Below are 133304 nucleotides of genomic sequence, written 5' to 3'. Positions count from 1 at the left end.
GAGGCCCTTTCACCTCTCATTTTTAAGTTTGCAAATTACATAGTGTTGAAAGAAATGTCCTTTTGGGTTCAGCTCCAAGTGGGGAAGAAGACACTGGAGACATGGAGGCTGCTTGGAAAGATGGTTTATTGTTGGACAGGGCCACATGGCTTGAGCCCTGACCAGAAAAGGTGATCACATGTTTCAATGTTGATGGAGAAGAAGAGAGAAGGGTGAGGAAGGGGCTTGCTAGGCTTTTTATACCCTGTTTAGTCCCACCTCTCTGTTTCCTGTTCCTGTGTAAGAAATGTATTCTGACTGGTTGCCAGACTCCCATGGTGCCATGCAGGGGGCTACTCTCTAGGCTGTGATGAGTCCAGGTATAGATGAGTTCTCAGATGCCATGTGGAGAGTTGAGTAATATCCCTTCCCCCTACAGCTGCAGTGAGGAGAAGTCTTTATTATGTAAAGTGGGCTAGCCTGGCCATCTTAATGGCCCATTAGCTGGGGATGGGCAGAAAGCTATAGGCAACTATTCTGTCTTTTAAAACATGTTTCTTTTCACATCCAGAGAAATATTCTGCCTTTTCAATATTTCCTAGGATATTTCATTTTTCTGGGAGAGGGCTGGATGATAACTTCCCACAATAGAGACAATAAAATATATCATTACTGTGATATATATCAATATATATCAATATATATAGCTGGCCTCCCGACAGAGGGCGGCTCTACTCTGTGGCAAAGGCAGCGAGGCCAGCCGCCTCCCCTGCTGCGCTCAGCTGCCCGGCTCGCCCCCCTCACCCTCACCTGCCTGGCCGCTGGTGGGCTCCACGTCAACGGGGCGGCTACTGGGAGCGGCCGCGGCTCTCACCCAACCGTCGGTGCCGGGAACGTGGGCGGGCTCCCCAACTGCCACGGCGCTGGAACGATCTTAACCAATACATTTTTATGTTTGTTTATTAGTCATATGCGTAGAATTTCTCCTTATTTTCGTTTCAGTGTTTTAGTGTTCACTGTTTTTAGAATAGTGTAATTTTAATTTTGCTAACAATTTGAATGTAGGCCCCTCTTGATCTTGAGGCCCTAGGCTGAAGCCTAGTTAGCCTATAGGAAAATCCAGCCCTGAGAAGAGGTGGAGGGATATGATAACCCTCTTCCACTACTAGAGAGGCTGTCACAGAGAAGAGGGGAATAATGTATTCTCCAAAGAACCTGGGCACTGGGCAAGATGCAATGGGTAGAAGTTTGTTAAAGAGAGATTCAACCTAGAAGTAAGGAGAAATTTTCTGACAGTAGAACAATTAATCAATATAATATTGAATTGTGGGCCCTCCATCACTGGAGTTTTCAGAAATAGACTACACAACCATTTCACTGGACTGGTATAAAGTCTTCTCCCTTGAGCAAAAGTTGGACTAAAAAACCTCTGAGGCCCTTTCTAGCCCTTTGTTTCTGTGTTCTATGTTCTTAATTTTAAAAGTGTGATTTGGTTTGCACAACCAAGGGATCACAAATTAGTTACCTGTAATCACATTTTATAGCCTAGCATCTTACGCAAATTCATCCTTTGGGCTTAACAAGTATGTTCTATAAATACAGTCAATTAAATTAAGTAAAGTGTGGTTAAGTTAACCATTGGCTAGCATGACATATGAACATAATAACTGATTTTATAAAAATTTTCAGTCATTTTTTATTCTACAAATTATCTACTTGGGTATTTTAACAGGTAATTATGCACAGGTGTATGGCATGCACAGATTCAGGTTCATGACCAGGAGCTACTTAAGTAAACATCATGGTAGAGTTCAGCTATTCTCAACTGAGTTCTTACAACATACTAAATAATAAACCTTTCGTTCGCAGCGCTGGCAGGTTGCGTCACGGAAACAGCAACCTGATCTGGCAAGGTTACAACACTCCTCCACAGCTAACACGAGGCAGGAGACGCAATTTGAATTTGTGGGCTGGCTGGGCGCGGCTACTGTGCATGCAGCAGCTGTCATCTTCCTCGCCTTCTGAGCTCTCGGGGTCTGCAGCCTCGCAATGTACGCGTTTACTGTTTCACACGTCTTGTGGTACACTTTGGCACTGCAGAGTCTCAGTAGATTTGGTGGCTGATTCAGACGACCTGGCCTCGTCCAAGACAATCTGCAGAGTGAGGTTAGATTTAGTGAGTAACCTCCTCTGCAGGGTAATGTCCCGCACGCTGCAAATTATACGGTCCAGAATCAGCTCGTCCAGGTCTCGGAATTAGCAGTACGCTGCGGCCTTGCAAAGCGCCGCCACATACTCATTAATCGACTCGCCCTCTTTCTGGTTTTGGTGTTAAACTCCTGCCGGAGAATGTGCTTGGACGGCTTGGGTGCATAGTGGGTCCTTAGCATCTGCTGCAGCACAGACCAGGCGACTGCTTGAAGCGGTGTCGGCTCAGAAAGGTTTTTCGCCATCTCAAACACTTCCCGGCCACAGTATCCGAGGAACATGTTCTTCTTGCGGCTTCAGGAATGCCCATGAGGTCGTTTGCCTCAAGGAAGCAGTCAAATCGTAGCATGTACGATTCCCAGTGCTCAGTGACTGGGTCATACGGAGTCGGGCATGCATAGCCATTTTGTGTACAGAGGGCGATTTGAGTTTGCCACTCAAAAATGGCTGCCCGACGCCACGCTGAGCTCCGGGCTGGATGTACTTGCTGGATTGCTATGCTCTTTTTGGTTTGCCTAGTTGCCTTCCAATCCCATCCTCGTCGCCAGTGTTAGATTGGGTAATGGATAGGCTCACACAGGTTTAACAGTAACAACAGCTCTTTATTGAATACAACAAGTGAGAACAATCCAGCAAAGGTTGAGTCTGACAGCAGCCCTTTTATAGGGAGCTGTCAGACCCTTCGACCAATAGGATTAAACCTTGGTGGAAACCACTGTAGTTAGAACTGATATCTAACAGTTACCAATCATAAAATGTACAAAAACTCACCCATTGGGATCTTCAGATCTGGTAATTTACAGCTATTATTTCAATATAGTATTACAGCATTAGCTGATGATTAGACAACTACACAGAATGTGAGGTGTGGAATGGGAAGAAAAGATGATGATATTCATGTGTTGCTCAGTAGCCTGGTAGATTGCTTATTATTATGGCTATGAATCAGACTCCAAAGAACTTCATAATTAGTATGTTTGAAAATTAGTAGCTTGGGTGGTAGTTAGGCTATTAGTTTGAGCTCCGAGCTTGGCAATTTGGTTGCAAACATTTTTTCACCATTTGAGGAGAGTGTGTTTTGAGTTGTCTGAATGCACTGACGATGCCTTTGAATGGTGACCAAATGTTTGCAACCAAATTGCCAAGCTCGGAGCTCAAAACAGCCTAACTTCATAATTAGTGACTGAATTAATATTGATCTCCACAGTTCTCTAACTGCTACACACCCAACTGGATAGCCATTATTATTTCTGTTCAAACCTTTATGATCTGTCTGGACAATATTTTAATAATGCCTCACCACATCACTTTTCTGTTAGAACTTTCCTACTTCAGCATTCTGGAGTGGAATGAGGAGATGGAGACAACCACATCCAAATTACCATGGGCTGTTTTTCTGAAAGTGGAAAAACTACCCCAAAATGTTCAGAGTAGCCCATAAGGAAGAAATGGAGCATTCTGGGAATGGAATTTAGAATTTGCATATTTGTTTCATAGATCTTTATTTTGGTTTTACTTACACAATATAGTTAACCCAGAATAATGTTATTTTTTTATCATGTTATCATTACATTTGGACTCAGTTTGTGTAGTCAATTGTGGTTTATTCAGTAAACTATAGTTAAGTAAATTATTGCTTAGCATGAGTGCATGCACCTAGAAATCTGGCAGTATTTCACATACTTCTTAGCATAGTCTAGCTGGACTTTGAAATTAATTGTTATTGATTAATGTATCTCTTTCACTTTTGCAATTATCAAATTTATATTAAAGTTAAACATTACTCCCGAAAGATCAGGTAAGATTCTGTATTGCATTTTTAAAATAATTTATTTCCAGAAACTTAAACATTGCAACACAATCCGTAAGAAGAGTCTTGTGAATCAGGGCAAAAGCATTTCAACTTGCTTCCAACAATATTACTTTTTTCAACTCCTGTGCATAATTATTTGGAACTAAGAATCACTTAATGTCATATATGTTATTTTTATGTGTAAACACTGCAGTAATACACTATACTTGTTCAGCCTCCTGACTTTTTAAAATGTTAATCCATTTTTTTTATTCTACTGCTGTTTCAGTAATAAGAATTTTTGTCATAATATTTCCACCATTGACTGAATTTGTATGTATATGTTTATGGAAATACTGGAAGAATCATAAAGGCAACTGGGATTTGGGGAGGTGTTGTTTGTTTCTGAAATGATTTATTATTGTATTCTCAGTCTACCATCACAATTGCTCCATGCATTTGGCCCAAATCCATATCATTGAAATATAGAGAAGCAAATCCCAGTATACAACCCATTATGTCTCAGTAGTGTTATATACCTGTTACGATCATAGCAAATGAGACATGACCCAAGGGAAATAAAAGTTGAGCAGGAAAATAAATTGAAGAACAAGTAAGTAAAATTTACTACAGGAAAAAGAAGAACTTCAGAGTTTTCATGCCACACTGAACCATAAACTAACCCCATTGCTGGATGCTAAGAGCAAAATATGATTCAAGTATCATTAAATGCGTAATTGTTAAATTGTATCATTTATAGAAAAATAAACCAGGCACCATATAAATACAACAGGTAGAACAGTCCAATGCACACCTTCAGGAGAGAGAGAAAAGTTCCATGAGGAAAGGCTCCAGCATGAGTCCAAAAGCTTGGAAGAATAAACCTCTGGTCCCAGTGACTGAGTCAGATTGGATCTTATAGAGAAATAACATGTGCATTTGCATATATGGTTTATCATGGCATATTAAACCAAGATTTTCTCAGTTTACTGGATACCAGGGACGTGCAGGCAGGGGAGGCAGGGGAGGCAGAGCCTCACGACTGTCATCATGAAAAGAAAAGAAAAAAAAATGTAAAAGGAAAAATGCAAGAGCTGACGTCAGGCTGAGCTAGTTGCTGCCAGAGTCACCATGGCTGACTCTGCTTAACTGTTTAAAAAAGCCTCTAAAAAAGTGCCCTCTACAGGAGGCGGCAGGAGAACGATGTGCCTCATCTAGTCTGGCGTTTTATGATCACTCGAACAGAGTTAAACAATGGTTAAAAGCTGAAAAAATCCTGACGTAGATGAGGCACGTCGTTCTCTTGCCTCCTCCTGTAGAGGGTGCTTTTTTAGAGGCTTTTTAAACAGTTAAGCACTAAGCAGAGTCATCCATGGTGACTCTGGCAGCAACTAGCTCAGCCTGACCTCAGCTCTAGCCTTTTTCCTTTTACATTTTTTTTTCTTTTCATGACGGCAGGCAAGAGCAGAGTTGAACCTAAAATTATATTATGATATTATGATGCAGTGGCGCTATCCGCAATTAGTGATTGGACCCATTTAACCAACGATAGAATACTGAATATCGAGGGACACGATCTGGTATATGGTTGGCATGCTTACTTGTTATTCAACAAAAAATTGGATAAGAATTTAAAAAGTCATATCTTAAGAAATGCTTTACTGCGGGTCTGGAAAAAATATCAATATAAATTAAATGATAAGTTACCTATGTGGGCAATTCCTAGACATGCAATTGAAAATATGAATATAGCACAAAAACAGGATAGAACCACCTACAGACAACTTCTCACTTTGGAAAGGGGGGTTCTACAACTAAAATCTTTAGAGGTATTGAAAGAGGAGAAGGTAGTTCAAACATGGTTCCAGTATGGCCAATTACAGGCCAGGTGGAAAATAGACCAAAAAACTGGTTTTATCCAAGTTGAGAATAATTTGTTTAAACAAATAAGAGATCAAAGTTTAATGCATATAAAGAGGATATATAACGTACTAATACAGATGAATTCGGAAACGGAATTGGTTAAAGATTGTATGATAAAGTGGGCTCAGAATATTGAAGAACCAATAATGTTGGACACGTGGGAAAGAATATGGGTAAGAAATGTGAAATTTACACAAGCACAAAACCTGAGAGAAAATTTTTATAAGATGTTTTATAGATGGCATTTAGATCCTAAAAAGCTGGCTTCTATGTATCCGAATGTACAGCCTAAATGTTGGAGATGTGGTTCTCTCGATGCTACATATTTTCATATATGGTGGACTTGTCAAAAGGTTAAGGCATTTTGGATAAAAATGTGGTGGATCATGCAAAATATCTTTAAAAGAAGGATAAAGTTTACTCCTCAGTTATTTTTACTAGGTATATGTACTGACTTTACAGTGGTAGAGACTAACTTGGTTCTGCACCTAATAACGGCAGCAAGACTGTTGGTGGCGCAATATTGGAAGGAAGACTTGCCTACAACTCAAGAATGGACATTGAAAGTTACAAACCTAGCCGAGATGGCTAAAATATCGGCATATCTTAAAGACCATTCAAATGAGAGATATAAACGAGACTGGAAAAAATGGATTGACTATACACAAAACAAATATGGGACTAAGAAATTCCAGATAGCCTATGCTTAAGATTAGGAATAATCTAAACTGCTCAAAGTTAGTGCAACAGGAAGAAGCTGAGTTCAACGCAGAGATGTTATTGACTTCTTTTTTATTTCCTTTGTCTTAATATATTTTAGACTGTGTTTGTTTAAAATCTATACCGTGTTCGGGCTCTGGGAAGTTGGGGGGGGGGAAGGGAGGTGGGGTCTTAGGGGGGAGGGGGGATATATAGTATGTGTCAGATTTCAAAGTAACATGATTGCACTTGTATACTGTTGCTCTTTAATTCCAGTGTAAAAATAGGACAAGCTGAATATATTAATAGATAGTAGAAATACACCGAAGGGAGGAGTAGAGGGATAGAACAAAGAGGGGTAGAGAGGGTGGGAGAGAGGATTGGAGGGAGGGTGAGAAGGAAGGGAGGGAGTGTATCAGGAGAGAGGAGTGGTAGAGGGGGAGGGGAAGTAGGGTAGAGGGGAATGATGGAGGGAAGATGGAAAGTTGGAGGGGGCGAAAGAAAAGGTATATGGAGGGTCGAAGAGGTACATTGGGTTTCTATTTTTGGGGGTATTATTGACAAGAGGAATGGCTGTGTTTATTGTTTAATGTTATATGGCCCCGGTTGTGCACAGTATATATGTGACTGTACGAAAATGAAAATGGAAAATAAAAACACATTTACATTAAAAAAAAAAAAAGAAACAGAAAAAAAAAGAGCAGAGTTGAAATCCTCTCTGAAACAGCTGGAAAAGGTACGTGTGGGTCAGAGGAAGGGGGAGGAATTCAAACTTCATCCTCCTGGTGCAACTTTGTGTGTGTGTTTGTGTGTGTGTGTTGGAGAGAGGGGGGAGGGAGCATATTGAGACAGTTCTTTAGTTTATGCACTATGTAACACTCTAATACTATGCCTTTGGGTCTTCTGAAATTTTAATTATCCAATCATAAGCAAAAACAATGTTTTCAGTAGAATGAATTTCCACTTCTACTTACACCTGCCAGCCAAAATGCTGCTAGTGGTATTGCTAACATGAGCTGAGGAGGAAAACCTAAATTTTCTGAATCCTGGTGCAACTTTGTATGTGTGTGTTTGTGTGTGTGTGTGTGTTTGAGAGAGGGGGGAGAGAGGGAAGAAGGAGGGGAAGCGAGAAGATAAAGAAAAATAAAGAAGGAAACTTATTTAGCAAAGGAGAAAAACAAATGCTGTCGCTTTAAATCGGAACTGAGCATTCCTGGCTGTGGAATTCTGGGAGTTGAAGTCCATAAGTCTAAAAAAATTGCTGCCTCACCAGCCATAAACCTCACTGCACGTCACTGCTGGATACTCATGGCAGACTAAACCATAAACTAATAATAAGCTCTATAAAATTCATTAGACTAAAACATAGTTGTACAGGTGGCCTTGTGTATCATGTAAAGACAGATATCTTGTCAATAATACTGGTAATTTAACATCAAACTGAATTCCATTACCTAGGGTGAAAAAGTTCAAATTCTACAGTAAAGCTACTTTCCTGAGGTCTACTCACAATCATAAAATAATATGCAACCATTTGGATTCTCAATACTATTTGACAGGATGCTTTTAAAAAGGAAGTCAGAGGGAAGAGAGAATGACATGTTGAAATCATACCTATTTAATGGCTAGATTGATGAAGCATATTAAAGTATAGTTTTTGGTTTAATTTAGTACAAAATATCAACCCAGAAAATTGTGGCGTATATAATGAAAGTTTATTAAATATTCATAACTCAACATGTTGTGTGAATCTAGCTAAGATGTTGGAGTAAAAAAGGTTTGTAGGTTTTCATATAGTAAAAAATACGTCAACATTCTTTTTTTAGTTGCATGACTTAATGGTTCATAGCAAACAACCAATTTATTTTGTTTATTTCATCATTGTGCTTGTAATAGCTTTCACATAAAATGAAACAAATATAATTGAAATTTCAATAGAAAATATAGATTGGGAAGCCTAACTTTAATATGAGCTAAAGCAGAAGTATGGCAATCATTAACATTTCTTAAAACTATCATTCAAAATTCAGGATACTTAAAAAATTCTTAAAATTGACACTCTTAAAAAGACTTAAAAAATAAACAATTAGATATTAGATAGGAAATGAATTACTTTGGGGTGAATTTTGTCAATTCATTGTCCTGAATCCAAATACAATATTTAATTTCCACTGTTGTTAATGATAAAGTTCAGTCATGAGATATAGAATGATGAGTTAAATCATAACTAGTATATGCAATAAAAAGTGCTTTTGAATCTACAGTCAATGATTGACTACTACTACTACTACTACTACTACTACTACTACTACTACTACTTCTTCTTCTTCTTCTTCTTCTTCTTCTTCTTCTTCATCATCATCATCATCATCATCATCATCATCATCATCATCATCATCATTTTAGCCATTGTCTGCCCACTGCAGAATGAAGGCCTCTTCTGCATGTCTCCAACCTATATGAAACCTAACAAAGCATGATTAAACTGTATTTGTGAACTTTGATTCAGATAATATTTGCATAACATATTGAGCCACATGTATGGCAACGATAGTGTTATTGTATTCAGTGTGTTATATAAATCCAATCACTGATTAGTTTATAGTTCAGTAAATCATGAAAACAGGAAATCAAATACTGTCAATTAATAATAGTTGAATTTACTTATTATATTTGTATCCATTTTTGCTGAACATATATAATGCTCTTTCCTCTTCCTGTTTACCCCATAACAACAGGTATGTGAGATGGTTTGGGCTGAGAGTGAGTGACTGGCCCAAGGTCACCCAGCTTTCATGCCTAAGGTAGGAATTTACGATAACTTAGCATATTATGCAATATGATTCTGAACCATTTTCTCATCACAGACTAACAGCCCCCAATAATTTGGGATTGTATATTTTATGGTGAAATTTAATTTCAACAATTTCCATTTTCATACAGATTTAAATTAGTATTTTATGTACCCAGTATTCTAATTCCAGCTGGTAATTTAGAAATAAAGCAGTTTTCTATAATTTTAAAACATCTTATGTGAAACTCCCATTTTATCACAGGTAAAACCTGGTAAATCTCATAAAGTACTTTGTACTGCACTTTAAAATGGTTTGCTTAATTTTGACTTAGGGCCTTTATCCACATAAATTTAATAAAATAACTGTCTTTCTTATGCCACGTTCTTGAGATGCTACCTTCATTGTGTCCTTATCTAATGCATGAGACAAATTTAAGTCATTATTTGTTATACTGGTGTTAAAAGTAGTGTTTTCATCTTAGACTAAGAGTACCCAGTAGCTGTTCCCAAGTGTGTCTAATCTGACAAACTTCATTCCTCAGACAGTTGGTAGTACTCTCAGATAAATTATATGGGATTGGATTAACCCAGGGTTTATTAGCCACTGCAGACTGATATAGATATTTTTTCCCCTCTGGGGCCCAGACACTTTTCTACACAACTCTCTTATAGAAAGAGCTGGGGAGCTGCTGGGTTTTCAAAGACTGGCACACTCTGAAAATAGGAGAAACAGTGGTTTGAAACATCTAATTCAAACATGACTGCTGAAGAACTGTTCCACAACTCCCAAACCTTGATTTAATTTGAAGCTGCACAAGCCTACTAAACAGCAGTTCAGGAAACGTGTGAATTTGGCAAGAAGATCTTAGTTCTTTTGTTTTTCTATGGAGAGGCAGGAGTGGGTGAAATCACCTGTCCAAACGCATACCCTCCTAAGTGGTAGCAGTTTTGTGTTTATTGGTAATACTTAGAAATAAGAGAGGATGATAAATTCAGAGGATCAAACTAATTGCTTTGCATAACATACATATATACAAAACAAGAATGTCATAGTTCAGAAACATGCCCAAACAAAGGCAATGAATATCAGATAGGGATTAGTAGTAGGAATATTATATTTTATGGTAGCATAATTTTCTACTAACTCAAGAGCAGAAGATTGCAATTTAATTCAGCAGTAGGACAAAACCTTTCCTGTGCTACCCATTTTTGTTTGTAAACCATGTTACATAGCTTATTTATGTTTGCTGACTGTATATACTGGGTGCAGTGCTAGGTTACGGCCGGTACGCCCCAGTACAGGCATATCAGCGCCTGCTGGGAGCAGCAGGCCCTGGTCCGATACAGTGCTGTGGAGGGCCCACCTACCCACCCGCCCTCCTTACCTGTATTTGACCCAACCGGGCCATTTGCGCATGCGCATGTGCACACAGTGTACGGCGCTTGCATGATGCTCGGCTGAGCAGCTGAAGCACCACAAGGTGGTGGTGCGCATGCGTGCACAGCGCGTGTGCACGTGGTGGACGCCCGGCCCTGTCACAGCATACTGGTTGCGACGGGATTCGGAACCCACCACTGACTGTGTGGACGTACATAATGGTATGCACTCTTCTGTTTATACTAAAACGTAAGGCAATTTATAACAACAAATAAAATACAAAAATCCATATCAGTACAATTAAAAATAAAAAAATACTTAAGGCAGAAACTAAAATACTGGTTAAAAAAGATACAATTTTGTCATTTTTTTAAGGACTAGGAGAGTAGAGACCCAATGTACTGGGGAGAATCTTCCATAGCCCTTTTCTGCATATTCAACTGCTGAATTTATGGCTGTGCCCTTATAAAAATGTGTCCTGCTGATTTGATTACTTGAGATCTAGTTAGGTTTCATTTTGATTCTTAGCAATAAAGAAATTTTGTTAGCTATAAAGAAATAACTGGAAAGTCTGGAAATAAACTGGTATGTCATTCTCCTGGTTAATTTATTTCTCAGTCCAATTACATTTTATATTTTCCCAACTTGGAATTCTAGTCTTTATCACAAGCAACATAAACTTGCATATTCTGTCAATTTCAGATTGAACTTGATCATAATGCTCTTCAATCCCTCTCCTCTTTTGCATCAGTATTTGAAGCTTAAGCTTCAATAACTGTCATATCAAAGGGTTTCTGAGAAGTCTAATTGATAATAGTCACTGACTGTATGGTACCTAAATATTGTCTTTGCTATATATTTTTTTCAACCATGAAAGCAGTATTCCTTTGTTGCTTTTATTTCCAAGTAGTATGTAGAATGCTTTTCTGTTTGAAAGTGTGTAATTCCAATTTATTTCAAGTCACCGGAATGTCACCCTGTCATTTATTTAATCCTTCAGTGCTGAGGTTTCCCATGCCTATTGTTATAATCCATGTTCTCACCAAATAGATCAGGGGTATCAAACTCACGTTGTTACAGTGGCTTCACATGATGTATCGGGACTTTCCTCCCCTTTGCTAAACCAGGCATAGGCGTGGCCAGTGCATGATGCATCTGGCCCATGGACCGTGAGTTTGACAGCCCTAACATACAGCATAAAATAGACATTTTTTAGACACCAGAAGTAAGATTGCTTGTTCATGTGAATCTGGCTACCATGGTTGCTTAAGCAATTTAACAATCTTGCATACAATTTTAAATATTCAAGGTTAAATATAGCTGCCAATTTGTATGTGTTGTGTGTTCCCTGCAAAACTAGCACTCTGCAATCTAGAGGTTGGTTATTTCAATAAAATATGATTCAACTGAGATAAATTAGTACAATCTACTATTTTTCAAGATGAAGATAGCCCTATCACCTGAACTGACCAAACAATTTGCCTTGGGTCTTTAACACAATTAATTCTGAGATGCTTAACTACAAACCAGGGTAAGAATGCCGATGTGCAATGTCTATGGAGATCCTCAGTTACCCAGGTCATGGTTGTCCCAAAGGTGCTTTCTTTCAAAAGGCAACAGGATTTTCCTGTTTTGCTAGAACACATTTTGCTTCTCATCCAAGAAGCTTGTTCAGTTGTGACTGAATTTTGGAGAATGGAAGGATTCAGGTGACTCTGAGGGCAGAGATAAACTTCCAGTTGACCTCAACTGTTATCATTGTGGGAAGTTATCATCCAGCCCTCTCCCAGAAAAATGAAATATCCTAAGAAATATTGAAAAGGCAGAATGTTTCTCTGGATGTGAAAAGAAGCATGTTTTAAAAGACAGAATAGTTGCCTGTAGCTTCCTGCCCACCCCCCCCTCCTTTGTCAATAGGCCCATTAACACTAGCCAGGCTAGCCCACTTTACATAATAAAGCCTTCAGCAGCAGCTACAGAAAGGCATGGTAATATTGGCCTTTTACTCAACTCTCCACATGGCATCTGAGAACTCATACCTGGATTCAAAACAGCCTAGAGAGCAGCCCCCTGCATGGCAACATGGGAGTCTGACAACCAATCAGAATACATTTCTTACACAGGAACAGGAAACAGAGAGGTGGGACTAAACAGGGTATAAAAAGCCTAGCAAGCCTCACCCCTTCTCTCCTTCTCCACCAACATTGAAGCATGTGATCACCTTTTCTGTTCAGGGCTCAAGCCATGTGGCCCTATCCAACAATAAACCATCTTTCCAAGCAGCCTCCAGTGTCTTTTTCCCCACTTGGAGCTGAACCCAGAAGGACATTTCTTTCAACATCAGAAAGGAGGCTAAGGACCACATGATGGCAAGGAATATAAATCCTTCCATTCTCTACCATTCAGTCAGAACAGAACAAGCTTCCTGGATGAGAAGCGAAATGTCTTCTAGCAAAACAAGGTCCTGTTGCCTTTTGAAAGAAAGCACCTTTGGTCTGATGTGGAATACAAATGGTCTCTATTTAGAAAAGGGCCGATTCGTCATGACTTTGCATTTTTTATGTACATCGATTACCCAAGGTGTTAGTAATGCAGTGACATCTAATTACTTAGCAACACTGTTATTAGCAATAGTTGCAATATTTGATATGGGGGCCAAAAGAACCACTCGGAGGGGGGGGTTCCCCCATATAGGAAAAAGCACTAAAAGCCGGCCAGACTGCCCTGAATTCTATTAATTCATTTGTCCCTCCGAATTTTAATCTGATCCTCTACCAGACAAATCATCCAAGGCGAGCGCTATGGAAGAGCAAATTTGCAAAGTCATGCTGGCGCTGCAGCTCCTAAGGGAAGAGAGCGGGGAAAGGAGCCAACCGATAGGATTGCCGGCTTTGCGTCACTTCTATCGCGAGATTTCGGACGGTATAAAATCAGGTAACTCGCCTTTCTTCCTTTCTGTCTTGTACCGGTCGGCCTTCTGAGAGTCTGCTCTTGATTCGCTTTTAGGTAATTGCAGCTGGGTAAGAGCCGGGGTGGCGGGAGGTTCGTTTCACAGCCGGGGCTGGATTTGTGGAACAGCATTTCCCCAAGCAAGTGGTGGGGAAACAACCCTTAGTTTTCGGTGATACTTTATTGCATGTTGGAGGAGAAGGGAGACCTTTTTTAATAATGAAAGCAATGGGTTTAACTTCAGCTGTTGAATTAGTTGGAAGTTTTTACTGCCTTTCTCGCAGCAGGTGCCTCTTGGCTTAACCTGGGCGGAGGCGGAATAGAGAGAAAATCTGATCGAAACAACCGAAAGTCGGTTACAGGGGCGCGGATTGCGCTGCCTCTTCGATTATTACATTAAGTTGCACCTCTAAAGGTTTTGCATTTCTTGTAACGATGTTGCGGTTGAACCAGCTGGAGGTTACAATGGGCTATTTAAACAAGGAGAACCGTTAAGGCGAGTTTCCTTTGCAGAGACGCTCGGGTGCTCCGGATGGAAGCGGACGTCTCGGGTTTCTCGGATCTCCTTGGGGGTTGCTAGGCGTTTCGATCTGTTTGTGCTCTAATTGAAGATCCATAGTGCTTTGTTTTAGATCTAGCCTTTTCACTTGCTGGATACGTAACGTTTCAGCCCTTCGGAGGATTAGCGCGATGTGCAAATTCGTTGGTGCTTGCAGTTAAGGGTAAAAAACGTGGTAAATGCTGCAATCTTTCCAAACTGAATTGGAGAAAAATGTCATTTGAACTCCTTGGAATCTGAGAGATAAAATTTGCAACAGCCGTGGGATGGTGAAAGTTTATAAATTCGTAAATTAACTTCCTCTTCAAAGATTTCAATTTTCGGTAATTACATAATGGGAAACGAAATCTATTCCCCCCTCCCCCATCTGAACTTGGATTGTTTAAAGATTGCCTTTAAGAGTTTTCTTTAAACTTGCTGTCTTTAATATTCAGAATTGTTTCAGAATGTAATGTCTAACTTGCACAAATGTACACTGGACTTTTTAAAACTGGTTATACATTGAATTATGTCAAATTGTCATTTTGGATAAAGCTAATTTAGATTTAGTTGTGTTTTCTATACTTGGTACAGATTATGACTTGAATATATAAATTGAATTGGTATTGTTAGGAGAATCTGCAAATACTATTTGTCTACAATGCTTAGCATTTGCGGATATGACAGAATATGCCAAATATACCAGAAGCTTGATAAAGAGTAAGATTGCAAAATATATGGCTGCATAAGATTAGCAGAAGGACGTACTGTATAAAGAACAGTTTTGATTTTAGGAATTAAGCCAGCTAAAATATATGGTTTCTTAGGTCATACTCTCATCCCAGTTGATGGTTGAAAAAATGCTGTCCTATATTCAGGAAATTTGTATTAACAAAAGCATGTTAATCTGTAGTTTGGGTAATTGATAATAGGTGAATTCTGACAAATTATTTTTTTAAAGGCTTAAGACCATTTTTAGACCATTAAATTTCAGCTTCTAAAATTTCTGAGGTTCTGAATAGCTTGACTATCAATGCTCTTTCAGGTGATACCTTGCTAATTTGCTAATCATTTCTCTCTCTCTCTCCCTCTCTTAAGCTTCAGTCACAATGTCCTCAGGAAATGCTTTCATTGGGAAACCAGCCCCAGACTTCAAAGCCACAGCAGTAATGCCAGATGGGCAATTCAAAGATATTAAACTTTCTGACTACAAAGGTAAGTCCAATAATGCTTGTTGGATTGGTGGAGGTGGTGTTATAGAACATTATGTAGATAAATAGGATCCTAGTCCAAAAACAGGATCTTTGCTTCTGAAATATTCTGTTTAAGGTTGCAAAAATACAGTTTGAGCATCTCACAACTGGTTTATAGCAAAATGCATTATGCACGGGCATGGAGCATTTAAATTATGAGACCATATATTTAGGACATTAAAGTGGAAATGGGTGAGGTGTCCACTTGTCTCACCAGTAAAATCATGAGATAATTGTAGCAATCAGTTGTTTTGTATATATAATTTGATATATATAGATAGAGAAGGAAAGATGAAGATATGGTTTACTTCATCCTGTCTACTATACTTGGTCTCAAGGCTGGATTTCAGGATAGGATCTCTGAGAGCCAATATTCTACTGCCTTTGGCAGGAAAAGCACAATTCCCCTTTACTTGATATTAATCATAGTTGGAAGAGCTGCTCAGTGTCAAAATGCTATGCTGATTATGACTCTGCCAAATGTTATTTGGCAGTGGAGAAACAAGAACCTGATGCTTCCAGGAATCTAATTGAAAGTGGAAGCCTACTGAATAAATCCAGATTAAGTTATCTGGTAACATTGTGGCCCTCACCACACATGGCTTTAGATTGTTTTGGAATGTTGAAATAACAGAGAATTGAAGTCTGTGGGGAGGTACTATATTGATAGCACCTGCTTTAACTTATCTTGAGCTTAAGTAGTTACTACAGCGGATAGCCAACAGCTGAATTATGCTGGCAATTGATAAGTATGTAGTATAATTGGTTAGTGAAGGAATAATACACTATCTTATCTGGAGTTTAATATTTTTGTGTTGAAACTTGCATGCTTTTAATATAGGCCCCTATTGTGTTATAGAGTTGTGTATGAAGCATCCACAAATATGGCTGCTTAGCAGTAAGGAGAACTTTTGATAATTATATAGCATTTTCAGTTGTACTAGATATCTTTTGTGCTATTTAGCAATCTGCAGAGATGCCATAAAATTGCTCTAATATTTGAATTTTGAAATACAGGATTTGGTACTAGGAATGTGCAAAAGCATCCCACGCTTGCTTTTGGATGATCTGTGGCTGATTTAAAATGCATGTTTTTGGAAGTTTTGGTCCAAATTCTTAATGGAATGAGGCTGTTTTGTTCTGATTAATATATTAATATAGGGCAGAAATTGCCCAAGGGTAGTGAAAGTATAAGGACATAACAAAGGAATGACCACTGAGTTTTGTTTCAGCCACCTCATGGAAAATCCAAAATGGTTCAGGCAAAACTTGTACAATACATTGATTTCTTTTGGTTTCAAAACATTTTCCATTTTATGCACTGCCTTAGTAATTATATCTTTCTGTAACTGTACCAATTTGACTATGAAAAAAATGTTTCCATGCTACTGACTACCTTTTTCAACTTTTTCCTAGGAAAATACGTTGTATTATTTTTCTATCCACTTGATTTCACCTTTGTCTGCCCAACTGAAATTATTTCATTCAGTGACCGGTCTGATGAATTCAAGAAGATAAATTGTGAGGTGATTGGTGCTTCTGTTGATTCTCACTTTTGCCATCTAGCCTGGTAAGAATCTTTGGGTTTGGGGTTTTCATCCTGTCAAAGAGCTTTTTCTGATAATGGTAGAAAATTATGTTTCTGTTGAAATTAAAACCTTTGAGCCTTTTTGCAGTTGTTAAAATTGCTAAAATACTTTATATTTGCACATTTGTGCTTTAGCCTGAGTTGACACTTAATGAAAAGGTACAGGTTGGAAGACATTGTTGCAAGTGAAATGAACAGCTGCTCTGAAGTGATTTCATCAGCAAGCCTTAACTTATTTCTGATGTCATTTCATGTACCAAACAATTAATATGTAAAAGAGATGAAACCTAATTCCTGCTTAATAACTTGCAAAACTGGTAGGTTTTTGAATCTCCGATAACTGTCACAAACTTACTTATGCAGAGCTTTAAAGATTTTTAGAGTCTGTTAAAACTTACACTAAATGGAGCCATTTTTTTCTGCCATCTCATAGTAGCTGTATTAATGCCAAGGAACTGTTTAGTTTTTGTTGCAATTTATATTGCACAAGGACAGCTGGATTGCACCACCAAAAAAGTTTCCACTGTATTCCTATAATGAGAACTGACATTTGGTAATCTGCAAAAGAGTTGAACTAAGGAGGATACTTTTGGATCTCTGCCTCTTTGCAATTGTTAAAATTGCTAAAATACTTTATATTTGCACATTTGTGCTTCAGTTGTGATTGATCATTTTAAAAGTATTTGAAGAACTACCAATTTTTGAATTCTGTTTTCAACTCTTCTTAAAGGATCAACACTCCCAAAAAACAAGGTGGACTAGGCAGTATGCGCATTCCTCTGGTTTCTGATACAAATCGTCTAATTGCTAAAGATTATGGTGTACTAAAGGATGATGAAGGTATTTCTTACAGGTAAGGTAACAATCTCCATCTGATTTGTATTCTTCAAGCGGATAACCTATTTCTCCCTTCAAATAGTTTTTTAAATTAAATTCACTTGCATTGAATTGTAGGTATATTAATAAGGATATTGCTGGTCTTCAATAGTTCATAGTTTTAAGCTATCAATGCTTATGTTTAAATGCCATCATCATTTAGCCTGTTTTCAAGTCTACATTTACCTAGTAGCAATGGATCTGTACATTATCAATTTCAGATAGGCCTTACTTAAAAGAATTCTTGCTTCTCTTGGTAGGAAGAATTAGTTATGTAAAAAATGTATGTAATGTATGTAAATAAAGAATGTAAACTAATTCCTTATAATACGTGAAAACTTTGCTCAAAGTTCTGTTTGTTTCAGCAGGGAAAAAAAATCAAAACTGAAAGAATAAGTTGTAGTTCTTTCTTAGGCATGAAAGCCAGCTAGGTGATTTGAGGCCAGTCACTCTAGCAGTAGACTTTCAGGTGCCTATCCTTGAGGATGGGCATGGATGAGTCTCCCTAGTGAAAGAATGGTCTGACGGGGGTCTTAGAAACATGCTTTCTCTGTCATCGTGCCTGCCTTTATAGAATAGCCTCACCCCAGCCCGAGATACAGATGTTGCTGATTTTTTTGGCTTTTAGGAAAGCTGTGAAAACCTGGCTTTTTGGCCAGGTGCATAGGGGCCAGGATGTAAACAGTTCTGGCACAGGATGGTTGATGGATGAATGTAAGTTTTAGATGTTTCAATCTTTGTTATTTTAAAGCATGTTTGTATTATAATTTGTTCTCTGCCTTCTAGGGTTGGGCATCCATACAAGTTTGATGAATAATATTAGGCAATATTGTTTCTTATCTAGTACTATTCAAGCTAAAGAATTCTGCAAGAAGCTAATATTTCACATAGCACATGCAGGAATGAGTGCCTTATATTTGATATTTGCTTTATTTGCATTCTAAAAATAAATTCAGAGAAAGTTGAATTGGTGTTTGCACAACCTCTAACTTCTTTTATTACTTTTTTCCTATTTTAGGGGCCTCTTTATCATTGATGAAAAGGGGATCCTGCGCCAGATCACAATCAATGATTTGCCTGTTGGTCGTTCAGTTGATGAGACACTCAGGCTAGTTCAGGCTTTTCAGTTTACAGACAAAAATGGAGAAGGTGAGATTAGTTATACTTTTAAAAAATGTATTGGCCTCATAAGCTGCACTGGGCTCTAACTCTAGTAGCATACAAAACCTAGGGAAATTTTATGCAAAACTTTATATTTGCCAGCTTGTATTGGTAAAGCAGGAAATGGAATGAATTGGTTAGCCAGAACATGCACTGAGAGACAGTTTGGTGTAGTCATTAGGATCTGGTTAGAAATTGAGACACTGAGTTGATTTAACAGAAGAAAATAATGTAGTGCTAACACTTTGTTTGCATAGCAAAAAATATTTTTAGAATTATGTAAATTACATAGATATGAATACTTGAGAAATTTTAGCACTTTTTTAATACATTAAAAATAGATTGGAGCTGCCACCTAGATAGTATTTGTATGATTAAGATGTAGGCTGTTAAGGTTGGGTGCGTAGATGTAAGTGTTGTTTACAAAAGATTTATCCATTTGTTGTACAAATTTTAGGCTAACTTTGATGGAGTGACTTCCAATGAAAAAAAATCTTTAAAGGTTGGGGATAAGTTTATTCACCATTGTAAAAATATGTTGGAGTTTACATTCTCTAAAATCAGTGCAAACAAAGTTTAGTAGCACAGAATGCCACATATAATTTGCATAATAAATGAAATAAATTTATTATCAGAATATCAACTTACTGCTTGTTTTCCAAGTCACTTGGAGAAAACTCAAGATTTCTATTCCCATCTCCTCCATCTTGGAGGAGGTTCTGAGAGTTTTTAAGCATTAATACTTAGGGCCTATTGGAATTTGATCTTTCCCATCTCAAAATATCAGAAGCCCAGGTTGCTGATTTTCAGCAAATGTGATGAAAAAGGGTTCTTGGAGTCTCAAGAATGGATCTGGTATTGCACATGTTCCAGTTTATGAAAAGTGTAGTGTATGAACTCAGGTGGTTGTGATGTATTAAGTAATATAATTAAATCTAAATTCTATCATACTGAATAATAGTTAAACTATGATACTAATGGTATACAATCTAGTATTGCTAAAAATATGTTCTAATTGAGAATATGAAAGTTGCAGTTTATGATCAGAATAACTTGGCCCAAATTACCATAAGCAACAGGGTTTTTCCAATCAATGCAATTCTAATACTGTAAACGGCAACTCTCCTTTTCTGCAAGGTTGGGGGTATTGATCTAGTTATTAACCTGCAATTCAGGTTTTTTTAGATGACCCAATAACTTTAAAAATGTATTTTTTTAGTGTGCCCAGCTGGTTGGCAACCTGGAAGTGACACTATCAAGCCAGATGTCAAGCAGAGCAAAGAGTATTTCTCCAAACAGAAATAAACGTATGTTGTGTTTTGTACACATGTAAAAAAAGTATACTGTAACATATGACAGCAATCTTTGCCATTTCTTATTTAAAGAGTAGCCATGTTGTGAACAGATTGGTTTACTGCCTCATTTCATTAGTCTTTTATTTTGGAACGTGTGGATCTGAATAAGTGGATTATAGAATGACATATTTTGACTAGCCTATTAACCCTGGTCAAAGTAGAGATTTTCTCCTTGTACTCATGCACATAGCTGACAATTGTTAGCATATTAGTGACTGTCTCTGGTACATGTGGAACAAATGGCTTTTCTTGTATTTTGTACTGTTATTAAACTTTTATGAAAAACTGGGAAAATGTATCAATTATTTTGAAAATAGAAACATACGAACAAATCTGATACAACATTCCTTGCTTATTGACTGCTGATTCAGCAACTTTGAACTTGCATTGACATTGAAAACAGAGTTGCAAACAGTCCTTAAAATTGCTACTGTTGTACCCTCCCAAAGTCTCATGATTGTGATTCAAGAGCTTGCCAGTCAATGCACATTTGCAATGTTTGTAGCATCCTGCAGTTTCAACTGCCTTTTGCGCCCTTTGCAGCTTGTGTCTGACAAGCAAAGTCAATGGGAAAGTGGCAGGAAGTTGCAAATTGCTTGAGTTCCTCACTTGATAACCACAGCTGAAACTGATAAAGGTAGGGCATGACCATATGAGGTCACAGTTATTTTGCTGCTTAGCAACAAAATTGTCAGTCCCTAATTGCTACTGGTGAGGATTGCCCGTATAATTCTGATCTACCGTTTTAAGATGCAATGCTCTTTCTTGCCAGTGGAGGGGGGAACAAAACTTTATTAATATGTGAATATCAGCCTAGACCTATCCTTTCGTTTCTCATTCAGTCATCTATCAACTATTGTCACCAAGCTAATATTCCAAAGATTATTTTACATGTACCATTTGATTGATTAAATGTATTATGATTTTCTCAAGAGTCTTCTGTATACATGGCAATACACTGAATTGTTAATTGAAGGTTGGATTATTACTGTGCATTGCATACTGTAATAAATGTCTGGTTTGTGCATCTGGTGTGCTGCAAGTATGACATTGAGCCTTTAATCATGTTATATTAACTATTCTATCACTAGCAGTTTTCCCAACCATGTATTTTGCACAATAATAATCTAGTGAATAGGCAATGTATTTTGGAATTTTTTTTTCAATAATTCTTTAACAAAAATAATCATAATATCCTAGTACCATAATTTCAGTATCTTTTCAAGCCCAGGAATACAAAAAAGATGCCGGATTATCCTGTCTTCGAAAGAACTTCGAACAAGCATGTAGAATAAAGCAGAATTGTTTTTAAGAAGCTGCAAATAGTTTTTAAAATGATACTAAAGGCTATCTTGTACTTCATAATAAAGATAAGGGAAATCTTGTACTGTATAGCGAGATTTTGATGTAATAGAATTAGAGCAAAGGAAATTTAACAAGGCTGGATTTATTTTAGGTGTCAAAGACGTTACATCAGTTACTTTTTATTTGAGGTTATAACTGATCATGCGAAGTGCAGCAGATTGCAATTTCAGTCTAAAGCAAATCAGCATTACTCAGTTCTACAGCCAAAAGAAATTCAGCATTGCCATGTATTTGTATTTTTAGAGTGATATAATTTCAGACCCTAAAATCAAATTTCATTTCCATTATTGGAACTTATCTGAGAACAATTCATAGGGAAGAATGGAGGAAAATAAGCAATACATAAAGGGAGAATTCAACATTGTTTTCTGTCCCTTTTAAAGTTTCCCCTAGTAGTTTCATAAATAAAGTTGAGAATTCTATTTAACCAAGTCTCTCATATCCCATTAGTTCAACTCCAGAGCAGGAAAATAAACCTAGAAAAAGCTGTCAGATTCACCACTCTAGGCCATAATGTGGTTTGTATAGTTCTAACACTGGATAAACCCAGGTGTTTATGACTCAGCTACTGTAAACCATGCCTTTTGGCAATGTGGGAACCCAGCCACTTGAGCCTCATTAAAAACCATGATTAATATAGAGTGATTTAGTGTGATGTTTGAAGCCTGTTATTCATATCAGATGATTTTTTTTTAAAAGATGTACAGTTCATTGGATACATGATGCAAGGCTTGATGACTATCAAGGCAATAGAAGTGCCTGTACTAGATCAGCCTTCTATAGTCTGTTTCTTTCCAAATGCAGTGGACTAAAAAAATCTTAAGCAGAACAAAAGCAGCAGCTACCTCCCTTGAGCCATTCCTAATGAGTTCGTGTCTTATTAGGAACAAAATATTGTTGCTTACCTGGTCTGACTGGCTATCACTAAGGGTCCTTTCTCACAAAAGATGCTACTTGTTAATCTGAGTGGAGGGAAGGGAGTCAGCATTGAAACAATTTTATGCTTTGTCTCAGGCAGCAAAGTGCTTTGAAAAACTTACTTAGTCCAGCAGAATCCGAAGGACAGGTACAGAACTCCAACAGGTGCTCTTTGGTTATAACAGCCATTGTTATTGTCCACATTGGCCCAGGAAGTTTGTGGGCCTTGTTCACTTCACAGCGGCCCCCCTGTTGAGGATTGCTTGGGATCAAATCTCCCTGTGCCAGAAGGTCTTGCTCCATCTGGAGCCCCAGTGGCTCCAGTTGTCTGCCTGGCACTTGAAAGGTGGATCCTGGGGGCGGCCAACATTTCGGATAGAGTTATTTCAATCATTGAGGCTTCCAGGAGACCATTGACAACGTGTATCTACAATATGACTTGGTCGGCATTTGCCAGGTGTTGCTGGCATCAATCCCATATCAACATCCCTGCCCTAGGTCCTAGAGTTTTTGCAGGACAGACTTCAGAGAGGCCTGTCTCACAGCACGCTCCGCCGCCAAGAGGCAGCATTATCCACTGTCCTAGGGGGCAGTCACCTTCCCCCCCTCCCTTAGCCCAACAGCCACTCATCAGGCATTTCCTAAAGGGGGCTTCCAACCTGCAGCCTCCGGTGGTTCATAGATTTCCCTTCTGGCATCTCCCTACAGTTCTGCAGGCTCTAGTGGGCGAACTGTTTGAACCACTTAGATCCATCTAAGTGGGATGGATCAGCTAGGCTAGGCTATTCTCCACAGCCCCAAGGCAAGAGGAATCCTGAATGCTGAATGGTTAGAGATTAGGAAAATGGTTCCTCCAAGGTTGAAGCCAATCCTGTCTTCTATCTCAATTGTTAGAGATACCCAGCCCTCAGGCTAAGATATTCTGCTGATAAAAGTAGAAATTCCTCCAGGACGGACTTAACATCTCATATTTGTTCTTCAGAGTGGTGGCTGACTACTACTACTCTGGTGAATTTATTTCCTAAGTTGTGAATGTAAACACATCATGTTAGTACATGAACCATGGTTTACAGCCCCTGTCACTAAGACAAAATTGTACATATTTAATTTCCTGCTACAATACTCTGCATGCTGCTGAAGCAGGCAAGATTCTAAGGCCGCAAACACTTCTTGGCTGCTCATTGACCTTGGACCTGAAAACCATGTGAATTAAACACTTTGAACAGCTCCAAGTTGAATTAATAAAGATAGGGGATTAAACACTGTTCAGCGTTTTCTTCTATTGGAATAATTTATAAACCTTGTAAAGAAATAAAGGGCTTAAATATATTTTTTTGGCATTTGGTCTGCTTAATTGCAGATTCTGCTTATTCGTACTGTGCTTGTCTAGTTCCCATAGTGAATTATTAGTGCATACTAATGCAACAAGAGGGTTGTTCTTCAGCTGGGTTTTCAAAGAGCCTGATGCTATTTTTGGTGAGAGAGTGATTGACCCAAGGCCTAAGACAGATCCAGAACCTGTATCCTGATTCCTAGACTGGCATCTTAAATACTGCACCACACTTTCTCCTTACAATAGGCTAAGATCTAAGAGCTCAAAATTAAATGGTGATTCAAGCTGAACAGCAGGAAGAATTTCTTTGTGGTAAGATTTTTTAAAGAAATAGAACAGTTAACCTAGAACAGTACTAGATCTCTCCTAGCTGGAAAGATTCAAATGGGAACAGAACAGCCATTATTATTTGCTAACTATTATATAGGGATTTGAGAGCCATTTACTGGTAGTGGTCAAGGCATCAGGCTAGAAATTGGAGGCTGTGAGTTCTAGTCTCACCTTGGTAATGAACTGAACTGTTTTTAATACTGCTTCACAGATATAGCAGAATTTTCCAGCACGTAAAGCAAAATCCAGATTTTGTCATGTTTAAACAATTTGAGATCACTGGGATTGCACTTAATCATGTTTAAATGAAATAAGTAGATACAAACAGAGCTACTTTGCAATACCTATCTGGATCCATCTCATAGGAATCTGCTATATACCCAAGTCAGGTCCTTTAAGCTCAGCATTGTACACTAAGAAATTTTGTTTTGTTTTGTTTTTAGCAGGAAAAGAAAAAGTTGCCAGCTTTGTCTGTTGATGCAATGGATTAGAACTCAGACCTTCCACATGGAAATCACTGTATTACTAATTTGCTAGCCCCAAGAGACAGTATCCTTCTGGAGCTTTAACTATGAGCTGAAGCGTCAAGGTTTCCTACCTCTGGTTAGTGTGTCAGTTTCTAGAGTGAAGAGCCGATATTGGAGGAAGAAGCGCGTCGGTCTAACCTTCAAAGTCTGGTGACACAGGTGATGGGTGAGAGCAGGGCTAAATTAGCTATGCTATTAAAAATACTAGGGAAGATGGTGTCCACCATTGCGATTGTGCCCTGGGCTAGATTACACATCAGGGAGCTTCAATGGTTCCTTCTGCCATTCCAAAAGCGGAGGACAAGCACATCCTTATCAAGAGTGCCCCTAACAAGGGACGTCCGAACCTCCCTCTGCTGGTGGAGATCCACAACCATAGAGCAGGGGTGTCACTTCAGGATAGACCGTAGGATCACCATTACCACGGATGCTAGTCTCATGGGCTGGGGTGCACACCTTGATAAACATATGGCTCAGGGTCAGTGGGATCAGGAGGAGGCCACACTAAGCACCCGGATCCACAATGGCTCCAGCTGACTGCCTGGCGATTAAGCGGGGGGCTCTGACATGGGAGATGTTCTCCACCAGGATTGTGGATATCGTTCAGGCCTCCAGAAGGCCTTCCATTTACTATGCGACCTGCACATGTTGTTCCACCAAAGGCATCGCCCCTACCTGGGCTTCCATCCCTCAAGTCTTGGATTTCCTCCAGGACGGGTTAGATAAAGGTTTGGCCCCAAATACTATCAGACGTCAAGTGGCTGCGCTCACCACTGTCCTGACCTGGGGTGAGGGTCATCCCCTTTCCCATCATCCCATGGCAAAGCGGTTCTTGAAAGGGGCAACAAACCTCAGGCCTCCAACAGTCCACAGGTACCCTACATGGGATTTGTCAAAGGTCCTCTCGGCCCTTACCAAGCCCCCTTTTGAGCCCATTTACACCATCTTGGTGGCCATCACCTCCGCCAGGAGGATTTCGGAGTTGCAGGCCCTATCGGTTAGAGAGGACTTGTGTACTTTCCACAAGGACAGGGTGGCGCTTAGACTAGATCCGTCCTTTACACCCAAGGTAGGGACTTGGTTTCACAGGGCACATGAGGTGGTCTTGCCAAATTTTTGTCTGAACCCTGCTCGACAATTAGAAAAGCGATGGTACAGGCTTGATGTGAGACAGGCCCTGAAGTCCTACATAAGCAGGACGTCAGATTTCCAGCATTCAGAATCTCTATCTCATTTCAAGAGGCATCATTGGGGCATAGGGTCTCTATACCCACACTAGGTAGGTGGATCAGATCCTGCATTGCTAAGGTGTATCAGTCTTCCCAGGAGCTGGTTCCCCAGGGGGGTCACTGCTCACTCTACAAGGAGTGCAACGACGTCGGCAGCTTGGGCAACCAAGGCATCCATAGAGGAAATTTGCAGGGTGGCCACATGGTCCTCACCTTCACCCTACAACTACAAATTGGATAAATTTGCATCCTCCGATGCAGCTTTTGGCCATAAGGTTTTACAATCTGTACATTCAGACAGGTGATGCGGACCAGTCAGGGTCCCTCCCATATGGGCAATCCGGCTTGGGTATGTCCCATGCATGGATGCTATCCCCACCTTATTGAGAAAGAGCGTTGGTACCTACCTGATACGCCTCTTCTAATAAGGTGGGAATAGCATCCAGCCCCACCCTGATGAATGACTGGTCCTCCTTCGGGTCTTGTTAATGCTAACTCTTCATTTACAACTCCTGGGAATTTTTCAAGAGGTAGTTATTGAAATGTTGGTCATTATACTTCTCTCTTGTTTGGATAACATATTGAGTCTGTGAGTGTCTAGTTCTTCGCCGAAAACTGGGTGGCTTTACCCAAGGGGTGGGTTATAAAGGGTATCAATTAATTATTAATCAGACTCAGTCCAATCAGAGAATAGACAGTGTTAACCTGTGCATGGATGCTATCCCCACCTTATTAGAAGAGGCATATCAGGTAAGTACCAACGCTCTTTTTCTCCTCTGACTTTGCTGATGGTAAGATAGTCAACTGCAGTGGTAAAAAGACTCTCCCACTCTCCAAGTTTGGTGTTTATAATTTGAGCCAAATGAAATGCAGATTTAAAATTAAATTTGTTATGCTCCAATTGCGTTCTTAATGACATCCATGACTTTTAGCCAATATCTAAGCCCGCATAACCATCCCCTTGTTATATAAACTCTGCCTCTGAATGCACAGCAATGTTAGGAGTCCTACTGGAAATAATTTTCTTAGGAAGCCAGCTTAAACATTCTCCGGTTTCCTCATAGTTGAGATCTGGATTTAACTGCACTATATAGAGATTCTGTGAAAAGGTCTTGGCTTCAAAGCAGCTGGAATATTTGGGATTCTTCTAGAGCAAAAGAGAGAGTGGACTGCTACTGAGCTCCTCTGAGCATTCAAAGCAACCCGAGAGATGTGAGTATGTTGTTTCCCTGAATAATGCAGCACAACTCTCAGGCACATAAACAAGGGAAGTGTTCGATTATGTCTCCTTTGAAGGTCCAGTGAAACGTTTTGAAGGCCTTGCAAACTGTATGACCTTTGTTTTCGCATAGTTAATATATAAAGAGTCTTCTCTACAGAAATGGACCAATGATTCCATGGCCTCTTCTGATATCTACTGATCTCTGTGACAGTAGCTCAGCACTGTCTGGGTAAAATAGTAGATCTATTAGTCAGTTTTGAGGGTGTAAAACTCATCTTTGCTAGTGGCATTTACCACTACATCGGAGGTCTTCAAACTTGGCAACTTGGCAGAGCTGGCTGGAGAATTCTGGGAGTTGAAGTCCACAAGACTTAAAGTTGCCAAGTTTGGGGACTCCTGCACTACATTAATGCAGTAATTAAAAGTTCTGGGGGCAAAGTCATCCTTGTTTAAGTCTTTTGCTAGCTGGCACTACATTTGAGAAATGCCGAGTGATGGTACATCTCACTCTCAAACTGGTATATTTACGAAGTATATATCATAGAGTCAGTATCTATTGCAGAGGTTCTGCTGTTATTTTTCCAGTTAAGCTTGCCTGAGATCTACCAACAAAATCAAAAGATCTGACATAGGTAACTGAGAACAAGAAGTCCTTGATTTATTACCATATTGGATCCTGTCCATTATGGTTTCAAGTGTGCTCAATTTTTCAGTGGTTGTTAAACACAGCCATGGTTTGCTATGGCTTGGTTTTACCAAAAATCAGAAGTAAATCCTGGTTTTCGGCAAAAATATCATAAAATGAAATTACGTGAAGGAAGGTGCAAATAGTCATAAATGTTGGCTGATTGATGAGTGACCAAAATGTGGTCATGTGACATGGGGGAGAACATCCCTGGCAGTGGTGGGTTCCGGACCTCGTCACAACTGGTATGCTGTGACAGAGCTGGGCATCCTCATCCTCACACGCCACCACCCTGTGACACCCAGCTGCTCAGTGGAGGTTGCGCAGGCATCACACAGTGTGTGCGCGTGCGCAATTGGCCTAATTGCTTCAAAAAGCGGTAAGGAACGCAGGTGGGTGGGCCAAACAAGCCAATATTCCGGTACATTTAAGGGTGTACCGCCCGGAACCCACCACTGATCCCTGGTCATTGTAAGTTTGATAGTGGATCATATATATTTCTGGGGAGATTCATGATAATCTAAACTAAGCAACATGTCATGTTGAGGTCTACCTATCTATTTTTCAATGAAGTGGGAGAGTATTATTCCTTAACTGAACACAAAGCAAACTCCCTGAGAACCTGCCAGTTGAAATCTTTTCTCTTCTTCCCCTAGGATGTTATTTCTTTCCAGCCAGTCTAATAAGGTTCCAATAAAGAGGTCTAGCTAGATGTTACTTATTGTATTATGTTAAACAGGTTCATTGGGCAGTATAGATAGTCCTCGACTTACGACCACAATTGAGCCCAAAATTTATTTTGCTAAGTGAGAAATTTGTTAAGTGAGTTTTGCCCCATTTTACCACTTTTCCTGCCACATTTGTTAAGTGAATCACTGCAGTTGTTAAGTTAGCAATCCAACTGTTAAGTGAATTTGGCTTCCCCATTGACTTTGCTTGTCAGAAGATTGCAAAAGGGGATTGCATGACATAAATATGAACCAATTTGTCAAGCGTCTGAATTTTGATCACATGATCCTGGGGACGCTGCAAAGGTCATAAGTGTGAAAAATGGTTATAAATCACTTTTTTTCTGAGAAACTTTGAACGGGCACTAAACAAACTCCTGTAAGTTGAGGACTACCTGTATTTCCCTTCCCTAAAAGTTTACAAGGCATTGATAACTTTCACAATGCGGATGTTACTAACTTAACATCATCACACAGCAACATCTGCCTATGGGAGGTGGAGTCAAAAACAGCAAGAAGGTGGCTGAGACTATTAAAGCTCCAGTTTTTTTTCTTTTTAACTTGCATCTCTGGTCCCATTTTAAAAAGTGTGGGGCTTTAATAATGCATTTGCAGCTGGGGTCTTGGCTGCTTTGACTATGCAGTTGATAGTGCTGGATAACAGCTGAAAAACTCTGGTTCAAAATTCCATTCAGTCATGAAACCAACTATTCTTGAAGCAATCCGTCAGTCTAACCAAACTCATAAGATTTTTGTGAAAATAAATCAGAGGGGGGGGAAACATGTATGTCACCTTATTCTTAGGCCAGGGGAAAGATATAATTAAAAAAAACGAAATAGCAATTTCTTCTGAGTGAACTGCTGTTATCGAGAAAAAAAGTCAGTTAAAGGTTAAGCTCTTGCAAATATTTTATAACCATGTTAACCACACTCAGATAATTCAGGGTCTTTGTGCAATTTGTTGTAAAGGCAAACAAGATATAAAGCGGGAAAGATCTACAGTGGAAGAATATCAGAAGATTTTGACTAGGAATAATTTTAAAATTTGGTACCTGAAGAAAAAATTGATTTCATATTTATTTGCACCTATGATTTAAATAAAGACTTTGCGTTAATTTGTAATGCTTCTTATCCATGAAGATATTGAAAATGAAGATTTCAGATGCAATTTTAGATTAGTTTATTTCCACCATAATGCAGTATTATTTTTACTCAGTACATGATGTATCCATTTTCATTACTTTTTCCAATATGTCAAGAATAAACTTTCTTCACTAATTCATCTCATAATGTTCTGTCACTTATTTAAACTTCACTCCAAACTTTCTGACTATATATGGTGCGGTGTATATAGAAGCAAGTAACATTTCTCTAAACCCAGTTCATTACGTTTTACTCTCTTGGTTCTAGCAAGAATCTAGGAACACCACATAAATCACAATCCCCAAATTAGCCATCCTGGTCCATGGATATTAATTGGCCAAAATTATTTTCATTGCCCTCAGTCTGTTGCCCTTCCTCAAATCCTAATTCTGATCCTCATGCCATCTTTCCATTTTAGCTAACTACTTTTCTGAACAGTTTCAGGCTGCAGTGACTGCAATATTTAGGTTACACTGCATACTTCATTGAGTGCAGAAAAGTAGGAAATGTAAAGGTGGGGGATCAAAACTTATTTCCCAGCAGCAGAAGACTAAGTGCATACAGACGTAGACATTAGATAATGGATAGAAGAGAATATTTGTAGCTCAGGATTGAACTGTGGTGTCCTTTGTGCTTTGAGGTTTTCTTGCAAATGATTCATTATTACATTAGGTAGCATCACATGGACTTCCAGCTGCAGCCAGTGCTATTTTGGAAATTCTGGAAGTTCAAGTCCACATATCTTAAAGCTGCTGAGGTTGAGAAACACTGTGTTAGAAGATAGATGTGGCAGTGAGAAATACCAATCTGTGCTTCCACAAAATAGTCTTCTGAGAGACAATGTCTGAAACCTCTAACTGTTCCATCTATGGGCTCAGCTCTTTCATTAAATCACTCGAGTTCAAGTTAATTATCAATTACACCACAATGAAACAAAACCTATTATAGATTAATATGATGTTTGTCCCTCTGGAAATAATTTGGTATACTCTTACTGTGAGCAAACATAGAGCAATTCCTTCCTGAGATGTGTAAATTTACTCCTTAGCTATTTTTTATATTGCTTGCCTAATTTTTTTAGTGTAAATTTTTGGGGTTCCTAACAGTTTATTTCCATACTGTAGCCATTTAGTGGGATTCCCTTGTGTGATGGTTAACTGAATGGTTTTGTGAATGGAGGGATGGTTGGGCTGTGTTAGTTCCCCCATGATGGGAATGGCTCTGTTTGAAGTTAGGAGCTTCTTGATTTTTCTTTTCAGGCCGACTTTTCAAAACTTCCAGGCTCTTCACTTTATCTCTGGGAGCCTCAGTTGTCATCACAGGAATACTTGCTGTGTTATTCACCTGTGAAATAGCAATAAGCTCTGATATATTATGAGATGGATTCAAGATGAAGCCAGATGGCACAATTTAAGGATGAAAGAAAATGACAGACTGTATATTATTCTGAAGGGATTTACTTGCTGTGTTTACATTCAGTGTGAATGAATATACTAACTGCCAAAGTGAATTAGTTTTGCAGAATACATTACCAGTTATCTAGCTAGCAAATATAAATTATTCTTATGACTGGCTCAAGGCATTTTTTCTCATTTTAAGAAAGTGGTTTTAAAAAGTAAGATTCTTGTACCTAGATGATAAGACTATGGATTTTACACATAATAGATTATAACAATTTGCTCAACTGTTTTTTCTCTGCTTCATAGACTATGACCTATTTGGTTGGATTTGCATAACAAGCAAGACACAAAGAAACCACATTTTGATTTGGCACAATTGAATTCTGCCATTATGGCAGAAGATAAAAGTACAGTTCCACAATACATGTCACAGGAAGGAGGGACAATGAGTGCAAGAATACCCTTGCATTTTAATACAAATATCTACTACTTAATAGATTTTTCTCTCTTCCCAAAGCATTTTTGTTTTATTATGTTTACTTCCTATTTTAGATAGACAAATAAAGACCAGCTGTACAGAGAGATGACCTGCAGGTTGGCCTGTCCTTTAGCCTTGACCATCATTATCTGCTCTTCCATTTGATCTTTAACTCCTACTCAGCCACAGTGGGTATTGACATAGCATGATGTGCAAATCAAGTCAACTGCTTTTTCCCCCCACCAATCATGGTTAACCAAAGTATACCTTAACACAATGTGTAGATTCAGCCAATATGTAACAGAAATAGAGCTGGATGTAAATAATTAAATCTGGGTCCTTTGTGTGTCTCTGACTCTAAAGTTATTATTTCAGATCCTTCAGCTCAGTCCCTCCTATTACAATTAAAGATAAATATTCCAGTTTTGCTTGTTCTCGTATACTGCAAAGGAAAATATGAAACATGCCTTTCAGTGGTGGGTTTCCATTTCTTTTACTACCAGTTCACATGTGTGTGATGCTTCTGCGCATACGCAGAAGCGTCCAGGTGGTAGGCGGAGCCTCCTGCCACTGACGCTACTGGTTTGCCTGATCCAGGCCGAACCAGGAGCAACTGACCTCTGACGCCGTTTCTTTTACTGTATTTCTTTCATCCTCATTGTATAAAATGTGCAATCAGAAAATTTGGAGAATTCTTAAATATCAAAAAATAAGCTGAGCACATAAGAAATGCCATGCTTAAATGGGAGAGCTGAAGAGACAGAGACTTAAATTCTTACCTCCTGGCGGCTGTTCAGATAATACCAGGAACAATTGCCACAATAGTCTTTGCGGAATGTGTAGCGCACAGCTGCCTCAACATATGGTAAATGCAGAAAACTGTATGGCAACTGGATGTGGAAAGTGAGCTTCCTGCACCTGTAAAGCCCAGATGCCATGGAATAAAAGTGCAAGAGGTTTATTTCAGAACACTTGAGGGTCCATCCATGCATGAGCAGAATCTAATTTGACTGAACTCACATTTTTATCAATGACAGAATGAGAAGAAAAGGTCCCTTTCCAAAGTCAAGGAACTTTCTTGACTTCTTCCTTCTGCCCTCTACTGTACATCCTCTATAGACAGTTGTTTTGCTTTTAAGTTTTAGCCTAGTCAGTTTCTTTCATCCCCCACTGTAGAATATGAAAGAGAGGACCAGGCTGAGCCTATGGGAGGGGCCAAACTAGTTGTGGGATACGACTGGTACGCCCCAGTATGGGCATACCAGTGCCTGCTTGGAGCACCAGGTACCATTTTGGTACGGTGCTCCGGAGGGCTTACCCACCCGCCCACCCTCCTTACCTGTATTTGAGCTGTTCAGGGTTTCTGCGCACGTGCACGGAGCATATGGCGCCTGCGCAATGCTCCACCAAGCAGCTGGAGTGTCGTGGGTGGTAAGTATGCATGTGCATGCTGCAAGAAATGTAAGTCCAGCCCACCTTTTGAATGCCTTTTTATCTCCCACACATTTCCCTTGACGGTCAGATTCTTGTAGAGAGCTTAAGCTTGCAATAAACCTTTATACTCATTAGCACTGCCTGAATCTCCTGGGCTTGACAGAATCCAAAAATATTATAATCATGTTCTTTCTGCAAATCTATTTGAATGGATTCTTCCCTGTGCCAAGTACCACCAACCTGTCATATATCAGAAAGTCATCCTTGTTGCCCTGTAGAATTTGCCAGACATCAGGTTCCAGGATTTGTTGCTGGTAAACTGGAATGCCTTTGGGAGCATGTCGTTTGAGCTCCCAATACATTGCCCTGGAGGAAGGGGTCTTTTCATTCACAATCATGAAACTGACATTGGCCACACCATCGCCAGACAATTTCTCTCGCAAGCTGCCAAGGCTGGTTGTGAAAAGAGCAATAAATAACATTTAGGAAAGGACATGCACAGATGCATTTCCCAGGCCCCCCACCAATCACTGATAGTGGAAATTCAGATGTATTGGACTGCAACTGGTCATCATTGATTAGGAATTATGAGCGTTGAAATCTAAGAGAATTTGAGGCATTAGGAAGGATAAATTAGGAAGGATGCTTTTATAATTTGGGATAAAATCTGTAGAGCAAGAGACACCATTTTATTTTATGTGTCATTAAATAGCCTGTTATTATAGCTGAAAGTTTTTAGAGATATCTGAATGCACATTATGCAGTATTGAAATTCATGAATTAAACTATAGCCATTCTTCTTTGTATATCACATCTTGCATATTACAGCCATGGGCTCATTTTATATCTCACTGAACAGGAATTGATGGAGAATCAGTCTTTTCAACAGTTTAAATAATGCTGAGTTCATTTCAGTATTTTCTGCAGAAACCTCATTGTCCAAGATGTGGTTTCTGTTTAGGCACTTATAGCTCTTGAAGCAAACAATCTGCTCTAGGGGCTGAACTCACCTGGCTGCTTGCGTGAGACAGAACTGTCAGCTGGCTTTCAAAAGGACCACCACTGTCACCTGGCCCTCCATTCCAGCCATTGGGTCTATGCCATTTGTCTTCCAGAGTGGGGCCGGTTGGCATATTCTAGTTTGGTTCTCAACCACAACCCCTTCTGCTACTGTAGCAGAAATCACCAGTCCCAGCAGCAAGGCTTTTGTGGTCGGGGGCAAGTAGCCCATCCCAACTACTTCCCTTTAGCCTACAAGAAAAGGCAACAGATTTAAGAAGCTTTTCCAGAAAAATAACTCTCCATAGTCTATTTTGCATCACAGAAAATAAGCAATGCTATTCTATTATGGAGTGGATTTGAGTCTTTAGTAATATATTGAGGGCTGCAGCCTGGACGTTTTGAGAGAAAGATTCCAACAGGCCTTCTATCTCATCTATTATAGCTTTTATCACTTCAGAGCCAGCTGCTCTGTGCATGAAACCATTGATGAACTGAATGTTTTGCAAATCTCTAGTACATCCGTATCAACTCATTGTGATGTTCCTTTTTGGGCACAGTGCAGAAAAGGAAAAATAAATAGTATGCAAAAGAAACTGAAGACATGACATAAAACAAAAGAAAATGAAATGTAGCTATATCTAATTTATACCACTATATGTACTACACCTTCTACACATATGGGAGAAAGGGAAGAAAGGAAGTGCTAAAAGAATCAGAATACAAAGATTAGAAATTAACTCACTTGGTCATACAAAAAAAGAGGTTGAAAAAAATGGAGGAAAATTACATGGGTTGAGGGGAAGGGAAAGAAAATGGTGGTTGGATGTAGCTGATAAGATCAGCAAAAGCCTTCTCTAAAGCTTTTTTTCATTCATTTCCCATTAACATGCTGAAAAGCAAAATTCTGGTCTGCCAAAAAGCACTGCTGCACTTCCCAAATTTTTATAATGTTCACTTGTACCCTTTCAATCAAAGCTGAGCTCCTTCCTTTGTCTCTTTTATCGGTTAAGTTTAAAAGTTACATTTCCATTGAGTGAAGCGGATGTTCAGAATTCCAGGAAATAACTCTGGGGCTCTAAGTGATAGACTTGGGTCCCACATGTTTAGCTTAATAGAAATCCTGATTTCATGAAATTAATTAAATTAATTAATTAATTAATTAATTAATTAATTATGATACATCACAAAGAACAGAAGCACAACCAAAGAGTGAAAATAAAAAACCCAATATTTATTTAGATGTTCTATTCCTAGAAAAGAGGCAATATAGGAAGATACAATTCTTTAGCTGAACCAGAGTTAATCCTCTTACTTTGAACAAATTGAACAATTTTCTAGTATCAGCCAGACATAATGTCTAGAGCATTATCTGTATTACAAACAGCAATGTTGACATACCCAGTAACCATTTACAGTGTTTTCCTTTCCCAACCTACCTGACACTATACAACTTGTCTGCAGTACCCACAATTGAACTAGCATTACTCATCCCTTCAAACATGGTCTTTTCTCTCTTCCTGCACTCAAGAAAATAATCTTGAGAAGGGCAGGATGGATGCCTTGCTAGAAAATACGTATGAAGAAAATTTATTATGCCTCCCTGCTGCAGGATTCAAAACCTGTTACACTCTTAACCATTGAGGTCATCTAATGGAAATCCCAAAGGTGCTTTACAAAAGTCGACTGGACTTTCTTAGGATTTTTTTTCCTCTTGAAAATGTTTTGCTTCTCATCCATTAAACCAAAAAACTAACAAAGCCCAGTTGCCTTTTGAAAAGCATCTTTGGGACAACCATAACCTGGATGATTGAGAATATCTACAGACAATCTAATGGAAAATGATGTGGTATTAAAAGTTGTGCCCTTCAGGAACAAGTCAAGATGTTGACTAGGACACAATTGTGGTTTTTTTTTTTTACTTCTTCATTTACGTCCTCCTACCTACCCCATATTCATAGTGGTAATCTTTCTCAGTGAAGCAATCGAAAATCCATAATCATCTGCAGAAATTAAATTCCATATATAGAATTCCAAACAAAGTCATATGCTACCTTTTCCCTGGTGAATCTTGCCGTTGTTCTGCTCCGTCCACTGAGAAACCTGGGACTCTCCTGATGTTTGCTCTGATGAGTCTAACTTCCCAACTCTGCACTGACCCCTGGTGTAGGCTAATTTTCATTCCAGATCTCTCCACCCAGAAGGGGTTGGGAGAAAGGCGATAGCTGGGGAAGAGCCAACCACAGGAATGTTCCTGGAGATATTCATAGGATTAGGCTTTGTACTTACAACTGCCTGCCTCCCAGCTGTACTTGTTTTTTTCTCTCAGACTCATCATATACAGAAGTGAAAGAAATATTGTGCAGCACCAGGCAGTGTATGTAAGAAAGTAGAGCTTTGAAGGAGGGCAGCAGCTACTTCCTAATATTTTCCAACATATGAAGAAAAATGCTAAGACATGTTACCGTATATACTCGAGTATAGGCCGACCCGAATATAAGCCGAGGCACCTAATTTTACCACAAAAAAACTGGAAAAGTTATTGACTCGAGTATAAGCCTAGGGTGGGAAATGCAGCAGCTACCGATAAATTTCAAAAATAAAAATAGATACCAATAATGCCATTGCCCATTGAATAACATATACAGCCTGCCTGTGCCCATTAAATATACAGTAGCCATTGTAAAAATTTGCTCTGCATAACAAATTATTATCACACAATACCGGTGTATTTAATGAAATACTTCACTCACCTCATGATGCTGATGTCCCACTGTGATGATGATGTCCCGCCTCCTATGACACACGGCACAGTGATTCCTATCATTGGATCACTGTACCAGAGGAGGTGGGACATCGCTATGTGGCTGCTTGCCATAACAAGGAGGAGGTGGGACATCGTTGCAGAGCGGCAGGAGGGGGAGGAAGGGGAATCGTAAGACAGCCCTGCATTACATTAGAACGTGAGGAGGGGGGATGGTGCGGTGCACGCTGCGCGGCAAACTGACACAGAGGGAGGGGAAACTCAGGGGCGCTGGGCCATTCACGAGCGTCACCCAGCGGCATGGCCCCGCCCCTTTTTCTCCTACATTTCGGGCAAATTTTTCACTGACTCGAGTATAAGCCGAGGCGGCTTTTTTCAGCCCCAAAAGTGGGCTGAAAAACTAGGCTTATACTTGAGTATATACAGTAACCAGCCTCACTATGAAGCAAAGGAGGCACCTGTTATAAATGTTTCAGAAAAGGCCGTTTGTCTAGCTAGCAGAACATTGTTATGTGGACATTTTATTCCAGGTGAAAGTATAAAAATAACCCTGCCTAATGAAAAAAGAATCTGTGGCTCAGTGGCTAAGATACTAAGCTTGTCGATCAGAAAGGTCAGCAGTTCGTCCGTTTGCATCCCTAGTGCAGTGTAATGGAGTGAGCTCCCGTTTCTTGTCCCAACTTCTGCCAACCTAGCAGTTTGAAAGCACGTAAAAAATGCAAGTAGAAAAGTAGGAACCACCTTTGGTGGGAAGGTAACAGCGCTCCGTCCGTCTTTGGTGTTTAGTCATGCCGGCCACATGACCACAGAGATATCTTCAGACAGTGTTGGCTCTTCGGCTTTGAAATGGAGATAAGCACCGCCCCCTAGAGTTGGGAATGACTAGCACATATGTGCGAGGGAAACCTTTACTTTTACCTTAGGACAGGAAAACTTATTTTTTATTATTAAATTTATTGGCCTCCCATCTTACCACAGGATAACTCTAAAATCAATAAAAAGCCTCTTCCTTTCCATTCCAAGTTCTATTTTTCTCTGTAACAATTTGGACAGGCAGATGGAATACTGAATAATTCTAAAATCCTGTAATTGAGGAATATGATACCATGTATTTCCAATAATGAAGAAATGGTGTATCTCCTTTGTAGCCAAAACAGCATCACCTAGGCACAAAGAAATTATGCTTCCCTGTGAAGATCAGACTGGCTTCTTCTTTCTTGGGTTTCTACAAGCTCCTAAAGACTGAGCTTCCTTAGAGAGACTTTTCCTGATTTGAGGAGTTGCCATCTTTTATCTTTTTCTTGTACCTAGTGATGTATTTTTATTTTGGTTTCTGATAAGTAAGATTACATCAGCATACAGATCAGAGGTGGGTTTCTGCCGGTTTGCCCCGGATTGGGCAAACTGGTAGTGGCGGTGGTGGGAGGCTCTGCCCACCCACCCAGATGCATGAGCGTGCAAGCATGTGAAACCCGCCACTAATACAGATATGTCTAATAAATAAAATCAATTTGCTAAATCCCAAAGCAGCAGAGCCTATTGCAGTGATGGCGAACCTTGGGGGGAGCATGTGTGTGGGGCACTGTGTGCCGAAGAGAGAGCACTTTGTGTGCATGGTCTTCTGGACCACGATCAAGAAGACAAGCTTCCCAGGGTGCATGCAGATGCCAGAAAATGTACTTCTGGTTTCCGGCATGCATGCAAGTCTTCTGGTTACTGTGTATGCACCAATCAGCTGGCCAGTTTCAGGCACTGCTGCATGCACAGAGCCAGCTGATCATCGCGTGCACATGCACGCCAGAAATCCAGAAGAGGAACAGGCAACGCCATGCGTGCAAAGCGACATGGCTTTGTGTGCCACTCTGGACACGCATGCCATAGGATCGCCATCACGGGCCTATTGTCTTCACACCATGCTTCAAAACATGCTTCAGTTTTTCATAAGCATCCAATCTGGTCAAATCTGGGAAACAGATATTGAATATTTGCTTGTGCTATCTAAACTGGTACATTTACTACTCATTTTCATAGTAAACTGAAGTGATACTATACTAGGCACCATCCTACACTGAAAAGTCATTTCTTAATACTCTGAGCGCTGCTTGATACTAAAATCTAGAGCTAGAGTCTCTGAAATACTCAAAGATTTGTTTCGTTTTGGTAGAGCAAACTATGTGAACCAAGCCACTATAATCAGTAATCAATGCTTTATGGTTTAGTGCAGTGCATGATTCCAGTCCAAAGATCGCTAGTTGATGCAGAGAAACATGCTGAATTGGCCTTGAAAGTTGTTCATTTTATTTTTAAGGTACCATTCAACTGAAGAACGTACAAATAAAATAAAGTGAATATTGGTTGTGGTTTGTACGACAAACTTGGCTACTGCATGCACAACACCACTTACTTACCCCATGCATAGATCTTTAATATACTTGTTTAAATCCCAAAGTATGTCATTCTAAATTATTTTAACGTAATTGAAATGATTTATAATGCTAGAGTATTTGTTTTATGGTCATTTTATTGGGAGTCTTGGATACTAACTTCTGTAACCCATCCTGGCTTCAGTCAATTGAAGCTTTTAAATAAATAAAGTCCTCACCACCAGTAATTGGGACTGGGAAGTCCATCACTAAACGACATGGATTAAGGAGCAATGTCATTGGACCATGTCAATTTATGATGACAATTCTGGCAGTCCCAGTTGCGATCATTAGGCAAATCCTGTGCAGTTGCAATGTCCATGATTCCCATTTGCAACCTCCTGATGGCTTCCCTATTGACTCTGGTTGTTGAAAATTCAACTTTGGGAACAACTATAATCACAGCTCAGCTTTTCCCCAAGTGTGCTCACTTAGTTCAGTGTACGCTAGGGTCTCTCATCTGCAGACCAAATACTCGTTGCCAGCATCCTATTATCTAGAAAGTGTTTGCTGTAAAAAGAATCAAACAGATCAAGAGTCAAAAGCAATAATGAGTGAAATGTATTAAGCAGCAACAGATCCAAAAGTGCCTTTAAAAAGAAATGCTTAAAGGAGATTAGGGGGTCAGAATTATGTTACCACCAAGTCTCATAATCCAGAGACTTATGGAAGAAAGCAGTGGCATCTGCTCTTAAAGGAACAACAGACTCATAAATTTATTTATGAAGAAATAGTGCTAATGCCCCAAAACACATTCAGTGATTTTTCTTATCACCAAAAATAAGTGGTTACCTATACTTTTAAAATATAATACTTTAGGACTAGGATGTGAGGCCACAAAGAGCATTTCTGATCTTCCCTTCATCTATGCATTTCAAAAATACAATCAGATATCTGATTTTTATTTTTTTCCTGCTTCTGCCTTGCTCTAGCAAGTTTAATCTCAGTAGAATATTCTGAGATTAAAGTTATAGGTAGCCCTCAATTTATAACCACAGAACTAGTATTTTTTTTTAATCCCACCACTGTATGAAGCAGTACGCAAATCTAAGTGCTATTGCTAGGATTCAGCTGCAGATCCTGAGAATGACCACTAGATGGTAACAGAGTACCAAAATCTCTCTCTGCTGCCATCTAGTAACAGTGGGCTTTTTGCAGTCGAGATCAGGCAGTCTTAAAAGGTTCATCATTCTCTTCCTTGTCCGAGGTCTAAAACCTGGAGGAATACAGGCACCTGTCTTTTAAAATTAATTTTCAACTTTAAAAAGTACAAGCCAGTCTCTTCCAAGAGCCTCATGCCTTGCCTCACACAGAGCCTCACGCTTTCTTATTGTTTTCTAATTTAAAATCTGAAAAGGAGGGGCGCGCGCGGGGGGGGGGAGGTTTAGCTTCAAGGCTCGCGGTAGCCCTGGATTATCCAAATCCTGTAAAATGCAGTACAACTGCCTTTAGGCGCAATCCCATCCTCGAACATCTTCCGCTTCCGTCCGTGCTGCGGGGCTGGTACTTTTGAGCTCAAGGTGGTGAAAAAGTTGGAGTTTTTGCCGTATCTACCCCCACCACCGCCGTTATAAATTCATTCCCGGCTGGAAGGAAAGAGAATAAATAATAATACGACAGGACTGGAGAAATCAGGAGTCCAAATCAGGTGAGAGGCGAGGGAGTGAAATGGATGCAGGGAGTCTCCTGCCGGTCGGCAGCAGATGGAATCAGCCCGCGGCAAGGGCGCCCGATGGCGAAGCGGCACGAAAAGAGAAAATAATGGCGCTGCCGAGTAAAAAGAGTACGAGCAAAAGAAAAAAAAAACAATCCTTGTTTTTTTCGAGTGAGAATGAGGAATTGGGAATGGAATAGTTTGGATAAAACATGCCTCTTAGATTTATTGCAGGGCGGGAAAAACGCTCTCTCTCTTACGCAACTGATTCTCTTGAGAAAACGTGTTTTATTTTTAAACTTAAAGGGGCGGGTATCGGAAGTATTTGAAAATGCAACGTGTTTTAATCTTTCATCTCTTCTACCGATCGTTCTAAACAACTTGAAAGGCGACATGCTTGTCGAGAAAACTCTTATTTTTAAAGGAGAAGTTTGTATATATTTCTTACTTGTGAGTAAGCCCAGAACCTGTTTTCCTCAAATAGGCAAAGAAATGGTAACTCCAAAGAATGTAAACCAACATCAAGTAATATGGCCAAATAGAAGTAATATTTAAAACGACCATTTTATTGCACTGTGACAGGGCACAGCCACCCATCACTGCCCTATTCCTGGAGAGCTGCTGGAAGATGACTGTGGTATTCTTCACTATCACCACAAGCCCACACTAAAGTCTACTTTTTTGCTTCATGGTGTATGTGAAGAAAGTGTAACTGTAGGAGAGGAAGCTTCAAAGCCAAGGTTGAACTAGATGACCTCTGAGGTCCCTTCCAACTCTGTCCTTCTATGATTCTATAAAATAGCCATGAAAGACCAGTGTCTCACTGAGTCTAAAGGTCAGGAGGTCACATGAGGTGAAGAACTTCCAAGCCAACCATCTGACCCACAAACACTACAGTTTCAGCATTTCAGTCTAGTCTAGAGGATTATCTTTAGTACAGTTTCAGATATATGCATCTGAGCAAGAAATCCATTGGCTCAGCCACAGAACATAATGAGGGCATTGGAATCACATAGCTGAGCTGCATAAAGGGATCCTGTAGGATGTGAATTTAGACTCAGAGCAGCTTCCAATATTTGCTTTAAGATACATAACAAGAGATCATGTCTGACTAATTCTGGAGGGAGGCAACGGCATCTTATGGGGAAAAAACCCCAGTTTTGATCAATAAAATGGTTCCAACAGATAAATATATCCACTTATTTACCAATCTGAAGTAAGGTTAAAGGACGGCTCAAAATAGTAGTGGAGAAATGAAATGAACCTAGCAAATAACCTATCCTATCTTTTAGAAGAGACCAGGGTCAGACTGGTTTCATCTATTTGCCTAATTCCAGAGAATCCGCCTCACCAGCTGGCAGCACAGTCCAAGGGCAGCCTTAGCAAAAAATTTGCAAAATTGCAACTTTTCATCCTAAATTCCCTTTTGACCTAAATTCCCTCTTCCTTTTTGCCTTATAATAGAACTAATCCCAGTTACACTGATAAGGACCTAGGATTTCCTGTCTTGTAGCCCCCAACTTGTATAAAGAAATCTTTGCTTTCCTATTCTGGTCTGCCACTCCTACCTTAAGATATTGATCTGAACTTTTTCTTTTTGTTTTGTAGATTTAATAGCAAAAGGATGTGTTGCAACTAACCAGCCACAAATTTCATAATGTCTGCTGTTCTGAAGCGGTTGTGTTACATTGGATTCCATGTTCTTCATGGCCAACAGCTGGCCAGTCACCTGGTGCAAAGGTTTGGCTTTGAACTGTTTGCTATACGGGAAGCAGAGAGGAAGAGGCAGCAGGCTTTCCGAAGAGGAGATGCTATTTTTGTTGTCAATGAAGAGCAGGAGCTGACTGAGAAAACCTTTTCATCTTCAGATTTACCTTCAGACTGCTATAAGCATAAAGGGATCCTGTATGATGTGAACCTGCAGTACAGAGTCAGTACAGCTTCCAATATTTGCTTTGAAGTAGAGGATGTCCCTGCAATCTCCCGAAATCTACAAGAGAAAGGCTGCAAGATCCTTATTCCTCCCACCACTGAAGCAGATGAAAAGGGCTTTGTGACTTACTCCGTAGTGATGTCCATTGTGGGCAATGTCAGCCATACTCTTCTTGACCGATCCCGGTATGGTGGATCATTCCTGCCTGGTTTCTGTGAAGTTTCCCCCAAGAAATTCCAGAAGGAGCAGGAAACTGTACATTTTGATCACATCACCTATGCCTGTCTGCAAGGTAGCTCACAAGCTGTGCTGGACTGGTACAAAAACTGTTTTGGCTTCCAGCGCTTCTTCATCCACCATCAAGATGATGCTTCAGAAGGCTTTCGGATTCAGGGGGAAGACATGGGCCTTCGTCTTACTGCCATGCAATACAGTGATGATCGATTGTCACCCTTTGAGCCTGACTGTAAATTTGTTCTGGCTGAGTCACTGCCAATGCAAAAGATGGGCCAGGTGGACACTTTCTTACAGCAGCATGAAGGAGCTGGCATCCAGCATGTGGCCCTTTATACCACAGACATTGTAAGTACTGCTGCAGCCATGGCAAAGTCAGGAGTAAGCTTTTTCAAACCCCCCGTATCCTATTACAATGAGAAAAGCAAAGAGGAGATGCAGCACATTGGGCAAGATCTTCAGCTCCTGAAAAACCAGGGCATCCTTTTTGATGCAACAGTAGATGACAAAGGATATAGCCCTAGCCTCCTCGAGAAGCAATACCTGATGCAGATCTTCACTAAGCCTCTTTTTACAGAAGAGACCTTCTTCATAGAACTCATTGAGCGCCATGGGGCTGCAGGTTTCGGTGAGGGAAATGTCCGGGCTCTTTGGAAATCTGTACAGGATTATATGGATCAGCAGCAAAGACCCACTCTACTCGAGAACAAAGCCTGACAGAATGTTCTTTATGTTCTGCTCAGAGGCACCTTGAACTGCGAGATGGGTGGCAAATAAATTTGATAAATTATAGCTAAATAATATAGTGCTGCCTCAGATAGGATTAATGCCCACGTTAGAACAAAGCATATGGACTGATTTGGTTCAAATATGTACTGATTTGGATTAAAGAGTGTCCAAGTGACCTGGAGACCCTCTAATTAGAACCCATGCATGTTTGATGAGAACTGAAACCTGACTGTAGCAACGTTGTGATAATAATATCACACTTGAAAGCACGTAGGTTTTGCAATGCCTAGTTGAACTACTGAATTGGTAATTGATTTTTCTTTAACAAAGTACAGAGGCCTGAGAGAATGGCTGTGATATTTTCCCTAGGAAGAGAGAAATGCTCTCTATGTTAAAATAAGTGACTGCTATCTGCAGAACCTCCCGTCTTTGGGACCATGGAGTTCAAATCTGAAAAGGTGTAAGATTCCTGTTGCTTAATTACAGTACTCTTATTGAAGAATGCTGCCAAGTTAGGTAAGAAAAAGTGTCAATGAAAACAACCAAGCTCTGAAGACACAAAGACCAAACTGTGGACTACATATTCTCTTACTATTGGAAGAAAATCAGTTCTCTCTGTTCTTACATACTTGCATCCTCCAAATTTGGTGTTAACTGGACAAATAGGAGGCAAGGGTATCTGTTAGCCATTCTCACATGAATCAGAACATCTTTTTAACTATCAGAACATGGAACTATGGGGAATCTTTAGCATAGATCCAAGCATTTATATACAGATGGAATGTAGCTATTATGCTATTTACACTCCTAAAAACTGAAAACAAAACCTGACAATCTTTATCTAATATGAAGAACTGGGAATAAATGTTGTGATTCTCAAAACATATTGCTAATAAATCTTAATATATGTCCAAAATTGGCTCAATAGTTCTGTAGAAAGGCTCTTATTCCAGAATCCATTGAATATAAACAGATTTACTCGGTTCATTTCTTTAGATGTTCCAAGAACATCTAAAGAATTAATAGGAGTAACAGTGGTTACTCCTATTAATGAAATATTGGTCACATCCACTTGCTGTTACTGAATGCTACTGAAAGTGGTGAAGTGGTAACTGCTCTCTCCGTATGTTTTCCTACCCATAAATATCTACCATATCTATTTCTTGTCCAAATATAGTTATATTTGCTGGATGCTCTTGAATATATTGCCTTGGATAGCAGTGTCATGTTTCTCCTTGCTAGAACAAGTAAAACAAATCACCTTAAAATGCAGAATGGATTACAACTCAATACAGTGTTTTGATTTAAGAATCAGGGGGATCAATTCACTTTTCAACACCTCATTCTTATAAATTTAATAAGTTTAGGAAAAACAGCAAAAAATGGAAGCTCACTAGTTTTTTTAATAAACAATCATTAAGGTTTTATTAGCGAAGCCACAGTTATAAAACAAGACATTTCAAGCATTTAAATAGTTGATCATATAGGAAAATGGCATGAAATACAATAGTAGTGTGTAGGCAAACAATGATTATTCAGGTACCTATTCCCAAAAGCAACTGACTCTAAAAAATAATCCTCATCTTGCTTTGCCACATTCTTTCAATATGCCATATCCCAAAACATCTGCTAGTTTGTAGCTTTCTTTGGCACAACTCGACTTGTGGGTGGGCATGTAAGGTTAAGGGCATTGCTTATTTAATAAGACATTTAGCAAATCAGTAGGAAATCAAATGACACCATCACAGCATTATGCTTCAATATCTCACACATACTGGGCAGACTTATGTCCCTAGAGGACTCTATTCATAAGCCCTCAACAAAAAGAAAAGATTGACCCAGATTTCAAAATACTGTATCAGAATACTGAGAGTGCAAAATTGTACACTCTTCATGGTTTTTCTATACTGTGCCTGAACTTGCCATCAGCTATTGAGACCAGTTCTAAGAAACGAATGCAAAGAAAGCAGCTTCTTGGAAGAAATACTCTGTTCTTCAGGCTTTAATTGGCTGGTCCTGAGAGTCCCGTTTCTTCTTTTTCACAATCTGTACAATGATACACAAGTAGAGATTTAACAGAGAAGACCCTGCAAACAGCAACCTATTTCATCTTCTACTACCTGATCCTGTAAGCACTACTGTGATTAGTACCTTGGCCAACCACAAGTCAATTCACTGACCAATTTGGGGACTTACTTTAAAAAGAGGCAAGAGACTAAGAACAGGAAGCTAAACAAGGCATGAGCAAAATCTGCTTGGTTCTATCAAAAGATAAACTCACTTGGGCATCGTTGATTCTACAGCTCCATTTTTCATAAACTTTGAAGACCTGAAAAAGAACACAGAAACTATATACTCAAATAATTCTAAGGCCATTTTTAATGTGGATAGTATGTGGCAATGCTCAGCCTATATATGAAAATGAAATGGTACTAAGAGCAAGTTCTGTTCTCAGGAACCCTGTACATCTGGTTCCATTTTGTAGATGCTCATACCCTGTGCATGAATATATTGAGAAATCAGTTAAATGTTTGCAAATGTATCAATGATTAGAAATCTTGACATGGCTACACATAAACTTATCAGCTCTACTGCAGAACGTAGAGACATCAATGTGGCCCCAAGTTGTTACATTGACAGGCTTGAGTGTCTGCATAGAATTCGTTCTAATTCAGTGGTGTGTTCCGGATTCCGGTGCATTTGGTACGGTGCAATGGGGCCGGGCGTCCACCACAGGAATGCACGTACAGTGCGCCCATGCATACTTACTGCCCGTGACGCTCCGCAACGCTCCAGCTGCTCGGTGGAACATTGCGCAGGCGCCGTAAGCGTGCGTGGAAGCCATGAACAGCTCAAATACAGGTAATGAGCGCAGGCGGGTGGGTCCTCCGGAGCACCGTACCGGAACAGTATGCCCGTACCGGGGCGTACCGGTCGTATCCCACCACTGTTCTAATTCCACAGAGAAGTGAGGAGACAGCATGGCTTCAGTTTCTGTGCACTGAAGTCTTCTGTTAACATTCCTTGGAAGCACATTGTCTGAACAATGAAGCAAATGGCATTCATATGAAATGAAACAATTGCAATTTTTAATTCTGTCATAAATCTCACTGGATGTCTTCAGGCCAATCGGTATCTCAAGGGAGGAGATTGGGATAGAAGAAAATGGACAACTGATTCTACATAAGTTGTAATGTATTCCTACAGTAAAGGCAAAATACAAATATAACACTTTTAGAGTACCTGCATATTGATTCCTCACATAGAACTTTTTAGAGAAATGCAAAAATGCCACCATGAAAGTGTTTAAACCTCAGGTTTTCAGTACCTTTTTCATAGCTGTGGAGATTGCTGATATCTGAAATTCTGTTTTGGTCACCCATCGAGATGCTGGCAGTTCCACATTCCTATTCCAATTTTCCTCATCTTTGTCCACATTCAAAAAATAGATCAGGTATGTTTGGCGGATATGGGAGAAGATATGGAGAACCTGGGAGGGAGTGGTGGATATGTGGGTGGATCCCTTACTCAATATTATGATGGGCAGAAGGAAGTCACTGAATGGTAAAGGTAGAAACTAGCCCCAAGGAGAGAAATCCTTGGAGTTTTCTTTGCTAACCTTTAGTTTTTTCTGCTTTGAGACAAGGAGCTGCAATATCCAACAACCCAAATGCAGCACATTCATCTTAGTTCCATGCATTTACTCTACTCTAAAACTTTACTATAATTGTAAATAGCAATATAACTTCTAATGCTAATGCTACCCCAAAGTGAACTGGGCTGAAGATCCAGGACACAGCAAAAACATGAGAGAAACTTGTTGGAAGACTGGCTAACAATGGCTGATTATAAAAGCATTACCAATTCCTATCTGGCATCCAATTTACCTCTCCGACATACTGTAGTTGCCTCACTGCCAAGTCATTGCCAAGCGAGGCTAGGAGGTGATCTGCCAGAATCACTTTCTCTTGCTTTTCCTGCCCTTGATCAAGGAGGATGCTAGGAAACTCCCACAGTCCAGCTAGCAGACCTACAAGAAAATGTCTAATCAGTGCAATTTAATATAACATGTTATATGTGTCAATTTGAACTCTCTGCTTAAAAAACAACAACAACCTATTGAAATGCTGCATGCTTTCAGCTAAAATTATTTCTACAGTAACTATGTAAGGAATGAGTATTATGTGTTAAAAGCAGTCTTTCCTTCACATATAGGAATTCAATAAACTTCGTTATTCAAATGTTTTCTCAATGAGCGTGGAAAAACATGTTATTAATCAAAAGATGCTTGGGCCCATCCCACTGGATAGTATCCGGAATGAACATACAAATAAACTGGCTCTTGGTTCAGACCTATAGATGCTCACATATTTATAGTTTCTTATTCAAAGTTATAAGGGATGCAGTGGCTCAGGGTCTAAGACGCTGAGCTTGTCGATCAGAAAGGTCAGCAGTTCGGTGGTTTGAATCCCTAGTGCCGCGTAATGGAGTCAGCTCCATTACTTGTCCCAGCTTCTGCCAACCTAGCAGTTCGAAAGCATGGAAAAACACAAGTAGAAAAATAGGGACCACCTTGGTGGGAAGGTAACAGTGTTCCGTGTGTCTTTGGTGTTTAATCATGCTGGGCACATGACCACGGAGATGTCTTCGGACAGCGCTGGCTCTTTAGTTTTGAAACACACCACCCCCAAGAGACAGGAATGACTAGCACATATGTGCAAGGGGAACCTTTATTTTTTACCTTTACCTTTATTGAAAGTTACCAAGATAAAATTGGCTTCTTTATCCTAAGAAAAGCCCCTAAAAACCTTCAGAGAAACAATCCTTCTGGTAATTTCTTCTTTTTAAAAAACTAGACAAAAAGATACTCCATGATCAAGATCCAAATTTCTATAACTGCTACAGAACTAGAGCTGGAGATGTAACATTAGTTGACAATGCTTAGTTTTCTTTGGTTCCTTCTTCAGCTGGTTACCTGAGCTGGCCCTCCTCACCAGAAAGTACTCTGGATTCCCATCACTGCATCTCCTCTGTAGCACGCATGTGGCTGTGTGTTCTATTCTGGGCTGCTTCTTGGTAGTCTTTCTTGGGAAATTAGTGACACCAAGGCTGGGCTCCCATGGTACTGAAGGAGGCAGGCAGAGAGAACAGCTCCCTGAGACAGCAGCTGATAATGAGAAGGAAGCAATAGGCGATCAGCCAAACTCTGAAGTGCTGATGGTAGCAGGAGTAGTGCTTCATTATAATCTATTTTCATGGACATCTAGGACAGGAAGGTTTGGCTTGGCAAGAAGAACCACAGTTCCTCTGACTCTGCCAATCCCATGGTGACAAAGTTCAGCCAACCTCCAAACCTTCCTTCCCAATAAAGCCTTGAAAGACTAAGTTAATAAACAACACAATAGAACAGAATACATTTAAAATAGCAATGTTAACAAGTATAAAATAAGCATTACACAAAGATGTTATTTTTTATCCATTTGCCATGACCTCCAGATCCCATGATTACATTCAAAAATGAAAGTTGAATGTCCCCTCCAGCAAAGGCAACCTCAGTTTAAAGATGCAAACTTTCCAAATGAATAGGCTGTTTGGAAGCACATCACACATTCAATCCACTTTTTTCCCCACAAGGACATTGTTAAAGCCTTAATAATGAAGGTAATGCGAAGACAAAAATACAATTTCTCTTGAGGGATTAAACCAGCTGATTTGAGAGCATGATCACAAGTCTGCCCCTTCTTATACATCATCAGGACAACGAAGCAATGTCTATGGCAAGAGGTTAGTTGGGAATGAAGTTCTGAGTCTTCCTCGCTTTTATAAAACCTTAATTCTCACTCTCAGTCTAAGCAATCATCCTGGTAATGTAAATTCTTTATTAGCACTTACCACATTCCTCCATATCTAACACAGGGACGTTTTTAGAAGCAGTTTTTCCTAAGAGTCTCTTGGTGGAATTTAACCGATGCTTTTCCACCTGCAAAGGATAAAGGGTTTTTGTACTAGTAAAAGTGTAGGAAGAGGGTAAAGGTAACAACAGGGAGAGACGTGTCTGGAAGGACACCAAGACCTGCCTATTTTAGGGTTCAATTAATCATGATTCCAAGTAAAGATTAAGCCAAGTGAAAAATTGGACAGCAAGGCTTGTTATGAAGCAGCCTTTCTCGTACAATTTTTTGTAGTAAATAAATATTAAAACCCATGCACTCTCCAAAGGAGCAAATTTCAATTTTTATAACTTCTCAGGTGAAACATGGACACTAACTTCACAATTGATAGAAAAGCTAGGAGTTGCGCAAAGAGCCATGGAAAGATACATGTTCAGCATTATAAGACAAGATAGAAAGACCTGCACATGGGTTAGAGAACAATGAAAGTATGAGATATCAAAAGAATAAAATAATTGAAATGGAAATGGGCTGGTCACATAGCAAGAATAACTGATGGCAGGTGGACCAAGGCAGTCATAGAATGGATCCCACTAAATAAAAAGCATCCATGAAAGAGACCTAAAATAACATGGATCTACAACATCCGCAAGTATTGCGGGCCCAATTGGCAAACGGAAGCTCAGGACCATATTGGTTGGGAACATGCGGAAGAGGTCTTCATCCTGCAGTGGATAGACAATGGCTAAAATGATGATAGCCATTACTAAGAATTCTGGGAGTTGAATTCCAAGTAACTAGAGCCAGGGTCAGTAATCTGCAGCTCTGGAGCCGCATGTGGCTCTTTCATACCTCTGCTGTGGCTCCCTGTCCCCGGCTGGCTCCACAATTGATAGGGCTTTTGGTTAGGACAGATAGAGGAAAAAGGATGCCATGCTAGGAGGAGACTCTATGGTGGGGGAACCGGACTTCCTGTTCGGTTGCAGAATTGAACGGAGGACTACTGGTTAGGACTTTTGTGGCTCTTTAAGTGTTTAAGGTTGCCAACCCCTGAACTAGAGTATGCCCAGATTGAGGAAGGCAGTCAACATTTAAAACAAAAAGAGTTGTAGTAGAATTTCTATGTGGAAGAGATTCTGAAAAATAATTTATATGCTGATAAATACAAATATAACAAAGCCTCACTAGGGCAACATTATTAGGCTAACAGTGCAAGCTTATCCAAACACACCCAAAAGTAAATCTAAGATCTTGAAGAGTGACTTATTTCTGAATATATATGCATAAGGCTACAACCTTAATCATACTAAAGCAACATAATGCTGTTCAAGTATATTAAGACTGCAACTCCCTAAATTCCCAGTCTATAGAGGAAGGTCGTAGTTCCTCTAAGCCTCAAGATTCATATGTGATCCTATCTACTGTCTTCCTGGAATTTTCATGTATTCCACACATGAATGTGCGTATGGTGTTTTAGTTTAAGATACAAAGTCATTGCACCACTAGTGTGGTGGGTTCTGGACGGTTTGGCCCGGTACGGCCGTACCGGGAGTAGCAGGGAGAAGTGGCCACCGTACCGGTACGGTGGCTTGTTTGGCCCAGCCGCCTGTGTTCCATGGCCATTTAATAACATGACTGGCCCATTGCGCATGCGTTCACAGCATGCAGCGCCTGCACGACCTCCGCCGGGTAGCTGAGTGTTGCAGGGCGGTGGCGGTCCGGAACCCAACACTGCACCACACCCCACAAAGAACAAAGCCTCTCTCATATCATTCTTGCAGATCTGGGTAGAGCATTCAAACAAACAGGATGTCCTTACTTGATGGAGAGCTCTGCAGTGCTGTTTCACTGGACATTCCATGCATAATGGGGTCTTGGGAGTACACACAGTTGCACCCAATTCCATCATTGCTTGATTAAAGTCACCTGGATGGGTCTGGTCAACCAGAGTGTGGGCTAAAGTCCTAAGAACAACAGCATTGTTATTCATTAATGCTACATACTGTAGGGGAGGAATTCAAGTTAGAAAAAGATATGGTTCACTTGTTCAAAAAAATCTCCTGCTATTCCACAAATTGCATTGCATGCAACTTGGCATAACGTGAGACAACCCTGCACACTATGGAATGGCTGAGATAACAATAAAATTAATATTTTTTCATGAAGTAAAAACTAAATAAAGTGGAGTGACAAGTACCACATTAAAAATTATGTTCAGTTTTCTCTTCAAGCCGAGAACATTATGTACTGCATTTTGATATCTATACAGAATCTTAAATATACCAAAACCCCATTACAGCTAAGATTTCCCATCAACATCTCCGAATCAAAAAACACCAAATTTCTTTCTTCAGGAAGTATTCCCCTCCTCTAGAGCAGTGGTTCCCAACGCCCACAGTGGTGCCCACGCCCACAGGGGGGCAATTTGAACATTGTTTAAACCAAGTTAATGGCCTTTTAGGCTTCCTCCGCGTGAGTAGAGTTCACTTTTTGAGTAAAGTAAGAATTATATGTCACGAGGGGGGGGGGGTCAGGATTTTAGAGATGCTTGGCCAAAAAAAGGTTGGGAACCTCTGCTTTAGAGCATGTATTAAACGTGTCAAATATTACATTGAGATCTTCTTTCTATTCTATTCATTACTGTCATTGCTAAGTCTTTGCAGGTGTAGGTCGCCCCCGACATACAACACTTCATTTAGTGACCATTCAAGGTTACAATAGCACTGAAAAAAGTGATTTAGGACTTACAACCATTGCAGGATCCCTAAGGTCATGTGATCAAAATTCAAACGCTTGGCAACTGACTCATATTTATGACAACTGCAGTGTCCCTAGGGTGATGTGACCACCTTTTGTGACCTTTTGACAAGCAAAGTCAAGGGGGAAACCACAGTCACTTAAAAACTGTGTTCCAGCTTAACAACTGCAGTGATTCACTTAAAAATGGTGGCAAGAAAGGTCATAAAATGGGGCAAATGTCACTTAACGTTTCGCTAAACAACAGAAATTTTGGGCTCAATTGTGGTCGTAAGTCAAGGACAATCTGTATTAACATTACCCATCATCTGTAAAACCACTACAAATCCTTCCTCTCGTGTCAGACATTAGTTTACTATTTTAGAGCATTTTGGACCTCAATTATTAATATGATCCTCTATAAAACTTCACATTTTTATTTTAATAACTCCAGGATCTTTTATTAGAAAAATCTGATATTGGCTGTCCTCACCTTATGACCATTCATTTAATAACCGTTTGAAGTTACAACAGCACTTAAAGAGTGACTTACAACTGGTTGTACTTATGATCTTCGCAGCATCCTCAGAATCGCAATTGCAATTTGGGTAACTACTATATATTTACAACAGTTGCACCATCTTGTGGTCACCTGATCAGCATTTGTAATCTTTCCAACCAGCTTCCAACAAGTAAAGTCAATGAGGGAAGCTGGATTCATTTAACAACTGTATGATTTGCTTAATGACATTTTGTTTTTGGTAAATTGGGAACAATTCCCTCAACAACTGTAATGTCGTAATAGCAGAAGTTCTGGTCCCAACTGCGGTTGTAAATCTGGGACTACCTGAATGAAGGTAGTTGCTCAGCAAGTATCTTATCTTTTTATTCCATTCTGTAAAGTCTAACCTCTTAACATGACATGATAGACAAAACTTATTACTAAGGTATTAATGTCCCAATACTTGAATAAAATATTAGATATGACCCCAACAACAATGTATTGTGACTATAAAAATCTTGATTTATTTTGCTTCCTACTTCGGGTGTGCCCAAGGCAATGGCTATGGGGAGGGATATACAAATAAGCACCTCTGTTAAATAAAGAACAGAAAAAAGCCTATTTTGTTTAGAAACAATTCATTATTTATCTCACTGTAAGCCACAGGAAAATCTAGCCAACAAATATTTGCATTGAGCCCAAGTTTAAAAAGTTATCTAGAAATGAATGAGAAATTACTCTTCCTCTATAGAATCTGATGGCATAAACACATAATTCTAAGAATCTTTCATTTCATTATTTAAATAAGGATTTTGAGACTTCATAGTTGTGGACAAATTTTAAAAACACGGAAATTATGTATCCTGAAAATTCAGCGATCAGTGTAAGCACTATTTTTAGGTATACTATCATCATTCTTTATAGCTTCTGTTCATTCCTCAGCACGCTGCTTAATCCAATCCTAAATGATTTTAGTGTGAGTTATAACTTGCTTCTTCTGCAGGAACTCAAGGCAGTTGTAATTGGGATTTCTCTTCATTTCATCCAGCAACAATCCCAGTGAGCTACACTGGACAGAGATCTTTAAGTCCTCTTGACTTCAAAGGGACTTCTTACATGCAAAGCCCTTTATTCTCTATTGCAGGGGTGTCAAGCTCAAGGCCTAGGGGCCGAATCTGGCCCTCAGGGTGCTTAGACGTGGCCCACAGGGCCACCCTGGAAAGAGTGAAGGACCAGCCTGCAGTGCCTCTGCCAGCAAAAACAGAGCTTGGGAGGACTGCGGGTGGAGGGTTGCCAGAAACTGTCGTAACAGATGGCCCTCCTGAGCTCCATTTTTGCTGGCAGATGGTTGCAGGAGGCTGTCGTAGCCGAAAACAGAGCTCAGGAGTTCATTTTCTCTGACAAAGCGCTCGGATCACCACAGGCAACCACGACACGAGTGACATCAAGCTGGCCATGTCCACCCTGCCCCCCCCCCCAGGTCAAACACAACCCTAATGCAGCCTTCAATGAAATCAAGTTTGACACCCCTGCTCTATTGTATGAATTGTTGCTTTATAGATCTTAGTGCCTTGTAGGAATGAAAATATTTCCTTACCAGAGTGCGTCTGCAGCAGCTGAATTGGCAGGGTCAGCACCAATGGCTCTTGTACGACACAAAACTCGAGTCACATTTCCATCTACCACTCCTGTCACCTGTATATTTTGAAGAAAAACCTACCAGTTCATATACTTGAGAAAACTTGTATCCCGGAACAAATGAAAGAGAAAATCAGGAGCTGAATGATAACAAAAGGTACCCACAACCTGTTTGAATCAACTTCATGAATTTGAAGGGTCTGCATTGAGTAAAAAGTGCTTAAAATCCTTTCAAGAAATTACTTGACTGGTCCTAAATAAACTAAACACATTCAGCTTTGGGGCCTCTATTTACAAAATGAGGGATAACAATTTACTGACCTTCCTTACTGGGCTGCTGTACAGGATTAAAATAAAATAAAAAAAACTAATACAAAACCACACAGTATGAATACTATTTGAGAGTATATGTCAAAGAATACTGCTCCCCGATTTGATAAATCAGTCTCTCACCCTTCCTTCAACACATATAGCATTCTTTCTCTCAACAATTCCCAACAATGATACATCTGGCTCAAAATCATCCAACAAGCTTTTATGCTTGAGATAGATTTCAATGAGTCTTCAAAACATACTCATGACCACAGTACCATACAGGCTGTGTACAGATTTGCTTGGTCATCTTAGAATTGTCTGTTCAAATCCTCCTCCACCTTCTATGAAGGGAAGTAGATTGTTTACAAGGGAGAGGGCCTTTTCAGTTGGGCCTCCAGGTTATGCAAAACCATCTCCAGGGAAACACACTTGTTTGCAACTGATCTATTTTTAATACTAGGCTAAGACTGGCTGTTCCTCCTTCCAAGCATTTTACAGTTCATGTAGACATCAGGAGCCACGTTAAAACCAAAATATTTATATTTGCATCTGTGCATGCACATGCATGATAAACCTTTCCTGTTCCACTTATTATATTTTATTGTTGCTTTATTTTAATTTTGTAGTAATTTTGTGATTGGTCAAAAGAATTTCAATTATTGGATGTTACTGATATTACTAATGACTAATGTATATCATAAAATGTATGTGAATAGAGCCATTCTTTCTAAAAAATAAAAGCAACAAGCATAGCCTCCATTTTACTGGTTCTTTTCCACCCTACTGGAAAATATTTCATCTTTTCACTAAGCCCTTCCAACAAGGGGAGATTACTTTTTTTTGGTCTCTAAACACATAAACGGGTTCAAAATAGAAGAAGCCTAAAGCTGCAAAAGGGCAATTAAGATAGAAGATGTTTGGAGAGCTGGGAATGATTATTTTTTGCAAAACAGAGACATGGATGCCCAATTCTATCTTCCATATTTACCCTAAAGCAAGGTTAAGTAACCAGAATGATAACATCATTACCTGGCCAAATGCTATGGATGCAATAGCTCCTGCAGTGTACTTGCCTACTCCTGGCAGCTGCTTCTGCAGTTCTTCTGCTGTCCTTGGCATATGACCTGCCAGTTGTGACATCACCTGTAAAAGACCAGTGAATAAAGCAATCAAAGGGAAAGAAATAAACTGAACGTCTACTATACTTCTAACAAGAAGGCGGTGCTGTATCCCTAGTATTTTCCAACACAAAAATGTTTTTATTTAAAAAACACGTCTCTAAGAGGTTCAGACATGCTGTTGAAAGCTAATAGTTCTTTAAGATGTTCCCAACCATGTCGATGTAGGGTCTTGAAGACCTGACGTAGGGCAATGTGTTGGATGAACCCATTTATAATGATTGGAATGTGAAAATGACTAAAGTTTAGTCTTGGATGTTCTTGTTTATTTAAACTTATTGGCCACCCAATTCTAGTGGAATCAAGGGTTGGGTTTTTTTTCTTTGTTGTTAGCTTGTTCTTGGATTTAATCCTAGATTACCCCCCCCCCCCCGTCTCAATTTGTGAAGTGACTATAAGACAAATAAATAGAACTATCTTCTTGCCAAAGTTAAGTGCCAAACTCATTCACCCAGTAACTCATTAATATTGTCTAAACTAAAGTACCTTTTGGGAACCTTCCTGGAGCCTTTTTCCTCGAGAATAGTAGCCAAGGCCTGCCCATAATTCATTCACTTCCTATTCTCAAACAGAAATGAGGGAGGGGGGACCAAATTAACCCATATATATAAATTTCCTTTTTGCTTTACAGTTAATAAATGTGTGCATATTTTTATTTTATTTTATTTATTTATTTAGTCAAACATGTACGAGATAACAGGCATAAGTATAAACATGGGCAGAAGCACATGAAATGAATACAAATAAATGGAGACAGTAGGGCAGGGATGGTAGGCACGCTAGTGCGCTTATGCACGCCCACTTACAGACCTCTTAGGAATGGTGTGAGGTCCACAGTAGACAGTTTAAGTTTATATTGAAGTTTAAGTTTATATTCATAAACATATTGAAAATCTTTTTACCTCTAATGAAGCTTCAGCTAAATCCTGCAAGGTTGGCCATTTCTACATCACAAAGAAAAACAGGTGTTTATTTACTGGCTCTGCAAAGCAGAACAAATGCACAAATCATTCAGAACCCAGAATGCTGGTTAATGTAAATGTGAATTTGCCACAAAGAAAGGAGCTCAGCATCACCTGCATCCAACGATTGTAGTAATTAATCACTGAAGCCACTTGGGTTTGCTGGAGCATGATCTCCGATACCCACACTGCAAGCAGAAAGGGGAAACAGCAGCATCAGAGTGTGGATTAAAGATACCTAGATCAGGGAAGCATGATAAAAGAGATATGCCCCTTAACAACTATATTAATAAAAACAATATATAATCAAATACATGTTATCCAAATCAACATATAATCAAACGCCAATCAAATCACTTGTTCTGTTGATGAGAATTGACCACATTTTTTTTGCATTTAATATACTTTGATGAAATAGATGAATTATTGCTCTCACCAGCATATGCTCGTTTGTCATCATCAGTTTCAGTTGCAGCCTGCAATAGAGGAACAGGAAGAATGAAAACCCAATGCAACAATCATCTCATTAAAAAAAAAACAAAATATTTCTGAACCACTCCTTATTTTTCCATACCAGTTTCCTCCATGGTAGATCTCGTTTACATTTATTGTACCAAGATAGCACTCTTTTCTGGAAGTCTCTGATTTTTACTGCATCACTGAATGTGTGAAATAAAGACTGGGAACTTGGCACTTCTATAGTAAAGAGAAATTAACATTTTAAAGTTAGCATTTCTTAGGGCTACATTGAGAGGGCAATCAATTTGGAATTGAATTTTTTGCAATTTCACTCTCCAATTTATTAGAATGTATAATCAAATAAAAGATTTAGTTAGGAGTGATCATCTCAAGATGATACTTACACTTTAAATTATATTTAATGTTATTCACTACAATCAATCAGAATAGAGCTGGAAGGGACCTTGGAGGTCTTCTAGTTCAACCCCCTGCTCGAGCAAGAGACTCTAACCATTTCAGATAGGTGGCTGTCCAGTCTTTTCTTTAAAACCTCCAGTGTTGAAGCACCCTCAACTGCTGAAGGTAAGCTGTTCCACTGATTAATTGTCCTCACTGTTAGGAGGTTTCTCCTTAATTCCAGGTTATTTCCCTCCATTGTTTCTTGTCTTGCCTTCTTGGTGCTTTGGAAACAAGTTGACTCCCTCTTCTTTGTGGAAACCCCTCAAATACTAGAATACTACTATCATGTCACACATAGATCTTCTTTTCTCTAGACTAGCCATACCCAATTCCTACAACCATTCTTCATATGTTTTTGTCTCCAGGCCCTTAATCATCTTAGTTGCTCTTCTTTGCACTTTTTCCAGGCTCAAACTGGATGCAGTATTCTAAGATATGGTCTTACTAAATCCTTAGTAATGATTTAGTAAGACCACACCCCTGGAATACTGCATCCAGTTTTGGTCACATTAGAAAAAAAGTTGAGACTTTGGAAAAATACAGTACTACTCTTTTTATTCTTTTGTTTCTTGAGCAAAATCTTTGTGTAGTTCCATTACCTTTGTAAAGTACAAGTCCTTTTTTCACCTTTCTTTGATGATTTTTGGATTTTCCCAGATTGCTGCACATTTGGCGTTTACTCATTGCCAAGCTATGGAGAGCATAAAGTATGTTATCATTAGATTAAATCAAACTCTTTCCAAATCTAAATGTAACAATTTGTGCAACTCTTTATATAAATACTCTGAATTGTACCAAATTTAGTATGCAAACAGATAATCACAAAATTACAAATGTGGGCAATTTGAAAAAATATGCTGTAAGGAAAAATTATCTATCTATCTATCTATCTATCTATCTATCTATCTATCTATCTATCTATTTATCTATCTATCATCTATAAAATTACACCAGGCAATCTTCCCCTATGGCAACCAAATCCCTCTTTTCGAAGAGTGCGATTTCCCTTCAATAACCTAAATTAATGCAGATTATTCTAATTTTCCATGCCTAACAAAGCCGTCGGCTCCTCTCACCACGTGCCAACAACATCCGTGTAGGAGGATTGTTTTGTTCTTACACGCTCAAAAATGGAACAATTATTAGAAAACAGACCTCCTTTCAAAAGAGGCATACAACGTTTCTTTTTTCCCCTTTCCCTCTCATCTGTACGGCTCTTTGTAGCCCCAGAGCCGTCACGGAAACGCAACCGGCTGACCATGCACAGAAACGGAACAAACCACGAACTGCACAAACAGCAGATTGAAAAGGAGAGGGATGTACAACGCCCACCAACCACAGTGCTACTGTAGGAAGCACAAAAGCCCCTGGGTTCTCCAATGCTTACTTTTTCTTTTATCGATAAGTGTCCCTCTTTGTGCAGAAGTGAATGTAAAGGACAATTTAAGGATTTTACGGTACTCACGCGTTTCTTTCCAACAACTGGAGGCAATGCACTTTCTAACGTAATTCTTACTCCGTGTACAAAGAAGTGTGTTTCTAATGGAGAGAGAGGAGACGGGGTTCTTCGAAAGCTGCCCTGCAATTAATCAATATTTCAAGCAGCAAATAGACCCGAGACTTAGCTTGTGTTGTCCTGCAGGTTTTGCCATTTGGAGGCGCGAAGTTTTAACTCGCCGGAAGCGTTTGGGGAGGAGCAGAGAATAACTCTTTTTCCAGATTGTTTTATAAATCATACCGCCAAGTTTTATTTACGCGTAACTCACTTTCCTCTCTCCTCCCACCCCCCGCCACCCAACGTTTGATTGAAAAACTAATATCTTAGTAGCTAAAGCCAGTTAGGAAAAGAATTAATCCTTGTTAAACTAGTGATGTTCATTTGATAAAAAACAACCAAATGTCAGAATGCTAGTTTATGCTTATGTATAGTGTGACTGCCTGGCTTGATATTATTTTATAATTCACATATTTTATGCTTATACCGCTGATTTTTTTTTTAAACAACACCGAGTTGTTTTTTTCCGCAATGGAAAATCTCTTATTTTATAATTCACATATTTTATGCTTATACCGCTGATTTTTTTTTAAACAACACCGAGTTGTTTTTTTCCGCAATGGAAAATCTCTCCTCCCAGTCGGCAATTTTTGAAAAAGACTGGATTGAAAAGTTTTCCCGGCTGCCAAGTCCGAATATGACATTGTAAAAATAATTTTAAATGCATGCATCTATTCTCGGCTTGTGGGGATCTGCTTGCAAAGTGGGCTGAATGTAGCGTTTACCCTAAAATGCCGCAAAATGAACATTTTTGATGACCTCGGAAGTTGGTTTTAATTTTTAAATTTTTTTTTAAAAAATCTGCAGAAAGCCCCACAGTTGCTAAACATATTACCCCATCGCGTGCGAAAAACCTTTAAAGCATCTGGTTTAGGGAAGCTGGAATACTGAATGGGACTCATGTTTAGATAATCTTATATAACTGCGCTAGTATCCCACGAAAGGCGCTTAAAATAGACAGCTACATATATGCGCCATCAGCAGGGGAAGGACCCCTAAATTCACAACGCGCCGGAAGTTTAAGGTATCTGCGGCAGACGAGTTTATTAAGCTTTTAAAGATAATAGAAAATTAAAAACTTCCAGGGATTGATATAGTTGAATGTGAGTTCCGGGATTTTGATTATTTTTATTTTTCTCTCCTATATGGTATTCCCCAGGCAGTTTAGTACCCAGAAATGCAGAGAAGATAGCTCTGCCGAACGCAGACTGCTCCCGTTTAGACATTGGCCATTGCAATATCTTTTTGTTAGAGCTACCATATCAATACTGCACAAATCCGGACGACCTGTAGATGGCAGCAAAGAAAGTTTTCTGTATCTCTGCCATCTTCTGCAGGTTGTGTGGGTTTTTGCAATTCAGACATGTTAACTTTACTTTTTTGAGCTTTGATGAAAGAGACAGTGTAGGTACAGAAAGTGTATCAGTTTTTAAAGTTGACTAGTTGGCAACCTTTTGCTTATTTTACTTTTTCAATATGGTTTCGCCAAAACAAAAATTAATAATTGGATTATTAAAATAACTGATCATATGTGTTTTGTTCTCAATAGCTGTATTATAATGGCCTCTTTAAGGGTGCCCGTCATTGATGTCCAGGATGACAATTTCAAGGAGCTTTGGCCATCCATGCTTTTGGCTATCAAGACTTCTAGCTTTATTGCTGTTGACACAGTGAGTAAAATTGCTCTTTATTGGTTTTAACTTTGGAACAAGAGAAAAGGGAAATTACAATCAGACTCCTGAGAGTAAGATAAAATTTATTCCTAATTATTTTATGCAGTTACATCTTTTACTGAAGACTGAAAGTGTTATCTTTATCCATAGGAACTTAGTGGGCTTGGAACAAGGAAGAATTTGCTGAATCAGTAAGTACTGTGTTACCACTCTTTTTCTTCTAAAGTATTATGGTAAAGGTGATGCCAAATCCTTAATGTTGGGCCAAATATTTTATTCACAATATTTACCTAATATACCTGTCATATTTTTAGATAGAAGCATTCAATAGCTATAAGCTTTAGATGGAATTGATGACTTGGTTAAAATGTGATTATTTAAGCAATTGGCCCTTCTGAGTATTTTAGCTATAGGCATCAGTACATGTGTCTAATACTTTTGGAATTGGGAAGGTTCTTTGTCATGTTTAAAGTTAGGGGATGTAATTCAGGTTAATGACAAGATTCTGTCATCAGATCAGAAATCATACCGAATATTGGCAGCTGTTTTATAATGATCAGATTATTGGTCCATCTAGCCAAGGGCTGTCAAACTTCTGGCACACGGGCTGGATGCATCACACGCTGGCCACACCCACACCGATTTAGCAAAGGGAGAAAAAGTCCCGATATGTCACATGACACCGCTGTGATGATGCAAGTTTGACATCCCTGATCTACCCAATATAGACAATACTATTTTCAGGGATTTTCAGTCATTCTGCAGATTAAATTCTCTGTCTTTGCGTCTTATTAAATTGCTTTGTTTCTCACAGGTGCATTGAAGAACGATATAAAGCGGTTTGCAATGCTGCTAAAACACGCTCTGTTTTGTCTCTTGGAGTTGCTTGTTTTAAACACCTTCCTGACAAGGTTTGGTCCCCTTTTTGTGTCTAGCCCTCTGTTGATATTTCTGTGAGGACAAGAGAATCCTACCTCTGATGGAGAATAAATATTGAATGCAAACCTTAGAAATTTAAATATGATGCCTGGTGTTGCTAGCATTATTTTATTAAACTTTTGAATTGTTGGGGTATTATTGTATTCACATAAAAGAGAACCCGAATTTAAAACAATTGTCCAAAAAGAAATAGGCAGAAATATAAAAACCTAACAAATATCTTATTCTGTGTTCAGCTTTCTCAATTAAGATTGCTTACTGTAGCTAAAATCAGTACTGAGATTCTCTCTGCACAATCAATATGTACATGTCATATAAATGTATACGAATGTATGTATGAGACGGATCATACTCCCAACGCAATAGTAATTATGGTCTTCAGTTTCATTGGATTGACTTTTATTTTGCAGACAGAGAACACATATCTTTCCCAGATCTACAACTTAACCTTGCTATGTATGGATGATTATATAATTGAACCACAGTCAGTCCAATTCCTGGTGCAACATGGCTTTGACTTCAACAAGCAGTATTCTCAGGGCATTCCCTATCATAGGGGAAATGATAAGGTACAAGGATTCCTTAATTTAAGGACTAAATCTGATGGAAATATAAGAAAGAAACTGGGAAATGGGTTTGGGCTTCTTACCTAGTAGATTTCACAGAATATTTTGTTCCATAATTTGGTGAAAGTTTATTCTCAACATCAGGTTTAGAAACCAACCCAGGTCCAAGCTTTTTGACTAAAAGTTGTCATATGATAATAGATGCACACTTACATCTATGCAAATGGTAAGCATCGCCTATGTCAGTAATGGCAAACCTTTTTTTGCCTTGGGTGCCAAAAGCATGCCCGTGCACAGACATACCCACCCCCATAATTTAATGTTCCCCCACGCCGTGCTGCCTGCGCATGTGTGTGTGACCCTGCCCCGCACATGTGTGCGTTGCTTTCTTGGAGCCTGGGGAGGGCAAAAACGCCCCCCTCCCCCGAAAACCCTGCAGAGGCCAGAAACAACCCATTTTCCAACTTCCAATGGACCTGGTAGGTCCGTTTTTCACCCTCCCCAGACTCCAGGTTTTCTAAGAGCCTGGGGAGGGCGATAAATGGCCCAACATGCAAATCGGAAGTTCGGGAACAGACCTCTGGGTTGTCCATTGGGCTGTTTTTCTCCCTCAGGAGAAAGCCTCCGGAGGGCGAAAAATGGCCGAAAATCAAGGCTGAAAATCAGCTGGCCAACTGGAGTGGCCTCAGCATTGGCTCCACATGCCACCTGTGGCACGCATGCCATAGGTTTGCCATTATGGGCCTATGCAATACTTTAGATTAGATTGTACTTTCTTTCGATAATAGGTCTAGAAGGGATCACTTCTGGCATCCCATTTGTCTATCCAAATCTAAAGGACTATCGGAAAAGGACTTTCCATAGTGGAAAGTGCCTAAATAACATTGTTTCCATTTTATTTACTCACAGGGAAATGAAAATCGGAGTCAGACAATTCGTACTTTTTTCCTGGAAATAATTCGAGCAAGAAAACCTATCATTCTGCACAATGGCCTAATTGATTTAGTTTTCCTCTACCAGTGCTTCTATGCCCACTTACCTGACAATCTGGGCACTTTCACTGCTGACCTTTCAGAGATGTTCCCAGCTGGCATCTATGACACAAAATATGCCTCAGAATTTGAGGCACGCTTTGTAGCTTCTTACCTAGAGTATGCCTATAAGAAGTGGTATGTATCATTTAACAAACCCTTACAGATGTTGGAGGTGCATTGCTCTACTCCTGTTTTTTGTTTATATTTAAAAAGCTTCCAATAGCCATACGACCAAGTAGTCTGAAGGTTAAGAAAATAATTATCCTTATACTGATTGGTCAGTTTTCAAGCATCTTATAGATCATTCCATTTATGTATATGTTGGGGGCAAATATTTAAATTGAATGTAGTGCTTTTAACTCTTTCTTTTAAGAACTTTTTTTCTTTTGTGAAAATATGGGAGGAAAAACATCAGATTAACTAGCCATTCATTATGATTATCAATGGCTTTATTACGCTTCTGAAATGAAATTGACTCTCTGCTCTGGTGACTCTACTGATTCAGAATAACACTAAAATATGGCAGGAATTGCATGTCTATCTGCTTTCTATGTTCTCCATGTGTCCTAGAAAACATGAGAAGGAGACAGGAATAATTTTGCTTAGCATGGTAAAATGAAATAGGAATGATAGGAACTTTTTCTTTTGGTTGACCTCTTTTTCTCAATTCTCTTAACTTTTGTATGACTGTGTAAAAGAAAAGTGAGTCCTGAAAAATTACCGATTATCCCCATATATTTGCTATTATTATACTGCTCTTGAATTTCAGCAAACGAGAAAACTTCAGATTGAAAGACTGCAAGAAACCATATCTCAGTATAGAATTCTGCAGCTATCCTGCCAGCATAGATGCCTATGTTGAATACCGGTTTTGCTCTCTGGCTGATGTCAGCCAGGCTCAAACTGACATTGCTAACAAAATTGTCATCTGCCAGCCATTTTCGGTTAAGTATTATTTATTGGGTCTTTGATCTACATTTTAGGATCTTAAAAATTGTCTATAAAACCAAATTGGAAATAACAGTTTGTGTCTCAAATGTTAGATGCAGACTAAGAGGAGAAGCTATCCCAGATAAAATAAGTCTATCTTGTTAGATCAGCCTTTCAGGTGTTATTTTGGCCATTGAAATATGTTACAAGGAATCCAGATTTCTTTTAATTAAATAGTATGTGTATATATGTGTGTGTGTGTGTGTGTGTGTGTGTGTGTATGTATATATTATATATATATATATATATATATATATATATATATATATATATGTGTGTGTGTGTGTGTGTGTGTGTGTGTGATTATGCCTAGTACTGCTGTCTAGGAGGAAAGGTTGACTGGATTCCAATCATATATATATATATATATAAAGTGATTATGCCTAGTACTGCTGTCTAGGAGGAAAGGTTGACTGGATTCCAATCATTGCAAATTCTCAGAATTTTTAAAATCTATCCTAATAGTTCTCATTCTCCTTCACAGGCTTATGGCTGGTGCCCAGATGGGTTGAACTGTACACAATCTCACAATATCGATCTAATAATTAACGAGGATGAGAATCAGAAAGAGGAGAAGCGGAAGACAAGAAAACAAAAATGGAAACGGCGGAAGAACTTAGCAGAGTCAACAAAAATTGAACTGAATGATGTGAAGTTGGCTTGGGATAAGGAAAAAGGTTCCCCTTCCAAACAGTCGTGCCCTAGTAACTTGATTGCTCCTATTGTAGATAGTGCAGATGCAGAAAGAGTGTCTGGTAATGGGGAGACTTCAATGGATGTGGAACAAGAACTAGTTTCCAACAATGCTGCCAGTACTACAGACAATGAGAGTATAATTTCTTCACCAGTCAATATTTCCAGCAGGAAAAGGCAATAGGAAGCGAAGGCCCAGAGCCAAAAGCCCAGTTACAGAATGATTCTGCAGTGACCTCTTTACCTGTCACACATAACGTAGCACCATCTAATTGTTCACAAGGGAGTATTCACCGGGCTGGCTTTGATGCCTTCATGACAGGCTACATAATAGCATACATCCAAATGCTCAATAAACAGAGCGACTCAAATGACGGGCCTTGGTTACCAGAGTGCCACAACAAATTGTACCTTAGTGGAAAGTCTGTGCCTCTCCAGATTGTGAAAAGTTTGTTTTCTAAATCTTCCAAAGCCCACACCAAAAGATGAAATGTTATGGGACAGTAGTTAGAAGTAATACCATACAGCTCAGGATCACAGATAAATGCTATTGCTATAAACTGTTTTTCTTGAAGCCGCAATACTCAAATCAGAGCTGCTAGAGAGACATTAAAAAGACGTAATATAATATGTGCAGCAGCCTGAATGGATTATGGATTATTTTTAAATGTTTGTAAAATTATGTATTAAATTTTCCCATTGGGGATAGAACCTTTACACTGTAGATGAAGCATTTTTTTTCAAATGCTTAAGACAGCACTTCTTTTACAAGGCTTTGTTTGTGTGTTCATGCTCACACAATGCCTCTTGGGGAATGGCAATGCATTTATGAGAAGACAGCTGGTTTCAAGCAGCCTTGAAAATTTCCCCCCAAAATAATGTCTTAATCATTCAGAGTAATGCTTTATTTTTAACCAAGGGAACTACGGAAAAGCTTTTTTACATGGATTAGCTTGCACCATCATCCTAATGTTCATAAAGTCAGGTACTTGGCTCTATTCATTGCTCTTTAACGTCTATGTCTTCAGCAGATGTTGTAAAATCATTACAGCTCTCCACGCAATCTAGATCCCTGCTTTATTGGGCTTTCTGATTTATAGACTAGCACTTGTTTTTAAGCAAATGCCTAAAACAGCATTAGCTGCTTTTCAGATATGCCAGCTTGTAGAATCTGCCCAGAATAGGTAAGAAGAGCATTATCCACCTTTTAAAACCCTTTTTGCATTAAGATGCATTACCCACCTTTTAAAACCTTGTGAATACTTGGGAACAGTTATTATTTCAGTTCTTGCTTAACTCATTCTTTATTACATTTGAAGATTTAAGCCCCAAACTCTTACCAAAAATATTTTCATGTTTTACAAATGGCTAGTAAATCACCATTATAAGGAATCATTTGGCTTTTAGACTACACAGGAGACAAGCTTGTCTTTTACTAATAGTAGAATGTGGACCTAAACGATGCATTAAAATACTTTCCCACACGTATTTGAAAATTTGCACTGAAAGCTCCCCACCAACACTTAATTGAATTGTATTCTTTACTGACAAGAATGAGATAGTTTTCTTTTCAACATATCTGAGTTTGTCTAAAATCTATGGAATGCATACCTGAAATCTCTAATCAAACTTTCTGAATTTTGTGGGACTTTTGTTTTGGACAATGAGAATGCAAATGTTGGGTACCAAATATAAATTCATCTATATTTATAGCAGCCCAAAAGGGAGATTGTAGCCATCTAAATCCAATACAAGTTCTCAAGGCTTCAGAAAGCTACCTGAATCTGGCCTACCATAACATAACATAACTGATTTTTCTTGTATTACAGTTTGTGATTAGCAAACAGCTTGTTGTCTCTCCTCTTTCAGGATATCCTTTTCAAATCATGCCCTCTAGATTGTCCTTAAATGTGATTTATATTGTACTGCTTGTTTAGTTATTTTAAATCCTTAAGATGGGGTAACAAAAAGTTAAGGAAAAGGAATTAAAGCCAAATTGTTTGACCACACCACCACCCCCAGTTCTATTGCAGTCTTATTTTCCTAATGCAAATTAAGCTAAACTGTTTGGAAAAAAACATCTGGGGGCCATAGGCCCCCCGTCCCATTCTAGTATAATAATTAAAGGGATATCTTGTTATTCTCTGCCATTATCAATATTTTGTTGAAATAAAATATTGGATTTTTCCCTTATTAAATAATGTTTAGTTTTTGTATCAAAGTATTTGACAGACTGGAGGATTTTTATCTGTTAATTTATTGTTGCAAGTCTTTTTGCAATACAGATCATCAAAGTTGTATTCTAGTTACACACAACAAACAGTAATGAGATCTCTTGGAAGCTAAAAAATGATTTTTTTTTATTAGACTTATCTATTCCAGATATATTGGTTGGAAAGCATTAATTGATAACAACTTTAGTGGGGTCAATAATGTTCAACTTTTTAAAAATTGATGCTGGGGAGAGCAATGAAGTAGCTAAAGCTTGTCATTAATATCAAGTTAGGGAAAAGAAAGCTGAAGCTAACTGGATAGCTCTAGCCAGATGTTATTGGCATGTGGGAATGGACAGCAAAATGACAAAAATTGAAATCAATATAAAGTGAATGCAGCAATCGTACCCACATTTTATATAAATATTAATACATATTTTATTCTAGGAAAAACTTAAAAGGAATTGAATGAAACGATAATTTTGTATTCATCTGTATTGCAAACATATTTCATATTTGAAGGATAACTGTTAATGTGAAATCGAAAGATAAGAAAACGCAACACAAACAATCAACAACTGTTTTTGGTATAAGGAAATGAAAGCATTTAGATCTTTCACTTTTTTTTCCTTTAAGGAGGTATAGAAATGGGGTTGGTAGGTTAAAAGTAGTGAGTAGATTTATTGTACACTGCCAGAGTCCCTCTGTGAAGGAGCTTGGCAGTTAAGTATGACAAATAACTTAAAGAGTAGGGAGAAATTTTTGCTCAAAATAGAACCTGAATCATTTAGTGAAGTTGACTGGTAATTCTGTCCTTGGCAAATGCAATTACGGTAATTTGAAAACTTCAAGATGGATAGATAACGTGGAAAGTAGAAATAAGCAAATTAATAGAGCATTGATCTGTATTGTAAAGGAATTCACAATGCAATACCTCAACAGGACAATTGTCCACTGTTTTGTTACTTGTTTATATGAAAGCATTTAACTTACCAACATGACATTGGCTTCAGTTACTAGTTTTTTAATATAAGGTAACTGCAGCTTACACACTATGAAATATGATGTGTCTTGTCTGGAAACAAATGTTCAGATAATCTACCACCATCATTAATTGCTGGGTGAATACAAAATGGAAATCTGAAACAAGGGAAACACAATAAGGAATTATTTCTGGAGAGAGACAAGCTCTTCTGGAATCTACTTTAACAGAAAAAAACGATATCACTTTTACAAAATACTGGAATGTGTGAATATTAAGTCAGAATGAATGTTTCCCATTTATATTGCTCCTTTGCGTCATCAATTTTGTTTTCTCTACACATATCTCATTTTCTTCTGACAGTGAACTGGGGAATGGTTTACAAAAACTGACAAAGAAAACTTGCAGATATTTTAAACTACATTTATCTTTGGTTCCTTTTTTCAGTCCAGTGAAACATACGTTTATGCAATTCTAGGGTGGAGGGAAATCAGACATGAATCAACACATACAAATCAAGATTTGTTTTCTTAAACATTCATAAATATCTGAAGTATTAGAAAAATGCTTTTTCAAAAATCCTTTTCCTGGCAGTGTTAAATTATATACACATGCTATCAATTTTTTCCTAGCTTTAATGACAAAATTTAGCTATTTACAGACAGCAAATATTAAGACATAAAATTCCTTCATAAATATGAAAATAGATCTTATAAAGATCTATAAACCTTAAATCAAATATTTGGCTACCTCAAAGGTATTTTTGCATAGAACTGTAGTGACATGCAGTATAAACAACAGCATTAAGTGCAAAGAGGAATTATTCAAGTGTCTAGTTAAACTGGCAAGAAATACCAGTGTTCTTGGACAAGATGCAGCAACCAAGAATCCATCGTACACTTTTTTTCTAGTCAGAATATCAATTTGTTACATACATGTATTCACAGTCTTTCTCATTTGGCCACATGAATATCCTCTAATATGCTTATAAATGTAATTTAGACAAAATTAATTAAAAATAAACTGAGGATCTTAGAAGTGTTTCAGGTGGCTTATCAAAAGCAATAGGCATCTTTGTTAGCAAATCAAATATGCTGAAAAGCAAAACTGATCTAGTATCATTGTGTTTGTATAAATTATGCATCATTTGGCCACATTCTGTATAGAATATAGATGATGGCCCATAGCGCTCTGCAATGCTGGCCTTCCATAGGAATGTGATAATAACAGTGTTTACATATTATAGAAAAGGACAGGTTACCTTTATGTTTAACCATCCAATAGCTGTAGTTATTGTTTCTCAAGCTCCGATGAAGCCAACTTTTATCAAATTGCAGTTTAGAAAGACTTGCTTTTTGCATCAAGGACTAGGTTATCATTAACACTCTATTAAGAAGGCAGAGCAACCGCATAGGAATCCACCATCCCACTTGCAAGAGTAAATACCACTTTTTAGAGTCTGTAAAAAACCAGGAAATACACAAGGGGGAGGGAGGGGGAGTGACCAAAACAGAAGTAATTTGTCCATCTAGCTTTCACAGCAGTAAAAGTGAGAGACTGAAAGGCTACAATTTGCAGAGGAAGTTATAAATTAATGCAGGCAAAGAAATTGAATACTTTCTGGAGTAAAATGGCCTCTGAGATACAATGGCATGCTTTGTGCTTTCCAGAGCTGAGATAAGTTACATTCATGAATTATTTGCTTTGGATGGGGTGGAAGAAAATGCTACCAAATTCAAAACCTGTTTAAGTGGTTATATTTTTTAACTGTTTAAATAAGCAGCCTGATAATAATTACTGGGATTCTTTATCACTAATCCTGAAAGAGGAAATAACTAAACTGGAATATGGTGCTACTTTAGAAATTTTCAAATGAATAATTGAGAAGACAATTTTGTTCTCCAGCTGCTGAAGAAACTTGAGGCTATCATGAATGTCTATAAATAAACATTAGCTTGCAAACCCAGTCTGCTAATATTTGTGACTCTGCTTTTATGCTTTATATTTGTGACGATTTGCCCTTTCTAGATCTTAGTTATGAGAAATGAATATGAGGAAATCTATGTTCACCAGAACTAATTTCAAATGTATTCTAACTAGAGGCAAGATTTGGGATTTTAATCCTTTATATCTAATCTGTATTAATTCCTTTTAAATTCTGAGCATGTTATGCTGGTCTGGATGTGCAAAGAGACTTAATATAGAGATGCTATTTCTATAGCTTCACTTTAAAATTCACTTTCCATTTGAGAAATGTCAAGCAACCTATCTACATAATTTATATAAATTGCACACAGACCACGTTTCTGTGTGAATGAAGCACGTACACTAATGAAGACATGCATGCAAAACTGGATTTAAAAATATGTTGAAGAGAGTTCTTCCATGCCAAACATTTGATGGTGATACATTTCATGCTTCTATAATAAAGGGAATGAGGTTACTGAAGACATGAAAATATTCATTTCATTTTGTTTTATGAACAATTTATTCAGAAATGGAACTCTGTTGTTCCTTCAGTAAAACAGCTGATGGAAAATTTCCTTTCCAGAAAATAAAACTGGACAAGCAACTAATAAGGAATGCCTGAAGTAGGAATATGCTCAATGCCTCCACTGTTTGGACTGGAAAAGGTAAGGAAGTTATTGTAGCCAAATCTCATCTTATTTAATAATGTTTAGAGAATTCGGAGCCATATTCTTCCTGTTCAATTAAAGCAAGAGTGAGGAAGTACATGCAAAACACTTCTATTTTGGAACATTTTGATCCAAAATAGGATATTCTGGAAATGAACCCAATCCAAAAACGATTTCTCCCAATCATAGACCAAGATTTTTTTGAATATTGTAGAAATGGTTTGATACATTGAGCTTCTTCCAAAGTAGCTGTTTTTTTGAAACTGAAACTCCCATGACAGAAAATCTTGTACAAGTCTTTGGGTAACCTGTGGTAATAACGGACTTCAACTCATTAGCCCTTGTTAATGGCCAGAATAGTTGTGGTTGTAGTCCAGTAAGGTCTAAATCAACTGTCTTAAGTTTAAGCAACCTCCAAAAGTATAAACTTCAATTCCCAGAATTTTCCAACATTGTTCAAAATACTGGGATTTAAAATTCATACTTTTGAAGGTTGGCCAGGATAATTAAGACTGGTTCACGACAATCTGCACCCCCCCCAGTGTACTTGTTATTTTAATATATTCCATATAAATATTTATTGCTGTTGGCATTTTACTGCTAATGAGACAAAGATTTTGAAGGTTCGGGGAGATACTAAGTTCTTAAAAACATTTAACAGAACCTAAACAGTATGAATAACACAAATAGAAACGCAGAGGATGCCAATAATCCCACTATCTCTATAACTGTGATTCTGCATAAATCAGGCATTCAACAGTAAACCTTATTCCTATATTAGCTTCTTCCTGAGATATGCCGAGAACTCCTTTCATACATCCTTGCATGCATACAATCTCTCATAATACATTTTAGAATTTTCAAATGAATTGGTTACATTGCTACACTGCTTTAGAGACATTTGACACAGGAAGTTAAAACCAGAGTAGTTAATAGGAGTGTATCATCATCACCATAATCATCCAATGGTTGGCTTTTAAATGTCACATTTCGGCTGTCCACTTATTGATGCTGGTGTGTCTGAAGGCAGCAGAGAAACATTTGAAGTGTCGCTATCCACCACTTCAAGGAAAGTGGAGTCTCTGCCTTGCTGTGAGGAAAGATTAATACTGAGCAACCGTTTAGAAGAATCCAATTTAGTGGAAGGCATATTCCTTTGAGTTTCATCTTCCACCTCCATTTCTTCAGAGGTGGTATAGATCATGAACATTTCTGGGAATTGATTTTCTGGGCAGTCTAAATTGTGTACTAAGACATTAGCCATTTGGCCAGAGTGTTCTTGCAGCACTTGTCCCTCAGACTTTCCAAGTTCTGCCTCTTCAGCTGAACATTTTACAGGATACCCATTTTTGTTCAGAGGCTCCAGTCATCAGAACAATCCATTTCCTCCTCTTGCAGAAGTGGAGGATGCAAGTCCTGCCTACGTTGTTTAACCTGAAAAGGAGGGATCTCAGATACACCATACTTACTACTGCACAGCAGCCTCTGGCGCACTTCAGCCCCTAGCTGGGTGGGATCACAGCTACTGACCGTTGAAAAGAGATCTCCAAATGTATTATAATCTTTATGAACAAATTCAGGAGAAACTGGAAGTGATCTGCTTCTCCTCCCAGGAAGGAAAGAAGAGTCTTGCCAATCATAGGCATAGCTGTGCTTGAAAAGCGGCTGGCTCATCTTTTGACATCCTCTTGCTTCTGGAGAGTGCAGATCGAATACAAGCGATATCACGGATTTGCTAGGCAAGTCAAAAAATTTTATTTTCCCCCCTTTCAAGTCTTCCCTAGAATTGAAAGGGTTGACTTTCCGACTTGCTCCTTTGCTTGGTGTATAATATGGATCCTGAACATTTATCTTGCAGGAAGGTTTCCGAGAGAAGATGTCTGACTGACTGCGTGATAGCCAGATGTTGCGCCGTGGTCGGGGTGATTTAGGTGGGATCTTGTCATCCAGTGAGCTCAGCCTTTTGATACCTTGTCCCTCTCCAGCAATCCTAAAAAATAAATTCATATTTAAATCTTCAGATTACTGAGTGACAAATCTGGACTCATAGACACACATAGGTGGAAATAATAAATATAAATGTGATATTCTTGTATCCTCCACAACCGTATACCCTTAGGAATTTACAAATTATCATAGAGCTCTTCATCATTAGAAATGATTTTTAAATCTATTTTGTATAAGCCATTTCTATAGACAGAGAATGCAATCTATCACATATTGTTATATTTTGTCTCTATACTCTTCTACATGTCTTTATCCCTCAAATGCATAATATACTTAGAAATAGCTATATGATAACAAATATGTTATTTTCCAATTATTTGTGTATCCTAAAAGTTTTCCAAAGAGTGAAAGTTAAAGAGGACACTCCCCTTTTAATTAAAAGACCATGTTTTCCAGAAGTGAGGTTTCCCTGGAGCAAAAGACACCCCTATGCTGTGAAAAGGGCAGGCAAACAATAATACTTCCCTTTGGAAGTGGTATACTCCACATCAGCCTTGAAACAGCACATTGTCCAATGTAGAAACTAGGATACACAGCACTTGAGCTTGGGGGAAAATCTGTTAAATACATTTAAATAAGAAGTCACTAAACAAAGCAGCTGCAAATATTAAGGTCAGATGGGCAGTGTTTAGCTACATTGCAAAAAAAAAATCCTTTTCTTTTAAGATACTTGAATTTATGCTTAATTTTTTCTAAGCAGAACAGATACTAAAGAGATACTTTAAAACAAAAATGGAAAACCCATGTGTAGCCTACAGGATCTCAGGATCATGCCATCAAAATGGCAGCATTTTGATGGTACAGTTTTGGAGCATTCTAGTTTGGATAATTTAAGGGTGGGAATATTACCATTTTACCTCCTGGAAACCTGACACTCATATTCCATTCTTCTCTCTGAAAGCCAAATCAATTTTTGTGGGACGGGTAGTCCTCATTTAGCATACAGTACCATTCACAGTTACAACAGAGATGAAAATCTAACTTTATGATCAATCCAATGATAATTTGAATGTTTGTATGTTTCATTTGTATTATGTTATCACTGTTAAAATTAAGTATCTGGTATTGATTAAAAAAAACTGTTGTACAAAACCCAGTGTTGTCATGGATTTCTTCATGTTTAAGGCTTTCTCATATGGATTCCTATTAAACAAAATGTAAATACATCTTTTGGCCTGAAAACTATGCCAGGCTTTCCATGGCATATTGAAAGCTGCATTCATAAATATGGAGTTGCTTTTGGGAGAAATTCTAAGGAAGAGATGGGTGTTTAACATCTATTTTGCCCACTATGTAAAATTAAGGGACATGTTTTGCTCCTGAAACTCCAAAAAGCCTTCCAATAAAAGGGGGGCCAACCATGGGCCTAATCATCTCTTGAGATCGCAAAGACACACACTTGTGGACCTACAGTTATATATCTTATCCTTAAGACTGAACTGAGTGACAAATTCAAGATTTCAACTGGCTCAGATATGAATTCTATACTTAGCTAATTCAAATTTCCCATTTCAATGAAAGTAATGTCTTAAATGTCTATATTGTGGTCATAGCAGGAAAACACCCCCTCCCCCAAAAACCTTGCATATGCCATAATTTAGAATTTTGTTTTAATCCTGCCTTTCTACATTATAAGTTAACTCAACACAGTGAACAAACATAATATTCCCTTTCTCCTCCTATTTCTTCACAATAATAACTCTGTGAGGTGGATTGGGCTAAGAGAATGTGACTGACCCAAAATCAACCAGCTGGCTTTTGAGTTGTCCAAATTTTATTTTTCATAAATAATTCAGCCTCTATCTTTTTTTCTGTTTTAAAATTTGCTATAATTCAACTGATAATAAATACCCCACAAGATGTATATGTAATTCAAAATAAACTATGAAGACAGCACTTAATTTGGCCTAAACCCCAACATACGTTTACCAAGGACTCAGAAGACACAAAAGGCCTTGAACATTTTCTAAAATTTTACATTATAAGAAATGATCAGAGCATTAAAAGCTACAGCTAGTACTACTTTTGTAATATTTTTCTTGGCTATAGAGTTAGAATTTTGGGGTCAAAGCAAGAAAAAATAACAATGACCATTATTGAAGGTTCAAGTCTACAAAAGAGTTCTTTTGAAAACAGGGCAACCGCACCTAGCAACATAGTTGTCTTCTACATCATTCTGTCATTAATAAAGCATGGATACCTCAGAGAAGTTGCTAAGCACTAACCATCAACATTGCAAAGTGAACTTCACTCTCTTTCTCTTTAAACATGCCAAGCCCACGGTTACTCTTCATACAATCATTTTATTGTGTTCTAATACAAGATTTTCCTCATACTATAGGTAGGGCAATTCTATCTGTTAAAATCCATGTGATATTCATTGTTATACTGGCAGCAGACCAGGAGAGAAAAGATCAGGAAGGAATGCATTGCTATTTTTCTCACCATTTTTGTTCAAAATAAATGTTGGTCAAGATTTCAGGGGCTGTTCTTCCACTGTTGGGGATGGGATGGTAAACTGGGACACTTGTAATTCCACAGCTTCATACCATGCATGCAATTGTGTCCCCTTTACATGATTTCCATTAATCCTAATGTAAGAGGTGACAACTTTTTTGGGGGCAGAGCGAAAAGTCCTGAGATTGGATTGCTTCTGAAGTAGAAGGCCTCTGTTTCATGAGAAAAATGTCAGTAAATTCTGAGTCTATCTATTTAGAAATCTGATTTGGGCCATCTTCTCCAAATCTTCTTATCCTATACATTTGAGGTTGGAAGGAATGCTGTAGATTCTTGCCTTTCATTATGAGGTCTGTGGAGGAAAGAACTAGAAAACCAGCGTTTTCTATGGTTGCCCAGTTTTTGCCTAGTTTTGCCTACCATGGTTCACAATGCACCCTCTTGGTTATATTTACAAGGGAGGTGAAAATGTAAGTATTTTGTCAGTTTTTAATGCATTTGTGGAGTGGGTAGTATTTCTGTTGCTATTTTTATTTGCATGTATGTGTGTGCTTGTGTGTGCTTGCGCAGCACACAGTACAGCAACTGTTTTTATGACTTTCAGTCTTGTACTTATTCTTGTGATCCATCCAGAATCTCAGATTGGGGTGCAGTACAAATTACGTAAGAAATACAGAGACATACACAAAAACTGATGAAATTAAGCGTCATTTAGAGGACCACATTGATGTGATTATATTGCTCTACCCTTAATTTTTAGTTGCACAGAAACAATTGTGCAACACAGTTGGGTACACCATACATCAACTTGTCCAGATAGTCTAGACTAATGTTTGGCATCTCACTCAAGTTAACATGAACAACAACAACAAAATTAAATTCCAACCTATCACAGTGACTTAAGAAACTATGTGTCTAACAATATGTCTGTGGACTAAATTTGATTCTTCAAGGAAGACTAAGTGAATAGATTGGATATACTGTGAACATCAAATTGTATTCCAATTAATTTCCAAGTAAATTAACTCGTATTGAATATACAATTATATTTAATTAGACTTTGTTAGAATATTGTAAATACAATGCTTCCTATTTATAAATAAAAAACAATTTATTATAACATAAAATATTTAATATTTGCTTGGCAAGCTGGGCAGTTTTATGACCATATTGCTTGATCCTACCTTTGGCAAACAGAGATGGTTTTCGATCTGCAGCATCCAGTTTCCGTTCTCTTTCATCTTCTTCTCTTTTCAAATGCTCAGAATTTCTTCCAGTGTTTTGACAATATCAGTAAATGAAGGACGTAACTTTGGGTCCATCTATGAAGATAAGAAAAAAATGATAGATTAAAAACATAACACAAAATCTATGCTTTTATATTACCAGTAGTCTTCAACTTCTGACCAATTGCTTAGCAACTATTTGAAGCTATGTCTGATCCCGAAAAGCTATTCACAATCTAATCCCTAAATTAGAGCCATTGCACCGCCCCAAAAGTAATTTGCTTTATGACCAATTGCGGAGAATGCCCCCCTCCCACTTAACTCTCCCATTCCCCCCTCGAGCCTACTTTCTACTCAACGGGGTCCTACACCCTTGCATCAACCATTGCTGTTCTGTTTTAAAGAAATTTTGACTAGATGTTCATTTTCATAATACCTTGTCTAATATAATATTATAAAGAACTATAGTGACAGCTTTTTATATCCTTACTTTATATTCTTTGTCCATTTTTTATACCAAATCTGCACATAAATAACAAATGTTATAAACTAATCTATACAATTCATTCATATTTTGCCTTAAAAACACTTCATAATTCCTCAACTACAAAATCTCCCAATTCATTCAGCATTGCATTTTTAAATTTAACATAAACTGAGGTTATTATTATGAGTGTACTGACATTGCAGCAGTTGAAGGCTAACTGGAGAAAGTGGGAGAACAATCTCCCACCATGTGCTGAAAGGCATCATAATCCAGTCCGAAATTCTACATGAAAAAAAGAGAAATCCTTTGTTAATATCTAAAATAAAACAAACATGTATTAAAGAAAGCAATGGGGAAATTACAGGGGTTAAAAGACAAAACACAAAAGATAAAGAACTTAATTTTCTCCCTTAACTCTAGATCAGTACTTCTGTGGATTTGACAAAGAGATGCTGATGTATCTGCCATTTTCTCCTCCTTCATTGGCCTAAAAATCTTTCTGAATCCACATAATATTGTTCCATTCCTTATTATTCTGCTATTATCTGATATACTGTCTATATCAACATTTCTGAGCCTTGCAACGCTAAGATATGAGGACTTTAACTCCCAGAATTCAAGCAAAGGAACAAGGCTGGTTGGGGAATTCTGGGAGTTGAAATCCACGTGTCATAAAATTGCTAAGAAACACAGAAACAAGCAGAAACAGCTGCCAGTTTCCGAACAGCCAGGATTCAATGCAGTTGCTAGGAAAATGGCAGCTGCTTCAAAGATCATGTTGTGTGGCTCAACAACAGAACAGTCTGTCATCCTTCCATAAACCCAATCTATATGTTAACCAGCAAAATTCCTAGGATTGATTTAAGTATACTACATTTTAATTCTAAAACCTCCAGAGGTATATTGGTTTGCTGGTAAACCTTTGATTATTTCTGCAGTATGCACTGAATATGTATCTTCAGCCTGTACATAGCTCAGATGCACCACCTCTGAACTAGAGGAAAGAGGAAGCTCAGAGAAACAACCCAGAATGCTACTGTATTTATTCGGGGCTCAGTTCTAAAACTAAAACTAGCATTTCTGTCTATGCAGAGTACTCAGTTCTTTGAATATGGAAACACAGCACCAATTCAGCTTTTTAAAAATACATTTGGAGTTATAGTATAACAGAAAGATATTTTAAGAGAGAATAGTTTTCAATCCTATGTCCCGTGATGGCGAACCTATGGCATGTATGCCATAGGTGGCACGTGGAGCCATATCTGAGGCATGCAAGGCTTTGCCCTATGTTGCACACTGGCCAACTAATTTTCGGCCTTCCGGAGGGCGGAGGGAGGCCGTTTTGCCCTCCCAGGCTTTAGGAAAGCCCCCAGCCTGGAAAGGACAAAAAATGGAATTCAAATGTTCTGAACTTCCAGCAGGCTCGTTGGGCCCTCCCACAGGCTCCAGAGGATTTCCTGAAGCCTGGGGAGGGTGAAAAATGGCCCAATGGCCTACTGGGGGGGGGGGGGGGGTTGTGCGTGCATGCACCAGGGGGAGGCCACTGCATTATATATGTGGACATGCATGCATCCGCTATTGCGCACGCAGGTCCTTTTGGCACCCAAGCAGAAAAACGTTTGCCATCACTGCCATAGTCCAAGTTAATTCCTCCAATATAGTTTAGCTTTAGAACATGAAAGATGCTATAAAAAGAAATTTATAAATGTGTCTACATCAAGAAAATTAGCCACCACGAAGTCTAGCATGAAAAGCATTTACGGAAGAACGAACTACTACATAGTACCTAGTACTTGGCCAATATCATATTAGAATGTAGTCACAACTTGCACAGCCAGTTGTGGTGCAATAACATCATAAACCAGTATGAATATAGTTTTGTAATAACTTCAGTGCTGACTGCTTATAACATTGCTAGTTCCCTTAAAGATGATTCTTAAGAATAACCTCCACATTTCACCTACATAAAGTTTCACAGAAATGTGCCCTACATTAACCAATTTTATCCATTGGAAGCAATTCTCAAGAATATTAAAACAGACCAACTGCCATCTAATTCTTTTTACTGAGATTGGAATTTTCAAATATAAAAATTTTCAAACATAAAACAGACCTTTTATGTCAACTGTCTCACTGCAACTAGAGTTTGTTTTCACTTTAAATTTTTTTTAAGATTGCTAATGCATGTATTTCTCAAACATAACCTAACTTCAAAATAATATGCTATTTGTAAAAGAAGAGAAAAAATACTTTAAAATAGTGTTAATGTAAAACAAATAAATGATGACGTTGTATAAATAGCCATCCTTTCATCATGATCTGTTGAAAAGATATAGGTGAGATGTAATCAAAAGAAGAAAATGCCCTGATCAAACAGCCCTCTTCTCATGAATGAAGAAGCCATAGAAATCTTTTCGGTATTACGACAGTTAATCTCTTGAAAATTGGCTGATTAATACAATATTCAATCCAATATTATGCAAGGATAATTATGTACTTTAAATGTGGAAGGGGCGGGGGAGAGAACAGCATTCTGTGCCAAGCTTGGCATATAAATGTAACAAAGGATTAATGTTTTATTGCATCTTTTATAGCCCATTTGGCAACTCTATGGAAATTATTGACCCATGAAACTCATTTTTTTCCTTGACAGTCCTTATCAGTGAACTTTGCTCACCTCTGTTCGTGGAAGATAGTCTGGGTCTGCCTGGATCCTTGCAATAATCTCACAAAGGATGATCCCATATGAGAACACATCTGCCTAAGAGAGAATATGATCCCAGATTTATTTTGCAGGTATACTCTTTCCCTTCCATCGCAGGTTCCTCCCCCCAAGGTATAAAAGTTTTTCTTTGTTCCTATCACATGGATGCAGAATACAAAAGCTTAAATTACCCCCTGCACTACTTGCAAAGTTCTGAGGGCACCCAAAATTCAACCAGCTAAGAAAAAGACTGCAATACTGTTTCTTTATCATTAGAAGGAGCTATAAAACTTGAAAAATATTTATCAGTTTTTACTGATTTTTTTTTAAAGCTACAGCTTATTGGAAGACAGAATATTGTTGTTAACAAAATTATAAATTAAGGTAAAATATGGCACTGTCCCTTGATAAGTAATGTTTTGATTTACAGCTTTAAAAACTACTATTTCACAAAAGATGGATAAGGACTTATAATACTGTTCTCAATGTTAGTTAAAAAATAAAATATAAAATTTTAGATTCTCAATATAGAAAGCAAACAATTGCCCCATAGGATATTATGTTTATCACAGACAACAGAATGTTCTGAGTTATCTAACTAGAAAGACTTAAAAATAGGAAAATATAGCTTACATAAAATAAAAATGCTAGGTACACAGTACAAATTCTCTTTGCTTAAATATTCCAAGGCAACACTTAATGTTAACAGTATTTATTTCAAACATACCTACCTTTTCATTATATGGCTCATCTCGCAGCACTTCAGGCGCCATCCAGTAAGGAAACCTAACACTGGCACTTCTCACTTCAACAAATTTAGAAAGGTAATTGTTAGAAGTCCTTTCTCATAAATATATACAACCTTTTTAGTTTCAGTACATGAATGACTAACATTCCATTCCAAGCAAAGTATCTAAGACAATATTGTATTATTTCACATATTTCAAAATCCTGAAAGGTATTCTACGAGGAAGTATATTACAAAACCTACTGAAAGAAGAAAATGTTATGTGTCACAGTGAAAAGTTTAAAGCAAAGTTATACTGTGTGTGCAAATCATTTATACATGGCAATCAAATCTAAAGGTTCTTAAATCTTAAAGGTTCTTTTTAAAACTTTTAAAGTGCAAATTGCTCTTAAATACATTTATTATCTGCATCAGTGAGTTATCACAAATCTATTGTTCATACAGATAGAGAACGATTATATTCAAAAGCTAAAAAGTAAGCAATTCAGTAAGTAATCCAAAACAGTTTCAAGTCAAATGTTGAATCTTAGAAGGCAATGATCAGTGATTCACAATTATTTAGCTTAACATTATATTATTAAACTCTTAATTGGTGTTTACTCAGAAATAATGCTTACCTATAATCAGGAATTTTCTCTGCCAAGCCAAATCACCTACTATAGCAGAATATCCATTCTCATCATTTTTTATTAAACAGTTCTGAATAAAAGCAAAGAAACAATAATGAATATTAAGTAGGTATAGTAAAGCTATAATATCGCTGCAATAAAGAATTTGATTTTGATTTCACCACCTATGAACATGTCAGTATCTGTCAACCTCTTAGTCCATTCTGCCTTTTAAATGTTTAAAGTATATTGAATAATTAACAGAATTTTAAAAATGGCATGCTGCAAAGCTAAGTGCCATCCTCATCTTTTGATGAACAATTTCACATAGGCCCCATGGTATTCTTAAAAAATAAAAATGGTGAATGGGAGTAGCTAGTGCTTTGTAAATACAACAATGGTAAATAAGGGTTGAAAATAATTGGCTTTGAGAGAGCAGTAAAAACATGCCTACTATTTGACCCTTCGAAGGCCACCTTCCCGTGACAGATATTTCACCAACTGCTTATAATCAGATCTTAAAATATCTACATAGGCCGAGGACATATGGTAATCTACATAGTATGGTACTGTTCTCCACCCCACATTAAATAATTTCTGCTCCAACTGTACTGAATATTGAGCATGTTAAAAGTAAACAAGAATATCAGAATATGTTGAAAAGGCATTTTGTAATATTAACAATATTGATCATGAATAATTTAAAGAGTAATTAAAGAAGTTGGGAAAATACATTTTATTTATTTGTATCCCGTCTTTAATTATTTTTACAAGTAACTAATGGCAGTGAAGATATCTAATATTCCTTCCTCATTCTATTTTCTCCCAAAAAAATCACCCTGTAAGGAGAATTGGACAGAGAGAGAGAGGGACTGGCCCACAGTCACCCAACTGGCCTTCATGCCTAAGCTGGGACTGGACCTCATAGTCTCCTGTTTTCAAGCCATGATGCCTTAACCACAAGATCAAACTGGCATTATACTATTAAAATTTCAGCATGTTTTTCCATGCACAAAGATACAGCAGTTGATTTTATTAATTAAATTTGATTTAATATAATTAAAGAAAAGTAGTTGATTTTATTTAATATTTATCCTAATATATTCTCACTTAAATGAATTTTAGAATACATAGCTCACTTTGGATTTTTAACGGTACATAAAGCCCCCTGAAACTGCACTTATCCAATGCATTTTGAATCTTCTCAACTATTGTTATTCTCAACTATTGTTATTCCTAATAAAAAATGTATTCATTAGTTTACTTGAGGTTGAATATTTGTTCACTGCAAAATGTACATAAATCCTATGGGAATAACATTAATCATACTGCACTTGTTAAAATATGGCAAAAAATCCACACTTGAAACTACCTTTTTGTAGATAGCTTCAATGATTCAATGATAATCATCTGTTTCACTCCATTAGCACATAAGACATATAAGTAATATTTGATTTTAAATATTACAAAGGAATTCTTCAAAATACTATTTTATCAAGGTTCAATAAAGAACTATATTAGAATTTGTAAAAAATCTATTTATCATAAACAGTACAGTGATTTCTTACCTTCTTGGTTAGTTATAGGAGATATTTTGTGTTCTTTTGCTATATACCATAGGAAGTTATTTTAATATGCACAAGTACACTCATGCAATTTTATTATTGATTATGACAAGGCTGTGTTCTACAATGTACCTACCAGCAAAAAAGATGGTAAAGAAATTCCAGCACTAATTGTATAGGACAAGAATATGGGAATCTTGTATGTGAGAGAAGAGGAACATAAAGCAATAAAAAATATTCAGGCCTTTCTTCATGCAACCTAAAGTTGTTGCTTCCTTAAAATCTACATGAAAAGTCAATTCCTTGCTGCTGGGAAGGGAGGGAACAAGAGATTGCAAGACTAGCAGCGAAACTGTTACAGAATGGAATGGAACTTTGAAAATGAAAATCAGGTAATCAATCATAGCAACAGCTCAGCAGCAGCCAGCAGTACTGAAACAACCACAACATTCCCTAGTTTCATTTCCTCTGGAGTTACGGATCCTGGAATTTAGGCACATATCTGTAAGTTAGCTCAACTGAGGTACCTTGGTTCAAATTGTTGTCCTATAATGCACCAATTCACCCAGGTTCATGAGGAGAATTTTAGTAGTATATATGGTAGATATCCAAATTCTCATTTATAGTTCTGGCATATTTGCAGAATGACTAGCTTCATTTAAAAAAAAGATACATTTTAAATATGCATATTTGAAGCACAGTTTGAAAGCAACATCACTATTCATTTTTTAATAAGGTATTATGTTTTATACCAATAGATTAGCCTTAGAACATTATCAGAAGTGAGGGAGCTATAAGAACATCGCACCAATGAGTTAATTTTACATCTATTTATTCCTGGAAATATAATCTTAATTCACAATTGCAGTTTGCTTTCTTCTGATAGTAAGACAACACAGCTTTGAAAAGGGATAAAGAGAAACAAAAACAATTTCAAGAAATTTGCTGCAAAAATACAATCAGATAGAAGAATATTACCTTAGAAGTCAAATCTCTGTGGAAATTCCTTTATAATGAAGATAACTGAGTCCCGAGAGCAATATCCAATGCCAGCTTACTCGCCACTGTCCAAGACAAGTGCTGATTACTATCTAACAACTGTTCCAGGTTACCACAGTGATGTACGGTAAAGACACAAAGCTATGATTTTAAAATGTAGTTCAAGGCAATAAATACTGGTGAGAAAAGAAGGCACATTTCAACATGGAGCTAGATTTAGTGAAAAGCTCTTCTTTGTCTGAGTACACTAACACATTAATGTAACTGAATTAAAATATCCTATTATTATACCAGTACACTGTAACCAGTTCCTCCAGCCCAAGCAAAAATTATGATTCTATATTATAAAGATAAGATTAAGCACCAGAAGAAAGATACACAATAATTTTGATTCTTATTCTGCCCAATTCCTTAAAGTGATCATAAAAATCAATAATAATATAGTATCCAGGTTTTCCATAATCATAGTTATTATTTATTAGCAGAGCGTGATAAGAGTTCAAGCTTTCCTCTCCCTTATATTTGTATAATAATTCATTTTCCTCTATCTCATTTATAAATGATGAAGAACTTTACAATTTTGTAAACTGGTGAAATTCTTCTACAAGCCAGTTCAAATTTCAGGAGTGCCTAGTAATATTATCAATGATAGATCACATTTGTTATGAAGAAAAAAATCAATAATATGCAAAGAAATGAATATGAATTCTTCCTACACAGATTTATACTATATATGACATCAACCAGTATCTCAGTATAATGTACTGGCCAACAAATGGAGGAGCTGTTAATTTTTAGCTAAAATACTTAAAAATCTAAAAAAGATCAAAACATTTTATTTGTATGGAGATTGGCAGAGATCTTAGTACCTCAGCATATTTTTGCCAAAAGTATTTTATATTGTGTCACAAAGAATATGATGGCATACCATTTTTTAAACTAGGATTATAAATATATTTCTTGGCAAATAATTCTTTTTATTAAGATCATCTTACTATATTACTAACAATGCAGCACGTTTTCAGGATCATTGTTCTTTATCATGGAAATATTAAGTTATTCAAAGTGGAAAATCTTCCACCAGAAATAGATACTTTTTTAATCAATGAAACCAAATAAATTTTATTACACCAGTAGCTAATAATTTCATATTTGCAAGTGAATTTATGATTTGTAAGGCCATAAATGTATAGCTGATGTAAGAGCTGTACTAACATGGGAAATAATTTCTGTTAATATTAACTGGACAAAGTATATGAGCAGGGACGTGCAGTCCTAGAGGCAGGAGAGGCGGGGCCTCACCAGTCTCCTGAGGGAAAGGAAGAATTTTAAATAATTTTTTTTAAATAATTAAAGCCAGGGTAGTTGCTACCAGATTCAAAGCACAGTGGCTTGGTGTCTGCTCTCAGTGTTAACTATGGGAGGAGGCCAGAGAACTCGGGGCCTCTTTTGCCTAAGGAATTGTTCGCCTTTTAAAAGTTAAGGAGGAGTTAAAAACCGAAACACTTTCATATGCAAAAGAGGCACTGATTCTCCCGCCTCCTGATCGGGGAGCAGCGAATCATGCCTTATGAGCATGCTACATTGAGCACGCTTACGTTGGGCGGACCAAGAGGAGAGTTGAGAGAGTTTCCACAGCTGGAAAGGTGGATCGGACGGAGGGAGGGGGGGATTTCAAATTTATTGTAATTTAATTTGTAATTTTTTTATTGTGAGGTCTGTGTGTGTGTGTGTTTTTTCTTTCTTCACAGCGGTGGGGTCAGAGGAGGCGGGGGGGCGAGGCAGCGAAGCGCGGAGGTGGCAAGGACGTTCCTCCGCCTGTGTCCCAACAGGCCAGGTGTCTCGCGTTTATGTCCACCATAATGCGAGACGCCTGGCCTGTTGGACACAGTGGTGGCGGGGGAGGAATGGGCTGGCTGGCTGGGGAGGGGGGAGCCCTTTAAAGCCCTGCTGCCGCGTCTTCCAGCAAGACTTCCTTTCGGCTCGCGGTTTCCCTGCCTGCCTTAACCAAAGCTTGGCGCCCTGCCTAGCTTTTGCGCTCTCCGTCCCTCAGCTGTGCAGCAGCGTCGGCGATAGCTCTCAGCCTACGGCGGGCAGCGGTCACGCAGGCTGTGGAAGGAGGAGGAGGAGGGAAACCAAGAGAGGCTTTTACCACCGCCTCCCCCCCCTCCGCCACCACTGTGTCAACAGGCCAGGTTGCTGGGAGGAGAACGTTTGGGCTGCAGAGCAGAGTTTGAACTGCCGAGTGACGTGCGTTGAGCTTCATGGCCGGTGAGAGTCCCGCTCTATGGCGGACGCGGTGCCGGGGCTTTGGCGGGGCTTTCGCACTTGCCTCACCAGCCATGAAGCTCACCGCACGTCACTGTATATGAGCAACTGAGGACAATAACTATAACTGCAATTATTTTAATTACTGCACTTGAGTTCAAACTAAAGACAGAGATGAAACTAGATCCTATGTCTCAGTGAATTTTACTATCTGCCAAATAACCTAATTATGGATTTATAAATGTGTAACAGGATTAAGTTGAATGCTTGCAAACTGTTTCCTAATTCAAAAAAACTGAAAGAGTTTGACAATAGTCAATGGGTTGAAACTTCTGTGGCTGAACATCCAGTCAATGAATAGGAAACAGTTGGCCAAACTATTTATCACAGACCAGATTGGAAAAAAGCCTCTCTCTCTTTCAGGTTTCTCTGCCTGGAGTCTCTACACTTGGGATCTCCAACCTTGGAAACTTTAAGACTTGTGGACTTCAACTTTCAGAATTCCTCAGCCAGTTTACATGATCTATAAATGTAATCAGGTTGGGTTTTTTTGAAGAATTATGGCCACCTTTATATGAACTTGACCCTTGCCTTTCTTTTCTTATAAAGACAGGGGAGAACAATAAAATTATTAATGAAAGTGGTGAACATCACTTTAGCATGCAGCTTGATGTATGACACTTTTTCTAGGTTGTACTTTTTTTTTAAAATTTTGTACATTATAAAAAAAACTTCTAACTATAAACTGTTCAGGATTTTGGCAAGCCTATAAATTTTTTAAATAAACAGCCTCCAAGGCTCTGTTATGGAGTAGTATCTTGGCTCCAGATATTTCTGAGTGCAATAGATTGCCCATTTTAATCCAACTTTATATATGGTAATGGAACAGACTCATTATATGCCCTTGTGTTAATGTTACTCTGTTGGTTTTTTTTAGAAACTCTACAACTATTAATACTATTAACCCTTACATACATCTTGACAATTTATCTAAAATGGCCCTAGAAAGTATGCTATCCAGTGGTTCTAATCCTTTTGAGAAGGACATTTTTCAAGTGATTTGACAATGAGATACCTATTTAATAACGATTATTAGTTTAGGGTATTCCTCGTAGTACCCAAACCTCTGAAAGAGAGTTTGGGTACTGCTGTGACTATTTCTTCATATGGTGCCTATTTTGGTTGTCTTGGGACATTTCATAACACCAAAACTACCTTGTGGTTTCCATGAACATATTCTCAGTGTTACGGGAAATAAAAACTTAGAACAAGATGCAATTTCCTAATTACTGCAATTCCATTATTATGTCCAAACTGAGGAAAATTGAACAGTAGCTTGAACAATCATTGTTCATCTAAGCAGAATAACCTCTGCATCCAATTTGGAATATACTACTTTATATTCCTAAACTAGGAAGACTCCTATTTAAAAATAGATGTTGATGATCTGAAACCATGCTATGGAGAGTGGAAAAAGGGCATAAGTATATGTAACTCACAACTATTTAGTAACACTATTAACTATAGTTCAGAGATAGGTGAAGATTTGGCACTATTCAAGACTTTGAATAATGCAACTATATCCAGTTTCATAATAATTGGCCACTTTGTTTCAAGAACTTTGTTCCTTGTAACAGTAGCTTAATCTGATCCTCAGAGCAATAGCAGGTGGAAAAGGCAACTCCACAGAGAACATAATACATGACCTGCAGGGGAAAAAATCATCTGGAGAAGCAGAGAACACATTTATGTTTTTCACAAATACCAGATCTGTGCAGCAAGATTTTGCATCCTGCACCTCTTTGTTATTATATGGTGGTCTTATATATATTTTTAAATCTTGTATCCACAAAGTCTACAATTTATTTTACCATTCTAATTCTCCCTAATCAAAATCTTTAAATGAAAAATAACATATTATTGCCCAGATGTAAATATGGGGAAGAAATGGCAAACTGAGAATGGCTCTATTAAAAGTAGAAGGTAACAACTATGGTGGAATGAAACCCAGCAAGTAAACTGGCTCTTCAAAATATGTCTCTGGACAAGAAAAGGACTCAGGATCACCCAAACTGCTCCATACAACTTTTTTCCTCACATGGAGATTGTAAGATGCCAGTCTTTGGCTCTGGAAGATGAGGAAATGCAATTACTGCCCAAACTGAAGTCACAGCCTTTATGGACACAGAGTTGCATGCTTCCTTTTCTAATCACTTTTGGAAATTATTTATTAATTGCTTTTCAGATATTAAGATCTTCAGGATGGCAATTTTTTTATAGCACCTGATGAGTTTCCTTCAATTCTTAATGAAATAAGTTTTAAATATAAGTTTAAACTTTAAAAAGCTATTTGAAGGGATTAAAATCAGATTGTTTACGGGATAAAAGGAAGATAAAGTTGGTTTATTTATCAAGATTAAACAGATTTGTATCTCTGATACCCCTTAGTGGACTTTTGGTGACCAGGACTGTATGATGAAGCTTTAAAGATTTGCTTATAAATAAGAGATGAAATATGGAGAAAAGATCTTTTGTTGAATTTTAAGAGAAGGTAAATATATTATTAAAGTTTATATTTGTTGCGATGAAGAGGGAAGTCATTTATTAAATATTTTTTCTAATTATATTTTAATTTTTTCCATTTTTTATACTTTTTTCTTTTTATTCTTTTAGTTGTAGTGTGTATTAGCTTTTAGCTTTTAATTGAAAACTTCACTAAAATTACTGCAAAAACAAAAAAAGACTGAAAGCCAAGAACACTTATTTCTGGGTCAGTAGAAATGGCTACTAAGAATACTACTTAGCACTACCAAATATTTGTCCTTTTATTTTCTTTAATTATTTATTATGTAGTTTGTCAAACATGTAAAAAAATAACAGGTATAAGTATAAACATAAATATAAACACACTAAATGGGTAAAATAAATGGAGACAGTAGGACAGGGATGCTAGGCACGCCGTGTGCTTATGCATGCCCCTTATAGACCTCTTAGTAATGGGGTGAGGTCAACAGTAGACAGTCAGGTTAAAATTCTGGGGTTTGGGGATGTAACAATAGAGTCAGGTAGTGCATTCCAGGCATTGACCACGCTTCCATAATATTTTGAGAGATCTATGTAGATCTGGATGCAGGATCTGGACCAATGGAAAATATTTCTGGAATAAAGAAAGATCTCCAGATCATTCATATATCCTTCACACAGCTACTTTCATGAGTAAACCATAGAAAAAGATATTTTATGTTTGGCTAGTGGAGTAGTTGAAAGTTGAGGGATTCTATTTGCGCTGGCAGCTGTTTTGGAGTCAAAGTTCTACCAATTCTCATTTATTAATTACTTTAAAACTTTTTACAAAACTACTTTTTAAATATTAAGAACCTTTTAGATTTTTAGCTTGTGAGATTTTTCCTTCAACCTTTTGCGAACAAAATTTTAAATATGATTTTAAAGTTTTATAAAAAATTGAACAGGGTTAACAGCAAAAGGGGAATTGAGCATTGCTTTTGAAAAAGTTATGTATGGATGAATGGCCCAGATGGATTTATTATAAATGGATTAAGTCAATATAAGAATTTTTCCCATGGGAAGAAGTTATGTTTTTCTATTGGCATATAAACAAGATGCAAATTTGAAAATTGATCACTAGAGGGTGCAAGAAAGCAAACAAAGCAATGAATGCATGGAGAAATGGGATCAAATGACTTGCCATGTTGATAAATTTATTGACAAAATAGATGATGGTATGGAAGAAAAATAAATATTGTACTGGGCAAGGAGACAAAGATATTGTACTGAACCAAAAAAAAGATTTAACATTGGATATAAAAATGTCAGATTACATAGAACAAGATGATTTAACCCCAACAAGCATGGAAATTTAGAGCCATAGACTCTGACCTAGATCCGAGATTCTTCAGAATTTCTAAATTTGGGGAACGGTATCAACTAGTAAAATCTCAAAGGCAGACAGCACAAAATATGAGTAAGGGGTTTCTTGGGAATAATGTCCTACAAGGAACCCCCATTTGAATATAATTCTGTAGTCTGAATTATGCATTATCAGTTAGGGCTTGGAGACAAAAGCTAGAAAGTCTTTTATATAGTCTTTGGTTACAAAATCAGCCAATATCTTACATATACCAGTGACTTCCTAGCCCAAATCTTACACTGGACTTCTGGATTGGCTTTTTGGACTCTGACTCAGTTTGTACTCTGACTTTTGCACAATATCGGTCTGAAACTTTGAGTAGGTGCTTGATTGACTCTTGAGCTGTCTTTACAGTATATTTTCTGCCCAACCCTTTGATTACATGTTATCTTTGAGAATCTTTAAGCCCATCCAACTATATCTGCCCCAATTTTACTGAGCTCACTGCCAAAGACAGGAGGAAAAATGAATAATTGGGAGAGCCATGGTTTGTATCTTTACCTACTCATATGGTCGCAACATATTAATTTGGATGTTAGCATTTAAGATATGTATTATATATATTTCCTATAATAGGTAGTGGTTTAGAAAATTTATTCTTGGTTCCAAAATCAAGTCTACATAATTCACATATTCATGCTTAGACTATGAAAACCTAAGGGGAAAAACCCCCCATACATAGCAAGATCTTTATTAAACTAAGCCATGATAGTATATTTTCTTGTTAGAGGGGTGTTAGTCCCTGTTGCTTAATGAAACAGTAATAAAAACATTTATATTTTACTGTTCTATTGTTTATTGCTTAAACAGTTGCAGTACACTGGCTTAATCAGTTTATTTTAGGAAAAAAACATGGTATTAAAATTAAAACTCCAAAAGGCAATTTTGGTTGAAATGCATTAGGCTTATAGCTATTTTGTTATCCTTTTAGGATTGAGGCAGCTTATAAACTGTTTGATGGGACACTATTTTTTGTGATATGTTGGAATGTTCTAGTAGACTTTCATACACAGAATTATGAGTACCCATTTTAATTGTTAGATCTTTGAGCACTCATACATTCTTATGAGATATTCTTATGTATTAAACCATCAAGCATCAGCCATCCTTGACAGCGGTTAACTATAAAAATTTACAGTTAGAAATGGTAGAACCTCTTAGAGAACTATTTAATAAAATTCAAACGGAAGGTAAAGTGCCCCCATCTTGGAAGACAGCGTTTATATCTTTGATACCCAAAGAAGATCAAGATACTACCCAACCAAAAAATTATAGACCTATCTCATTACTTAATGTAGATTATAAAATTTTTACTAAAATACTAGCAAATAGGTTAATGGTGGTTATTCAACAATTGATACATACCCGACCAAACAGGTTTTATACAGGAGAGACAGATGAAGAGTAATGTTAGACTAATTATTAATGCATTAGAATATTGGGAAAGAACAACCAAATTCCTGCTGCGTTCATATTTCTGGATGCTGAGAAGGCCTTTGATCGAGTTAACTGGCAATTTCTGTTGAAGATATTGCAAAAAAATGCAGATAGGAGATAGCTTTTACAGTCAATCAAAGCAATATACCAACAGCAAACAGCTCAAATCATTGTCAACGGAAGTTTAACAGACCCTTTTCAAATCGGAAAAGGTACAAGACAGGGCTGTCCTTTGTCCCCACTATTGTTCATTATAACTTTGGAAGTATTGTTGAATAAAATATGGGGCTTGGATGGTCTAAAAGGGATCAAGATTAGGCAGCAAGAATACAGAGTCCGCGCTTTTGCGGATGATTGGTCATAATATTGGAACAACCGCAGGAATCTAGTATGGTTTTAATGAATACGACTAATCAATATGGTCAAGTGTCTGGTTTTAAAATAAATTTAGGAAAAACCAAAATATTAGCTATAAATATGAATACTAAACAAAAGGAAGAAATAGGAGGGATGCTAGGATGTGAGGTAGTCAAAAAAGTCAAATATCTTGGGGTTAATATTTTAGCCTCAAACGGGAAATTATATAAGCACAATTATGAACCACTTTGGCGGAGTATACAGACAGAGATGAAAAAATGGGAGAAATTGCACTTATCCTTGCTGGGTAGGATAGCGGCAGTGAAATGAACATCTTACCAAAATTTTTATTTCTTTTTCAAATGTTACCTATACTTAAAAAAGATGTGAATCTTTTAGAATGGCAGAAGGGTATCAACAAATTTGTATGGGCAGGAAAGAAGCCGAGGGTAAAGATGAAAATAATGCAAGATGTACGCGAGAGAGGAGGCTTGAAATTACCTAACCTAAAATTATATTATGATGCAGTGGTGCTATCCGCAATTAGTGATTGGACCCATTTAACCAACGATAGAATACTGAATATCGAGGGACACGATCTGGTATATGGTTGGCATGCTTACTTGTTATTCAACAAAAAATTGGATAAGAATTTTAAAAGTCATATCTTAAGAAATGCTTTACTGCGGGTTTGGAAAAAATATCAATATAAACTAAATGACAAGTTACCCATGTGGGCAATTCCTAGATATGCAATTGAAAATATGAATATAACACAAAACAGGATAGAACCACCTACAGACAACTTCTCACTTTGGAAAGGGGGGGCTCTACAACTAAAATCTTTAGAGGTATTGAAAGAGGAGAAGGTAGTTCAAACATGGTTCCAGTATGGCCAATTACAGGCCAGATGGAAATAGACCAAAAAACTGGTTTTATCCAAGTTGAGGATAATTTGTTTAAACAAATAAGAGATCAAAGTTTAAGCATATAAAGAGGATATATAATGTACTATACAGATGGATTCGGAAACAGAACTAGTTAAGATTGTATGATAAAGTGGGCTCAAAATATTGAAGAACCAATAATGTTGGACACATGGGAAAGAATATGGGTAAGAAATGTGAAATTCACACAAGCACAAAACCTGAGAGAAAATTTTTATAAGATGTTTTATAGATGGCATTTAGATCCTAAAAGCTGGCTTCTATGTACCCGAATGTACAGCCTAAATGTTGGAGATGTGGTTCTCTCGATGCTACATATTTTCATATATGGTGGACTTGTCAAAAGGTTAAGGCATTTTGGATAAAAATGTGGTGGATTATGCAAAATATTTTTAAAAGAAGGATAAAGTTTACTCCTCAGTTATTTTTACTAGGTATATGTACTGAATTTACAGCGGTAGAGACTAATTTGGTTTTGCACTTAATAATGGCAGCAAGACTGTTGGTGGCACAATACTGGAAGAAGGAAGACTTGCCTACAACTCAAGAATGGACATTGAAAGTTACAAACCTAGCCGAGATGGCTAAAATATCGGCATATCTTAAAGACCATTCAAATGAGAGATATAAACAAGACTGGAAAAAATGGATTGACTATATACAAAACAAATATGGGACTAAGAAATTACAGATAGCCTATGCTTAAGATTAGGAATAATCTAAACTGCTTAAAGTTAGTGCAACAGGAAGAAGCTGAGTTTAATGCAGAGATGTTATTAACTTCTTTTTTTTTTAATTTCCTTTGTCTTAATATATTTTAGACTGTATTTGTTAAAAACCTATACCGTGTACGAGCTCTGGGAAGTCGGGGGGGGGGAGGGAGGTGGGGTGTTAGGGGGGAGGGGGAGGGGGAGGGGGGATATATAGTATGTGTTAGATTTTAAAGTAACGTGACTGCACTTGTATACTGTGGCTCTTTAATTTCACTGTAAAAATAGGACAAGCTGAATATATTAATAGATAGTAGAAATACACCGAAGGGAGGAGTAGAGGGATAGAAGAAAGAGGGCAGAGAGGGTGGGAGAGAGGATGGAGGGAGGGTGAGAAGGAAGGGAGGGAGTGTACTGGGAGAGAGGAGTGGTAGAGGGGGAGGGGAAGTAGGTAGAGGGGAATGTTGGAGGGAAGATGGAAAGTTGGAGGGGGCGAAAGAAAGGGTGTATGGAGGTACATTGGGTTTCTATTTTTGGGGGTATTGTTGACAAGAGGAATGGCTGTGTTTATTGTTTAATGTTATATGGCCCCGGTTATGCACAGTATATATGTGACTGTACGAAATGAAAATGGAAATAAAAACACATTTACAAAAAAAAAAAAAAAGTAAAGCATCAGCCATCTAATTCATGCTAAAAAAATGGACAGCGTCCTATTGAAATTGACATTTGAGTGTTTTGAGAGCATCCAAAGATAGCATACCCCCAATACTAATCATGTGACAGCCTATATTACCAGAACTCTAAGAGATGTGCAAACGTCTAAGATAATAATGGTGGTAAATAATATGGGTGGATTCACTCTATAGGCTGACATACTCATAAGTAATAAAACACAGTGAACGTTTCAAAGTTGCAGAATAGAGAATATAAAGTTTTCAAAACAGTACTGTCTGAGGCTTGGAGACTTCTTCCTTTTAGAATAAACCTTAAATGCTTACATAGAAGAAAATTAGATTGCAGTTGAAACACATATGTATTTATTTATTTGTATATGTTTATTTTTAATTTCAATATTTGAGGCCATCTATTTATTTATATATGGGTGGCTAAAATACCAAATATGCCACATTATTTTAAATAAAGTACACAAATTCAAACATTAGGCAGCTTAAAGACTATTTTTTTTTAGGAAAAAAATTACTGTTGTTCACCACATTACTGAAAGAAGATAAAATCTTTTGAGCAATCAGGGGAGAATCTGAATAGACTATGACTCAGTTAAGAAGTATTAGCATCAGAACTGACAACCAAGATTCTTGTGATGCTTTTCATATAATTATCGTCAACTTGCTGCTTACTTCATTACATACGATACTTAGTACTCATTACCAAATTATGATTCACAAATCCACTTCAATCCAAGTTCTCAAACTGTGGCTTGAAGTAGATTAGCGAAAACTAGAAATTGAGGAAAAACTCCATGTACATGCAGCAAGGAAAGAAATAGCTTGTTGGGATGTTCTTCCACATATTATAATTTAATATTACATTTGAAATGACTCATAATGGAGGTAAGCTACAAAACAGCTTGCTCCACAAATGAACTCTGGCATACTGCAACCCATTTGATCTGCAAATAATTTCAACACTACCGTACATATTTTGCCTCCTGCAATCCTCATCAACTGCGATTCACACTTCCCTATTTTCTGTGACAATGCAGTTCATGAACAAAACTTTCATCCAATCACTTCTCAGCCTAAATTATCCAATAGCTGAATGCAAAAAAAACACCATCAATGTGTTAAAGCCCTATTCCCTTTCACAATGAAAGCAACCTTTGGTCACCATTTTGTTTTATATGCATGACATTTATGGAGTTACCAATTCCTTCCCCTAACAGGCATATCTTTTTCTGTATCTGCATGGTGCCTTATTAAACATTCACCCACAGAGGCTGCAATAACAGGTATTGTGTAGAGGTGTTGTGGAGGCACCAGGCAGTCACGGGACTCTTTCAAGGGAAGAATTCATTGTGAACCAATTAACAAGCTCACTAAAAAGCTAGAAAAGCTTCTCTGCTACTTCTGCCAAATCAGCTTTGTTGTTGGAGTGTATTTCACATAGCAGAGAGTTTTATGCTGGCAAAGCAGCATTCCTGGGCTTTTCCATGACTAGGGATGATCAAAATAGAGTAGGGAGACAGGGGATGCAGGAAGCATTCTATCCAATAAGAAACTACATGGATGATCCCAAACTGTATCCATCTGTGTGCACCTTGCATCTTTACAGAGGCAAGGGACAAGAATGACAGGCCACTCACAGATTGTAGGCATTACATCATCCTGCAAAAAAATGGAACACATAGCCCACATATTTAATTTTGCAGATGTAGTTATTTAAATTTCCCTAAAATTCTCATTATAGGGGAAACAATCTTTGATGACTAACATCTTCACAGCTTTTAAAAAGAAGCAGGAAACAGTGCCACCATGGCTACTCCCTCTTTGCAACAATTTATAGCATGAATTGCAGGTTCTTGCTTTTGCAATGATTACTGCCAGACTAATCTATAGGATGTAGTGTACAGTTCAGATAACTTTGAAGCTCTTGCTAAATATGAAACCATTTCTTGAGGTTAGGTAGGATATGCCTTTTGCTACTTTGTGAAGCAATTAAATCAAACTTATTCAGTACATAATTTTAGTGGAATGTTTCAGGTATAAATACAAGTTACTCAATAATTCCTCTAAATGCAATAAAACAATTTATATTGGAAAATTAAATTAGGTCGAGAAGCTATTCAGTCAGATTCACTGAATGAACATAGCTAATATCTTCTGGAAGAAATAGTTTCAAACTTTCAGTTCATAATATAGCACAAAAGTCCATTTCTAAAACAAATCTAAAATGTCCACTGATTTAAAAAAGCTCATTGATTCATTTAAATTAGTTGCTGGGCTGGCCTATTGTACTTTGGACATGTTAAGAATATGAAATGGCCAAAAGTACTATAGAGGATTTTAAAGGCAGAACTTTTTTTTAAATGACATTCAGGATAGCTTTCATTGAGAAAATAAGATACTACTTATCACTCCCTCTATTTCTTAATTGTTCATGTCTAATCTATTTTCCATTTCCCACCTCCCCACAACTTTTCACCCTCAGTGCCTGAGGAGAGAAGATCTTTATCATTTAAAGCTCTGTGATGGCCTTCCCCAGGAATCAGAGCTAGTTTATTGTGAGAAAAAATGACAGACATTTCAACAGTGCTTTGTAAAAATTATTTCATTTAGGTTTTTTCTTAAATAAAGCACCCACATATACATTCAACAGATAAATCTTGAATAAGAAAAAGACCATCACATTTCGGTAATAAATAGCTTCTATTTGTGTAGTACAAGTGGTAAACTCTGTTCAATTTTTTTCAAAAAGCCATGTCAGTTACTAAAAATAATTTCATGAAATATGCATTAAGATCTCAAGAGACTTCACCACTAAAGTATCTGAATCATTTGAAGACAGGATCCAAGCCAAAAATAATATGAAAGTTTTTTTAAACTACAGCATGACTTCATTTCAAACAAAAATGCTTTCATGCAACAATCAATATTTCATTTAATAGTGGTGAACATGGTCCAGATTTTTCCCTGATCCAGAGCAAACAAAGCAGTATGTATTTGCCACCAAATCACTTGATTCTGAAAGGAGTGCGAGTGTGCTCACATTTGCGAACCAGTAGCAAAGGTAAGTGAATCCTACCACTGGTATATATCTTCTTCCATATTCTACCCAGTATTGTTATTTTAGATATTTTAAAACTAGGAGGTTTAATGATGAGAGCATAATAAAATATATAATGGGGGGAGAGACTACCACAAGGGTATGCAACAATAAGATGAGGTGCATGTTAAATAAGTGAATAAACATTTTCCAATTAAGATTATGTAAAAATTCACAAATCAAACATCTTTTCTGCACATAAAGATCCTTATCAAAAGTCTCAAAGCATCTTCCTAATGTTTTAGCTTACAAGCCTAAACTAAGCATTTTATTATGGGCTGCAAGGCTTCTGACAGAACACAAATGTAAGGAACTAAGAACAGAAGAAGCCATTCATATCTTTGTATAGCATCAAACATAAAAATAAAGGATCCATTAAAAGAATGGCTAAAAAGAATCAATAAAAACATAAAAATAAAAACAGAATCTATATACACCAATACAAAATACATTGCAACTCTATATTAACACTACTTACTACACGTAATGATATACAGTCATTATAGAAGTGCTTTGAGATGTTCATATCCCTCTTTATATTCTAAAAATTGTGTTGCCTTTAAGAGATATTTCAGTTCAATGCCATATGATATAATTGGAAGTGGTAAACACGATTCAACTGTAATGCTGGCAATTTTTTTATTTTGATAAGAAATTTAAAAATACGTTCATGCCAGATTAAATACAGCAGCTACAATCATTCTATAAAACTTTATCTGCCTAATCACTGATTAATATTTACACACTGGCCCACATGAATGTAGTATCTATGTGTGAGAAGGAGAACCCTGTAGCCTACTGGGAAGGATGAGTTAGAAGAGTAATTGCAGAGCTGCTCTGAGGAATTTTCTATGCATCTGGAGGATAAACTTGCTTTGATCTACTCAGAAATAAGCATTATCTGAGCAAGTTCTAACACAATAACAAAGACAACTTCCTGAAAGGTTATCAGTTTTCAACTTTCTCTTTCTGGGGAAGGCTACTGAGAAGGTGGTGAGGTGCAGTTGCAGAACAAAAACTTAAGAAGTATTACCTGAACCAATTTGATTTGTGTTCAGAAATAATACAGCACCAAGACTACACTGCTTTTCTTAGACGACTCCTGGTGAGTGGGAAAGTGAACATATGACTCTCCTTATACTCTTTGTTTTCTTAGCAACTGTTGATAATAGTATCATTTACACCATTTGCATGAATTGGGTGTACTGGAAAGTACTATTTTGTATCTATGGTACCTACAGTATGTCAGAACTATACTAGTCAACTTCATTAAATACATTGTTTAGCATCACCATAAGAAATGTTGCAAAGCTGAGGGAAAGAGAGGTAATCAGCTTACCTCAGTAAGGGCATGCAATTGTCCTTGATGTACACAGACACCCATAAACCTACAAAACAGGAGTAAAATCTTAAATCAGAAACAGTGGATTTTGCAGGGGTTCATTATTTTTGAATCATACAGTACATATGCAGTTTTAAAAAAAATAGAAATATTGGATGACACCAGTTCCAAAACATTACACAACTGTTCTACAATTAAATATACTGCTATGTATGTAAGTTTAAGTATAAATAATGAACGATTGTATTTGAGAATAGGAAATAAGTTCCAATTGTCCCATACTTAAATATATGTAGAAGTTTCAGAATGTATATAATGTATTGTTTACATTTTCATAAAAAGTTTAAACTTTTTACGAAAAAGTCTTATGACCATTTTTCACACATGACCAGAGGTGGGTTCCTACCAGTTCGCACCTATTCAGTAGAACTGGTTCGTCAAATCTACCAAACCAGTTAGAAGAGGTTCCACTAGTGGATCCAGAAAGCAGGCCACACCTACAGAAGAGGTTCCAAATTTTTTTGAAACCCACCACTTACATAGAGAGACACAGAGGGAGGGAGGGAGGGAGGGAGGGAGGGAGGGAGGGAGGGAGGGAGAGGCAAAGACACACACACACACACACACACACACACAGACTCACAGAGAGAATGAGAAAGAGAAAGAAAGGAAGAAAGAAAAAAAGAAAAAAAGGAAGAAAAAGTGAGAGAGAAATGAAAGAAAAAAAGAAAAAAGGGACAGAGAGACAAAAGGAAGGAAAGAGAGAGAGAACACATGGCCGGCAAGCCACTCCCACCAGGTCACATGGCCGGCAAGCCACTCCCACAAAGTAGGTTTGAAAATTTTTTGAAATCCACCACTGCACATGACCATTACAACATCCCCATGGTCATGTGATCAAATTTTTTTTTTCTTTATTTGTATGCCGCCCTTTTCCCTGAGGGGACTCAGGGCGGCTCACAATTCAAGGGAGAGGGGAAAAACAAACAAAGTTACAGAACATAAAGATCATACACAACTAAAAAACACAACAATCATACCATTCGGAGTGGGGCTGTAAGTCTTTAGCCCCAGGCCTGTCGGAACAGCCAGGTTTTAAGGGCTATGTGGAAGGCCTGGAGGGTGGTGAGGGTACGAATCTCCACGGGGAGTTCGTTCCACAAGGTCGGAGCAGCCACAGAGAAGGCCCTCCTCCGGGTAGTCGCCAGTCGACACTGGGAGGCTGATGGAATTCGGAGGAGCCCTAGTCTGTGGGATCTTATTGGTCTAGTGGAGGTAATTGGCAGCAGGCGGTCTCTCAAGTACCCAGATCCAATACCATGAAGGGCTTTGTAGGTGACAACTAGCACCTTGAAGCGAATCCGGAGATCAACAGGCAGCCAGTGCAGCTCGCGGAGGATAGGTGTTACGTGGGTGAAACGAGGCGCACCCACGATCGCTCACGCGGCTGCATTCTGGACTAGCTGAAGTCGCCGAATACTCTTCAAGGGCAGCCCCATGTAGAGCACGTTGCAGTACTCCAGCCTAGAGGTCACAAGGGCACGAGTGACTGTTGTGAGAGCCTCCCGGTTCAGGTAGGGACGCAACTGGTGCACCAGGCGAACCTGGGCAAATGCCCCCCTGGTCACAGCTGACAAATGGTGTTCAAAAGTCAGCTGTGGGTCCAGGAGGACTCCCAAGTTGCGAACCCTATCTGAGGGGCATACGATTTGACCCCCCAGCCTGAGAGATGGAACACTTGGCCAATTAGTAGGAGGGAAGCACAGCAGCCACTCGGTCTTATCTGGATTGAGAACAAGCTTGTTAACCCCCATCCAGTCCCTAACAGCCTCCAGGCCCTGGCTCATCACGTCCATCGCTTCATTGAGTTGGCACAGGGCGGACAGATACAGCTGTGTATCGTCCGCATACTGGTGGTATTTTATCCCGTGCCGTCGAATGATCTCACCCAGCGGTTTCATGTAGATATTAAAGAGGAGGGGGGACAGGACCGAGCCCTGCGGCACCCCATACGTTAGGGGCCTAGGGGTCGATCTCTGCCCTCCAACTAACACCGACTGCGACCTGTCCGAGAGGTAAGAGGAGAACCACCGTAAAACAGTGCCTCCCACCCCCACCTCCCGCAGTCGTCGCAGAAGGATACCATGGTCGATGGTATCGAAAGCCGCAGAGAGGTCAAGGAGTACTAGGATGGAGGCATGACCTCCATCCCTGGCTCTCCAGAGATCATCGATCAATGCGACCAAAGCGGTTTCTGTGCTGTAGCCAGGCCTGAAGCCAGACTGGAAGGGATCTAGATAACTGGTTTCCTCCAAGGACCGCTGGAGCTGAAAGGCCACCACCTTCTCAACAACCTTCCCCACAAAGGGGAGGTTGGAGACTGGACGATAGTTGTTTAGGACGGCTGGATCCAAAGATGGTTTCTTCAGGAGGGGTCTCACCACCGCCGCCTTTAATGCGGGGGGAAAGGCCCCCTCCCGAAGGGAGGCGGTAACAACCGCCTGGATCCAGCCCCGTGTCACCTCCCTGCTGTTAACAACCAGCCAGGAGGGGCACGGGTCCAGTACACATGTGGAAGCACTTACAGCTCTCATGGCCTTGTCCATGTCCTCAGATGTTTCAGATGTTTCTCGATTTACTTATATTTATGATAATGGCAGTGTCCAGGAGTCATGATAGCTCCTTTCGCAACCTTCTGATAAGCAAAGTCAATGGGGAAGCCAGATTCCTTTAACAACCGTGTTACTAATTTAACAAGGGCAGTGATTCACTTAACAACTGTGCCAAGAAAGGTTATTAAATGGGGCAAAACTTAACAAAAGTTTCACTTAGCAACAGAAATTTTGGACTCAATTGTGGTAGTAAGTTCAGCACGACCTGTATGATACAAAATTGTTAATCAATTAGAACTGGAATAATAAGTGGATATAGATAAGTATACCATCTCTCATTTTAAGCAGAGTACCAAACATTTCTTTGTTAAACAGTGATAAACAATTCTAAAGACTTCTAGTCAAAAGAATACACATAATTTTACATGCAGTAATAATAAAATATCATAGCAAAATTAGAAAAGGTGTGACCTATTTATTATAAAATAATACATTAATTGAAAGAATTGGTTTGATATGCTAGAATGTAATTATATGGCATTTATAGGCCTTACTGCATATGAACACATCTTTTTAGTTGCTCACCAACCCTCCTTTCTCTATATTTTTTAAGGAAGAATTGGAGAAAAGAGAATTTATTTATTGATTTTATAAAATCACCTTTTCTGGCTAGAAAGCAGCTGAACTTTGGCCTCCATCCACAATACATCTTTGAGTCTCACATGTACATAAAATATTATTCAAAGTGAAAGGAATCCAGAGTTCAGTTGTTTACTAATCATTTTCCAAAACTTTAAAAAAAGCATAAAAGAGGGAGAAGGAGAAGAAACAGTTCCTGTGGGAATGGAGAGGTCACAATGAATGAAACGGAATTATGCAGTCCAGGAGCAGAAGGCAGAATAAAGAATGGAGTCTGAAGCATGATTATGAATAAGAACCAACAATGAACTGGCTTTCTACTTTATGGTTTAAAGCAGGGATCCCCAACCCCTGGTCCTTGGCCTGGTACATACTGGGCTGTGGTCCATTGGAAACTGGGCCGTGCAAGTGGCAGGCAAAAACCATCCTCCTCCCCCTCCCAACACTACTACTTCTGCCAGTCCACAGAGCCAGAAAGATTGGGAACCACTGGTTTAGACATTACTGCCACCATTCAGTTCTTGGGCAATAAGTTGCTTTTCTTTTAACATCAGACAAGTACCTCTGAAATGTTTCTGTGGTATTTTGCCATTTTAGTAACTGCTATTCTTCTGTTACCTAGCCATTTTCTAACACAGCTGATATCATTTTTAAAGAATTTTATAAACTGAATTTGAAAATTGAGGTCCAGTTTAAGTATCATGAAACCCGAAAACCAAATCGTTGATAAGTTATAAGATAAAGTTAGTATCTATGAAAATCTGTCTTGAATTGCAGTTAATTCTCAGCACTACTAGCAGGAGTGAGTTTATTTTATTTATTTACCAGGTTTATAAGCCATTCCAATTAGCCTGCTGTGAAGAGCACACAATTCACCAGTACATAATTGGGATTAAAAACAATACAAATCAAATTTAGAAACAAAATATTATAATAATACAAATCTAAGTAGATACATGCAAACAAAATTAATTCTTTCTCAGGAGGGATAGTAAGAGAGAACTGGCCCTTCATTTAGAGAAAATAGCCAGGTTTTCATAGTTTAAGGAGAAGGAACTATTTGAATGTTTGGGGAGGGGATAACTTTCTATAAGATACTGACTGAGAAGTCACGCTTCTATGATCCATGAAATGGCAGTCTCCAATCAAGGGCATATGTAATAAACCCCACATTATATCTTGTAGAGGATAGATATACTGGGAGAAAGCAGTCCTAAATATACCATGAACTTTGGACGGCTTTTAAAGGTGATAGTCAGCATCTTGAATTGCACCTGAAAGCTAAATGGCAGCCAGTGCAGTTCTTGCAGTAGAGATGTCTTGTGGGGGACATAAAATATACCTAAAACTAGTCTTGCTACCGTATTCTGAACCAGTTACAGTTTCCAAATATTTTTAAGGGCACCCCATATGGCATGCATTGCAATAGTAGTCCAATCAAGGGGTAATTCAGGCACGAATGACTAAGACTAATTTATTCCCTTCCAGAAAAGCCTGCAATTGCTGCACAACATAAAGCTGTGCAAAAGCTCTCCTGACCACAGCTATCACTTGCTCTTTAAGCAGGAGCTATGAATACAAGAGCATCCCTATCCTCCTAAAAATCAGTTCTATTTAGGAAAATGCAATCTTTTCCAGATCTACCAATCGAACCTCACTGAAATTATTAGGCCTTCAAGCCCCAAACCACTCTATCTTGCTGATGGAGAATCTTACCTTGTTCCTCCCCATTCAGACCAGTCAACCTTCAAAGTGGGGAGCACTTTGACAGGATCATTGGGGGTCAAGTTATCATCAACATATCAATAAAATCTAGGCTTGTATCAACAGATTTTGCTGTAGTGTTATGTGTATCAAGGTGGGTTCCGGCAGCTGCTACTGCCGGTTTGCTTGTGGTCGTACAGCGTGCATATGCGTAGTACTATAAAAATGCTTCTGTGCATGCTCAGAAGCCAAAAACAAAGGAAAACCGGTTTGGGGGAGTGGCAGGCCTGGATCACTGCCAGTTCCAGTGACCCAGGTCACCAAACCAGTACCAGTTCAGCTGAACCGGGCCGAACCAGTAGGAACCCACCACTGATGTATATAGTAAACAGAAGTAGGAGAACAGTGAGCCCTGTGGCATCCTACAATTGAGGAGCACAGGTCTCAGTCTTTTCCTACCATACTAAATGAAGCTGTCCCTTTAGAAAGGAGGAGAAAATAATGCCCCCCAGCTTCTAACATTCCCCTGAGATATCTCAAAAATATATCATGATTGATGCTATCAAAAGCTACAGACAGATCAAACAGAAGCATGAAGGTCACTCTGCCTCAATTTCAGTCTTCTCAAGATGACCTATTACTATGCAATCCATTCACTTTCTCTATCCCCTTCCCACAAAAATTGTCCAGTATATCAGACCAAATTATAGTTTCGTGAAGAAGAAGGTTTCAAAGAGGGTACTAATACCTCACCTCTCAAAGATGAATTCACTATTGTCCCAACATAACTCCTGTCACCTCCCCACAGGTTTTCACCAATCAGAAAGGGCCACAGTGTAAACTGCTGTTCACTTCCTCAGGATTCACAAGATCAAATACATCCTCAAATTAATCAAATTAGAGTCCAGAAAAAATAAGAACATAAGCAAAAATAAGAAAATCAGTTTATATCTACGGGGAGAGGGAGCAAGACTACTACTTCATTTTGTAATTAAAGTTAAGTCTTAAACTGGAAACAAGGAGTGGATTAGTGTAGCACATGGATTCTTTATTTTCAAGTGGTTCTGCTTGTGTTATTATAAAGTGGTTATAATTATTTTCTGGAATATTCAGTTTCAAAGGAAATGTCATTAATTATGGAACATAATGCTAAAAACCTCTTTTTTGTTTTTCAAAACTTACTTTCACAACCTCTTTGTAAAATAGAAAATGCTTACTGAATGTCAAGTTATGACATTTTTATTTTTCTATGTCAGCTTTTCAGAAACAAACATATTAAGATGCAGTGGAAAACCAATCTCACTATTCAAAAATGCTTTCCAAACATACCGTAATTCAAGTATAGTTTTTAACCTATAAAATTATAAATAATCTAAGATGGTAGTAATTAAAGGACTTAAACTTATTTCTTATGAGTACTTATTTCCTGTTTACTGAGATCTTAATCAAAGTACTACCTCAGTGTTTTAATTTAATTGCAACTTTTTAATCCTTTTGTTGCTAGTCAGTTTTGGGAAGAGAAAAGTCTGGCTGTCAAAGTGGAAAAGCAAGTTACATATTTGGTTACATAAAGGAAGAACTATAGAAATCAAGTTATCAGCTCTTCCAAATATGATTTTTTCTACCTTGCTTAGTGACTGCAAATCAGATATGACATAAAGTTTCCTTAGCCTTCAATTCTTGATCAGCTCTGAATTTGCTGGAGGAACACCTCATAGATTTTTTTTAAAAATAGTATTGCATACCTAGGGTTCACTCTGCAGTGCTGATCTGGCACATAATGAAGAGAAGGTTTTTGAAATCTCTTGTGCTAATTAATTTTAAAACTGAATCTTCCCTTTTAATTACCTCCATAGAAGTCTGTGAAGCAAAGCATTTTGCATGTTACCAGAAACATATGCAAATACATGTGATGAACACATGGACTAGGCATGTATTGGAAAGGAACTTCAGAAACTTATTTGTTTTCTGTTGGAAAAGGGAAAAGCTGCTAATTCATAGAGTATTAAATGTTTTAAGGGCAATAAATGCAGTAAAGGGCCTTTAGAGCAGAAAAAAGCTAACATTGAAGGACTGACATCTTCTGGAGTCAGCTATCTTTAGAAAAAGATGCTCTTTGAAACTCCAAACTCACTAGCAGGTAAACAACACTACGCTGAAACAATTTGCAAATGATAACAATAGTATAAAATAGGAGTGGTGGCTTTAAAAGTGTGTTGGAATAATTAGCAAATAAAAGGATTATCAGATCTCTATGTCCATATAAAGCTCTTTTGCAAGATTCCCCATCTGAAGGACAGTTTACATGATATGTCTGAATTTTACTTTCACAGCTTTATTTTAGTATTTTAATTTTAAAAATCTTATTATGGTTGATTCAGAAGTACATTATCTGATCCAGATACTTTTCCAATCTATATTGTTCTGCAAAATTTGCTGAAAGAATTACAAGATTTCTATTGTTTCCTAATATACAATAATACTCCCAAAATATGGATTGTTCTTTTGTAATAAACAAAAGCAGATGAAATATAAAAAGGAACATTTGGACTCATTTGACTCATTTCTGCTGTGTTTAATTTGCTCAAAATGGGTTTAATTAGCAAGTGAATTGTTAGATTTGTGTAACTATAAAGCAATTCTCAGCCAGTCACAATTCTCCAACTCACTTCAAAGAATTGTTGTTGTGGGGAAAAATTGGAGGAGAAAGAGGCATCACTTATGTTCACTGCCTTGAGTTATTTATAAAATAAAGGTAGAATGAAAAGTAAAGTAAAAAATAACTACACATAAAATATTTCTAGCATTTCTTATTTTGGGGAATTTAGATACTTGAAGAGGTTCTAGCCACAATTTTTACAAAGACAAAGCAAAGAAAAAAAATGAAGAACTGCGGAATTAAAGGCATTACAAATAGAAAAAGAGCACGTGCTAGATTATCAGAAAACTATTTTTTATTCTGAAAAATATCATCCTTTCAAGTTATCTTTCCTATGTATCTGAATGCAATATCATGCCTTTCCACCATTTTATTTTCTCTAGATGAAACATCCCCAGTTCTTTCAGATAGTTCATCCATGACAATAATCAAAGATAATGTATACCGATCAACAACTACATCTTATCAGCACTGATAAGGTTGCCATATCAAGTTATATGCAGACTCTGATCACTGATCCATTTAGCTCAATACTATCTATTCTGACAACAATTTCCCAAGGCTTTTGATAGAGAACTTTCCCAGTACTGATAAACAATACTGGTTTCAAATGCAAAGAAAATTATATTTTCCTTAGCAGAGTTATAAAACAAATAAATACCAGATACAAAGAAATAGGCTAAAGTCATTTCTGTAAAATACATGTATTAAAAGCTCATTTCTAACAGAAAACTACTATCAGCTATGTTCAACTATGGAGGCATAACCCAAGTAGTAATAACTCAATCATCTGTTTACAAAAATAAGCAAGTGATTCATAAATTTTACCAATGTCAATGCTGAATGTTCTGTAATATATAGCTAACCTTTGGCAAAGTTGCCATTGTATACACAATAATGTGAAATCAGAGCTGCCAATTCTTTAGCTGGTGCTGGCCTTCAAGTTCAAGTTCTTCCCAAGAACGTAGGATGTTATAATGTATTGGCATAGAATAGGCAGTGATGATGATTACTACTCTATTAAATCTGTATACTACCCAATTTTCAATAATTCTGGGTGACTCACAAAAATCAAAGAAAAAAAAATTAATGTAACTTAATTTTTAAAATTAAAATCTTTGAATAAGCGTATGTCATATAAAGATGCTTTAATAATTTAAGTCTGACAATACAGGGTTAAAAGAATGACTAACAATACATTCCAAGTTGGATACAAAATTAAACATGCTTGTTTTGGAAGCATAACTATTTATTCTGATTTTATAACTTCATTTTCTCCCAAACTAAGCTGATTCATTTAGAGAACACACAAATCATGCGTGACTTAGTTTATTATCTACTTAAATGCTTGTTTTTATTTTTTTAATTTTGAGATTTCATGTTCATGTTTTTTTAAATATTAATGTCAATCATAGAATGATTGAGTTGGAAAGGACCACAAAGAGCATCAATCCTCTGCAATGGGCAGGAAAAACTTATTACACTTTCCTTGGGGGGTGAAGCTTTGAGAGATGCAATCACCTGTCAATTAGATCCTTGCCTTTCCTGGTCAGTGAAAACCTCCGGGTCTTTGCTGTCATTGTCCTCTCACGGTACCTGGAGGCTCTGGGGGCCTAGATGGGGACAACAGGCTTCGCCTGAATCCTGGCAAAACTGAATGGGTTTGGAGGCACAGAGCTTCAAGATGTTAATTCTGGATGGGGTTGCACTACCCCAGTGATTCCCAATGTGGGGCCCATGCACCACAGGGGGGCAATTTGATTTTTAATAAGGGCAATTTGAACTTTGTTTAAACCACATTAATGACTTTTAGGCTTCTTTTGTGTGAGTAGAGTTCACTTTTTGAGTAAAGTAAGAATTATATGTCACAGGGTTGTCATCAGGATTTTAGAGATGCTTACTGGGGCATGGCCAAAAAAAGGTTGGGAACTATTGCACTACTCCAAACATACCTGGTCTGCAACTTTAGGGTTCTCCTGGATCTCAAAGAGCAGGTGGCAGTCACAGCTATGAGACCCTTTTCACAACTTTGTATTGCATGCTAGTTGTGGTCCTTCCTTCATAGGGAGTCCTTGTATCAGTCATTTAAGCCCTGGTCACCCCACATTTAGAATATTGCAATACACTTACATGAGGCTACCCTTGAAGTCCATTAAGAAGCTACAACTCATCAAAGTGCAGTTGCATGGGCAGTTCTTGGGGTCCCTAGGGTGATCCATGTTACATCACTGCTCTGTGAGCTTCACTGACTGTCACATTATTTCCTGGTGCAATTAAAGATGTTGGCTATTACCTTTAAAGGCCTGCATGTGGGCCATAGGCCCAGGTTACTTGAGGAATCATCTCATTCCAATGGTACGGGCCCATCCCACTGATACTGGCAGAGGGGCATGCTGTGGGCCCTGTTGGTCGGGGAACTTTGGCTGCTGGACTCCAGAAGAGCCTTTTCTGATGTGGCTCCTGCCCTCTGGAACATCTTATCCCCTGAGGTGAGATTGAAGAAAGAAGTACATTCCCAGCCTGTACCTCTATCTTTCAAAACAAGAATGTAAATAGCTATAATCTGGATGTAACAAAGAAATAGCAAATTGTCTAGTAGCCAATAATTTTTTTTAAAAATGATCTTGCCATTTGAAAATTTCAGGAAAGTTTCTTGGTGATATCATTAGGACAGAAGAGCAAGGCCAAAAATATTAACTCAAGAAAATAGGAATGAAAAGAGATGCATTTTCCCTCACAGAAGCATGGAGTATCAAATTCTACTCTTATTTTTGCTAGAATGAAAAGCCAAAGATAATCTCTTTTGCCACTGAATTTAAGCTGCATGATGTGGAGAAAAATGCAGGCTGGTGGTTAGATATGGCCTGCATACAGACTACTCTGTATTATATTTTAAGACAATACATTATATCAAAATATTTATTATTTCCATGATTCCAAGTCACATAAAAGAGAAAAGATCCAATATCCACCATTGCACTTCTATTTTTCTATTTTTATTATTTTAAAAGACTTTAAAAATAGGAATACGTATTCTAGGAAGCATAAAATATGAATGGAATTTGCTTTAGGTTTTTTTAATAGATACCAAACATCATAAATATTTACAGCTGTACATGTTGAGTTTTTGTTTATTCTTGCTACTACCGTTTAAAGTTGGACAAACTGCCATCACTTATCTGAGAGGCCATCTCACCCCAATGGGACTAACTTGTCCCACTGGCGCCAGCGGAAGAAGCCTGCTAGAGATGCATCTGCTAAGGAATTCTGGCAGGCAGGATCAGGGAGACGAGCCTTTTCTGCCATGGCCCCATCCCTGTGGAATATTCTACCAAGAGAGGTGAGAACTGCTACCACTCTTTTGGCCTTCTGGAAAGGTATTAAAACTGTGCTTTGCCAGTTGGCTTGGGGCCTGAAGAAAAGCACTTACCACTGTGCTGTCTTCTTAGTCCTGGTTTTTTAAAATATAGTTTTGAATTTTAATAGTTTTAACACTTTAATTATTTTTCTAATTGTCTTTTTATAATCTGCAAGCTGCCAAGAGTCACCTATAGGGGAAATGGGTGGCATAAAAAATTAATAAATAAAGTTTAATAAATTTATGTTCTCTTAACATTTCATGAATTCTGTTCAGTTACACAACAGAAATTTCCAGTGCAAGCTAAAAATTAAATTAGTAGTCATGTTAATAGAAGTTAATAACCTTCATAACACATTTCAAGGGCATGTAACATTAATGCAAGTTTCCTCATACTTAACGTGTTTCCCTAATCAGTCTAGAATGCATTTGAGAGATAAAAGTGATTAGGAAAGCAATTCATGCAAGCCATACTTACTTCGTTAGACCTTTGTACCAATTTTCAATAGGTTCAGTGTACAAAAGAATGAACCCTATATGTACATCAATATTTAGACTGGACATTTCGTATATCCTACTCCAATACTTTTGGTCCTTATATTTTAAATAGATGTCTAAGGAACAGATATGAACAGAACCCAATCTCCTTTCTGTGTAGGTTAGATCCCAGGATCTATATTTTACAGGACTGTGCAAAGGATTCAAAGGGGCTCTTTTAGTGACACAGGTCACTAAAGCAAAGGAAGCATTAAAATGCAGCTGTGCTATAAGAATACTTATATTCAGCTTTCTATGATTATATCTGCATACACATGCACATATATCCTGTTCACTCCTATCAATCCCAGGGGAAGTGCTGTCTCTACATGCATAGAAGTTAGATGGTAAGATCTTCAATTAGTCACACCTTGACTCCAATTCCTTAACACTTTGAAGGTGTGATTTGTTTGGGCTAAAATGCTTGGTGAAGCTATCCTTTGAGTGCTTTTCACTAATATTTTCAGAAATGTATTTGATCTGGGAGGCAAGTGAATAGAAAGGAGACCCAGAAATATAGCATAGAGGAATAGAAAGGATTGAGAATAATAGAAAGAGACAAGGAACTAAGAATATACATAAGCCCGAGACAACATTGGCTTCTGAGCTTCCAAAGAGTACTCTCTGAATATTTAAAACATGAAGGATATATGTGGTATGTAGTAAAATTAAAATTAAATTTGCACCTACACTTGTAAGCACACTATCACATACATGCAAACACACACACACCTTTTCTTACTTTAATATGTTTGGATGTGAAAGCCTATTCATGAGCTGAACTTCTTTCAACATGTTTGCACGATTGCTGCTTAGTGTATTCATCTTCAGGGCCATGATTTGATCCGATACTTTGTGCCGTACCTAAATAAATCCAAAAGGGAAAAAAATGAGTTCATTTTACCAATGGAATATAAGAAAAAACATATTGATTCACATGCAACTTTATTGAAACCATTCTTGACAAATTAATAAAAATTCCCACAACTTTAGAGGTTATGTAATTCCATTCTGTTTTATTAATCTATGTCCATTTGCTTATACAATTAGTAAATTCTTAATCCATGAAAAAAGTGCATATAGTTTCATTTTTATGGCTTTATTGGTAAATTAGTATTTGGGCATGTTTAAAGGGCTGATCTACACATTAGTACCATTTCACAGGCCATAGTCTTTTATGGTACTTCCACAACAGACAGCTTCTGTTATACATCATAATGCTAACAAAAATTAATGTATTTTAATCATTTGATCTCTTGTTTGAATGCTAATATTCGACAGTGAAGCTTTCTGATTTGTCCAGTGTTTGCAGGTGAGCACATTCCCTTCTACTGCAGTTATTAATTGGATACCACTGGAAAGGCTTTATTTCTGGGCTGGATTGTCCTTAATTTGAAAGAGTACCTTGGGGGACCTTCTTGTGCTGATGGCTTTTGCTTGAGGACCAAGTAGAGGCCACAACCAGGTTGATTTTCATCCAATTTTTCTGGTGTGAGAGATGTGGTGTTTCCTGGAGTAGGGGGCACTAAGGGCAGTCACTCCCATTCTTTCTGCTGAATTACTGTAATTTACTCTATATCCATGATGTTGAACCTATGGCACATGTGCCATAGGTGGAACACAGAGCCCTCTCTGCAGGCACGCCATCCGTCGCCCCAGCCCAGTTCCACCATGCATGCGCATGCACCTCCCACTGGCCAGTTGGTCTTCGGCTCTCTGCCATGCATGCACGAGAGTGGGGCGCATGTGGGGGATGCGCACATGCATGCATGGGGGGATGCTCACATTGCATTTTGGGGGCTCGCGCCATTCTGGACTATTCTGGAAGGCTCTTAGTCATTTCCCCCATTGTCTAGTTTAGAATGATGAAGCACTACAAATAAATGTGGATGAAGGATTACAGTATTACAATAATTAACAATAGGTTGGGATATTATTATTGTATTGTTTTATATATTTTTTATCCTGCATATAATTGGATTATAAACTACATGGGTTGATTGTGATAGGATGGAATAAAATTTCATAAATCAACTATTAATGTGTATGGTTATTCATAAATTATTTTGTATAAAACTTCTCTAATGATTCACAGAACTCAGGAGAAATACAATAAAAATACAACACTGTACACTATTGCCCACTAAATCCATGCAAAAGCTTAAACCTTTTCTGCACACTGACACAACTGCATCGAGCCACAAATGATAAAATGGGAAAAGTATTACTAGGTCTTTGCAAATCCCATGTTCCAAAAAAACCCAAAAAACCTGTTGAACAAGATGCCGCAAATAACCTTCTAAAACTACTGAATACTTGTAATTGGTATTTTAATTTTATACTAGGCACAGTTTAGTCTGGGAAAAGCTTTCATCATATTTGTTTATTATTTTTGCTATGATTTTGCACACTAAGTATATTGTACTATGCAGTGGTGGGATTCAAATTTTTTTACTACTGATTCTGTGGGCATGGCTTTGTGGGTGTGGCAGGGAAGGATACCGCAAAATCCCCATTCCCTCCCCGCTCTCAAAATTTCCTCTGCTGGTTCTCAAGAACCTGTCAGAACTGGCTGAATACCATCTCTGGTACTATGGCATCTACTAAACATAAACTATTTCCAGATATATCTCTCAAGTAACTGAAAATTTGCTAAAGACATCAACACTTAGAAACATTTTCTGGAATCCCAATGATATATGTACATTCTTGTACTGAACTACCTCATGCCCTCAATTCATAATTATGGTCAAAATGGACTAAGAACTTCTGAGACAATGCCTACTATCCTCCTCAAACTGCATGAGGAAGATCTTCAAGTGTAACTCTTAGATTGAAAACCTTGCTCTTCTGTAGAGTCCTTGGTACTTTCTGAACATGATTGTTTTCTTGCAGATGTTTTGTTGACGTTTTGTTACCCAGCTAACATCTTTAGTGCTAGAAGGAAGTGGAGTTTGTTCTGCTTATATACAATAACTTGCCATGGATTAATTGCTTTGTTATCTTTCCCACCCAAACTTTTAAATAAATCTTTCACTATATGATTTTTACTATTTCACTTTAGTAATTTAATGGTAAACTGCCTTGAATGTGCTGTTTGGGAAGTGGTATCTTAAATAAATAAAGAATCAAATTACCTGCCCACTAATATTATATTGTTACATGATGTTACACTGCTGTAAGTAAGTAGTTCACTGGTTAGAATGCTACAGCTAAAATTAAATATGCTGCCATTTAATGCTGAACAAACTCTTACAAGAGTCAGAACACTAACGAAATGGATTTCTTTTAGGGAAGGTTTAGACTGGGAAAAAGTCAAAAAGTATTTTGAAAGTTCCAATTTACAAAGAAGTTTGATTCGAAGTAAAAACCAAGTTATGAATTACTCTTGACTTATTTAAGTATTCTCACAGAAATATATACATTTAATGAAGAAGTAGTTAGATTTATGCCACAAGAGTAATAATTATTCTTCTCTAAAGACCCCAATATACAATATTTAATAAATATTATACATAATGGTATGTACAAATAGGGGGTCATTATTTAATAACTACTAATTAAGCAATCATTCAAACTCATGACAGTGCTGAACAAATGGTACTTATGATTGGTTGTCAAAGTTCAGTTGTCACAGTGCCCCCATGATCACATGATTGCAATCCAGGTGTCAACTTCGAAAACAGATCTGGCCTGCTGCAGCCATTTGTCCATTTCTCTGCTGCCACACATTGGTGGGAGGGGGGAGCTCTGGAATGTCGGACAAGACAGCAACAACACAACATCCTGTGGGAACCAAGGTCATCCCAACAGGTGCTGGCCAGAGAGTGTGGGAAGTTGCCGAAGAGGCACCAGAACACCTAACTGTACAATGTGATCTGTGACACTGATGGAGAGAAGTATCTATTCTTTAATTACACAGAAACCATGGGAAATACTTAGAGCTGGTTTTACTTTCAAACATGCTGATATGATGAACTCAATAAAATTGTTCTTTAAGAAAACTGCAAATCTCAGAGTGCTGAATTGGTTAGGGTTTATTAGTCAGAACCTTAACACCAGGTATTCTGCAACTGGCCCACATTTCTGATCCTCGCAGTGTCTTGCAGTCACATAATTGTGATTTGCAATCTTACTTGCTGGCTTCCTACAAGTCAAATCAATGGGGAAGCTGATAGGGAGTCAGAAAAAAGTGAGGTCCTCACTTAAAAACCCATGGTAAGCAATACCATATGGTATATTAGAATATGATTAGCATACGTTTTTGAGTTTTATGAGACACTTAAACAGGAGACATCATAAATCACTTCATCAAATAGAAAAGAAAATATTCATACAAATATATATCCCAACCTGTGGAGGACTGTGTTTTGGGGTTTATTTTTTTTTATACTGAGTTTTTTGTTTATTTTATCAGTTGGGTTTATTTGCTTTTGAGTTATTTATTTTGTACTTTTGATTCTTAAATTGTTTGAACTTCTTTGTTTTGATTTTTTTTTACTAATCACACTATGCTAAAATATTATCACATTTATGATTATTATCAAATTTATTTGCCGCCTATCTTGCTGTTCAAGGTAGCTCTCTGAGCTGCTTACAGTACATAATTATTTTAACCAGGAAATAAAAGCCACAGGTTATGTTATCATTAAATCATTTCTACTGCAATCACTTACTCTTCCATTACGATTTGATGTTAATTCTAAATGATGATGTACAATACAAACCTATTAACTACTGAGCCTCTCCCTTGAGACCAAATGCCAAGATCAATGCCTCTGAAAGGAAGTTATTTTGGAAGTCTATAGTTAGGAAAATGGGTATTTTTTTCAAACTAAATCAAACTGAGATATAAATATTTATCTACTACAGTAGTGATAATTTAAAAGAAGCATTAAGCTTTGCCAGCAGATGCATATACTGCAACCAACAAAGAGGCAAAAATACTCTAAATAGTTTTTTAAATAATCTACACATTCTGTTTAACATATTGTTGCGTGTAATTAAAACTGACAGTACACACGTTTAGATATAGAATAAATTGATATAACTTAAGTTTCACTAAAAATACTGAGATATTGGATTACAACAGAACCCAACTTCAATTAATTAGTCTAGAACAATACAACACAGAGAACTCTGAAAAAAGTGTCTCCTTGTTTGCAAATTACCATATTTTTCAGAGTATAAGACGCACCTTTTTTCTTCAAAAAAAAGAGAGACTGAAAATCTGGGTGCATCTTATACAATGAAAACAGCATTTTTTGCCTTCCCGAAGTCCCGCCCCTTCATCAAAATGGCCGTGCATACCCTTATGGAGGCTTTCAGAGACCTCCTGGGGACTGGGGAGGGCAGAAATAAGCACAAAATGAGCCATTTCCCCCCCCCCAAGCCACCAGCAGCACTCTATAAGCCTCCATAAGGCTACGCATGCGTATATTTTTTTACAAAAAACGGGCCCATTTTTTGAAAAACGGGCCTTTTTGGGGTGGTTTGCAAAGTGCAAAAACTTTTTTTCCCCTTTTGGAAAGCTCTTTAACTGATTGATGAGAATTACGTGGATCAAATGCTGTACCAGCAGGAACAAAGTTAGGTGCTGCAGGTTGTCAGCGATTTCCTTCTCCAGCAAATGGATAAGTATACCTGGAAACAGGTACCTACCTACCTACCTACTCTCTCTCTCTACCTATCTACTGTATTTCTCTCTCTCTCTCCCTCTACCTACCTACCTAGCCCTCTCTCCCTACCTACCTACTCTATCTATCCCTCTCTCTCTCTCTATCCCTCCACCTACCTACTCTCTCTCTCCCTACCTACCTACTGTATTTCTCTCTTTACCTCTGTCCCTCTCTCTCCCTACCTACCTACCTACTGTATTTCTCTCCCTCTATCTCCCTACCTACCTACTCTCCCTTCCTCACTACTATCTACTATATTTCTCTCTCTTTCTATTCTCTCTCTCTATCCCTCTACCTACCTACTCTCTCTCTCCCTACCTATCTACTGTATTTCTCTCCCTCTCCCTCTACCTACCTATTCTCTCTCTCTCCCTACCTGTCAGATTGGGTAAAGGAAAGGCACACTCAGGCTTGGGCAACAACAACTCTTTATGGGTAACAGAACAACTATGAACAATCCAGTAAAGGTTCAGTCTGACAGCAGCCCTTTTATAGGGAGCTGTCAGACCCTTCAACCTCTGTTCCCGCCGGAACAGAGGACCTTGGTGGAAACCATTATAACAGTTGCTAAAATCTAACACCACCTATCTACTGTATCTCTCTCTCTTTCTATTCCTCTCTCTATATCCCTCTACCTACCTACCTACAGTCTCTCTCTCTCTCCCTACCTACTGTATTTCTCTATCTATCTCTATCTCTATTTCTCTCTCTCTCTCTCTCTCTCCCTTTATCTACCTAGCTACTTTTTTTTTAAACTTGCCTCTTCAAAACCGTGGTGTGTCTTATACTCCGGTGCATCTTATACTCCGAAAAATATAGTGTGTGTGTGTGTGTGTGTGTGTGTGTGTGTATGTAGGTCTCTAGTTATTCAGGTTTTCTCCCGCGTAAAATTGGAGATGTCATGGCAACGTTTCGACAAAGTCTCATTCGTCATCTTCAGGCTCGGTGCTTCCAGGAGCAAAACCCGAATAACTAGAGACCTACATACTAACACACTATGTGTGTGTGTGTGTGTGTGTGTGTGTGTGTGTGTGTGTGTATGTGTGTGTGTGTATGTATGTATATATTTACCGTGTACATACATATACACACACACATACACACACACACACACCAGTAAGGGTATGGCTAGCTGATGAGAGCTAAATAGCTTGAAATAGATCTATACTAGTCTCCCTTTATTTATTTATCAGCACAAATATAACACACACACACACACACACACACACACATTATATATATAGTAAGAGGAAGTACAGTATATACTTCCAGTTAATTCATAGAAATTTGCACAAGCAGCAAGGAACTGTGGCTACACAATGTTTACATCAATAAACCACATGTTCTAACTGCCAAAATGAAATCTCCTCATACCATCCCCTATTAGCATCTATGGTATTAAATTAAATTTGGTAAGAAATGCAAGGTATTTGTTTCCTAGAACTGATTACTAGAATCAACTGAATGTGAAAAAACTGACATTTAAACAGGAGGTTTACAATTAAACACTTATCAAATTTGAATTATTATTGCATGAGGTTTAAATTCATAAGTTCTTATAATAGTGGTTGGATTGGGGAGGGAGTTCTCTTGGCAAACTTAAAATAAGGCAATAGTTTTCATAGTCATTTAAGTCAACATAATATTCCCTCAGTTAATTACATACATATATACAAACGTGTGTGTGTATGTGTGTGTAGAAAAAAGAGAGAGAGAGAGACTGTATATAGTGTGCGTGTGCGTGTGTATATATGTACAGTATGTAAACTAAAGGCTTTTATTTAATTTTATCTCACATTTTAAAGATCAGCCTTAAAAGAGCCAGATTAAAAAACACTAATGCATACAATGAAATTCTTTGGATTTGGGAAATGTATTGCTTATCTTAGGTTTTCTATGTCATATGATTATTCTGCAGCTGCTACTTTATCTTTCCTATTTATTTGTTTCCTTTCTCATATCTTTATTCGCCACAGTCGTTTTCTACTGTATTCTTCCTCTTCCCTTTTCACAGAAGATTAGGCTGTGGTTTATACTAAATATCAGAATACAAACAGATGAAATACTACGGTCTCATTTTTACAGCTAGGTTGCTTCGAAATTATTTTTCCTTCATTATATATAGCAGCAGGACAGACTACAGCAAGGTCACATAACTATGATAAAATATATTAAAATGCTTTTAATAAAGGAAGATTGAACTATTATTCAAACGGTAACATTTTCTGAAATACATTAATATGACAATCTTAGCATAGAATAATTAAAGGCCCAACTTAACTAACATTAGAATTAAATATAGATCAAGTTATAATAAAAATCATTTAGTCTTAAATCTAGCCATTCTAAATATTTAAAGCATAAACTCCAGGTATTTCTTTCTCTACTGTCCTAATATAGCAAGTTTTAATGAATTGCAATGCATTTTGACAGCAGGATATCTATCAACTGTACTTTTTTTTTGCTTCTAACAGATCTCTCCTTGTAAGTTTGACCACACAGAGCTTATTTCTGTGAATTAGCCACAAAGAAACTAATTTTCCAGACTACAAAACCTTCCTATCTGGGATGTGACCCCTTAGAAAATAAACACTACATGTTCTTAAGTATCTAAAATAGACAGCTAAAAGGGAAGAGTACAACATCAGCCAATTATTGGATAATATTCATGTATTTCTCATCACATCTTATTCAATGGGCTTGTTCACATGATAACTCAAGCCACAGCATGTCACCCAAAATGACTCCTGAAACGTTACTGGGTTTATAACAGGGAGTCTTCGTTATAAGTGGCAATCATTCTTATAGTATGTTTAATTCATCTGAACACTGTCTCACGTGTTATTCAAACCCAGACAGAAGAGTTAAGGAATGACCAACTCCTCTTTCCAAGTTCTCAAACACAGAGTCAGTGAGCAGGAATATCTATAATTTTAATTCTTCCTGCAATTGTCTCCATTGCTTTTAGTTTAACTGAAGAACAGTTAATATTCCACCATTCAGAACATGACATCCATACCATTTAGGATGCACAGGGACAGATTTAAAATAAACAAGCTATATCTTAGGACCTTGGAGTCTGAAGAGATCTCTCAAAATTTCAGGGTTTTTTCCCCATGTTTTACAGTTTTATTCTAATTTCATATCTGAAAGTCTCCTAAATTAAGCCATAACATGATCCTGATCAATTTATTTTTGCATTCATACCTTCTGTACTGGGCCTTCTCCATGCCACCACAAATTTGTTACGCATCTTGCTAGCAGAAGTTGCGTAATGTAAGTTGAATTCTACACAGCCTTAGTATCTGTTAGTACTTGCCAAATAGCTTAGCTTAGGGTCTCACCATGTGTAAATCCAGCCTGGGGATGGGGATGGATTTTTTTTAAAGCAAGCCTGAAAAGTTTATCTACTACAGTGCCTAGAATATCAAAAGGACCGAGATCTCCTGAGTGGGTCTCTTACTCTTACTTAATTAAAAACCTGGATAGGCATGTTGTATAAACACCCATCCACCATCTAGAAAATGAATAGTAAATGTGGCTTTATTTTCAAATTATCCTTAGATAAACAGAGTTTAATTGTCTGTGTCAATGAATGGTCCTGCAATGGTTACCTTATTAAAAAATAAACTTAAAAGTCAAAAATCAAAGGCAACTTATTTAACCTGGCTTTACACTTTGAATTTTGACCACACAGAATGTTTGTGAAAACTAATGTAGCAATAAAGTTGAATATACACATTTAAAATCAGAATATTGATTGTGTATCTCCACTTTTTCTAGTTTTCTGGTAAATTAAGGAGCATGAATTAAGAAAATAACTGCAGGTATTGGATACCACTGTCTATTACTTTGTTTTCTATAGTGAAGCAGCGGTAACTATAAGTCTGAACCTCATTAGCAGTCACAATCCATAGCAAACCTTACAGTTGGGAGGAGCTGATGAGCAATCATTTTGATATTTTTGAGGGGTGGAATTCTGTCTTGAAGGAAGCCTACCTGAATCCTATATTAGATGCCTTCAAAATGCATTTTAAAAACTCCTTTATGGCTTTTTAAAATACAAACATACTGTATTCTCCATTTACATTTTAACATATCATTTTTGGTCTGTATATTTATATGTTTGCTACTTTATTTTTTTATTCAAATCATTGGTTCTATTTGGAAAAAGGAAGGTTAAACAGGTAAATAAAATGTACCATATATGTTTCTAAAAATAATGTGGATAAATTATTCAACAAAGTTTTTAAACCATTTCATTTAGAATCTTTGACACACAATTAATTTTTCATATTTAAAACTTTTCAATGAGGATGCAAAAACAAAAAAACTCACGGCAGCAAAAGATTTGCCACCATTAATGGTCATATGTATTTCTGCAGTCAAATACAGTAACGCTATATATTATACAGAACATTCATTATGTTTTCCTCCAATTAAAGAGAAGATATGGAGAAGTTATTACTCACCTTGAATACCTCAGAGAAGAAACCAGATCCTATTTTCTCACAGGAGAAGTCATCAAGTCTTGTAAGTCTTGAAAAGGCACTTATCAAGGCTTTATATGAAGAAGTCCAAACTCTGCCCATCTGGGACATGGTCCCATCACTTCCGCCACCTCCATCAAAATCTTCAATGCGCTCTAAACGTGGTGGGAATCCTGCTATTGAATTTCGCTTACTCCGATCCATTTTGTAAAAACAATCCTTTAGAAGAGCACCTTTCACATCTTAAGTGGTCGATGTCTGTTTCTTTCCTCTGGATAAATACTAATAATGAAAAATACATCAATGTATTATTTTCTTTTTCTAAGCTTCTCTTATTAAAAAAAATGTGTGTAATTTACATGGGACAAATTAAGATGAAAAAGAACAAAGAAAATTTGATTATTCAAGACTTTTAATCAAATAATAAGGGAGTCCAGGAGACCAGAGGAGGAGGTTCCACAAATTATTTTTTTCCATTTAGATATCAATACACATTGACTGTGTAAATGATTTAGTAAATTGTTGCGGGTAGTGGAGATATGGAATAATTTCATCCACAACTAGCATTTGTACAATATGTTAAAACTTTTGCTAAACATTTGTAGATGTAAAGGCTGTCAAGCACTAGCACTCCAAAGAGTTAATTCAACAATTAAAAATAGTGATTGATTAGATCAGCCTATTTTTCCATCTGAATTGTCCTGTCAATTGGCTATCAACTATCTATACTGCACAGTAGCTTAGTACAAATTCATTATAAACAGTTTCACGATACAAATATTTCATCTGTTACCAAAGAAAAGCCAGAACAAAGTAACTTGCCCAGGTATTCCCCCTTTAGATGGAGTTCAGATATGTGCTTTCCCCCAGCCAAAATATTTTAAATAAGAACCATTTACTAGTGCACACATACACACACACATATATAGTAATTCATTCATTCTTGCAGGACCGCCAGAAACATGCAGGTTTTAACTATAATCTAGAACCATGTCAGACGAATGTAGTTGCCAGTATTTCTCTATGGCTTTGCACTAACACGGTAGTCCTTTCTTCTTAGAGGTTTGTTTGTTTAAAAAACCAAAATTCGTTCTTTGCCTTATACTACTAGAATAGAAATGGCACTTGAATCATACACTGCATATACCATCACTAATGAGGATATTCCAGAGATGCTGGAACAATCTCAGAGTTGCTTATGCTGGCTGGGAGCTTCAGCCTCAATACAGATAGTCCTCAACTTACAACAGTTTGCTTAGTGACCGTTCAAAGTTACAACAGACTGAAAAAAATGACTTATGACCATTTTTCGCATTTATGACCGTTTGTCACGTGATTACATTTTGATGCTTGACAACTGTCTCACATTTATGAGGGTTGCAGTGTCCCAGAGTCATGTGATCATATTTTGCAACCTTCTGACAAGCAAAGTCAATGGAGAAACCAGATCCATTTAACAACCATGTTACTAATTTAACATCTTGCAAGTGATTCACTTAACAAAAGTGGCAAGAAAAATAAAATGGGGCAAAACTCACTTAACAATTTTCTCACTTAGCAACATAGATTTTGAGCTCAATTGTGGTTGTAAGTCAAGGACTACCTGTACATCTGAATTGAAGAGTTGAATTTACAGTAATATCTTGTTCATAGTGTTCAAAATTATCAGTATTCTGTACTCATATTGATTTAAAATTGTTTTCCATTAACATAGTTGTCACTATATTAGATAAGAAATTGGGTGTGAATCATTAGATATAAAGTTATTTCCCCATTCTGATAGCAATGTGCTGAATATGTTATGGGCCCTCATTTATCACAACATTATTGGAAAAAAGAACTATCACTTTCTAAACTCTCTGAAAGGATAGGATACCAAAATATAATAAGCAAAGCAATTATACTGTTGTTTGATCAGCTTGTTCAAATATGATTCCATATTTATAAGATGACAGTACATCTAGATGTGTTCAATTAAATGAGATTACCAAATCATCAAAAGCATAAATGGTATCAGATTGGAATTAATTAACCCAAGAAATAGTTACAGAGGTAGCCAGATCAAAGCATGATGAAATAATTTGGAAACAAAGTCTGTAGTCCAGTTTAGATGACTGAAAGTTCAAGTTACAAATAAGGCAAGGCCAGGAGAACTAGGATTCAAAGCTAAGAACTGAAGAAATGACACTTTCAGCAACTTCCAACTTAGCTGTTTTAAAGAACTCTACCCAGGGGTCAAATGTAAATAATTGGTGTATTTCTCAAGGTCTCCTCTTTTTTTGCAACAAAATACATTGGTAGAGAAATCTCCAATTGAGTCAGATGGGAATTTCTTAATTACAGATGAATCCCAGACTCACCCCAAATTTCTTGCATAGTCTAGGAAATTAACCTAACATAACATCTCAACCACTATGAACCTCCTGGCTAGCATCAGTTTTGACATCAGACTTGAAAAAAAAGGGATAGACTGTATGGTCTAAATAGAAGAAGAGAAGGTAGGTAGCATCTAGAATACTTTGTAGAAGATTCAGCACATGCGAACCTGATGCTGTATGATGCTGTATCACTTCATAACAAATATGTTATTTTCTATACTTCATGGAATTCTTGACTACAGTTAAGTGATAAATTAAACCAATTTGATCTTCTCTGATACCTATCTTAATCTCTCACTACTAGCTTGATCTTCATAAAAATGTAGGACTTCTTTTATAAGAAAATAAGGTTTACACAGCAAAATGTTGCAAAAGAAAACTATATTTTAGTTTGGTAGAATGATATAATACTTTCAATTTTTTACAACTAATTATAATATTCTAGAAAATTATAAAAGCATGACTTTAGTCACTCATTTTTTGTTTTTTTTTTTATATTTATCATTTTAATGTTTAATAAAAACATAAAAGTTTTCCAAAAGGTCTGTTTTTATTTTATTTGGGGGAGGTGTGTTTGAGCCTGTTTTGGCTCCTGGCAACTATCTGAATTAGTCCCTGCAGTTTTTCTTGGCAAGTTTTTTCTTTGGAAGTGATTTTTGGGAAGTGGCCATTGCTGGCTTCCTAGAACACAGAAAGAGTGACTACCCCAAGGTTTTGCCTTTGTGCGTAAAGAAAAACTAGACCTCACCATCTCCCCATTTTTAGACTAATGCCTTGATGACTACTAGCTAATTTGTAAAACGCATACTGTACTTTTCATGATAAGTGTACAAAGTCTATGGCATCATTAATGCATAACACATTCCTTTTCTTATGTCAGCACCATTTTAATACCTTTACTGTAATTTATAAAATATAATATACTAAAAGCCTTAGCAATCCATATACTTTTCCATAAATATTCATGCCATTTTCTTTTCTAAATTGGGAACATTTTTATACTTAGCAGAGTCTATTAAAATATGTTGTATCTTTTTTCACACCTGTCAACACCATAGACTCTTTTCAACATGGGGAAAATACAGTTTTAGTGCTAAATGGGGATTAGAACTCTGTACCATGATGAAGCTGAAAAAAAGCTTTTTGGCCAAGAATTGAAAAGAGCATCAGGTTTGGAAAATATTTTAGACTACTGATCAGTTAAGTTTCAAATATGAAACTAGTCCAAATATTTGATCTTATTTTATCAATTTAAAGACAGCAATAGTTTATGAGGTTATTTATAAAAAGTAAATCAGACATGTCCAAAATCAGATTATCACAAATTCACATTTATCAGTCTATATAGCCTTCCCTAATAATAATGGCACCTGTTGTCTAACAATACTGAAAACCATCCAACAGGCATGAAAGCTGCTTCTCTCCTGAAATCATGCTTGTATTCCTATGAAGGGCAGATTTTTAATATATAAGAGATAATTCCACCAATTATATCCACAAAAAGCACATTACCCTGCCATATTCTAAGAATATTATAGAAGCAGCAGACTGCAGTAATTTAAAGAATCTCAAAATAGATGCACAAATAAATCCCTGTGCAACCTAAAGGAAGCAAAATAAAACTCCTTCCAATTAACATTTCCATTCACATATTGAATAAAAACCCTAAGCCAAAGCCACAAATCTTTAAAAGACTCAGCGACACTTAATAGTATCCACTCTATAATTTCAAAACACCTACTGAAAGAAGATCTATTTAATAATACACAGTAAGATTTAATGGTTCCTAAATGAGAAAGTAGCCAAGCAAAACATTACTGTGTGCAACAGATACAGGTTAAAAAGAGAGAGAGAGGTAAAGATAAGGAAGTTATTCTTTTGCCTATCCACAACAGCCTCCATCCAGGTCAGAAACTCCATTTTTGATTAGGCAGTTGCCTGGTATCGCTTTTTAGGGCATAACGTAGAGGCCCGCTGACAACTTACACAAAGTTTTGCTAAAGTATAGTGTACTACCTCTATGCATGCTCCCATCAGAGCACTGACATTAGTATCTCTAGAAACTATGGGTAAATCTAAGTCCTATTCTTCGTGTATTGACCTCCAGGAAGTCACCCGGATCTTCACGCTTCTGTTAACGTCGGCATGCAAAATTTAGGGAGGCGCGCGCGCGCGCCCTCACACATATAGGCATTCGCTACTGCTTGGCTCAGAGTCCATCCAGCCCCGCTTTCTTTTCCCTTTGGCTCCACACCTTGAGAAAGACCCCCCTCCCCCTTTTTTTTCTCCCCTCCGCCTCGACAGTGGGCACTGCGATTCGCCCTGCCGGTCTGCTGCTTTTACCTGCCTCGAAGAGGAGGAAGAGGGGCGGCGCGTCCCGCACTCCAAGGGACAGCTCATATTCCCAGGCCTTCCAGGAGGACAGTGGAAGCGCGACGCACCGGGGTAAACGGTCTAATGCTCCGCGGTAAATACCCCAGGCAGGGTAATGAGACACGGAAGGGAGCAACTGGTCGCTTTCCAGAAGAACCAGTTACACAAATCTGGGCCGCAGCAGCCGAGGGCCCTTCCCCCCTGCCTCTGTCCCCCCACCTAGTTCGCAGCACAGAGCAAAGAAAGGACGGGCGCGCGCCCAGCTGAATTCCGTGGACCCTACTGCTCAAAGTAAATCGCCAGAGCTGGCTGGAGGCCACCACAGGGCGAAGAAGGGCGGGACCTGCCTGCGGATTTCCACCAATCGAGAGCGCTTCTTGTTTGATGGACAGGGAATGTAGCTAATCGAATTGAAGAGTGACACACAAACACGGCCGCGGTCTGTGTCTCCTCTTTGGTTAAGAGAGGGGTGTGGGGGAGAAGAGCTTGAGTGGCAGATCAGTTTGACTTCAGCGCAGCAAACAGTTCCGAGCGAGCGCAAGCGAAAGGGCGGGACGAAGGGAGAGCTGGTGTGGGTTACACTCCGACTGAAAGCGGATGAGGAATACTGCGGAATGTCAAGCCAATGAGAATAAGTTTGCCATTGAAAGCGAGGGATGAAATAATTCTACATTGTTTGCACAAGGAGGGAAGAATTCAGCTGTCAACTGAGGCAGAGTTAATTGTCTGCTGCACAAGACAGTACTTCCTAATTTTGCTGCACGGAGTCTTTTGGTGGGGGGCAGATTTTGTAACAGGCTACAGTGTTGCATGCGCACGCACTAACTACTAATCGTTTTTGGAAATGATATAATTCATGAAAGTCCTCTGTGTCTCAAGAACAGCAATAAAGCAAAATTACCACAGGACAACTTCCTTTTTACTAAAAAAAAGTTACTGAGAAAATGGCTTTAACCACATGATTTACCTTCCTCGGTGTCTTTAAACTGGGGGTGTCTTTTGCATTGGGGCATTTAAGGAGCAGGGTTCATTTCATCCAAGGAGGTTTCTTCTGGCTAGATACCAATGAGAGTTTTCTAATTAAAAAATTATTCGTTATAGTGGTATACCTCAAGACTTCCATACTGAATCACAAAATTAAACAAAGAGTCTAATAATGCTTTGTCAAAATAGCTAAATATGTGTGTCACCATCACAAGGCAAGCTCAGCCCTTATAAGTGTACAATATCACAGCAGGTGTGTAAAAGGTATGGAGTTTGTGCAACAATGTCATAATACTTGTTTCACCATTTATACCCCCTTAACTACAGACAGGACTCTTCTATTTGAGGTGAAGTCAGGAGACCTGTTATAGGTGTGACTACAAACACGGTTTTGCCATGATGAAAAGTGTGGGTGTATCCATTCCTCTGACTGTTCCAGCCTCTGAAGGGAGCCATTGGTTTCCTAATAATTACTCTCTCAGATTAATGCTTTATTTCCTGAATGGCTTTCATTTTTATCACCATCCCATGTCTGTTATTCAGAAAATATTTTATACAACTTCTCATTTTATGAATATGTGTGTGTATGTTCAAAGTAATTTAAAATAAAACTTGAATTTTGAATTGGTTTCTCCAGCCTTAGGAATGGAGTGTAAACGTATTATTAAGAAGGACTAGGAGAGACATGATGGCAGTGTTCCAATATCTCAGGGGTTGCCACAAATAAGAGGGAGTCAAACTATTCTCCAAAGCACCTGAGGGTAGAACAAGAAGCAATGGGTAGAAACTAATTAAAGAGAGAAGCAACTTAGAACTAAGGATCAATTTCCTGACAGAACAATTAATCAGTGGAACAACTTGCCTCCAGAAATTGTGAATGCTCCAACACTGGAAGTTTTTAAGAAGATCTTGGTTATCCATTTAGCAATAGCAATAGCAGTTAGACTTATATACCGCTTCATAGGGCTTTCAACCCTCTCTAAGCGGTTTACAGAGTCAGCATATTGCCCCCACAGTCTGGGTCCTCATTTCACCCATCTCGGAAGGATGGAAGGCTGAGTCAACCTTGAGCCAGTGAGATTTGAATCGCTGAACTGCAGATAACAGTCAGCTGAAGTGGCCTGCAGTACTGCACCCTAACCACTGCGCCACCGCGGCTCTTGTCCATTTGTCTGAAGTGGTGTAGGATTTCCTGCCTGAGCAGGGGGTTGGACTAGAAGACCTCCAAGATCCCTTCCAACTCTGTTATTCTATTCTATTTTTTGAGAAAATTGCCAATTTTGATAATAAACTAAAAGGGGGGAGGGGCTTTTTTTCCAGATTGAAAGAAGTAAATCCTTGAAAACCCTTTATTTAACTGGACAGGGTAGCCATCATATATTGCCCATAATGCAGTACAGTTACTTCTAAAAAAATACCTCTTGGCATTGAGCCATTTTACCAAAGTCTAAATGTATAGTATTTCCATATTTGTGCCAGTAGAACTACCCATTGGAAGAAATTGTGTGATTTTATTGATTGGAATATTGTCAGTTTCTCAGCACAAGCAAAATCCTTTCAGCACTCAAATCTTATGTTCTGATGACTCTTGGTGAAATCTGGCTCTGGTTCTGTACAATCAGTTCTCTGTTCAACAACACAATACTGGTTACTGTATAGAAAAACAAAATACCAGCCTGATAGACATTGTCATGAAATGGAGAGACCTGAAAGAAAAGTTCTTTAAAAGAAGAGATGCACATGTTTCATGTAGCTGCAGGTCAAGGCTTTTCTTAAAAAGAAAACCAGTTCCAGAAATATGTCCATGTTGCTTAATTTAAAATAAAATGGGTGGGAGAGCACTTTTCAATGAGCTGCAGTCATTCATATGGGGCCCGAAAGACCAGATCCCATTTAGAAACAGGTAGAAAAATTTCCTGCTGATGAGTTATTTAAATACACGAACACCATGTTGTTTTTCTGGCTATAGTACAAAAGTGATTTACCATTGCCTTCTGGGATAGATTTTTGATCTATAGCCCTGGTATTCTCTAGTGTCTCCTATCCAAATACTAGTTAAGCTTAAACCTGCTAAACTGAGCTTTTTCTGCTTTGTAACTACAAAATCAATGAAACAATTATTTGATAAACTGATATGTGCAAAGAAATATTGTCTACACAAAATAAAAGAAGGAAAAAAGCCTGTACATGGGCAGTTGGCCCAAAACGATCATAGATTTTGGAAACATGATATTTCCATTTTTATGGCTGCCTTGTATAATTTTCCAAGTAGATGCTTGGCACAAATGCTCTTGTAGGATGAATTTTCCCTATTTGGAATATAGAAAACAAATGGCACTGGAAAATCTAAAATAATTGCTTATTCACAGAGTCAACTAGAAAACACAGCTCTGCTGAATTCTCTAAGGCCTCCTTAAAAACCAAAAGCATTCTTCAAAATGTTTGTTGTATAGGAAAAAATACTTGGCAGAAATAGTATTGAGCAATGGTTTCCAATCTTTTTATGATGTTCAGGTAAAATTAGTATATTCTAATTAAAGTGTAAAATTTGTCCAGGATAGCATATTGGGTGTGTGTCTGCAATTTTTGCCCAGGAAATTGAGCTATAGATTAACATTTATAGGTATATGTCTCAGTCTGTGATTCAGTAAAAGTTAAAATGAGAGTGACATCTTGTGTTCAAACTAGTGAACAATTTCAAAGGTTCTACTGTAGATACCTAAAATGAAAATCCCTAACATTTTGTGCTACAGTTCTACTTCTTTAGAAATTAAAACAGAAAAGGTATTTTAAATAGAAATGGACAAAAGGCAAAAACAAAGCTGCTAGAAAAGAATGAAAATATGAGACATGACTGAAATAAGGATTGACAATTAATGTTAGGCAGTGGTGGGTTTCTAATTTTTTTCCTACCGGTTCGCTCGTGTGCTTGCATCTGTTAAGTATTGTAAGTCCTCAACTTACAACCTAGCGGCTAGCAACAGCCAAGCCACGTCCTGATTGGTTAAGACGCGGCTTGGCTAAGCGCGGGCCGCTAGGGGCGCTCCTATTGGTTTCCCTGCTTGACAGCGCCGTATAAATAGCTGTCAAACAGGGAAGGTGCGGAACTGCCTATGTACATAGTTATCTGTGCTGTTACCTAGAATAAAGAGCTGTTGGTTACCTCAGACTGCCTTCTGCCTCGTCCTTTGTCCAGACTTCTAAACTGGCGACAAGGGTGAGATCTCGGTGGTCTTGCTGAACAGCCATCTAGGTCGAAGAGAGAGATTGCTTAGCTGAGGAGATCGCGGGGGAAAAAAAATTTTCCTCGCAGTCTCTCACGCCTCACAAAACAGCACTATGGCATCTCTGTCTCCCTTCGCTCCGTTCGGAACCTCTGGCAAATCGTGGGCCTGGTTCCTGGAATGGTTCGTATGTTTTCTTATTGCTTCTAAGAACCATAACTTGCCGCCCGATGAGAAATGCAGTTTTTTCTTGAGCTGTTGTGGCCCAGCGATATTCGCCTCAGCCAGAGCTCTGGCCTCTCCATTGCCTGTGTACCAGCTCAATTGGGAGACTCTGATGACCAAGCTCTGCAACCACTATGCTCCAACGCCCGCACGGATCACCTGCCGCTACGCATTCAGACAATGCATCCAAAAAGAATCTGAGACTGTGAGTCAATTCCTCCAGTCTCTTCGTACGGCGGCGATCCAGTGTGAGTTCGTTGATCTCAACGACTCACTTGTTGAACAAGTGAAAGACTCCCGCCTGAAGCACCGTTTGCTAGCATGGATGGAGATTACCTTGCAGCAGGCCGTGGACGAGGCCAGAGCCGCAGAGCTCTCCGAACAGTCCACGGCTGACATCAGCGGCTCCAAATGCCTCCTCCTCCCACCTGCGCCTGCCTCAGAAAATGGCGCCATGTGGTTAAAGCCCAACGAACAGCAAATGCCTCTTTCTCCCAGATAGCCCAACGTCTCTCTGTGTCAGTCAGTTTGCGAGAGGTGTACGCGCAGGGTTGCAAGTTACCTTGATCATTGGCCTGAAGCAACACGGCCCCCACCGCCACGTCGCTGGCATCAGCCTGAACCACAAACGGCGTGTCCATGTCCGGGTGCTTAAGGACCGGTTCCTCAGAAAAAAGCCTTTTCAGCTTCTCAAAGGCAGCTTGACATTCCATGGTCCGACCACGTTGACCAGTTGAGAGCCCAGCCCAGATGCCTGCCGTTTCAACCAGCCAGCTCTGCTGCCTCTGTCTGCCTGGGTTGTGGGGGCAAACATGCCCGGTCCGTTTGCCCATTCAAGGCAAAGGTCTGGCCCGGTCCGTTTGCCCATTCAAGGCCACGGTCTGCCAGTGTTGCAGAAAAAAGGGCCACCTGACACAGGTCTGCCGCACCACCTTGCCAGCGCCCTTCCAGCAGCCACCTGCCCAGCAACCACCGGTGGGCCCTTCGGCGCAGCCACGCTGCCAGCAGGACCGCTGACAACAGCGGCGGGGAGAAGATTGCTTCACAGTGTCCCTTCCGGAGGGCCCTTCGGAGTCAGTCAGCGCCACGTGGATCAGTTAAGGAGTCATGGAGGCGCCACGTGGATCAGTTAAGGAGATGACATCCCTTCAAGGCTGGCACACCAACTGATCCAAGGAGCGAGGCCGCCATCGCACACCAACCAGTCACCGTTCCGCCAAGGCCAGTGGTCACTGATCCCCAGTTTGAGGCCTTCTCACAACCAGGCCTTTCCTACCCTGATGCCGCCTGCCAGCAACCGTTACCTGTTCCTTCTCAAACCGAGTTAGGACTCCCGCCCCTGGGGTTTCCCTGCATTCCTAGTTCAGGCAATCAGACCTCAGTAGCCCGGCCGCCACCTACCGGCAGCAGGGTTTTGTTCCTCCTTCTGGGGTCGCGCGCCCTTGTCCGGGCCTACCTGGTTCGCTGGGCCCGCCTTCTGGGCCAGGCCAAGATAGCGGCACCCAGAGCTCTACTCCCTTCAGGGAAGAGCTTCCACGGGCATATCTTACCTCGACGACGACTCCTCACCAACTGAGACATTCGGGGCAGGTCCGGCGTCACCCCACCTACCTGAGCGAGTGTGTCTGCACCGTTTCCGCGCATGCGGCCTCGCTAGGGGGGAAGGGGTGTTAAGTGTTGTAAGTCCTTCACTTATGACCTAGTGGCTAGCAACAGCCAAGCCACCTCCTGATTGGTTAAGACGCGGCTTGGCTAAGCGCGGGCCGCTAGGGGTGCTCCTATTGATTTCCCTTCTTGACAGCTCCGTATAAATAGCTGTCAAGCAGGGAAGGTGCGGAAATGCCTATGTACATAGTTATCTATGCTGTTACCTAAAATAAAGAGCTGTTGGTTACCTCAGACTGCCTCCTGCCTCGTCCTTCGTCTGGACTTCTAAAGCATCCGTGACACTTCTGTGCATATACAGAAGGGTCCAAGCGGGTGGGCGGAGCCTCCCACCACCACTACTACCTAGGGTGACCAGATGTCCCGCATTTGGTGGGACAGGCACGCTTTTTCATATTTTTTCCCGTGTCCGGGCCGTTCTCAAAAGATCCCGCTTTTTAATTTTGGCCCCTTCTTCGATGGCTCGCTCCCCCGCCCATCTGCTGCCGCTCGCATGGGCGTGGTAGCGTAACAAGTGAGCGGGCAGATGGGCAGGGGAGCGAGCTCGCCTTTCCAGCCCCACTTCCACCCGGACAAGCCATGGGAAAGCCTCCGCCTCTCCGAAAAGAGCTACCTGTGTGTGTGGCCCTCGGCGGGGTCTGGAAGTGGCGCCTTTCCGCCAAAGCATCCCTCGCGCACTTCAGGGGCCGGCGGCCGAGGCGAGCGCAGTGGCCGGAGACTCCTCCATGGGACCCCTTCTGGCTCCGTCTGCTTCCCAGCCTGTCCCGGCTCTCCTGACTCCCGGGGCCGCCGCTTCTCTGAACTCACCCAAAGAGAGTAAGTGACAAGCATGGGCGAGGTAGCGTAGCGAGTGAGCGGGCGGATGGCGGTGGGATAGCCACCAGAAGCCTTCCTGCCCACCACCGGCTGCACTGCAGCTGATTCGCCCTGGGCGGGCTGGAAGGCTTTGGGCATCTGGGCGGGAAGAGCCGTGAGCGGATGGTGGTGGGATCGCCGCCCAGGAGCCGCCAGCCTTCCCGCCCAACACCTACTCTCCCCGGACTTGTTTTGATGAGCACGGGACGACTGACGGTAGTTTGCGCCGGCCACGCCCACTCAAACTATTGTCAGTCGCCCCATGTTATAAGATTAAGATCTCTCGAATTAGATTCCGGCTGATGCGGCGGGCGGCGTGGATTGCAGCAGGGACGGCCACCGATTGCAGCCCAATTGCGCCAGGGGCTGCGCTGGCGGGGACGGGTGGGGGGGATGGGACTGGTCCTGCTAAGGGTGCGGAGGACGTGCCCCTTGTCGGTCGAGGCATTGGCTGCCCTCCCTTCTTCTGCCTTATCTCTCCATCTGTCTACCTTTGCGCTGGGAAAGAGGAGCGGAGTGGGAAAGCAAGACGGATTGCCATTGTCAGTTGCCAGGCTTCCAGCAGGTTGGCTGGACGCCGCCCCTGCGCTCCCGTCCAGTAGCAGCAGCAGCAGGGCTGGCGCCTGAGTATATGGCGGAGACACCCACAGCCTTCTCCGGCTCACTGATTCTCCCCAACCCCACGATTTTTCTCCTTTCCAGCTGGGTGGCGGGAGCACCTGGGATCTCCCTAGGTCAAAGCTGAGAGGAAGGGGGGAGATTCCATATGAAGGCATCCCGAGGCTGTACTTTAACCCATGCGGGAAGTTTGGGGGGGGTGTTGCATCTTTTCCCTGGCTTCTCCGAGCTTCGTTCCTCCCGCTTCCGCTCCTTCAGCTGGAGACAATTACACACGCCCCCCTCTC

At 38.4% G+C, this 133304-nt stretch overlaps 6 protein-coding genes across 9 annotated transcripts; 3 read left to right on the top strand and 3 right to left on the bottom strand.

Moving 5' to 3' along the window:
- The first annotated feature begins 13721 nt into the window (after positions 1–13721).
- Positions 13722–21885, top strand: PRDX1 (peroxiredoxin 1). 2 transcript variants are annotated; one of them, XM_032217932.1, is made up of 6 exons: positions 13722–13779; positions 15359–15475; positions 16930–17083; positions 17832–17954; positions 18996–19126; positions 20358–21885. In XM_032217932.1, exons 2-6 carry the CDS (start codon positions 15370–15372, stop codon positions 20441–20443), a joined length of 600 nt encoding a protein of 199 aa, XP_032073823.1. In that variant the 5' UTR covers positions 13722–13779; positions 15359–15369; the 3' UTR covers positions 20444–21885. The 2 variants fall into 2 exon arrangements, with proteins under 2 accessions (XP_032073823.1, XP_032073824.1); XM_032217933.1 differs by having other exon boundaries at positions 13734–13793.
- Positions 21886–29995: 8110 nt separating this feature from the next.
- On the bottom strand, positions 29996–36447 carry LOC116509236 (selenoprotein Pb-like). The gene is made up of 5 exons (XM_032218296.1): positions 36339–36447; positions 34296–34536; positions 33526–33738; positions 32631–32769; positions 29996–31317 (listed from the first exon to the last, which is right to left on the bottom strand). Exons 2-5 carry the CDS (start codon positions 34514–34516, stop codon positions 31102–31104), a joined length of 789 nt encoding a protein of 262 aa, XP_032074187.1. The 5' UTR covers positions 34517–34536; positions 36339–36447; the 3' UTR covers positions 29996–31101.
- A 4555-nt stretch (positions 36448–41002) lies between these two features.
- HPDL (4-hydroxyphenylpyruvate dioxygenase like) lies at positions 41003–44842 on the top strand. The gene is made up of 2 exons (XM_032218852.1): positions 41003–41119; positions 42734–44842. The coding sequence occupies exon 2, from the start codon at positions 42783–42785 to the stop codon at positions 44007–44009; it is 1227 nt and encodes a 408-aa protein (XP_032074743.1). The 5' UTR covers positions 41003–41119; positions 42734–42782; the 3' UTR covers positions 44010–44842.
- A 1086-nt stretch (positions 44843–45928) lies between these two features.
- On the bottom strand, positions 45929–60595 carry MUTYH (mutY DNA glycosylase). 3 transcript variants are annotated; one of them, XM_032218440.1, is made up of 17 exons: positions 60552–60595; positions 59627–59700; positions 58761–58852; positions 57818–57939; positions 57680–57719; positions 57358–57431; positions 57184–57225; positions 56768–56839; positions 56133–56246; positions 54748–54845; positions 51732–51876; positions 49914–50001; positions 48997–49188; positions 47909–48051; positions 47350–47511; positions 46303–46350; positions 45929–46067 (listed from the first exon to the last, which is right to left on the bottom strand). In XM_032218440.1, exons 3-17 carry the CDS (start codon positions 58843–58845, stop codon positions 46017–46019), a joined length of 1476 nt encoding a protein of 491 aa, XP_032074331.1. In that variant the 5' UTR covers positions 58846–58852; positions 59627–59700; positions 60552–60595; the 3' UTR covers positions 45929–46016. The 3 variants fall into 3 exon arrangements, with proteins under 3 accessions (XP_032074331.1, XP_032074332.1, XP_032074333.1); XM_032218441.1 differs by lacking the exons at positions 47350–47511; positions 60552–60595 and having other exon boundaries at positions 59627–60545; XM_032218442.1 differs by lacking the exons at positions 58761–58852; positions 59627–59700; positions 60552–60595 and having other exon boundaries at positions 57358–57481; positions 57818–57869.
- A 64-nt stretch (positions 60596–60659) lies between these two features.
- On the top strand, positions 60660–70193 carry TOE1 (target of EGR1, exonuclease). Its single transcript, XM_032218439.1, is given in 9 exon segments — positions 60660–60740; positions 61266–61386; positions 61540–61580; positions 62204–62300; positions 62739–62897; positions 63804–64063; positions 64698–64872; positions 65403–65763; positions 65766–70193. Coding segments are annotated over 8 exon segments (1539 nt in total). The 5' UTR covers positions 60660–60740; positions 61266–61275; the 3' UTR covers positions 66101–70193.
- TESK2 (testis associated actin remodelling kinase 2) lies at positions 68305–126960 on the bottom strand. The gene is given in 15 exon segments (XM_032218443.1): positions 68305–72810; positions 72813–73421; positions 77073–77165; positions 77168–77228; positions 77816–77847; positions 77850–77901; positions 80297–80380; positions 81055–81124; positions 81689–81722; positions 81725–81770; positions 84223–84384; positions 99016–99064; positions 111270–111391; positions 120678–120977; positions 125417–126960. Coding segments are annotated over 14 exon segments (2028 nt in total). The 5' UTR covers positions 120900–120977; positions 125417–126960; the 3' UTR covers positions 68305–72418.
- Positions 126961–133304: the final 6344 nt, after the last annotated feature.

The sequence above is a fragment of the Thamnophis elegans genome, chromosome 5, assembly GCF_009769535.1.
Source record: "Thamnophis elegans isolate rThaEle1 chromosome 5, rThaEle1.pri, whole genome shotgun sequence".
In the NCBI taxonomy this organism is placed as follows: Eukaryota; Metazoa; Chordata; class Lepidosauria; order Squamata; family Colubridae; genus Thamnophis; species Thamnophis elegans.
This window is presented reverse-complemented; position numbering and strand designations above follow the sequence as displayed.

Bases quoted from the DNA above. Each gene is read 5' to 3' on its own strand.
- MUTYH (XM_032218440.1), bottom strand. From the start codon at position 58,845: ATGAGTAAACGCCAAATGTGCAGCAATCTGGGAAAATCCAAAAATCAT. The intron at 54,846-56,132 runs GTAATGATGTTA...CAAAATATACAG, and splicing joins CATCCATAGCATTTGGCCAG to GTGACAGGAGTGGTAGATGG. The intron at 49,189-49,913 runs GTAAGTGCTAAT...TCTCATTATCAG, and splicing joins GTTAGATATGGAGGAATGTG to CTGCTGTCTCAGGGAGCTGT.
- PRDX1 (XM_032217932.1), top strand. From the start codon at position 15,370: ATGTCCTCAGGAAATGCTTTCATTGGGAAACCAGCCCCAGACTTCAAA. The intron at 17,084-17,831 runs GTAAGAATCTTT...CTCTTCTTAAAG, and splicing joins CACTTTTGCCATCTAGCCTG to GATCAACACTCCCAAAAAAC. The intron at 17,955-18,995 runs GTAAGGTAACAA...TTCCTATTTTAG, and splicing joins GATGAAGGTATTTCTTACAG to GGGCCTCTTTATCATTGATG.
- HPDL (XM_032218852.1), top strand. From the start codon at position 42,783: ATGTCTGCTGTTCTGAAGCGGTTGTGTTACATTGGATTCCATGTTCTT.